We start from the raw sequence: 144,179 nt of genomic DNA, 5'->3' as shown, positions 1-144,179 counted from the left end.
GAGATTTATTTTGGTTGTATTTGATCACCTCTGCGGTTTTTATTTTTTGCGCTATAAACAAAAGTAAAGCGAGAATTTTGAAAAAAAATCAATATTTTTTAATTTTTGCTATAATAAATATTCCCAAAAATATATAAAAAAACGATTTTTCCCTCAGTTTAGGCCGATACGTATTCTTCTACCTATTTTTGGTCAAAAAAAAATCGCAATAGGCACTTATCGATTGGTTTGCGCAAAAGTTATAGCGTCTACAAAATAGGGGATAGTTTTATGGCATTTTTATTAACTTTTTTTAATTAGAAATTGCGGCAATCTGTGATTTTTCGTGACTGCGACATTACGGCGGACACATCGGACACTTTTGACACCATTTTGGGACCATTGTCATTTTTTACAGCGATCAGTGCATGAAAATGCACTGATTACTGTAGAAATGGCAGTGAAGGGGTTAACCTGTAGGGGGCGCTGAAGGGGTTAAGTGTGTCCTAGGGAGTGATTCTAACTGTTAGGCCTCGTACACACGATGGGTTAAACAGAGGACAACGGTCTGATGGACCGTTTTCATCGGTCAAAACCGATCGTGTGTGGGCACCATCGGTTATTTAACCTTCGGTTAAGAAAAAGCCAGCTTGCTTTAAATTTAACCGATGGATTCCTAACCGATAGGTCAAAACCGATCGTTAGTAGGCACAACCATCGGTTTAAAACCCACGCATGCTCAGAATCAAGTCGACGCATGCTTGGAAGCATTGAACTTCGTTTTTTTCAGCACGTCGTGGCGTTTTACGTTACCGGGTTCTGACACGATCGGTTATTTAACCTATGGTGTGTAGGCGTGACGGACCATCAGTCAGCTTCATCGGTTAACCTAGGACAACCCGTCCTTCAGACCGTTGTCCTCTGGTTAACCTAGCGTGTGTACGAGGCTTTAGCGGGCGTGGCTACGAGTGACACGTCACTGATCGCTGCTCCCGATGAGAGGGAACATTCGATTAGTGACATGTCACTAGGAAGAGCGGGGAGATGTTGTGTTTACACTGACCTCTCCCCGTTTTTCAGCTCCGTGACCCGATCGCAGGACACTGGCGGACATCGAGTTTGCGGGTCACGCGGGCACGGTCACGCCACCGGCGGCGGGTGTGCGCGACCACACAGTGGCAAATAAAGGGGACGCACCTGTACGCCCATTTGCCTAGCCGTGCCATTCTGACGATGTAAATCTGCATCCTTAACCGGTTTATGGAGAATTGTACAAAAAAAAAAGATCGCTTAACCACTTGACAACCGCGCCTATTCTGGCACTTCTCTCCTTCATGTAAAAATCACAATTTTTTTGCTAGAGAATTACTCAGAACCCCCAAACATTATATTTTTTTTTTTTTAGCAGACACCCTAGGGAATAAAATGGCGATCATTGCAATTTTTTTTTTCTCGCACAATAATTTTTCAAACTTTTTTGGGGAAAAAAAAAACGGTTTCATGAATTTAAAAAATAACAAAACAGTAAAGTTAGCCCAATTTTTTTGTATAATGTGAAAGATGATGTTACGCCGAGTAAATAGATACCTAACATGTCACGCTTTAAAATTGCGCACACTCGTGGAATGGCGCCAAACTTCGGTACTTAAAAATCTCCATAGGTGACGCTTTAACATTTTTTACAGGTTACTATTTTCGAGTTACAGAGGAGGTCTAGTGATAGAATTGTTGCACACGCTCTAACGCACGCGGCGATACCTCACATGTGGGGCTTGAACGGCGTTTACATATGTGGGCGGGACCTGCATGCGTGTTCGCTTCTGCGCGCGAGATAACGGGGACAGGGGCGTTTTGAAAAAAAAAATATTTAATTTAATTTTTATTATACTTATTTTTTTATTTTTTTTTACACTTTTTTTTTACATTTATTTTTTTGATCACTTTTATTCCTAATACAAGGAATGTAAACATCCCTTGTAATAGGAATTAGTGGGCCAGATTCAAGTAGCTGCGCGTGATCTTACGGCGGCGCAGAGTATCGTATTTACGCTGCGCTGCCGTAAGTTTGAGAGGCAAGTGCTGTATTCACAAAGCACTTGCCTCCTAACTTACGGCGGCGTATCGTAAATGGGGCCGGCGTAAGCGCGCGTAATACAAATGATGATGAGGGGGGCGTGTTTTATTTAAATTAATGGTGACCCCGCGTATTTTATGTTTTTTATGAATGGCGCATGCGCCGTTCGTGAAAGAATCCCAGTGCGCATTCTCGAAAAATTCCGCCCTAACTCGTCATTGCTTTCGACGTGAACGTAAATTACGTCCAGCCCTATTCGCGAATGACTTATGCAAACAACGTAAAAAATTCAAAATTCGAAGCGGGAACGACATCCATACTTAACATTGGCTGCGCCTCCTAATAGCAGGAGCAACCTTACGTCGAAAAAGCCTAACGTAAACGAATTGCGCCGGCCGTACGTACGTTTGTGAATCGGCGTATCTAGGACATTTGCATATTATACGCCGAAAACAACGGAAGCTCCCCTAGCGGCCAGCGTGAGAATGCACCCTAAGATACGACGGCGTAAGAGACTTACGCCAGTCGGATCTTGGGCTAATGTTGGCGTATCTTGCTTTCTGAATACAGAAAGAAGATACGCCGGCGCAGCTTTGAATTTACGCGGCATATCTATGGATACGCCGGCGTAAATCAATGCCCAGTGTGATAGGTCCTCTTTATGGAGAGATGCGGGGGGGTCAATAAGACCCCACATCTCTCCTCCAGGCTGGAAAGCATGAAATCTGTGAAAAAAAAGTCACCGATCTCATGCCGACAGCCGCGATTGCGGCTTTGTTTACTTCCAGGTACCGGGCGTGACGTCATAACGTCGCACCCGGACCTCCGACGGTCATAGAGATGACTGGTAACCATCTGGTCACCAGTCATCTCTATGCTTTCTAGGCAGTGCCGACCGATTCTCTCTCTGGGTCCCCTGATGGCACGGGAGAGCCTGGAGAAGCACCGGATGGCGGCGGGAGGGGGGGACGTCCCCCCCCGCTGCCTATAAGAACGATCAAGAGGCGGAACCACCGCGATGATCGTTCTTATCGTGCACAGAATCGGCGGCTGAAGACGGCGATATCCGAGTGATGCTTGTATGCCTGCCCCATCATTCAGATATCACCGCACAAAGCCGAGGATGTCCCAGGGACGTCCTCGGTCACCAAGAGGTTAAACCGGAGGGACGCTTGGGTAGGTAGGAGCCCATTCTTGGAGGCCAAGGGAGTGGAGCTTTTTTTGAGGAGAGGGTTGCCAACTGTATCACGAGAAAGGTCTATGAGTACAGAGTGGCAGCCATTGGTTTTGGTAGATAGTAGGTCATTAGTGAGCTTTAGCAGGGCAGGTTTTCTGGTGAGCGTTGCCAGTAAAAGCCAGACTGTAAGGAGTCAGGAAGGTCGTTATCGGCGATGAGTTTCTGGGCAGTGAATGGGACCATCTGCAGTGTCATGTGACTTCTGTCCTTGCAGAGATCGGGACGGAGAAGGCCTGCTACCGCGACATGTCTTCATTCCCCGAGACCAAGGCCGAGAAATACGCCAACCGCAGCAAAGGGAAGAAGTTCCTGCAGTATAACCGGCGTCAGCTGAGCCGGGTCTACCCCAAAGGACAGCGACTGGACTCCTCCAACTACGACCCACTTGCCATGTGGATTTGTGGAAGCCAGCTGGTGGCCCTCAATTTCCAGACTCCAGGTACCGGTCACCCGGCATGCAGGGGCTGATTTAATAAAGGGCATCATGGCATGTGATTGGTTGATTAAAGTTGACACAACTTCGCCTTTATGGTATGTGAAAATTCTCTGTGATAAGAGGGTGGTGAACGGTCCCTACTCCATTAGTAGTATATCGAGAATCGGAATTGAAGCGGCGCACCACGGCTAAGCAGTGGCGGTTCGTCCATAGAGGGCGCTGGAGCGCCGACCCCTCTGGATCTCGCCCGCCACTGAGTCTAATAACATACATTCATGCATTGCATGAATGTATGTTATTGTTGCCAGCTGCCGCTGGTCTAATCAGAGATGGCTGGAACTTGAGCGCCGACCACCTGAATAACGGCAGCTGGTTGGCTGTGCGGAAGTGCCAGCGGCTCTGATGGGCTTTCCGAGTACAGCCCTCGGCTCCCGGATGTCTTATCCTCGGAACGTACGGGGGGTGCGTTCCTTGGATAAGACTGACGGCCGTCTCAGCCAATTGGGTTCCCTGATTCTGGTTATCGGCAACCTGATTGGCTGAAGCGTCACCACGGCGGGAGAAGACATCGAGGGACGTGGAAGGAGTAAGGTAAGTGCATTTTACAGGGCACAGCGTTGACAATGGGCACAGCGTTGACAATGGCCACAGTGGCATCAATGGGCACAGTGGCATCAATGGGCACAGTGGTATCAATGGGCACAGTGGTGACAATGGGCACAGTGGCAACAATTAAAGGGCACAGTGACATGCACAGTGGCAACAATGGGCACAGTGGCGACAATTAAAGGGCACAGTGGCGACAATTGAGGGGCACAGTGGCTGCGTTTGATGGCATGGCACAGTGGTGACAATTGATGGCACAGTGGCTGCGTTTGATGGCATGGCACAGTGACTGTGTTTGATGGCATGGCACAGTGGTGCGAATTGATGGCATAGTGACTGCATTTGATGGCATGGCACAGTGGTGATAATTGATGGCACAGTGGCTGCATTTGATGGGCACAGTGAGGCTGCAATTTTTTCTTTCGTTTGCGCCCCCCCAAAAATTTTGAGCACCAGCCACCACTGCTGCTAAGAAGTCCAGATACAACTTTATTCTATTAAAAGTCCGGGGTGTAGCCAACACGTTTCGGGGGTCTAAACGCCCCCTTCATCAGGGCTTGACTGGAAACAATGTGAACAAGCCAGAAGTGAACTGGACCCACAATGGTATTATTTCCTGCTTCTGCTTGTATTTCACACACTGGAAAAGGACCATTGTGTTTTGAAGTCCAGTTCACATCTGGCTTGTTCACATTGTTGCCATTCAAGCCCTGATGAAGGGGGAGCTTGGACCCTCAAAATGTGTTGGATACTTTTTTGGATTGTATTCCCAACTTTTAATGGAATAAAGTTGTATCTGGGCCTCTTAAAGTGGAGGTCCGCCGATTTTAAATTTTTTTTGTTCAAGTCAGCAGCTATAAATACTGCATTTAAAATAAGGACACTTACCTGTCCAGGACGCCCGAGATGTCAGGACCTGAAGCCGATTTGTCCCTTGGCTCTTGGTTGCTGCCACCGCCATCTTTGGTAAGGGAATCAGGAAGTGAAGCCTTGTGGCTTCACTTCCTGGTTCCCTACTGTGCATGCGCGACTTTTGCTGCACGTTTCCACTGGTCCCTGCTGTCTTCTGGGACCCGCATGTCTCCCAGAAGACAGAAGGGGGCGGGTGGAGAAGGTGCCGGAAGGGGCGTAGATACCCACAGGTGGCTCGGTTATCTATGCCCGGAAGTGGGAGCAGAATACCTGTATTAGACCAAAATCTGCTCCCCCCCTCCCCCCTGAAAGGTGCCAAATGAAGGGTCAACTAAATGCATCATCTCAGTGTAGGAAATGTCTAAGGTTTTGGCTGCTGAGGGTCTTCTACATGACTTGTACTTTATATAACCTGTCACTGTGTGTTTATAGACAAGCCCATGCAGCTGAACCAGTCGCTCTTCACGTTGGGCGGGCAGTGCGGGTACGTCCTACAGCCGGACATCATGAGGGATGACCTTTTCGACCCGTTCGATAAAAACAGCCTGAAGATTGTGGAGCCAATCACAGTGCAGATCCAGGTAGGTGGAACCCAGTTTGCTGTAAACCTCCATCACTAGTCGTTGACTCGGGTCGATTATGGGTTGAGTGACGCCAAGTGCCCCAAACACCGGGGTTGTATGGTCATAGAGTGGTAGGTATAAGCTTTTTCCATTCTCACAAGGATCCAGGTGAGGAGTATTATCTTTCCAACATAGAAATACAGTATACAAAAGAAGTTATAGGGCTGGTGATGGTAAGTCACCTAGGAAGCCCAGAAGACAATTCTTGGTATTGGGGAGACCCAAGATTACTGCAAAAAAATCTGTTAATCTTTTACCAGAATCATTGTATGTATTTACTGTTACACAAAGCATGTAGAGAATCTCCACAGCCAGTGGCCAGAGGCAAGAATGTTCCTTACATTGGTGATCAGTCGGAAGAATGTTCCTTATGTAGCGCCCCCTTACTTTCAGTATGGGCACTACGCTAAAGTTAGTGGGGAATGGGAGAGAGTTACCTTGCTCCCATTCACAATTTGTTTAAATGTTGGGACTTCTATCATTCCAAAAATGTCCACTGGGTCAGTCTGTGGTCCAGGGATGCAATGCCATCCCTGGCCAGCAGTTGGCGCCAGAGGGGTTCTGGCAGAGTAAGTTTCTCCAGCAGCCAATCAGAGGAGCTTTTCCCTCGTGGGGCGAGCTGGAGAGGAGTATATCTGTGAGGCCCTGTACACACGAGCAGATATCCGATGAAAACGGTCCGCCGGACCGTTTCCAGCGGACATTTCTGCTCCGGATTTTGATCTGATGGGCTGTACACACCATCAGATCAAAATCCCTGCGGAAAACATACGCGATGACGTGGCCGCACCGTCGCCGCAACGATGACGCGGCGACGTGCGCGAGCCTGGAAGGTAAATACTTCCACGCATGCGTCGAATCACTTTGACGCATGCGAGGGATGGGGATCGGACGGACTTATCCGGTGAGTCTGTACAGACGACCGGATAAGTCCGACGGACAGGTTTCCAGCGGATAGATTTCTTAGCATGCTAAGAAATTTTTATCCGCTTGAAAAACGGTCGGCTGGAAAAATGCCTGCCGAAAAATGTCCGCTAGGCCGTACACACGACCGGATTTGTCTGCTGGAACTGATCCGCGGATAAATCCCAACGGACAGATCCGGTCGTGTGTACGGGGCCTGACAGGTGTCATGTGTTTTCTAAAATCTTTGCGGGGTCCCCGTTCCAGGTGCGGCATCCACCTTCAGGGTGCGCGCATCCATGGACCCCACCGGCGCGGCCCACCTGGCCATAATTGTAGACTACTTGGAACCTCATCCAGAGGTACGGGTTCCCGGTTCTATTGACAGTATCCTAGGCTGGGTGCCGTTCGATTGGGGAGTCGGTTTGAGGAGGACCCGGAGGCAGGTTGTCCAACAGAGCCTGAACAAACCAATTGGGGATCCGGTGACCAGAGTACTGACAGGTATGCTTGCTGTCCTCTGGTGACCAATGCAGAAATCTACTGGGAGGATTCGCTCCATCAATCCATCTAGTTCAGTTACTGTACTTGGCCTATGGCAGAGGCCCTAGAGCCAGGTCTGTGAGAGAGGCCTGTTCCTCCCAGAAATCCTAAGTGACATCTCGGCTGCCAGGCTTAAAAAAAAGGGTCTGTCCGGGGGCACTTCACCCACTCAGTTGGAGTGGCGACGAGTTACAAATTGGTACTACGCAGAGCAGTACTGACTGTTCCATTTAATGTCCAGGCCTGATACTGCAAGGTTTTCTCTCTCTATTCAACAACTTTGTCCTTCACAATTTATGTTGATGTTGGCCGTGTTGGCCTGGAAAATAAAGCATTGGAAAAACCTTTATTCACTGTCTGGACCTTCGCTCACTACTTTGTACCTATAACTGCACCCCTAGACAACACCAGGGTAACTTAATAGGCCGATCCCAAAAATCAACCAGCGGCTCCTTCGGGGGTGAGCGCTACACTTACATTGGTGATCAGTGGGAAGAATGTCCCTTACATTGGTGATCAGTGAGAAGAATGTCCCTTACATTGGTGATCAGTGAGAAGAATGTCCCTTACATTGGTGATCAGTGGGAAGAATGTCCCTTACATTGGTGATCAGTGGGAAGAATGTCCCTTACATTGGTGATCAGTGGGAAGAATGTCCCTTACATTGGTGATCCTTGGGAAGAATGTTCCTTACATTGGTGATCAGTGGGAAGAATGTTCCTTACATTGGTGATCAGTGAGAAGAATGTTCCTTACATTGGTGATCAGTGAGAAGAATGTCCCTTACATTGGTGATCAGTGAGAAGAATGTCCCTTACATTGGTGATCAGTGAGAAGAATGTCCCTTACATTGGTGATCAGTGGGAAGAATGTTCCTTACATTGGGGATCAGTGGGAAGAATGTTCCTTACATTGGTGATCAGTGAGAAGAATGTTCCTTACATTGGTGATCAGTGGGAAGAATGTTCCTTACATTGGTGATCAGTGAGAAGAATGTTCCTTACATTGGTGATCAGTGGGAAGAATGTTCCTTACATTGGTGATCAGTGGGAAGAATGTTCCTTACATTGGTGATCAGTGAGAAGAATGTTCCTTACATTGGTGATCAGTGAGAAGAATGTCCCTTACATTGGTGATCAGTGGGAAGATCATTGGTGTCATGCAGCTGGCTCTGTGAAGTGGTGTTGGCCACTGAACTATGCAGGCATCATCAAATGGGAGATCAACCATCCACAGATCATGGAACTAAAAGCAACCTCTAGATCAGGGGTCTCCAAACTGTAGGCTGAGGGCCAGATGTGGCCCTTTGGTAGCCTTTATCCAGCCCTTGGGGCACTATTCCTCCCTCTGACACCAACAATGAGGCATTATTCTATGGATACCAATGATGGGATACTATTCCTCCTACTAATAGGGGCACCACCCCTCCTATTGACCACCAACCCTGGGGCCATATTTATTCTCACTGATGCTGGGACCGTGACATTTTCTTCCCATGTTGGCCACAATCCGGCCCTCCCAAATTCTGAAAGAAAATAAACTGGCCCTTTGAAAAGTTTGGAGACCCCTGCTCTAGAGGAACCCTAGGGTTCCATGGAACTCTGGCAGTTATAAGGCTTGTGTAAACCAAACTGTTGAACCTCATGTGGCGGTTTGAGGTACTTCAAGTAGTAGAGTGTTGGAAAAGTCCAGACTTCTCTTGGAGTTGTTGGATTGACCTCCTCTATGGGTTTTTAGTTGGATATTTTATTGCTTCTGATTGCGGAAATATATCCAGCACCACTAACGGGCACAATTAAAGATAACCTGTCAGGATATGAATATGGAAGCATGAAGGCCAGGAGACCTCGCTGGTTCTATTCCTTTTCTAGATAATTACCTCAGCAGGTAGTGAAGCGAGGTTGAAGACGTCTAAAGATGGCAGCTCCCTGACAATTTCCCTTTAATTTGTGTGTTTTGGATCTTCCCCCTTCCAGATCCTGGGTGCCAGGCACCTTCCGAAGAACGGCCGTAGCATCGTCTGCCCCTTTGTGGAGGTGGAGGTCTGCGGCTCGGAGTTTGACAACAGCAAGAACAAGAGCGACGTCGTGGGTGAGTTCCCATGATGATGATGTTTTCTTCTTTTCAGACTTATTTTCTCTTCCTGCCAATAACACTCTTCCTTGTTAAATAATGTAAAGATGCTGTACTGCTGACAGTCAGTGTGTTAGATTGAGATGGAAAGCGGCCTTAGCCTAAGCTCCTCCCAGGCCAAACCCTCCGGACGAAACGCATCAGGACGTAGCCTGGGAGGAGCCTATGCTAAGACTGTTTTCTATCTCTATTTAATACTCGGGCTGTCAGGAGTGCAGCGTATTTACATTATATTTTGCCCAACAGGCTGCGATGGGCTCTACTGACCCCGGCACCGGAGTGCATTGGATAGGTGTATGGAGCAGCGCTCTACCCTGTCTAATCGGGTCAAAGTGAAGTTAATTTTGAGGGGTTTACATACACTTTCATTAATACATAGCTTTAGGTTTACTATATCCTCTCGTATTGGTTTACTATATCCTCCCGTATTGATTTACTATATCCCCCCTGTATTGGTTTACTATATCCCTCCCGTATTGGTTTACTATATCCCCCCCGTATTGGTTTACTATATTTCCCCCTGTATTGGTTTACTATATCCCCCCATATTGGTTTACTATATCCCCCCCGTATTGGTTTACTATATCCCCCCCCCCCGTATTGGTTTACTATATCCCCCCCGTATTGGTTTACTATTTCCTCCCGTATTGGTTTACTATATCCCCCCATATTGGTTGACTTTATCCCCCATATTGGTTTATTATATTCCCCCCCCCCTGTATTGGTTTATTATACAGCCCTATATTGGTTAACTATATCCCCCCCCCTGTATTGGTTTACTATATCCTCCCGTATTGGTTTACTATATCCCCCCACGTATTGGTTTACTATATCCCCCGTCTTGGTTTACTATATCCCCCCCGTATTGGTTTACTATATCCCCCCCGTATTGGTTTACTATATTTCCCCCCGTATTGGTTTACTATACCCCCCCCCCCGTATTGGTTTACTATATCCCCCCGTATTAGTTTACTATATCCCCCCCGTATTGGTTTACTATATCCCCCCCCGTATTGGTTTACTATATCTCCCCCCCCAGTATTGGTTTACTATGTCCTCCCATATTGGTTTACTATATCCCCCTCGTATTGGTTTACTATATTTCCCCCCGTATTAGTTTAATATATCCCCCCCCCTTATTGGTTTACTATATCCCCCCCGTATTGGTTTACTATATCCCCCTGTATTGGTTTACTAAACCCCCCCCCTCATATTGGTTTACTATATCCCCCCCCGTATTGGTTTACTATATCTCCCCCGCCCCTGTATTGGTTTACTATATCCTCCTGTATTGGTTTACTATATTCCCCCGTAATGGTTTACTATATCCTCCCGTATTGGTTTACTATATCCCCCCCGTATTGGTTTACTATATCCCCCCCTTGATTTGATTTACTATATCCCCCCCCCCCCCCCCAATTGATTTACTATATCCCCCAGTATTGGTTTACTATACCCCCCCCCCCCCCCCCGTATTGGTTTACTATACCCCCCATATTGAAGCATGCCCTTCTCTTCCCTGTACAGCTGATAACGGTTTGAACCCGGTTTGGTTGATGAAAGAGTTTGTATTTGACATCAATAATCCCGAATTTGCCTTCCTGAGATTCGTGGTGTACGAGGAGGACATGTTCAGCGACCCCAACTTCCTGGCTCAGGCAACATTTCCCGTGAAGGCGCTAAAGACAGGTGAGCGACGTCGGCCGCCATACACTGATTGAATCGGCAATGTCATACCTCTATAATGGAGAACGTCTAATAGCAGAGCTTCTGACTGCCTTCAAAAAGGATCTGTTATTAGCGTTGGCTTAGCTTCAGGGGCTTTCTGTGAATGTTCTCCTAAAGCCGGGGTCCCCAGACTTTCTAAAAAAAGGTCCAGTTTACTGTCCATTAGACTTTAGAGGGGCCGGACTGTGGTCAGTGGGAGTAAAAAATGAATAAAAGTTTATTTTATATACATCAACGTAACACTTCATTCTAAAATATAGGAAACAAAATGAAATGGGGGGAAAATAAAAAGATTAAAGGATATTAAATTGATAATAATAATGATGATAGAAAATGAACATAAAAATTGAATTCTTCATTTTTATCACCAATATTGTTATGAATTGAAAATCCTTTTATTTCTATGATGCCCCCGTTTTTGTTGTTCCCTTTTATAATGAAGAATATACATTAATGTATACAACAGAATTGTATTTGTTTTTTATTTTTCGTGTTGCCCTTTAGCCCTGATGAAGTGCTTCAACCCCTGAAATGCGTTGGGTTTGTCATTGGAATAAACTTATATCTGGAAATGAATATAAGAGTGTAACGGTCACCACCGTTTACGATAATCCCATTCCATCAACCCAAGACAGCTTCCGACACTCCACAATCCAGCAGACACGAGACGAGACATACGCTCTGTGTTCTGAGTCAAAATGTATGAACGACCTTTAATGGTATCTTAGCTCTCTTATATACAGTACAGGCATGTTTACAGTAATCAAAGGAACAAATGAACTCTCCACCCACACATCACACAATGGGGGGCTTCAATCACATTCTTTTAGAGAATGACATTCAGAGAAGTTACTTATTCCCCAGAAGTCCGGACTCCGATACTAAGTGATTCACCTGCTTAACCACTCAAGCCCCGGACCTTTAGGCAGCTAAAAGCCCAGGCCAGGTTTTGCGATTCGGCACTGCGTCGCTTTAACAGACAATTGCGCGGTCGTGCGACGTGGCTCCCAAACGAAATTGACGTCCTTTTTTCCCCACAAATAGAGCTTTCTTTTGGTGTTATTTGATCACCTCTGCGTTTTTTATTTTTTGCGCTATAAACAAAAATAGAGCGCCAATTTTGAAAAAAATGCAATATTTTTTACTTTTTGCTATAATAAATATCCCCCAAAAATATATATTTTTTTTTTTCCCCTCAGTTTAGGCCAATCATTATTCTTCTACCGATTTTTGGTAAAAAAAAATCGCAATAAGCGTTTATCGATTGGTTTGCGCAAAATTTATAGAGTTTACAAAATAGGGGATAGTTTTATTGCATTTTTTTTTTTTTTTTTTAATACTAATGGCGGCGATCGGCGTTTTTTTTCGTGACTGCGACATTATGGCGGACACTTCGGACAATTTTGACACATTTTTGGGACCATTGTCATTTTCACAGCAAAAAATGCATTTAAATTGCATTGTTTATTGTGAAAATGACAGTTGCAGTTTGGGAGTTAACCAGAGGGGGCGCTGTAGGAGTTAGGGTTCACCTAGTGTGTGTTTACAACTGTAGGGGGGTGTGGCTGTAGGTGTGACGTCATCGATTGTGTCTCCCTATAAAAGGGATGACACGATCGATGCGCCGCCACAGTGAAGCACGGGGAAGCCGTGTTTACATACGGCTCTCCCCGTTCTTCAGCTCCGGGGAGGGATCGCGAGGGGGCGGCTAGAAACGAATAGCCGCGCCGTCATCCCGGGTCGCTCCCCGACGATTTCCGACCGCCGCATGTACCAGGGGGGGTCCCGATCGGACCCCCGACCCGCGGAAAGACAGGGACGTACATGTACGCCCATCTGCCTGTACGTGCCATTCTGTGGACGTACATATACATGCGGCGGTCGTTAAGCGGATAATACACATTTCTATGTCAGACGTTTTGGCATCGATTTAACATGACCTAATTACTACAGCTGAGAAGTCACATTCCTTTCCTAAACATAATTGACATGCTAATTCCCTACCCCTGAAAGGAGACATCTGACCCTTAGGCCCCATACACACGAGAGGATTTATCCGCAGATACGGTCCAGCGGACCGTTTCCACGGATAAATCCTCTCAAAGATTTCCGCTGATTTCGATGGGATGGAGTGTACACACCATCGCATTGAAATCCGCGCGGAAATCCTCTGCCGATGACGTGTCGCGCCGTCGCCGCGATTATGACGCGGCGACGGGCGCGACGCTGTCATATAAGGAATTCCACGCATGCGTCAAATCATTACGACGCGTGCGGGGAATCCCTTTGGACGGATGGATCCGGTAAGTCTGTACAGACGATTTGTTGCAGCACAACAAATATCCGATCTGCTGGAATCCATCCCAGAGGAGATTTCTCCGCGGAAACAGATCCGCTGGCGTGTACACACCATAGGATCTATCCGCAGAAACCCATTTGCTGGGATTTATCTGCGGATGGATTCTATCGTGTGTACGGGGCCTAAGACTGCTACCTCACAACACATATCTATCATCAATAGCATCTTCACACAAACCGTGTTATTAGCATACATAATGAATGGTCTTGGAGCAGACCCAATTAACACCTCAAAAGCATGTAACTTATAATTAATATTTCCCAGTCACCCTATGCCTAAAAGGGGCACAGGGTGACCCTAGACCCAAGAGTCATTAGTGACGCTGGCACAGGAGTACCCCTCATCCTTCAAAAGTCTCTGGTTGTCACGGGTCATTCCGTTACAAAGAGTATAGCGCTTCAATTCTGGATTCACTTATCAGAGTACAATGTAAAAGATCATTGATCACCAACACAGCTCAGTGTACTAGGTGTGAACTAGGCCTTAGTTTAGGTAACCCATAGTGCTCTGGGAATCCTTTGTAGAAAATAATTTGGAGTAATTGATATTACATTTTTTAAGGTTTTATGTTTTTAAACTTATTTCAGATCCCTCTTTTGATACATATCCAATAATATACCTGAAATCCATCTTTATATTATCTTCCCATGGTGCTCTGTATAGTAGGAATCAGTTCTATGTTTGGGTGGAGTCCTTCTTTAATCTGCAGAGCCCATGTACCCAATGCTGTATCCTGGCCTAGGCCAACAAGGCCCAGGCCTAGGGTAGCACTTTGCAGGGGAGCAGCACAGACAGTGTCCCCCCCGGCTTGCACTACACCCCATTGCAGAGATTTCCCTTCACTTCCTGTCCCATAGCCAAACAGGAAGTGAGAGGAAATCTATGCAAATTAAGGGAATCCATTGCCCCCCCCCCAGGCCATCAGAACTAGTGTCCCCACTTTCAGGGTGGGTCTCAAACCGCAAGGGTTGTGGCCTTGACAGGAAGGGGTGGGTCATATTTAAATTGCACGAGTTTAGTCAGGCCTAGGGCAGCACAAAACCTAAATACACCCCTGCATGTACCAATGTGCCAGAGAGAGGATTTTGCTGACCCGTATTTTCTGTGTCTAGGCTATCGCTCGGTCCCCCTGCGGAATAGTTACAGCGAGGAGCTGGAGCTGGCGGCCCTGCTGGTGCACATTGAGATCGCCAACGCTAAGGTGACGTATCTGAGATCTTCCATGGCTGGTCCCCATCACAACCACCGCACTGGGTGTACCCATAGGGGGCTCTTCTGTAAAGTGGACCTGTCATTTTTCAATGACCATTTTTTTTTTGTCAGAATGAATGAAGCTGTGAAATGATATACAGTGGAACTTCGGAATGCGAGTAACGCGGTTAACGAGTGTTTCGCAATAGGAGCGCTGTATTTAAAAAAATCGTGACTCAGTTTGCGAGTGTTGTCGCAAAACTAGCACGATTCAGGTGTGCAGTACCGCTTTTGGCCTGAGGTGGGGGGTGCCAGAGCCGAACGTCGCCGATCACAGTGATAGGCGCCGTTCGGAAATGCACGGAACGGCCCAAGGACAGCACGGCTGACCTCGGCAAATCTCCGGTAGGAAGTCTTTCAGGTCAGCCGAAGTGTCCTTAGGCCTTTTGGGTCGTTTCCGAGGCTCTCCGGTGCCCCCCCCCCCGCCTCTGGCCGGATGCGGTATTGCATCCCATTGAAGTCAATGCGGAACAAATTATTTTCGTTTCCAGTGGGGGGGGCGATAATGATTTGCTCCCCTGCAGATAAAATACACCCATAACAAAATTTATAGACCCTTAATTTCTATGTAAGTGGGTAAAACTTACACGTTTTACCCACTTACATAGAAATGAAGGGTCTATAATTTTTATCATAGGTGTATTTTATATGATAGAGACAAAGAATCCAGAAAAAAATCACATGATACAAATGTTATAAATGAAGTTGCAGTTCAGTGAGTAAAATTAGTATTTGATCCCCTTAGTAGTTGGAGGTTCCTTGATGGGAAGCACAGAGGTCAGACGTTTCTTGTAGTCGGTGATCAGGTCTCCACACATCTCGGGAGGGATTTTGGTCTCCACTCTTCTTTACAGATCTTCTCTAAATCCTTAAGGTTTCTTGGCAACTCGAAGTTTCAGCTCCCTCCATACATTTTCTATAGGATTAAGGTCTGGAGACCGGCTAGGCCACTCCATGATCTTAATTTGCTTTTTCTTAAACCACTCCTTTGTTGCCTTGATGGTATGTTTTGGGTCATTGTCAAGCTGGAAGACCCAACTTCAGTGTTCTGGAGAGAAGAAGGTTCTCATCCAAGATTTTACAATACACGGCCCCGTCCATTGGCCTCTCAATGCGGAAAAGTCGGCCTGGACCTTTATCTATCAGAGAAACACCCCAAATCCTCATGTTTCCCCCTCCCTGTGACTGTAGGGATGGAGTTCTTGGGGTCATAGTCACCATTTTTCTTCCTCCAAACACGGCGAGTCAAGGTAATGCCAAAGAGCTCAATTCTGGTCTCATCTGACCTCAGAACTTTCTCCCGATCCTCCTCTGAATCATTCAGATGTTCACTGGGAGACTTCAGACGTCCTGTACATGTGTCTTCCTCAGGAGGGTACCTTGCGGGGGCTGCAGGATTTCAGTCCATGGCGGTGTATTGTGTCACCAATGGTGTGTTTGGTGACTGTGGTCCCAACTGCCTTGAGATCCTTGACAAGCTCCTCCTGGGTGGATCCCTCACTTTTCTCATGACCATCCTCACCCCATGAGGAGAAATCTCACATGGAGCTCCAGACTGAGGGAGATTGATGGTTATTTTGTATTTCTTCCATTTGTAAATAATCTCTCCAACAGTGGTCTCCTTCTCACCAAGCTTCTTGCTGATGGTCTTGTAGCCCCTTCCAGCCTTGTGCCGATCCCCGATCTTCTCCCCGACGTCCTCTGACAGATCTTTGGTCTTCCCCATGATGGTGAGATGTGATTGGAGGAAAGAGATTCTGTGGACAGGAGTCTTTTCTACACATAACGAGTTATCGTCAGGAGATCCTTCTTACATTGACAGGACTGATCTGTGTACCACATGAGACCCTCCTGGAGCCAGTCTGTGGGGGGAGAATTATTGTTGGTTGGTCGGGGATCAAATACTTATCTTACTCACTGAACTGCAACTCCGGGCCAGATTCAGAAAGCATTTACGTCGGCGTATCTCCAGATACGCCACCGTAATTTCAAATGTCCAAAAACATGGCTTCAGCCGTCCAACGTAACTTGCCTACGCCGGCATATCGTGGGCGCATAGTTACGCTGGACGCATTTGGCGTTCCCATTATAAATATGCAAATGACCTAGATACCCCGATTCACGAACGTACTTGCGCCCGGCGTATTAATATACGCTGTTTACGTAAGGCGTACGACTGGCGTAACTTTACCCCTCATAAAGCCAGGGGTAAGTCATGTTAAGGTATGGACGTCAGAACGACCGTCGAAAATTACGTAGTTTACGTAAGTCGTATGTGAATAGGGCTGTGCGTAAGTTACGTTTACGTCGTAGGCAGTGTTCGACGTATCTTAGGCATTCTAGCCGACGTGATTTTGAGCATGCGCACTGGGAAACGTCCACGGACGGCGCATGCGCCGTTCGTTCGGCCCCTCATTTACATGGGGTCACGGCTCATTGTAATACAACACGCCCACTGCCTTGATAATTTGAATTAGGCGGGCTTACGCCGGCCCATTTACGCTACGCCGCCGTAACTTAGGGCGCAAGTTCTTTCTGAATACGGTACTCGCCTCTCTAAGTTACGGCGGCGTATCGTATATGCCCGCCAAAAGTTACGCCATTCTTTCTGAATCCGGGCCTCCATTTATAACATTTGTATTGCGTGTTTTTTCTGGATTTTTGGTTGATATTTTGTTTCTATCATATAAAATACACCTATGATAAAATGTATAGACCCTTCATTTCCTTGTAAGTGGGCAAAACTTACACAATCTGCAGGGGATCAAATAATAATTTCCCCCACTGTACTGTAGGTGCGGCCGCGGGTCCCACCATGGGGTCCGCTGCGTCCCTGTTCAATGGTTCAGGTGAGAATCAGGTCCGAGTTTTTGCCTGACTTTGCACCTGATCCGGACCCAAAGATGCATAGGACCCTTTTGGAATGCGGATCGCAGTTGTCCCGGACCTGTGTGAGGACACAACTGATCACAGATCGAGGTAAATGGCTAATAACCGCGGCCCTTTACCATGTGATAATAAACTGTGTCCAATCACAGCTAATCCTTTCCTCAGCGCGGTCAGTGTCTGAGGAAAGAAAAGCCAATAACTGGCTATACTCTGATAGGGGACATGTACACTGATAATCAGGGCACTGATTTGAGGTTTGTCTTTCTGTCTGTGCCCACACAAATATCCCCCAAAAATATATATAAAAAAAAAAAAAATTCCCTCAATTTAGGCCGATACGTATTCTTCTACATATTTACAAAAAATCGCAATAAGCGTTTATCGGTTGATTTGCGCAAAATTTATAGCGTTTACAAAATAGGGGGTATTTTTATGGCATTTTTATTAATATTTTTTTTTACTAGTAATAGTGGCGATCAGCGATTTTTTTTTTTTTCGGTACTGCGACATTATGGCGGCCACTTCGGACACTTTTGACACATTTTTGGGACCATTGGCATTTTTATAGCGATCAGTGCTATAAAAAATGCATTGGATTACTATAAAAATGCCACTGGCAGAGAAGGGGTTAACACTAGGGGGCGGGGAAGGGGTTAAGTATGTTTCCTGGGTGTGTTCTAACTGTAGGGGGGGTGGCCTCACTAGGGGAAATGACTGATCTTCTGTTCATACATTGTTTGAACAGAAGATCAGCATTTCTCTCCCTGACAGGACCGGGAGCTGTGTGTTTACACACACAGCTCCCAGTCCTCGCTCTGTAACGCCCCAGCCAAGTTTTGACTTTAGATACCCTTTAATCTGCACCTTCCTTCCAGTGGTGTCCGCTAATGATGGCCTGCTGTCTTCCATACACAGGAGGAAGATGACGAGAATCTATACACGTCTATCCAGCAGCTGCGTGACCGAGCCAGTGAACTTTCAAACCAGGTTTCCAGCTATGAGCGTGCCAATAACTGCGACTCCCGCTACCAGCAGCGGCTGGATGAGCTCCGAGCGGCCCAGGAGAGACTACTCGAGCTTACCGAAGTGCGCAACAGAAAGTGAGTTTAAATCTGACCTCCAGCCTTCCCTTCATCCTGCACAGTTGTACAGGCTCCTAGGGCCAGATTCACAAAAGAGGTACGACGGCGTATCTCCTGATACGCCGTCGTATCTCTGTTTCTAACTATGCGACTGATTCATAGAATCAGTTACGCATAGATAGGCAGAAGATCCGACAGGTGTAATGGACTTACACTGTCGGATCTTAGGATGCAGTACCGCGCCCGCCGCTGGGGGGAGTTTGCGTCGTAAACCAGCGTCGGGTATGCAAATTAGAAGTTACGGCGATCCACAAAGATTTTTCCCGCCGTTACGTCGTCGCGAGTGTTAGATTTTCGTCGCAAAGATAGGGCACCTTTAACATGGTGTAAAAGTACTCCACCATGTTAAAGTATGCCAGTCTTTCCCGCATCGCTTTTGAATTTTTTTTAAATCTTTTATTTTTCCCGGTGTAAATCTTTTTTCACGTCGCGATTCACAAGACGTCGGCGCGTCGTAATTTCCGCGCAAAGCACGTCGGGAAATTTGCGACGGGAGCATGCGCAGTACGTCCGGCGCGGGAGCGCGCCTAATTTAAATGGTACCCGCCCCATTTGAATTGGGCCGCCTTGCGCCGGACCTGTTTACGAAACACCGCCGCAAATTTCCAGGTAAGTGCTTTGTGGGTTGGGCACTAACTTGGAAAAATTGCGGCGGTGTTACGTAAACCGGTTACGTTACGCTGCGCCCGCTGTACGTGAATCTGGCCCCTAGAACCTATTCTAAACCAACTTAGTAGCTGTGTTCCACAGGTATGGAAGCTGGTTCCAATTCTTTTCGTTCTGCACTATATGGCCAAAACTATGTGGTCCTTCAAATGATGGAGTTCAGTAGTCTCCAGTGAAGGGGTCCTGGTAATACTCCATCATACAAAGACATTGTAGACATTTGTGCTCCTCCAATCTGGTGGGAAAAGTTTGGTAAAGACCCTTTTCTGTTCCAGCATGACTGTCCCCTGTGTACAAAGTCATCTCCATAAAGACATGATGTGACCAGTTTGGTGTGGAGGAACTCAAATGTCCAGCACAGAGCTCTGACCTCAACCCTATTGAACACCTTTTAATTCAATTGGAACACTGCTTGTAAGCCAGTTCTTCTTAACCATTATCAGTACCTGACCCCACAAATGGGTGCAAATTCCTACAGATACCCTCCAAAAGCCTTCCCAGAAGATTGAAGGATAATATAGCTACAAAGGGGGGGGGGGGACTCCACAGTAATGGCCATGGAGGGGCAGGGAATAGAAAACTACATATTAATAGCCAAGGGGTGCCAAATCCATATTAATGGCCGTGGTCTTGGAATGGGATGTCCAACAAGCCATTAAGGGGCAGGGAGGTAGACAACTCTATAGTAATTAAAAATGAGGTACTAACTCCATAATAATGGCGTTGGTCTTGGAACGAGGTGTCCATCAAGCCATGGAGGGGCAGGGAGGTGGACAACTCTATAGCAATGGCCATGGGATGCCAACTTCATATTAATGGCCAAGGTATCAAAATGGGATGTCCAACAAGCCAAAGAGGGAACTGGGTTTGGGACTTTGAATGAGGCATGTGGATGACACATGCCTCCATCCCTAAAAATTGAAAAAGAGAAGGAGAGAAAGGGTTGGGACTTTAAATGAAATGCGTGTTGATGCAAACAGTATGTATAAATAAATAAGTAAAGTTGTATAGCGTAATAACCAGGCTCGAACTTACCAACCAAACTGCAGGCCGAATTCAACTGTCTAACTTAGTATGTTAAAAGCAGAGGATTGGTTGCACACATTTGCAAATATATGGATAAGCCACAGGCCGCTTACAAGGCTCTCTGCGTTCCTGTGGTCCTAACTAAACTTTTGTAGTTTCCTCAGTGGAGGCATACAAGTGCTAATGAGTAGATGGAGAGCAGGTGACTAGGGGTGTGTGTCACCAGTCAGCCTCCATCTAGAATTGGTATAGCAATAAAGAGCACTGGAAAAAACGCATAAGGGTAAATGTATAAGCATCAAAATTGCATCTCCATCCCTGCTGATAAACATGGAACTGGTTATTACGCTATACAACTTTGCTTATTTATTTATACATACTGTTTGCATCAACACGCATCTCATTTAAAGTCCCAACCCTTTCTCTTTTTCAACAAGCCAAAGAGGGGCCTGGGTGTAGACAACTCCAAAGTAATGACCATGGTCTTGAAATGGGATGTCCAACAAGCCATGTAGGGCAGAGGGGTAGACAACCCCATAGTAATGGCCATGGGGTGCCAACTCCATATCAGTGGTCATTGTCTTGGAATGGTATGCCCAACAAGCCATCAAGGGAGGGCTGGGAGGGTAGACCACTCCATAGTAATGGCTATGTGGTGCCAACTCCATATCAATGGTTTTGGAATAGAATATCCAACAAGCCATGAAGGGGTGGGGGGTAGACAACTCCATATTAATGCCCATGGGGTGTCAACTTCATACTAATGGCCATGTTTTCAGAATGGGATGTCCAGCAAACCATAGAGGGGCTCAGGTGTAGACCACTCCATAGTTCTGACCATACGGTGCTAACTCAATATTGATGCCCATGGTCTTGAAATGGAATGTCCAACAAGCCATAGAGGGGCCTGGGTATAGACAACTTCATAGTAATGGCCATGGGGTGCCAACTCTATATTAATGGCCATGGGCCATGAAATGGGAGGGCGGGAGGTAGATAACCCCATAGTAATGGCCATGGGGTGCCAACTCCATATGAGTGGTCATCATCTTGGAATGGAATGTACAACAAGCCACAGAGGGACCCAGGTATAGACATCTCCATAGTAATGGCCATAGGGTGCCAACTCCATGTTAATGGCCATGAGCTTTGAAATGGGAGAGCGGAGAGGTAGACAACCCCATGGGGTGCCAACTCCCATATCAGTAGTCATCTTCTTATAATGGGATATCCAACAAGCTATGAAGGGGTGGGGAGGTAGACAACTCTATAGTAATGAAATGAGGTACTAAATCTATGATAATGGCCTTGGTCTTCGAATGAGATGTCCATCAAGCCATGAAGGGGCAGGGAGGTAGAACACTCTTTAATAATGGCCATGGGATGCTAACTTCATATTAATGGTCATGGTATCAGAATGGGATGTCCAACGAGCCAAAGAGGGGCCTGGGTGTAGACCACTCCATAGTAATGGCCATGGTCTTGAAATAGCACCTCATAGCCCTCCATGGCTTGTTGGAAATCCTATTTCAAGACCATGGCCATTACTATGGAGTTGTCTACAACCAGGCCCCTCTTTGGCTCGTTGGACATCCCATTCTGATACCATGGCCATTAATATTAAGTTGGCATCCCATGGCCATTACTAAAGAGTTGTCTACCTCCCTGCCCCTCCATGGCTTGATGAACACCCCAACTCCCATATCATTGGTCATCTTCTTATAATGGGATATCCAACAAGCTATGAAGGGGTTGGGGGGTAGAAAACTCCATATTCATGCCCATGATCTTGGAATGGGATGTCCAACAAGCCATGAAGGGGTTGGGGGGTAGACAACTCCATATTAATGCCCATGATCTTGGAATGGGATGTCCAACAAGCCATGAAGGGGTTGGGGGGTAGACAACTCCATATTAATGCCCATGATCTTGGAATGGGATGTCCAACAAGCCATGAAGGGGTGGGGGGTAGACAACTCAATATTAATGCCCATGATCTTGGAATGGGATGTCCAACAATATCTAGGTGTGATGGTCAGGTGTCCACCAGCCATTGGCTGTAGAGTGTATTTGAGTTGGGTACTCTATCATACCAAAACTGGATGTGATTATTTCTGTTTATCTTTCTGTCCCTCAGACTCATGGAAAAGAAGAGGAGAGACCGACAGCTGATGAATAAGAGGAACTGAGCATCCGTCGTGTGGAATTCCTGCTCTCTTCTTCTCCATTCCCATGAACTATTTGCTGAACCCGGGAGACTCCACTGAACTGTCTACAGACATAGCCAATGACAAGAGAGGTCTTGTCTGATGTCTCCCTTAGAGACGTGTATATAACGACTTCCTCTCATGGCCTCGGCCTACCGACGCAAGACAGCAATATATTCTCTCTTAAACGATTGCCTTGCGGGATGGACGATAAAACCGCCGCAATACGCCATCTGCAGCATGTGTGGGGGGCTACAGATCCATGTATGCAAGACATCCGATACAAAGCATTGATCGGTATGCGGTGGCGCGCGCACGTGCACGTAGACACGTTTGTGCTACCGGAATAGACTTTCCATTTCATTTGTTGAAAAATTGTTGTCGGTTTCAAGGGCTCCACTTCCTACCTGTGGCATCGGTTTGCGTCATTCTTTCTCGGTAACGGCGGTGAAGATTCACCGCACAATAATCCCTTTAGCTGGATGTATATGGACAGAGTGTAGAGTAAAGGTATATTTAATTATTCATGAGGCACTTATCGGTCTGACGGGCGATTTTGCTGTATCGGAGGAACAGAGTTGTTACATAGAACTGCACTTTATCTGGCTCATGGGATCTCCCCAGGTCACCCGCTGGCGTTGGCTTCCCGATATCCAATAGAAAACCCCCGATTGTGTGGTTTGTATTGTTCAGGTGGGGATGACGCCTGGAGGTTTCATTGAAGGCTTTTGGACTTAAAAACGCGATAAATCAGAACAGTCAGCTGTGATGCCCCCTGGTGGCGGTGGAGAATGGTCAATGCCGCTATCCTGAGGACCAAATTGGCGCCATGTTGGTTCAATCCAATAGAAATAGATGGGGGGGGGGGGAATTAAGTTGCATTTAACCCAAGCACAAATATAAACCATGCGAGCCACTAAAGGGAACTCCAGCCCAGGACGAGCATTGGTTCCTCACATATGGCGGCTTCACTCTAAAGAGCGAGGCCATATTTTCTACTGGAGTTCACCCGGAGTTCCTCCTTCAGGTTCTATATCAGTGATGGGGAACCTCGGCACCCCAGATGTTTTGGAACTACATTTCCCATGATGCTCAGCTACACTGCAGAGTGCCTGAGCATCATGGGAAATGTAGTTCCCAAACATCTGGGGTGCCGAGGTTCTCCACCACTGCTCTATATTGTTGCTACTTGTCATTTAAGTATATTTGTTCCGGCTGAACCCTGCTTGTACTCTGTGTGCTGTGAGCAGAGAGAGTATAGACAGGGGCCCAGATTCTCAAAGGGCTTACGACGGCGCAACGCAATGTACGCCGTCGTATGTCCTGATCTGGGCCGTTGTATCTATGCGCCTGATTCTTAGAATCAGTTACGCATAGATATCCATTAGATCCGACAGGCGAAAGTCTCTTACGCTGTCGGATCTTAAATGCATTTTTTTTTTTCGCCGCTAGGTGTCGCCTCCGTTGTTTTCCCAGTCGAGTATGCAAATTAGCAAAATACGCGAATTCCCGAACGTACGCGCGGCCGACGCAGTGAAGTTACGACGTTTACGTTAGATTTGTGACGCGTAAAGTTACCCCTGCTATATGAGGGGCAACCGATGTTAAGTATGGCCGTCGTTCCCGCGTCGAAATTTAAAAATTTACGTCGTTTGCGTAAGTCGTCCGTGAATGGGGCTGGACGCCATTTACGTTCAAGTCGAAACCAATGACGTCCTTGCGACGTCATTTGGAGCAATGCACCCTGGGATATTTCCAGGACGGCGCATGCGCAGTACGTTCGGCGCGGGAACGCGCCTAATCTAAATGCTCCACGCCCCCTACCCGGCTAATTTGAATTAGGCGGGCTTGCGCCGGGGGATTCACGCTACGCCGCCGCAACTTTACAGGCAAGTTCTTTGTGAATAAAGCACTTGCCTGTAAAACTTGCGGCAGCGTAAACCAGATACGTTACGCAGGCACAGTTTTACGCCCAGATACGAGAATCTGGGCCAGGGTCCGCCTTCCTCCAGGCTCTTGCATTTTGCTTTGAAGCATAATTATTATATCCGCTGATTATGTTTTCCTTATCACCTCCACTGGGTGGCAGATCTACATCTATACTACTACTGATTGTTTTTTTGTTTCCCCCTTACGGTATTGGTTTATACATAAGGCTGGGGGTTTATAAGTCTTGCACAGTTGCGCAGGCTCCTCCTGGACTAAAATGGCTTACTCTGGTTTCACTGCACACTGTGAGCTTCTCACAATGAGTATTAGAAGCAGCAGCAAGTCAGATAGAGCCCCGCCCCATTTCCTGGCTGGAGGACGTCCAGCGTCATCTAACCCTTTGTCATTCATTGGATTTCAGGTCTTTCATTTTTGGAGGCTCAGCATCACATGTGGGCATATGCAAATGCAGCCTGCCTAGGAACGCCCACTCAGGGTGTCACTGGGGCAGAATATTTGCAATTTTGTGGGGGTAGCCACCAGTGTTAATTTTGGCAGCTCCCGCGACTCGGCCTGAGGCTCCGTGACCGCAGGAGCCGCGGACCGGATCGCCGCTGGAGTCTCGCGATCGGTCCCCGGAGCTGAAGAACGGGGAGAGCTGAGTGTAAACACACCTTCCCCGTTCTTCACTGTGGCGCCGTCATCGATCGTGTGTTCCCTGATATAGGGAAACACAATCAATGACATCACACGTCCAGCCCCGCCCCCCTACAGTTAGAAACACAGATGAGGTCACACTTAACCCCTTCAGCGCCCCCTAGTGGTTAACTACCAAACTGCAATTGACATTTTCACAGTAATCAGTGCATTTTTATAGCATTTTTTGCTGTGAAAATGACAATGGTCCCAAAAATGTGTCAAAATTGTCCGAAGTGTCCGCCATAATGTCGCAGTCACGAAAAAAAAATCGCTGATCGCCGCCATTAGTAGTAAAAAATTTTTTTTTTATAAAAATGCAATAAAACTATCCCCTATTTTGTAAACGCTATAAATTTTGCGCAAACCAATCGATAAACGCTTATTGCGATTTATTTTACCAAAAATAGGTAGAAGAATACGTATCGGCCTAAACTGAGGAAAAAAATAATGTTTTATATATATTTGGGGGATATTTATTATAGCAAAAAGTAAAAAATATTGATTTTTTTTTTTCAAAATGGTCGCTCTATTTTTGTTTATAGCGCAAAAAATAAAAACCGCAGAGGTGATCAAATACCACCAAAAGAAAGCTCTATTCGTGGGGAAAAAAGGACGTCAATTTTGTTTGGGAGCCACGTCGCACGACCGCGCAATTGTCAGTTAAAGCGGCGCAGTGCCGAATCGCAAAAACTGGCCGGGTCCTTTAGCTGCCTAAAGGTCCGGGTCTTAAGTGGTTAAGCATTTCTCTACAATTTTAAAAACTCATTATATAGTGCTGGAGTGAAAAATCGAATATGTTATTTATGGTATTGAGGTATGAACATGCACTACAGACCAGTGTGACGATTGACATCAAATTTCTATTTAGTTTTAGTCGTATTTTAGTTATCTCAATTTTTTTTTAGTGCTTCGAACACACCAACGCGATTCCCGAAGGGAAAAGTGCGACGTGAGCTTTTTTGTCGCAAATTCTGACCGTGTGTATGTGCTTTTTCTGTCAGAATTCCGGCCAAAAAAAGATTGTGAGCAGGATCTCAATTTTCGTGACAGGAAAAATTCCCATCGCGAGTCGCGTTAGTCTGTATGCAATTACGACGCGAAAAAAAAACATGCATGCTCAGAATCAAGCAGAAGAGCCGAACTGCCTATTGAACTTCATTGATCTCGGCTCGTCGTACGTCTTGTACGTCACCGCGTTCTTGACGGTTGGAATGTCAGCCAAGATTAGTGTGACCGTGTGTACGCAACACAAGTTTCAGCCGTTTTCCTGCTGAAAAAAAAAACACTGGCCCAGATTCAGGTACATTTGCGCTTTATTTGCGGAGGCACAGGGCAACGATTTTGCCCTGTGCCCCCGCAAATATTTTGCGCTGCCCTCGATTCACGGAGCAGTAGCTCCGTAAATTGCGAGGGCGCGCCGGCAAAATTGCCCGGCGTAAGCGCGTGCAATATAAATGATCCCGCCGGGGAAACTTTCCCGACGTGCATTGCGGCAAATGACGTCGCAAGGACGTCATTTGCTTCAAAGTGAACGTGAATGGCGTCCAGCGCCATTCACGATTCACTTAGGCAAACGACGTAGATTTTAAATATCGCGACGCGGGAACGTGGGTATCCTATAGCATTGGCTGCGTCTGCTATTAGGACCTTACCCGAAACCCGACGTACGCAAACTACGTAATTTGCGTACGCAGGGCTCGCGCAACGTTGTGAATCGGTGTTAGTATGCAATTTGCATACTATACAAAGATCACAATGGGAGCGCCCCCTAGCGGCCAACGCAAGAATGCAGCCTAAAATCTGCGTGGCATAAGAGCCTTATGCCACACAGATTTTAGGCTGCAGTCGGCGTAGCGATGTTCCTGAATCAGGAGCATTCGCTACGCCGGAGCAAGTAAGCAATTGCGCTGTGTAACCTATGGTTACACAGGCGCAATTGCTTCTTGAATCTGGCCCACTGTTTCTCTTATCGTCCATGGACGGACACAGCTCCTTAAATCTTGACAAGTGGGTTATGTTCCCTACTACACTTGTCAAGATTTAAGGAGCTGTGTCCGTCCATGGACTCGGAGAAAAGGATTTTACGGTGAGTACAAAAAAATCCTATTTTCTATCATCGTCCATGGACGGACACAGCTCCTTAAATCTTGACAAGTGGGTTATGTTCCCTACTACACTTGTCAAGATTTAAGGAGCTGTGTCCGTCCATGGACTCGGAGAAAAGGATTTTACGGTGAGTACAAAAAAATCCTATTTTCTCTTATCGTCCATGGACGGACACAGCTCCTTAAATCTTGACAAGTGGGTTATGTTCCCTGTTTACAGGAGAGGACTAGGCAGAAACATGTTTGTTAATGTAACATGTATTTAATTATCTGAGTTGAACAGCCCCGCCCAGGGGTCGGTCCCTCCAGAAATAACCCTCCTTCCTCAGGAGGGGTGGGTGCTGTGTCCATCCATGGACTCAGAGAAATCGCATTCCTGTGTACGAAGCATTAGTCGTATTTTACTCGACTAAAATGGTATTAAAGCGGAGGTTCACACAAAAAGTGAACCTTCGCTTATTGGATCCCTCCCCCCCTCCGGTGACACATATGGCACCTTTCAGGGGGGAGGGGGGTGCAGATACCTGTCTAAGACAGATATTTGCACCAGTTCCGGGTCTGATCCCCGCGGAGGAATCCAACCTGTGATGTCACTCCCCCCACTGTCTTCTGGGAAACACTGTTCCCAGGAGAAAGCGGGGACCAGTGACGGCGCGTCGCGATCCTCGCACATGCGCAGTAGGGAATCGGGCAGTGAAGCAGTGATTCCCTCACCGAGGATGGCGGCGGAAGCAGCCGAGGACCGAGCGATTGCTCAGCCTCGGCTGCTGACGTCGCGGGCGCGCTGGACAGGTAAGTGTCTATTTTTTAAAAGTCAGCAGCTGCCATATTTGTAGCTGCTGACTTTAAAAAAAAAAAAAAAAAAGTTAGTTGACGAAATTAACACTGGAGGCCACATACATCATATCCTTCTATTCCTATGGAGAGGAATATAGGGTGTCACTGGGACAGGAAATGTGTAATTTGGAGGGGGGTGTCCATGTATGTCGTGTAGTGCATTTCTCCAGCGATATGTCCCAAGCTTGTTTAAATTCACTCACTGTTGGGATTAGTTAGTCAACCAAAAGTAGGAAGTCAACCAAAAGTAGGAAGTCAACCAAAAGTAGGAAGTCAACCAAAAGTAGGAAGTCAACCAAAAGTAAGTAGTCAACCAAAAGTAGGTAGTCAACCAAAAGTAAGTGATATTAAACATGGTTGGAATAAACTGAGATCTATACTTAACCAAAAGGTTAAAAAGAAACCCCATTTTTTTTTTTTTAAAGAGCCAGACTCAATGGGGCACTTGGTCTTTTCTTGCCGTCACTCTTCTGCATTTTGGTGAAGGTGGTGGAGACGGCAGGATGTGATCATTGATGAAGCTGGTGGAGACGGCAGGACACGGTCACTTTCCGTCATATACCTTCCAACCACCTTGTGAAAAACTGCTGGAACCACTTAAAGTGGAAGTAAACCCTTCAATTTGATAGTTACAAAAACAGTTAACATTCCCGGCATGCCGGAAATGGTAGCTGTAACATTGGTTTGTGCTCTCAACCAAACTGCCAAACCATCCAATGGCTGGTTTCATAACAGGTCACATGTACAGCATCATGGCAGTTTCAGAGGTCAAGATGGCCGCTTCCTTGGCTGAAAACGATAGGAGGGTTTACTTCCACTTTAAAAGCTACAACAGCAGGAAATCAGTTTTATTACCTATTTATGAAAACTTCCTTCTGTGGTGCCAACATGGCAGCATACACGTGGTCGTAGTCCTGCCTACTTCCACCTACAAGACCAGTGCAAAGCTATAAAGAGTTAATGCCCAGACAACAGCTCATTCCTAAAGTTAATTTCAAGGGCTCACTATATGGCTGGGCTGCAGCCACCGAAAGTACTGTCACTGGTCATTTGGGTGGAAGTAGGCGGGGCTGCCATAGATTGGTGCCAGGAAAGGCAAATTGCGGTATTTGATACAATTTTCCACTTTTCAGCTTTTTTTTATTTGATGTTGATGGTCTACCAGTTGTTGCCGCCTCCAGCGTTTTCCAGGCCCCTAGTGAGTTTTTTTCCCTCAGAGTTCCAGAAATCTGTTCAAAAATGGTCTCCGAGCCATCAACGGATGTGCAAGTTAGCTCCTCCTCTGGTAGGGGATTATGGGTAGTAGCAATGAGTTGATCTCATATTTTGCGATTCACAGGTAGACAATGGGGTAGATTCAGGTACGTGCGCTTCTTCTTAAGGCGGCGCAGCGTATCGTATTTACGCTACGCCGCCGTAACTTACAGGAGCAAGTGCAGTATTCACAAAGCACTTGCTCCGTAAGTTGCGGCGGCGTAGCGTAAATGGGGCCGGGGTAAGCGCGCGTAATTCAAATGTGGAAGGGGGGCGTGTTTTATGTAAATGTATGATGACCTGACGTGATTGACGTTTTTTATGGACGGCGCATGTGCCGTCCGTGTACATATCCCAATGTGCATTGCTTCCAAGTACGGCGCAACGACGTATTGGTTTTGACGTGAACGTAAATTACGTCCAGCCCTATTTACGTACGACTTACGCAAACAACGTAAATAATTCAAATTTCGAAGCGGGAACGACGTCCATACTTAACATTGGCTGCGCCTCCTAATAGCAGGAGCAACCTTACGCAGAAAAAGCCTTTACGCAAACGACGTAAAAAACTACGGCCGGGCGCACGTAGGTTTGTGAATCGGCGTATCTAGGTAATTTGCATATTCTACGCAGAAAACAACAGAAGCGCCCCTAGCGGCCAACGTAATATTGCACACAATTCTACGCTGCCTTTCAGAATCGGCATAACGATACGTGGGCGCGGATTTCAAATTACGGCGGCGTGTCTGGAGATACGCCGCCGTAAAAGCTACGTGAATCTACCCCAATGTCTTGACACCAATTTTTTTTTCCGATTGCAAAGACCCCGGTGCTCCACCGCACAATCCAGTTCCCCAGGCTGTAGGTCCTCGGGCCTGCCCTGAAAGTCTTGGGAGGGGGTGGGCATGGCTTTCTGACTTGGTTCCCCCTCTCTCATGGGGTTTACCTTCAGGGGAGCCCCACCTAGTACTTGAGTGGGTCTGTTTCGGCAGACCCTCCAGAGAAAGGGGTCCATCTGGTTTCGGCCAGATGGACCAAGTGTAAAGTACGCCAGTCCTCCGTCTGGAGCCTACCGCCCCGGGGGATCCAGGGCAAAGCTCTCTGATTTTAGAGGTCTTGTGCACACCCCTTGTACGTTTTTGTGTCACCTCTTTATGTTGTGCACATTTTCTTGGGAACCGGGTGAAGTTTTTGAGTGTGTTTCACACGCCATGGGCTTTCGAAAAACAAAAAACAATCCAGTTCCCCAGCATTAGCACAGACCTCATCATGCATGTGTATTCACCTTCCCACCGAATGGTCTTTCCAAGGCCGATCTAAGATTGTGGCATCCTGTAGAATATTGCACGACTTGGCCCAGTCATTTAGAATACGGACATATCCAACCTAAGGCAAACCTTGCATTTTCATGTAAGTTCAACGTATTTACCAAAATTACTCGCCCTACACCTCCGCTTCTTGTGTGCTCACCAAGGTTAGGGTGATGTGTTGGGTCTTCTTCCTTGGTTCTAGGAAAGCGGAGGAGCCAAAATATCGCAAGGACATGCGTGCACACAGAAAGTCCGATGTGAGGTTGGTATTTTTTACATTGTGTTTTTATTCAGGGTATTGAGGAACTACCTAATAAGTAGACCTCTCATTTTTAATTAAGGAACTATTAAAGCAAACTTGTACCCAATGAGGGCAAGTAACCAGTACAAGGACAGGGTCGTCCAGTGCCCAGGGCAAGGATCCAGAATTGTACCTCTCTTCCCAACTGGTAACACATGCCTTAGAATGAGTGTACCACTCTGTGCCTATTCTTTGCTCCCTTGCTCGTCTGTGCCCAGGGCAGCTTTCCCTCCTGCCCACCTGTTGTCCCCGGCCCTGTAAGTAACTAATTGATGGCATGCCCCAACTGCTACTAGTACTTGCCTCCCACACACTCCACCACTACTCCATTAAAGCGGAGGTTCACCCAAAAAACAATTCTATAACATTACATTCAGTATACCTCAAACATGTACAGTATGCCGGTTGTTTTTTTGGGGGTGTACATACGGTATTATCGGTATTTTCCTCCCGGCTTCCGGGTACTCGCTCCCGCGGGACTGGGCGTTCCTGTGCAGTGCCGCAATGTCATCTGGGACTTCACCCATATGATTGACGTGCCTGAGAAGAACTCCGGCGGATAAGGCGCGTCACGACTTTCCGAAAGTAGCCGAACTGCGAGTCGGCTCTACACGGCTCCTGTGCAGTCAGCTCTACACGGCTCCTAGTCGGTGCGCAGGCGCCGTATAGAGCCGAGCCGACTCGCAGTTCGGCTATTTTTGGAAAGTCGTGACACGCCTTATCCGCCGGGGGGAGTTTTTCTCAGGCACGTCAATCATATGGGCGAAGTCCCAGATGACACTGCGGCACTGCACAGAAACGCCCAGTCCCGCGGGAGTGAGTACCTGGAAGCCGGGAGGATAATACCGTATGTACACCCCCCTCCAAACAAAAAAACGGCATACTGTACATGTTTGAGGAATAAAATGTTATATACTTGTTTTTTGGGTGAACCTCTGCTTTAACAAGCCAGAGCCATGAGGAATAAGCGGTGTGTAAGTTCTTGGTCTGGTTGGAGCTTACCCAAGGCCCGAGGGCCTTTCCTGCCTCAATGTGACGGCACTGGACTTATCACTTAGACATTGAAGGATTGGAGTCACAAGACCAGAAATTCAGGGTATGTATCCGGGCTCCAACAAGTGAAAGGGTTGGCAGGAGAGTGTGGTGAAGAGCAGCTAGCTCATCACCAAAGGTGGGCAATATTGTTTGGACTTGGTGGATCTGAGCTATTTCATAAGATGCCACAGTGTTGGACAATGTAAACAACGCCTGGTCTTAAGCTGACCAAATAATGCCAATTTGGCGGCTGGCATGAGTAACTTTATTGACTTCGGCAAATACACATGAAGCCGCAGCAGGGCTTTATGTGTATTTGCCGAGGTCAATAACGTTACTATGACCTCCTCTGACCAATGCATTTTACTGAGCTTAATCCTCCTTGGGTGAAATGTATTGGAGGACGGTTCCAGGTGGGGCTTTATGTTTATTTGGGTCAATAAAGCGGTTTGAGACATTGAACAAGCCTTTGCTTAGCCTTGGCACCTGACTTGCAGGACAGGTGACCCAGTGAGATAGGCTTAGGCCTCGTACACACGGTAGGATAGCCAGAGGACAACGGTCTGAAGGACCGTTTTCATCAGTCCAAACCGATCGTGTGTGGGCCCCATAGGTTATTTAACCTTAGGATAAAAAAATGAGAACTTGCTTTAAGATTGAACCTATGGACTGGTAACCAATAGGTCAAAACCGATCGTTAGTATGGAAAACCATTGGTTAAAAACCCGCGCATGCTCACAATCAAGTCGAAGCATGCTTGGAAGCATTGAACTTCGTTTTTTTCAGCACGTCGTTGTGTTTTACGTCACCGCGTTCTGACACGACAGTTTTTTTTAACTGATGGTGTGTAGGCATGACGGACCATCAGTCGTCCTAGTTTAACCTATGAGGCTAACGGCCCTTCAGACCGTTGTCCTCTGGCTATCCTATCGTGTGTACAAGGCCTTAGTAGTGTCTGTGTGTTGGGAAGTTGGGTTCATGTGCATTTAAGGTATTTTACTTTTGTTGGAGAACTTGATAAAGGGCACGAGTCTGGCAGAATTTTTAGCTTTCAGCGCAAAGTCCTTTTAATTCTGATAACGTCAGCTGACAAATACCGAGCCTTGCATCGGTGAGATCACCACCAGATATTTTGTGTCTAGTGATAAAGGTTGGGGACCCCAAACGAAGGGAATGCTCTAGCGGACTCAGAAACGTGAAACATCTCATCGGTCAGGTTTGGGCAGACTGCAGTTCTTGAAGAACTACTAGTCCCAACGCACCATCTCATGGTCTCTCGGTAACCTGGGAGGTGGGTGTTGGCTTGGGACTGGGTGGCTTCACCCTGGGAGTGCCTTATAGACCTCAGATGTGGACTGTAGGATGCCACGAGTTATACACTGGAGTGCCTTATTGCCAGGTAGGGGGGGCAAAGAGTCGCCATGTTGAATGGCTGTGGTCGCAAACAATGTATTTATGGAAGAAAAGAGCCCGGTGTTGGCATTTGCTGGATATTTAACTGGAAGAATTGTGACGAAAATTACTCTTAATAAAAAAACATAAAAAAACTCCTTTCCTTGTTTTCTTTTTTTTATTATTTATTGAACATCATTACCCTGAGAAATTAAAGGGAAACACAAGTCTTTTTTTTTTTTTTTCAATAGATATACTGTACATGTAATCAGCTTAATGAAAAATAACCTTATCAATGTATACAAAACTTGGTTCTAATGTATCGTTTCTGATTATATATGGAGCAGCTGTATTGGGTTATTACATAGGCAGTGTCTGCTTCCTGCTCAGTAGTTTTGCACACCGATTGTGCTTTACCATCCCCAGAACCCAGTGCCAGTCTTCCAAGCATTGGTGTGTGTGTGTGGGTGTGCAGCCTATTGCATTAGGGCAGGGGTCTCAAACTGGAGGCCCTCCAGCTGTTGCAAAACTACAAGTCCCATGAGGCACTGCAAGGCTGACAGTTACAAGCATGACGGGACTTGTAGTCTCAGTTTGAGACCCCTGCATTAGGGTATGCAGCCCTGGGCACCGTGGTATCATGTGAGAGGTGGGAGGGCGCCGTGAGGAGATTGGAGGGGATTTGTAATGGAAGGGGAATTGGGGAGGTGGCAAAAATTGCTTTAGGAGTGGAAATCTTCGGGGGGGGGGGGAGGGGGGCTACTAGGAGTGGCGATTTCGATTTTTTTGTGCTAGAACTGGTAATGTGTGTGTGGGGGGAATTGTGCTAGGAGGGGGGAATTTTTTTTTGGGGGGGGGGGGGGTTTGTGCTAATACGGATGATTTGGGGGGCATTTGTGCTAGGAGTGGTGCTGGGATTTGGAGTAGGGGGAGAGGATGTGTACTTGGAGGGGAAAGTTTAGTGGTAAGAGATTTGTTCTAAGAGGAGGGGGGGGGCAAATATTTGTTCTGGGTGGGGGATTTCAGCATGGGGTCAGAATTATACTGGGGGGGAGGGGGGATTTATGCTGTGGGGTGTAATCATGCAGATTAGTGCTCAGATTTTTGTTTTGGGGGGGGGGGGGGGTTCTGCCACATAATGCTCATGCATCTTGGTGGGGGGGGTGGGGGGCACCGTGTGGCATGTTCGCCCTGGGTTCTAGAGGACCTTGTCCTGGCACTGGCCCAGAGCACAAACATCAGAAGACCAGTGGAAGGCGTCAGTAGAGCAGAAATTGGTGTCCGTAGTTTTCATTGTTTTACTATTATTTTTTATTTTTTTACAATTTCTTTAGGAGCCTCATGGGGGGGGGGGGGGGGGGGGCTTTGGTGAAATATCAATGAGCTAAACCAGGGCCCTCCAGCTGTGGTGAAACTACAAGTCCCATGAGACATTGCAAGACCCTGACAATCACAGCCATGACTCCTAGAGGCCGAGGCATGATGGGATTTGTAGTTTCATCACAGCTGGAGGGCCGAGGTTGCCCACCCCAGGTCTAAACCACGGGCGCTCAACCTGTGGCCCTCCAGCTGTTTGCGAAACTACAAGTCCCATGAGACATTGCAAGGCTAACCCGGCACAAGCATGACTCCAAAAGGCAGAGGCATGATGGGATTTGTAGTTTCCTCACAGCTGGAGGGCCGAGGTTGCACACCCCCTGGTCTAAACCACGGGTGCTCAACCTGTGGCCCTCCCATCATGCCTCTGACTTTTTGGAGTCATGCTTGTGCCGGGTTAGCCTTGCAATGTCTCATGGGACTTCTAGTTCTGCAACAGCATGAGGGCCACAGGTTGAGCGCCCGAGGTCTAAACCAGGGATCTCCAAACTACGGTCCTCCAGAACTACACATCCCATGAGCTGACATTCACAGACATGATGGGTATTGTAGTTCCTGAACAACTGCAGGGCCGTAGTTTGGAAACCCCTGGAGAAAGGGATTGAGAACAGAGCTTCCCCAGTCCCTTTCTCTGCAGCCTCAGCTGCACCGGCCAGTGAATGAATGGGAAGTGCTCTTTGCTGAGCTGCTTCCTATTCATTCACAAAACGAAAGCATAGTAAACATAAGTTTACTATGCTCCAGTTAATGAACGAACACAGGAGCAATCAGTACAAATCACTCACTATGTTCATTCATTCTGAAACATCCCCAGGAGAAGACGAAGGAAGCTGGCAGCACTGCAGGGTGGAGACGGGGGACGCCAGGGAGAATTGGCACCGCACAGGGGTGATTAGGCTGTGCCCAGGCACACCAGCACACCCCCTATGCTTCCAAGTCTGGCTGCAGGAAACAGACACTGTGGGGCGGGAGATTTACTAAAACTGGAACATGCAAAATCTGGTGCCACGCCTGCATAGAAACCGATTGGCTACCATGCACCGTACACCCGTTTTAGTAAACCTCCCCCATGGCGCGATGATTTGACCTCAGGATATGCGGGGCAGCTGACCACATTCAGGCACTAGATTGAGATTCTACAAAAATTAAATCCAAAAATAAATAAATATGGAACAGCATTTCATTTATAGAAAGATACATTTTCAAACATCACATATCTGTATTCACAGACAAGACACTCGTTTCTCTTTAAATGTAGAACAATATCATCATAAAGAGCAACAATGTATCCATTCAGAACCTCCGAGACGGTCCTGGGGGAGGTGCAAGGGGAGGGCTGGGCCGGGGGGCAGGGGGGTCAATTGCCTCTCAGGCCGCCCTAACTTATGTTCAAAAGTACTAACCATAAAACACAACAATTTGCCCAAAGGGCGGCGCTAGAGAGCTGAAAAAACACGTCGTTTTGCCTCTGTTGGCCGACAATTCTTTGACCGTTTGGTATGCGATACAAGTTCGCGGCCAAACGCCCTTCGGAGTCGTCAAAAAATCCTACGCTTTGTCCGATGAAAATGCGACCGCGTGTACGAGGCTCGAGTCTTATTTTGGTAGAAGCAGCAATTTTCTATCCATTCGATTTTTTTTCCCCAGATTAACAAACGCTTGGCGGAGAACGCCGTTTTCATCGCACTTAGAAGTCCTCCAACTTTCCCAGAAGATCCTGAGAAGTAACGGCGAGCGGGCGGCGACGGCGTCACTTTGTCTCACTTGTAGAGCGCCATCCTCTTGGACTGGTACATGTACATGTAGGCGTCGCAGAAGAGGCGTTTGGCCACGCCTTTCATCTCGCGGGGGTTTTGGTTGACGAGGTCTTTCAGCGGAGAAGCCAGGTAAGTGGCCACCTCGGGGCAGAGGCTGACTCGGGGGATGTTGTAGCCATTTTCGCTACCTGCAAAAAAAAGGACAACATGGCGGAAGGTTAATCGGGCCGATCAAACGCGTGAGAAAGCCGTGTGATTGGGCGGCCTTGCTCCAAAAAGTGCAAATAAAACACCAAGGGCTAGATTCAGCAAAGAATTACGCCGGCGTAGCCATAGATACGCCGCGTAAATTCAAAGCTGCGCCGGCGTATCTTCTTTCTGTATTCAGAAAGCAAGATACGCCGACATCAGCCTAAGATCCGACTGGCGTAATTCTCTTACGCTGTCGTATCTTAGGGTGCATTCTCACGCTGGCCCGCTAGGTGGCGCTTCCGCTGTTTTCGGCGTAGAATATGCAAATTACCTAGTTACGTCGATTCACAAACGTACGTGCGCCCGGCGTTCGTTTTTTACGTCGTTCCCGCTTCGATTTTTGAATTTTTTACGTCGTTTGCGTAAGGCTTTTTCGGCGTCCGGCTTCTATGAGGCGCACTCAATGTTAAGTATGGACGTCGTTCCCGCTTCGATTTTTGGATTTTTTACGTCGTTTGGGTAAGTCGTTCGCGAATAGGGCTGGACGTAATTTACGTTCAAGTCGAAACCAATGACGTCCTTGCGACGTCATTTGGAGCAATGCACACTGGGATATAAACACGGACGGCGCATGCGCCGTTCGTACAAAACGCCAATCACGTCAGGTCAACACACATTAACATAAAACACGCCCCCCCTTACACATTTGAATTAAGCGCGCTTAAGCCGGCCCCATTTACGCTACGCCGCCGCAACTTACGGAGCAAGTGCTTTGTGAATACTGCACTTGCTCCTGTAAGTTGCGGCGGCGTAGCGTAAATACGATACGCTGCGCCGCCGTAATATCAGGCGCAGATACCTGAATCTAGCCCAAACTAAACCGCGAGCACTCAAGGGGCGGAAGGATACGACTCTGCTGTTTAACCACCTCAGCCCCCCGGACCATTTGGCTGCCCAAAGACCAGAGCACTTTTTTGGCGATTCGGCGCCGCGTCGCTTTAACTGACAATTGCGCGGTCGTGCGACGTGGCTCCCAAACAAAATCAACGTCCTTTTTTCCCCACAAATAGAGCGTTCTTTTGGTGGTATTTGATCACCTCTGCAATTTTTTTTTTTTTGCGCTATAAACAAAAACAAAAACAGAAAGGACATACGACGGCGTATCTCTCCATGTACGCCGTCGTATGTCCGAATGAGCGCCGTCGTATCTATGCGACTGATTCTTAGAATCAGTTGCGCTTGAATCCGGCCATGATACGACTGACGTAAGTCTCCTACGCCGTCGTATCTTAGGTGCATATTTCCGCTGGCCGCTAGTGTATATTTCCACGTTCAATATGCAAATGAGGTAGATACGCCGATTCAGAAACGTACTTGCGCCCGTCGGATTTAGCTATGCCGTTTACGTAAGGCGTCGGTCCGGCGTAACTTTACCCCTCATAAAGCAGGGGTAAGTCATGTTAAGGTATGGACGTTGGAAACGTCGGAACAGCGTCGTATTTTACGTCGTTTGCGTAAGTCGTCCGTGAATGGGGATGGGCGTAGGTTACGTTCACGACGACTAAGCATTGAGCCGGCGTAACTTAGGGAGAAAATGCGACGTGATACTGCGCATGCGCCGTTGGTTAGGCGCGTCATTTACGTGGGGTCACGATTCATTTCCATACAACACGCCCCTACCAGCCTACTTTGAATTACGCGGGCTTACGCCGGCCCATTTACGCTACGCCGCCGTAACTTAGGGCGCAAGTTCTTTGTGAATACGGTACTCGCCTCTCTAAGTTACGGCGGCGTAGCTTATATGAGCTGCGCTACGCCCGCCTAAACTTAAGCCTTTCTGAATCTGGCCCAATATTTTTTAATTCTTGCTACAATAAATATCCCCCAAAAAATATATGAAAAACGTTTTTTCCTCAGTTTAGGCCGATACGTATTTTTGGTAAAAAAAAAAAAAAACGCAATAAGCGTATATTGATTGGTTTGCGCAAAAGTTATAGCGTCTACAAAATAGGAGATCATTTTATGGCATTTTTATTACAATTTTTTTTTTTTACAAGTAATGGCGGCAATCAGCGTTTTTTATCGGGACTTCGACATTACGGCGGACACTTTTGACGCCATTTTGGGACCTTTGTCATTTATACAGCGATCAAAAATGACTACTGTGTAAATGACACTGGCGTTAAAATTGCTTTTTTTTTGTTTATAGCGCAAAAAAAATAAAAACCGCAAAGATGATGAAATACCACCAAAAGAAAGCGTTATTTGTGGGGAAAAAAAGGACGCCAATTTTGTTTGGGAGCCACGTCGCACGACCGCGCAATTGTCAGTTAAAGCGACGCAGTGCCGAATCGCAAAAAGTGGCCTGGGCCTTTAGCTGCATTTTGGTCCGGGGCTTAAAGCGGGGGTTCACCCTAAAATATCTATAGACTGTTGTATCCAGCATACTGCTGACATCAACAGTATGCTGGATTTTTATTTTTATTTTTTTCAGTCTGTACTTTTTCCGTCGTTTTCACCCGGCTTCCGGGTTCTCGCTCCCCCGGGGAGTAGGCGTTCCTAAGCTCTGCATAGATGATTGATGTGCGCGTCATCGCCTTCTGAAAATATCCGAGGGGGACTCTGCACTTTACGGCGCCTGCGCAGTCGGCTCTACACGGCAAGCGCAGGCGCCATATAGTGCCGTAAAGAGCCGAGTCCCCGTCGGATGTTTTCGGAAGGCGATGACGCGCACGTCAATCATCTATGCAGAGCTCCCCGTCGGGGTAAAGGAGCGACACGCCCACTCCCTGCAAGGAAGAAAACCCGGAAGTGTGGCTGAAGACAACTGACAACGCTACAAGCCTTTATTAAGGCTAGAGATAGGTTAGCAAAAAAGTTAATTTTGAGGGCGAACCTCCGCTTTAAGTGGTTAATGGGCGCTGGTAGGCTGCATTGATGGGCACTGGTGAGGCTGCATTGATGGGCGCTGGTGAGGCTGCATTGATGGGCGCTGGTGAGGCTGCATTGATGGGCGCTGGTGAGGCTGCATTGATGGGCACTTCATTAAAAAGGTGGGGGTATACAAGGGCAGGGCAAAGGGGGTGGAGTCGGGTGAAGCCAAGAGGGGGCGGCAAAATTAGCTTTCGCCTAGGGCGTGAAAAATCCTCGCGCCAGCCCTGCCCTCGGCCCGTTGCCCAAGCAAGAAACTCAAGAAAACTCCACAAGCCACAGCAGGTATAGAGGGGTGGGACCCCCGTGTGGAGACCCCGCCCACCTTCAGACCCCCGTGTGGAGACCCCGCCCACCTTCAGACCCCCGTGTGGAGACCCCGCCCACCTTCAGACCCCCGTGTGGAGACCCCGCCCACCTTCAGACCCCGTGTGGAGACCCCGCCCACCTTCAAACCCCCTGACCCCGCCCACCTTCAGACCCCCGTGTGGAGACCCCGCCCACCTTCAGACCCCCCTGTAAGTGAAATGTCCCCCCTCAGTGGTTTTCTTACCATACCGGTCGGCCATACTATCGAAGAACATCCAGCTTCCCTTCTCCACCCCGTACTTCACGAAAGACACGTAGTGACTGGTCTCTATACACAGCACAGCAAACAGCTCCAGAGTCTCCCGGGGGATCTTCCCGGTCCCCTGTGATTGGAGGAAGGAGTCGGGGATCCTTAGGGGGAGGGGCATGTGATGTTTCCGCTTGCGATGGCTGTGAGCCTAGAAGACGAAAATAAATGGAATCAGCGCACTAGAGAAACGGCGCAATGACGTGTATCCCATAATACTCCATGTCACCACCGAGATCTACACCCCACCCCCCAGTATCCATGTCACCACCGAGATCTACACCCCACCCCCCAGTATCCATGTCACCACCGAGATCTACACCCCAACCCCCAGTATCCATGTCACCACTGGGATCTACACCCCACCCCCCAGTATCCATGTCACCACCGAGATCTACACCCCACACCCCACCCCCCAGTATCCATGTCACCACCGAGATCTACACCCCGCCCCCCAGTATCCATGTCACCCCCGAGATCTACACCCCACCCCCGAGTATCCATGTCACCACCGAGATCTACACCCCACCCCCGAGTATCCATGTCACCACCGAGATCTACACCCCACCCCCGAGTATCCATGTCACCACCGAGATCTACACCCCACACCCCACCCCCGAGTATCCATGTCACCACCAGGGCTGGACTGGGACAAAAATTTGGCCCTGGACTTCATCCAGACTGGCCCACTTCCCCCCCCCCCCCCCCAAGGCCACCCAAGCCCCCTCTCCCCCTTCACTAGCCACTAGCCGTTCTACTTTATTAGAGTAGAATGGCTGATACTGGTACTCTTATAGGCAGTACCAGTATGGAAGCTAGACATTATTTCTCCCGGGGCAAATAATCAGTTTGGTGCCCCCCTTATGGGACTAGATTAGGCAGAGGTGAGAAACTCCCAGGCCATAGCTGTTGAGTCAGCTGTCTGTCCCCTCCCCCATGCTCCTCTGTCCCCCCCCCCCTGCTCCTCTGGTCCTCCCTCTGCTTCTCTGTTCACCCCCGGGTGAGCGCTGCAGGAAGGGAGAGACAGAGGAGCGGAGGGGGGGTGGCGGTCCGCTGTCACTGAAGCCGGCCCACCAGGAAACTCCCTGTAGTCCCAATGACCAGTCCATCCCTGGTCACCACCGAGATCTACACTCCACACCTCACTCCCCAGTATCCATGTCACCACCGAGATCTACACCCCACCCCCCAGTATCCATGTCACCACCGAGATCTACACCCCCACCCCCCAGTATCCATGTCACCCCCGAGATCTACACCCCACCCCCCAGTATCCATGTCACCACCGAGATCTACACCCCCACCCCCCAGTATCCATGTCACCACCGAGATCTACACCCCACCCCCCAGTATCCATGTCACCACCGAGATCTACACCCCACCCCCCAGTATCCATGTCACCACCGAGATCTACACCCCACCCCCCAGTATCCATGTCACCACCGAGATCTACACCCCACCCCCCAGTATCCATGTCACCACCGAGATCTACACCCCACCCCCCAGTATCCATGTCACCACCGAGATCTACACCCCCCCCCCCAGTATCCATGTCACCACCGAGATCTACACCCCCCCCCCCAGTATCCATGTCCCCACCGAGATCTACACCCCACCCCCCAGTATCCATGTCACCACCGAGATCTACACCCCACCCCCCAGTATCCATGTCACCCCCGAGATCTACACCCCACCCCCCAGTATCCATGTCACCACCGAGATCTACACCCCACCCCCCAGTATCCATGTCACCACCGAGATCTACACCCCACCCCCCAGTATCCATGTCACCCCCGAGATCTACACCCCACCCCCCCAGTATCCATGTCACCACCGAGATCTACACCCCACCCCCCAGTATCCATGTCACCACCGAGATCTACACCCCACCCCCCAGTATCCATGTCACCACCGAGATCTACACCCCACCCCCCCAGTATCCATGTCACCCCCGAGATCTACACCCCACCCCCCAGTATCCATGTCACCACCGAGATCTACACCCCACCCCCCAGTATCCATGTCACCACCGAAATCTACACCCCCCCCCAGTATCCATGTCACCACCGAGATCTACACCCCACCCCCCAGTATCCATGTCACCACCGAGATCTACACCCCACCCCCCAGTATCCATGTCACCCCCGAGATCTACACCCCACCCCCCAGTATCCATGTCACCACCGAGATCTACACCCCACCCCCCAGTATCCATGTCACCACCGAGATCTACACCCCACCCCCCAGTATCCATGTCACCACCGAGATCTACACCCCACCCCCCAGTATCCATGTCACCACCGAGATCTACACCCCCCCCCCCAGTATCCATGTCACCACCGAGATCTACACCCCACCCCCCAGTATCCATGTCACCACCGAGATCTACACCCCACCCCCCCAGTATCCATGTCACCCCCGAGATCTACACCCCACCCCCCAGTATCCATGTCACCACCGAGATCTACACCCCACCCCCCAGTATCCATGTCACCACCGAAATCTACACCCCCCCCCCCCCAGTATCCATGTCACCCCCGAGATCTACACCCCACCCCCCCAGTATCCATGTCACCACCGAGATCTACACCCCACCCCCCAGTATCCATGTCACCACCGAGATCTACACCCCACCCCCCAGTATCCATGTCACCACCGAGATCTACACCCCACCCCCCAGTATCCATGTCACCACCAGGGCTGGACTGGGACAAAAATTTGGCCCTGGACTTCATCCAGACTGGCCCACTTCACCCCCCCCCCCCCCGGGTCACCCAAGCCCCCTCTCCCCCTTCACTAGCCACTAGCCGTTCTACTTTATTAGAGTAGAACGGCTGGTACTGGTACTCTTATAGGCAGTACCAGTGGGGAAGCTAGACATTATTTCACCCGGGGCAAAGAATCAGTTCGGTGACCCCCCCTTATGGGACAAGATTAGGCAGAAGTGAAAAACTCCCAGGCCATAGCTGTTGAGTCAGCTGTCTGTCCCCTCCCCCCTGCTCCTCTGGTCCTCCCCCTGCTTCTCTGTTCCCCCCCGGGTGAGCGCTGCGGGAGAGACAGAGGAGCGGAGGGGGGTGGCGGTCCGCTGTCACTGAAGCCGGCCCACCGGGAAACTCCCTGTAGTCCCAATGACCAGTCCATCCCTGGTCACTACAGAGATCTACACCCCACACCTCACTCCCCAGTATCCATGTCACCACCGAGATCTACACCCCACACCTCACTACCCAGTATCCATGTCACCACCGAGATCTACACCCCACACCTCACCCCCCAGTATCCATGTCACCAATGAGATTTGCACTCCAGTACACCCACCTCACTCCCCAACGTCCATAACATAAGTGACATTGTTACTCCAGGAAGCTAAAATATAAACAGAATTAAAATTCACACCGAATATGACGATATCCATTGTGTTCTACCTGCTGACAGCAGAGGGCGCAGTATTGCTTCAGGCCCTGCTGGGAGAGGAGATCATCCTTGAAACAATCAGAACATTCATAGACGGCCAATTGTCCACACACGATGCACTCCCGGGGATCTGCCAGAGACATAATGTAATGAATAATGATATATATGCAGGATCCTACTTCTATATAATGGTATATACACACACAGGATCCCACTTCTATATAATGGTATATACACACACAGGATCCCACTTCTATATAATGGTATATACTCACACACAGGATCCCACTTCTATATAATGGTATATACACACCAGGCCTGGACTGGGAAAAAAATAGGCCCGGGCATTTTGGATTGAGCAGCCCATGACATGATAACCGGCACCTCTGGCAGAGAACATGGGGGGAGGTGGAGAGCATGCGGGAGGTGGAGAGCACAGGGAGGGCAGTGGAGAGCATGCGGGGAGGTGGAGAGCACAGGGAGGGCGGTGGAAAGCACAGGGAGGGCGGTGGAGAGCATGCGGGGAGGTGGAGAGCACTGGGGGGGGGCAGAGAGCATGGGGAGAGGTGGAGAGCACAGGGAGGGCGGTGGAGAACATGGGGGAAGGTGGAGAGCACTGGGGGGTGGCAGAGAACATAGGGGGAGGTGGAGAGCACTGGGGGGGGGGGGGTGGCAGAGAGCATGGGGGGAGGTGGAGAGCCCTGGAGGGTGGCAGAGAGCACTGGGGGGTGACAGAGAGCATGGGGGTGGTGAAGAACACTGGAGGGGGGTGGCAAAGAGCACTAGGGGGGTGGCAGAGAGCATGGGGGTGGCGGAGAGCACCAGGGGGTGGCAGAGAGCACCAGGGGGTGGCAGAGAGCACCAGGGGGTGGCAGAGAGCACCAGGGGGTGGCAGAGAGCACCAGGGGGTGGCAGAGAGCACCAGGGGGTGGCAGAGAGCACCAGGGGGTGGCAGAGAGCACTAGGGGGTGGCAGAGAGCACTAGGGGGTGGCAGAGAGCACTGGGGGGTGGCAGAGAGCACTGGGGGGTGGCAGAGAGCACTAGGGGGTGGCAGAGAGCACTAGGGGTGGCAGAGAGCACTAGGGGTGGCAGAGAGCACTAGGGGTGGCAGAGAGCACTGGGGGGTGGCAGAGAGCACCAGGGGGTGGCAGAGAGCACTAGGGGGTGGCAGAGAGCACTGGGGGGTGGCAGAGAGCACTGGGGGGGATGCGGAGAGCATGGAGGGAAGTGGAGAGCCCGGGGGGGTGGTGGCAGAGAGCACTGGGGGGAGGCAGAGAGCACTGGGGGAGGCAGAGAGCACTGGGGGGAGGCAGAGAGAACTGGGGGGGAGGCAGAGAGCACTGGGGGGAGGCAGAGAGCACTGGGGGGGTGGCAGAGAGCACGGGGGGTGGCAGAGAGCACTGGGGGTGGCAGAGAGCACTGGGGGTGGCAGAGAGCACTGGGGGAGGCAGAGAGCACTGGGGGGTGGCAGAGAGCACGGGGGGTGGCAGAGAGCACTGGGGGGTGGCAGAGAACTCTGGGGGAGGTTGAGAGGACTGGGGGGGTGGCGGAGAGCACTGGGGGGGGGGGTGGCGGAGAGCACTGGGGGGAGGCGGAGAGCACTGGGAGGAGGCGGAGAGCACTGGGAGGAGAGCATGGAGGGAAGTGGAGAGACCAGGGGGGGGTGGCGGCAGAGAGCACGGGAGGTTGGCAGAGACCATGGAGGGAAGTGGAGAGCACTGGGGGGGGTGGCAGAGAGCTCTGGGGGAGGTTGAGAGGAGGCAAAGAGTATGAGAGGTGGAGGAGGAGCAGTGGGGGCGGCTGCATATAAAAAATATTTTTCTCCATCTCCCTTCTGCTGTATTGGAATGCCTGCTTCTCCTCTTGCAGCCTCAGGCATTCCAATACTGCAGAAGGGAGATGGAGAATTTTTTTTTTTTATATGCAGCCGCCCCCCCTGCTCCTCCTATCCAGGTTACAGGAGGGGGGGGGGCTGCACTCACGTTTTCTGCTATCCGGGCCGGTGTTGTAGCAGCAGGTGTCCGCTCTGGCTCCTATCCCCTCGCAGTCACGCCCCCCGGACGTGGAGAGGCCGAAGGCTTCTCATCTGGCTCCTCCCCCCTCTGTGTTAACGTCCAACCGGGCGGCCGCGGAGAGGCTAGATGAGAGGCGCGACTTGCAGCCTGGCAGCCTCTCGGTGGCCGCAGCCCACCGGCCAGTCCGGGCCTGATACACACACAGGATCCTACTTGTATATACAGTGGGGATCGAAAGTTTGGGAAAAATCTCCAAAAGGCATCAAATTACAGATTAGACATTCTTATAATATGTCAAAAAAAGTTAGATTTTATTTCCATCATTTACACCTTCAAAATTACAGAAAACAAAAAAATGTCATCTGCAAAAGTTTGGGCACCCTGCAGAGTTAATATCTTGTACTGCCCCCCTTTGGCGAGTATCACGGCTTGTGAACGCTTTTTGTAGCCAGCCAAGAGTCTTTCAATTCTTGTTTGAGGGATCTTTGCCCATTCTTCCTTACAAAAGTCTTAGGCCCCGTACACACGTCCGAGAAACTCGACGGGCAAAACACATCGTTTTGCTCGTCGAGTTCCTTGTGAAGCCGCCGAGGATCTCGGCGAGCCAACTTATCCCCATTGACTAACGAGGAAATAGAGAACATGTTCTCTTTTTGGCCCGACGAGATCCTCGTCGGTTTCCTCGGCGAAAAGTGTACACACGACCGGTTTCCTCGGCAGAATACGTCTCCCATCGAGTTTCTGGCTGAATTCTGCCGAGAAAACCGGTCGTGTGTTCGGGGGCCTTCCAGTTCTTTGAGATCTCTGGGCGGTCTGTCACGCGCTGCTCTTTTAAGGTCTATCCATAGATTTTCAATTATGTTGAGGTCAGGAGATTGTGAAGGCCATGGCAAAACCTTCAGTTTCCGCCTCTTGATGTAATCCCCCGTGGATTCTGAGGTGTGTTTAGGATCATTATCCATTTGTAGAAGCCATCCTCTCTTTAACTTCAGCTTTTTCACAGATGGCATCAAGTTACCATCCAAAATTTGCTGAAATTTTATTGAATCCATTTTTCCTTCTACTCGCGAAATGTTCCCTGTGCCACTGGCTGCAATACAACCCCAAAGCATGATTGATCCACCTCCATGCTTCACAGTTGGACAGAGGTTCTTTTCATTAAATTCTGTGCCCTTTCTTCTCCAAAACGTACCTTTTGCTCATTCCGGCCAAAAAGTTCTATTTTAACCTCATCGGCCCACAGAACTTGTTTCCAAAATGCATCAGGCTTGTCTATATGTTCATTTGCAAAGTTCAAACGCTGATTTTTGTGGTGAGGACGTAGAAGAGGTTTTCTTCTGACGACTCTTCCATGAAGACCTTGGCCCGGATTCAGCTAGAATTGCGCTATTTTTACGGAGGCGCAGGGCAACGATTTTGCCCTGCGCCCCCGCAATTTTTTTTGCGCTCCCCTCGATTCACGGAGCAGAAGCTCCGTAAATTGCGCGGGCGCAATTTAAATGATCCCGTAGGGGGCGGGAATCGTTTAAATTAGGCGCGTTCCCGCGCCGATCGTAGAGCGCATGCTCCGTCGGGAAACTTTCCCGACGTGCATTGCGGCAAATGACGTCGCAAGGACGTCATTTGCTTCAAAGTGAACGTGAATGGCGTCCAGCGCCATTCACGATTCACTTACGCAAACTACGTAAAATTAAAATTTCGCGACGCGGGAACGACGGGTATACGTAACATTGGCTGCCCCTGCTAACAGCAGGGGCAGCCTTACGCAAAAACCGCCGTACGGAAACGACGTAAATTGCGTACGCAGGGCTCGCGCAACGTTGTGAATCGGTGTTAGTATGCAATTTGCATACTATACGCTGAGCACAACAGGAACACCACCTAGCGGCCATCGCAAGAATGCAGCCTAAGATATGAGGGCATAAGAGCCTTATGCCGCGCAGATCTTAGCCTGCAGTCGGCGTAACGAGGTTCCTGAATCAGGAGCACTCGTTACGCCGGGGCAAGTAAGCGATTGCGCTGTGTAACCTATGGTTACACAGGCGCAATTGCTTCTTGAATCCACCCCCATATTTGTACAAGTATCTCTTTATACTGGAATAGTGTACCACAACTCCAGTGTCCGCCAGATCTTTCTGGAGGGATCGGGCAGTCAAACGTGGGTTTGAATTGCTTTTCTCACAATCCTGCGAGCTGTTCTGTCTGATATTTTTCTCGGTCTTCCAGATCTTGCTTTAACTTCCACTGTTCCTGATGACTGCCATTTCTTAATTACATTCCGAACAGAGGATATTGACATCTGAAAACGCTTTGCTATCTTCTTATAGCTTCTCCAGCTTTGTGAGCGTCAACTATTTTCACTTTCAGTTTTCTAGACAACTGCTTAGAAGAACCCATGGTGCTGATTGTTGGGGGAGGGTCAGATGAGTCTGGGCATTTAAAACCTTTGAGATTGACATCACCCGGTCTTCCCAGACGATGATTGAGAACAATCCATGACACTGGAAGGTCTCAGCTTTGCAAAGGGGGCAGTGCATGCTAGAAATTCTGCAGGGTGCCCAAACTTTTGCAGACGCCATTTTTTTGTTTTATAAATGATGGAAATAAAATCTAACTTTTTTTGACATATTATAAGAATGTCTAATCTGTAATTTGATGCCTTTTGGGGATTTTTCCATCTTTCCTTGGCTTCGTTATGCACATTAACCACTTAAGGACCGCCTCCTGCACATATACATCGGCAGAATGGCATGGCTGGGCACAAGCACGTACAGGTACATCCTCTTTAAGTGCCCAGCCGTGGGTCGCGTGCGCGCCCACGACCCGGTCCGAAGCTCTGTGACCGCGGGACCCGATCGCCGCTGGAGTCCCGCGATCGGTCCCCTGAGCTGAAGAACGGGGAGAGCTGTGTGTAAACACAGCTTCCCCGTTCTTCACTGTGGCGCCGTCATTGATCGTGTGTTCCCTTATATAGGGAAACACAATCAATGACGTCACACCTACAGCCACACCCCCCTACAGTTAGAAACACATGAGGTCACACTTAACCCCTTCAGCGCCCCCTTGTGGTTAACTCCCAAAGGCCCCTTTCACATTGAGGCATTATTCATGCCGTACAGCGCTAAAAATAGCGCTGCTATACCGCATTAATAAATCTTGCCCTGCAGGCTTCAATGTGAAAGCCCGAAAGCGGGGTGTTTACCGCTCCTATTACGCGCCTTCCCATTGAAATAAATGGGAAACCGCGGTAATACCGCCCGCAATGCACCTCTGCAGAGGCGCATTGCGGGCGGTATTAACCCTTTTTTGGCCGCTAGCGGGGGTTAAAACCTCACCGCTGGCGCCCGAATATCGCGGTAAATACGACGGTATAGCAGCGCTAAAAATAGCGCGGCTATACCGTCACCGCACCTCCGTTGCCCAATGTGAAAGCAGCCAAACTGCAATTGACATTTTCACAGTACACGGTGCATTTTTAATGCATTTTTTGCTGTGAAAATGACAATGGTCCCAAAAATGTGTCAAAATTGTCCGATGTGTGCGCCATAATGTCGCAGTCATGAAAAAAATCGCTGATCGCCGCCATTAGTACAAAAAAATATATATATATATATTAAAATGCAATAAAACTATGCCCTATTTTGTAAACGCTATACATTTTGCGCAAACCAACCGATCAACGCTTATTGCGATTTAAAAAAAAAAATGGTAGAAGAATACGTATCGGCCTAAACTGAGGAAAAAAATATATTTTTTGGGGATATTTATTATAGCAAAAAGGAAAAAATATTGCATTTTTTTCAAAATTGTCGCTCTATTTTTGTTTATAGCGCAAAAAATAAAAACCGCAGAGGTGATCAAATACCACCAAAAGAAAGCTCTGTTTGTGGGAAAAAAAGGACGCCAATTTTGTTTGTGAGTCACGTCGCACGACCGCGCAATTGTCAGTTAAAGCGACGCAGTGCCGAATCGCAAAAACTGGCCGGGTCCTTTAGCTGCCTAAAGGTCCGGGTCTTAAGTGGTTAAGGGGAACCCCGCCATCAATTTAAAAAAAAAATGACGCGGGGTTCCCCCCAAATATCCATTTCAGGCCCTTCAGGTCTGGTATGGATTTTAAGGGGAACTTCACCCCAAATGTAAAAAAAAAGAAGTTCCCCCAAAAATCCACACCAGACCCTTGTCCGAGCACGTTACCTGGCCGGCCGCAGAAAAGAGGGGGGACAGAGTGCGCCCCCCCTCTCCTGAACCGTACCAGGCCACATGCCCTCAACATGGGGAGGATGTTCCCATGTTGATGGGGACAAGGGCCTCATCCCCACAACCCTGGACGGTGTTTTTGGTGGGGTCTGGGAGCAGGGGGCTTATCAGAATGTGGAAGACCCCTTTACCAAAGGGGACCCCCAGATCATGGCCCCCCCCTATGTGAATTGGAATTGTACCCCTACCATTTCACGAAGGAAGTGTAAATAGTTGGAAAAAACACACACACCGTAGAAAAAAGTCCTTTATTAATAAAAAATAAAATAATAAATCCAGCGGTGGTAATCCACTCGGTCCCGGCTCCCCGCTCCAACGTTGTCTGTATCCAGCGACATGTGATCTCCTCTCCGGTCCAGTGATGAGAAGATCGTCCAGAGCGCAGCATCGCCGGCCTCCTCTCTCTGCCGGACACAGCCCGGCGAATGACGCGGTTGAAGCTGTGACATTTCTTTTATTGGTGAGGCGGGGCCACCCGTCACGTGACCCAGCCTCCCCAATAAAAGAAATGTCACAGCTTCAGCCGCGTCATTCGCCGGGCTGTGTCCAGCGTAGAGAGGAGGCGGGTGATGCTGCGCTCTGGATCCCGGAAGATCTTCTCATCGCTGGACCGGAGAGGAGATCACATGTCGCTGGATACAGACAACGTTGGAGCAGGAAACCGTGACCGAGTGGATTACCACCACTGGATTTATTTAACATTTTTTTATTAATAAAGGACTTTTTTCTACGGTGTGTGTGTGTGTGTTTTACAACTATTTACACTTCCTTCGTGTACCCCATTACCAATTCACATAGGGGGGGTCCAGGATCTGGGGGTCCCCTTTTGTTAAAGGGGTCTTCCAGATTCTAATAAGCCCCCCGCCCGCAGACCCCCACAAACCACCGGGCTAGGGTTGTGGGGATGAGGCCCTTGTCCCCATCAACATGGGGGCATCCTCCCCATGTTGAGGGCATGTGGCCTAGTACGGTTCAGGAGAGGGGGGGGGGGAGCACTCTGTCCCCCCCTCTTTTCTGCGGCCGGCCAGGTTAACGTGCTCGGATAAGGGGTCTGGTGTTGATTTTTGGGGGAACTCCACGCCATTTTTAAAAAAAAATTGGGGTGGAGTTCCCCTTAAAATTCACACCAGACCTGAAGGGTCTGGAATGGATATTTGGGGGGAACCCCACGTAATTTTTTTTTTTAAATTGACCTGAAGGGCCTGGTAATTGAATTTGGGGGGCCGGCTTGTGTTCCCTGGGGCAGACCTGAGCATGTCTGTTGCCGGGTTGCACCTCCTTTATGGGGAATAACTTTACGCCGGACGTACAACTTACGCGCATGTCGCGTAGCTTGCGCCCGGCACACGCACGTTCGTGAATCGCCGTATTTCCCTCATTTGCATGTTTGAATGGCTAATCAATGGGAGCGGCACCTTGCGCCCAGCCTAAATGTGCGCCCACCCTACGCCGGCGTAAGCAAGATACGTCGGCGGGGTGTAGCCTGGTTTTAGGCGCATATCTGTTCGTGGGTCTGGCGTAACGTGTTGTACGTCGGCGTAAGTGCTTTGTGTGCTCTGGGCCAGAGTCTGCATTTACACAATAGCGTTGTGCGCAAAAGTATTCATACCCCTAAAATTCCCCACATCTTCTCATGTTACAACAATTATGAGCCACCTTATGTTGGTCTCTCACATAAAATCCCAATAAATCCCATTTACGTTTTTGGCTGTAACATGAGAAAGTGCGGGAAATTCCAAGGGGTATGAATACTTTTTCAAGGCACTGTATTGAAAGCGACGTTTCCCGGGTACTCACTATCCAGCAGCAGATCCGTGACGTCCAATTCCAGGGAGGGAACAATCTTACTGAACATCTTGTAATCCTTTCCGAAACGCGGCATCTGGATGATGAAACACGACGGGACCTGCGAGGAAAAAACAGGCTCTGTGATTGGCTACGGCGGCCCCCTGTGATCCACCATACCAGGAGTGGTCTCCAAACTGTGGCCCTTTGCTTGCTTTTATCTGGCCCTTGGAGCAAAATTCCATCCACCGCAACCAATGATGGGACACTATTCCTCCCACTGACACCAAAGATGGGACACTATTCCACCCACTGACACCAATAATGGGGCACTATTCCTCCCACTGATGGGACACTATTCCCCCCACTGACACCAATGATGGGACACTATTCCTCCTACTGACACCAAAGATGGGACACTATTCCTCCCACTGACACCAATGATGGGTCACTATTCCTCCCACTGATACCAATGATGGGGCATTATTCCCCCCCACTGACACCAATGATGGGACACTATTCCTCCCACTGACACCAATGATGGGGCTCTATTCCTCCCACTGACACCAATGATGGGACACTATTCCTCCCACTGACACCAATGATGGGGCACTATTCCTCCCACTGATACCAATGATGGGACACTATTCCTCCCACTGACACCAATGATGGGACACTATTCCTCCCACTGACACCAATGATGGGACACTATTCCTCCCACTGACACCAATGATGGGACACTATTCCTCCCACTGACACCAATGATGGGACACTATTCCTCCCACTGACACCAATGATGACTGACTAGGTAGTGAAGGAAGGATGAGGGTGACAAACAAAGCCATATTACTTTCCCCTCCCCCAATCATGATATGCTCGGTGGGCTCACCTCGGCCAGCTTGAGGTGGGAGTGGTGGAAGGATTGCTCCAGAAGCTGCTGGACATTGGGAACGGTCATTTCCTGCTGCTTCTCTATGAAGATCTGGTAGCAGTAACACTCCTGGACGCCTTGATCCCTCGACCTGTGGGGGGGGGGGGGTTGGAAGACCACAAAATGACAAGGAGGAACAAACCGCCAAAACAACGCCCCCGCCAGGGACACCCTATAAATACAAAAACTCCCTGTTGGCGGCGGCGAGGGCGTGTCCCTGTCCTGTGCGAGGGCGTGTGTCCCCTTCCTGTGCTAGGGCGTGTCCCTGTCCTGTGTGAGGGCGTGCCCCTGTCCTGTGTGAGGGCGCGTGTCCCCGTCCTGTGCGAGGGCGTGTCCCTGTCCTGTGCGAGGGCGTGTGTCCCCTTCCTGTGCGAGGGCGTGTCCCTGTCCTGTGCGAGGGCGTGTGTCCGTCCTGTGCGAGGGCGTGTGTCCCTGTCCTGTGCGAGGGCGTGTCTCCCTGTCCTGTGCGAGGGCGTGTCTCCCTGTCCTGTGCGAGGGCGTGTCTCCCTGTCCTGTGCGAGGGCGTGTGTCCCTGTCCTGTGCGAGGGCGTGTGTCCCTGTCCTGTGCGAGGGCGTGTCCCTGTCCTGTGCGAGGGCGTGTGTCCCTGTCCTGTGCGAGGGCGTGTGTCCCTGTCCTGTACGAGAGCGTGTGTCCCTGTCCTGTACGAGAGCGTGTGTCCCTGTCCTGTGCGAGGGCGTGTCCCTGTCCTGTGCGAGGGCGTGTGTCCCTGTCCTGTGCGAGGGCGTGTGTCCCTGTCCTGTGCGAGGGCGTGTGTCCCTGTCCTGTGCGAGGGCGTGTGTCCCTGTCCTGTGCGAGGGCGTGTGTCCCTGTCCTGTGCGAGGGCGTGTGTCCCTGTCCTGTGCGAGGGCGTGTGTCCCTGTCCTGTGCGAGGGCGTGTGTCCCTGTCCTGTGCGAGGGCGTGTGTCCCTGTCCTGTGCGAGGGCGTGTGTCCCTGTCCTGTGCGAGGGCGTGTGTCCCTGTCCTGTGCGAGGGCGTGTGTCCCTGTCCTGTGCGAGAGCGTGTGTCCCTGTCCTGTGCGAGAGCGTGTGTCCCTGTCCTGTGCGAGAGCGTGTGTCACTGTCCTGTGTGAGGGCGTGTCCCTGTCCTGTGTGAGGGCGTGTCCCTGTCCTGTGTGAGGGTGTGTGTCCCTTTCCTGTGCGAGGGCGTGTCCCTGCCCTGTGCGAGGGCGCGTCCCTGTCCTGTGCGAGGGCGCGTCCCTGTCCTGTGCGAGGGCGTGTGTCCCTGTCCTGTGCGAGGGCGTGTGTCCCTGTCCTGTGCGAGGGCGCGTGTCCCTGTCCTGTGCGAGGGCGCGTGTCCCTGTCCTGTGCGAGGGCGCGTGTCCCTGTCCTGTGCGAGGGCGTGTCCCTGTCCTGTGCGAGGGCGCGTGTCCCTGTCCTGTGCGAGGGCGCGTGTCCCTGTCCTGTGCGAGGGCGCGTGTCCCTGTCCTGTGCGAGGGCGCGTGTCCCTGTCCTGTGCGAGGGCGCGTGTCCCTGTCCTGTGCGAGGGCGCGTGTCCCTGTCCTGTGCGAGGGCGCGTGTCCCTGTCCTGTGCGAGGGCGCGTGTCCCTGTCCTGTGCGAGGGCGCGTGTCCCTGTCCTGTGCGAGGGCGCGCGTCCCTGTCCTGTGCGAGGGCGTGTGTCCCTGTCCTCTGCGAGGGCGGGAAGGGCGCGCGTCTCTGTCCTGTGGGAGGGCGTGTGTCCCTGTCCTGTGCGAGGGCGTGTCCCTGTCCTGTGCGAGGGCGTGTCCCTGTCCTGTGCGAGGGCGTGTCCCTGTCCTGTGCGAGGGCGTGTCCCTGTCCTGTGCGAGGGCGTGTGTCCCTGTCCTGTGCGAGGGCGTGTGTCCCTGTCCCGCGGGCCTTGTGATTAACACCTGTGGCGTATAGGGAAGAGATAAGAGTAGAACACAGGTGTCAAACACAAGGCCCGCGGGCCGAATCTGGCCCTCCAGGCCATTTCATGTGGCCCTCGCATCCCCCTTGTCTTTTCATGTGGCCTTCACCTGGTCTTAGCATTCAGCAGCAGATAGGACAAGACCAGGGGCGGACCAACAACTCATGGGGCCCCCGGGAAACAGGAGATTATGGGGCCCCAGGCAATAGATTATTGTGTGGGGGAGGGGGGGATGGAATTGTGAAAGAGAGCGTAACAGACACTCGACTTACACAACTGCAGCCAGCAACCCTACCGGGAAAGACACAGTCCGGTCTGAATAATGTGTCCGGGTTTCAGGAGGTCTGAAACCCGGACGCACGATTCCAAACCCCCGAACTGTCCCCGGGTGAATCCCGGACAGGTGCCAACCCTATTGCCATCTGAGCCCCCCCGAGAATAGAGGAAGATCACTTACTGCAGCTTCAGCAGAGGGTCGGCTCTGAGGATTCGCTGTGTGATCAGGTTCAGGAACTCCTCCGGGTCTGAGAGTCAAAAGAAAAAAAAAATACAAATATCAGAATTTCTTTAGCAATGATAATACAGACTGCACAGTGCTGACGAGGAATAAATATGGGACATCAAAATGAGAACTTTATAGAACAGGGGGAGGCGTCTCATCACATATCCCAGAAATAAGGAGATCATGTGACAATGGGGAAGAAAGACATGATTTGCATAACTCCGCCCACTGGAACAAGGCATCGTCCTCCTATTTCTGGGAATATGTGATGAAAAAAAAGGCATGTGACCATCACTGTGCTGAGTTCCCGGGTCTGTACACCTGCTGTGCCCATTATGAGGAGTTCCCACCATCCCTGTGCTGAGTTCCCGGGTCTGTATACCCGCTGTGCCCATTATGAGGGGTTCCCACCATCCCTGTGCTGAGTTCCCGGGTCTGTATACCCGCTGTGCCCATTATGAGGGGTTCCCACCATCCCTGTGCTGAGTTCCCGGGTCTGTACCCCGCTGTGCCCATTATGAGGGGTTCCCACCATCCCTGTGCTGAGTTCCTGGGTCTGTACACCTGCTGTGCCCATTATGAGGGGTTCCCACCATCCCTGTGCTGAGTTCCCGGGTCTGTACACCCGCTGTGCCCATTATGAGGGGTTCCCACCATCCCTGTGCTGAGTTCCCGGGTCTGTACACCCGCTGTGCCCATTATGAGGGGTTCCCACCATCCCTGTGCTGAGTTCCCGGGTCTGTACACCCGCTGTGCCCATTATGAGGGGTTCCCACCATCCCTGTGCTGAGTTCCCGGGTCTGTACACCCGCTGTGCCCCATTATGAGGGGTTCCCACCATCCCTGCGCTGAGTTCTCGGGTCTGTGCACCCGCTGTGCCCCATTATGAGGTGTTCCCACCATCCCTGCGCTGAGTTCTCGGGTCTGTACACCCGCTGTGCCCATTATGAGGGGTTCCCACCATCCCTGCGCTGAGTTCTCGGGTCTGTGCACCCGCTGTGCCCCATTATGAGGGGTTCCCACCATCCCTGTGCTGAGTTCCCGGGTCTGTACACCCGCTGTGCCCATTATGAGGGGTTCCCACCATCCCTGTGCTGAGTTCCCGGGTCTGTACACCCGCTGTGCCCATTATGAGGGGTTCCCACCATCCCTGTGCTGAGTTCCCGGGTCTGTACACCCGCTGTGCCCATTATGAGGTGTTCCCACCATCCCTGCGCTGAGTTCTCGGGTTTGTAGTGATAGGGGTACCTTTCTCCGAGGTGGTGAAGCTGGGGCACTGACTCTCCTGCATCAATTGATGGCGCAGCATCATCACGCTGTCCGCAGAGACGTAGCCGATCCTGCCAGGGACAGCAGTTTGTTAGCAGCGATCATCACCGGTATCATTCCATTATATATATATTTTCTATTTTGCATTTCTAATATTAAAGCAGAACGTCAATCAGATGTAAAAACAGCGGCAAGATCATCAAAATCATGAATTCCATACAAAAAAAAACTGCAGCCAATATAAATGATCTTCATATCAGCTCCCCGTCACTGGGGTGGAAAGCCTGAACTAGGTGTCCAAGTGCTTAGCACTTCCGCCTGGCAGCACCGGGGGGCGCCGGTCCGCATCCCAACCACAGCACTATCTACAGTATATGGAGTTTCCAGGTTCTCCCTGTGCGGGTTTCCTCCGGGTCCTCCGGTTTCCTCCCACCCTCCAAAGACATGCTGGGAGGTGATTTGGCCCCTATGTATGAATGTGAGTTGGGGGCCTCAGATTGTGAGCTCCTCGGGGGCCCCAATCACACCTCAGCGTTTTGTAGCTTGGAGCCCCAAAAAACGTTCTGGAGCTCAAATAATAAATAGAAAAAACTAAACCCCAATATTGACCCCCTAATCCCCAATATTGACCCCAAACCCCAATATTGACCCCCTAATCCCCATGCATATTATTTGCACCTAATCTTAACATTAAACCCTAACCCTTAGGCTTCATTTCCACTGGCGTTTTTACAGCCACTGTTGTTAGCCTTTTTTACAGCTTAAAAACGCCTGTCCATGTTTATTTAAAAATGCCGCGGTCGCGTTTTTGAGCGTTTTTTAACGTCTGGCGTTTTTACAGCTCTACTCTGGAGCTTCAGAACGCCCTGGTCCTGCGTTTTTTTTACAGCTCAAAAACGCCTATGCCATTTGCAGCTCAAAAACGCCTATGTGGGCATGATGCCATAGAATAACATGGACAGGCGTTTTTAAGCTGTAAAAACGCCAGTGGAAATGAAGCCAATATTAACCCCCTAATCCTAATATTGACCCCTAATCCTAATATAAACCCAGAACTTTAATATTATCTCACACTCCTAAAATTGACCCCTAACCTGAATATTAACACCTAATCCCACCACCTAACCCGAATAAACCCTAATCCTAATATTGACCCCTAACCCCAACATTAACCCCTAATCCTAATATTGACCCTTATTCTTATATTGACCCCTAATCCTAACATTAACCCCTAATCCCAACCCTAATATTAACCCCTAATCCTAATATTGACCCCTAATCCTAACATTAACCCCTAATCCCAATCCCTAACCCTAAAATTAACCCCTAATCCTAACCCTAACCCTAACATTAACCCCCTAATCCCAACCCCATGCATATTATTTGCACCTAATCTTAACATTAAGCCCTAATCCTTATACTGGCACCTAATTCCAACCCTAATATTGACCCCCAATCCTAATATTAACCCCTAATCCCACCACCTAACCCTAATAATAAACCATAATCCTAAAATTGAACCCCAACACTAACATTAACCCCTAACCCTAATAATGACCCTTAATCTTAACATTAAACCCTAATCCTAGCCACTAACCCTAATATTAACTCCTAATCCTAACAACTCCTAATCCCAACACCTAACCCGAATATTAACCCCTAACCCAAATATTGACCCCTGACTCTACTATTGACCCCTAATCCCAACATTAACCCCTAATCCCAATATTGACCCCTAATCCCAATATTGACCCCTAATCCCAATATTGACCCCGAATCCTCACCCCTAATCCCAACATTAACCCCTAATTCCAACACCCAACCCTAATATTAACCCCTATCCCTAATATTGACCCCTAATCCTCACCCCTAATCCTAACATTAACCCCTAATTCCAACACCTAACCCTAATATTGACCCCTAACTCTAATATTGACCCCTAATCCCAACCCTAATATTGACCTCTAACCCTAACATCGACCCCTAATCCTCACCCCTAACAGTAACCCCTAATCCCAACCCCTAACCCTAATCCTAATATTGACCCCTAACCCCAACATTAACCCCTAATCCTAATATTGACCCTTATTCTTAACATTAAGCCCTAACCCTAATATTTACCCTCAATCCTTATACTGACCCCTAATCCTAACAACCCCTAATCCCAACCCCTAAACCTAATATTAACCCCTAATCCTCACCCCTAATCCCAACACCCAACCCTAGTATTAACCCCTAATCCTAACATTAACCCCTAATCCCAACACCCAACCCTAATATTAAACCTAAACCCTAAAATTGACCATTAATCCTAACCCTAACATTAACCCCCATGCATATTATTTGCACCTAATCTTAACATTAAGCCCTAATCCTTATACTGGCACCTAATTCCAACCCTAATATTGACCCCCTAACCCTAATATTAACCCCTAATCCCACCACCTAACCCTAATAATAAACCATAATCCTAATATTGAACCCCAACACTAACATTAACCCCTAACCCTAATAATGACCCTTAATCTTAACATTAAACCCTAATCCTAGCCACTAATCCTAACATTAACCCCTAATCCCAACACCTAACCCGAATATTAACCCTAATCCTAATATTGACCCCTAATCCCAACATTAACCCCTAATCTCAACACCAAACCCTAATATTGACCCCTAATCCTCAACCCTAATCCCAACATTAACCCCTAATCCCAACCCTAATATTGACCCCTAACCCTAATATTGACCCCTAATCCTCACCCCTAACCCTAATATTGACCCCTAATTCTCACCCCTAATCCCAACACCCAACCCTAATATTGACCCCTAATCCTCACCCCTAATCTCAACATTAACCTCTAATCCCAACACCCAACCCTAATATTAACCCCTAACCCTAATATTGACCCCGACCCTACTATTGACCCCTAATCCTAACATTAACCCCTAATCCCAACACCCAACCCTAATATTAACCCCCAACCCTAATATTGATCCCTAATCCTCACCCCTAACCCTAATATTGACAGCTAATTATCAACCCTAACATTAACCCCTAATCCCAACACCCAACCCTAATATTGACCCCCAACCCTAATATTGACCCCTAACCCTAATATTGACCCCTAATTCTCACCCCTAACCCTAACATTAACCCCTAATCCCAACACCCAACCCTAATATTAACCCCTAATCCTAATATTGACTCCTAACCCCAATATTGACCCATAATCCTAACCCTAAAAATAACCACACCTAAATCACACCTACCTCCTGTGGTTGGAGATCTGCTGTAAAATTAGACCCCTCCCCCCCATCTTCCTCCTGAGGACCGGTCTGCAGCATAGTGAAGTCAGGGGGTCAGCTGTTCTGGGATGGAGACGAATGAGAGATCGGGTCAAATCTTACAGCAGAAGATCTCCAAATAGCCTCCATAGAGGTAAATGTAATTTAGAGCTTTACAGTGAACTCCCCCGAGGGGCCGGAGGATGGATCTTCATGAGGTCCTTCTTCTGATCCTGCCATCGGGATATAACTGTGGGTGGTCTCACTTGCGCAGAGGGTTGACGATCTCCTCTCGGAGGGTCCTCTGGATCTCTTTGTCTGGGTGGGATGCCGGTTTGAAGAGTAGAGAGTCCAACGCTGAGCTACAGGAGAAGAGGCTGCAGGGAGGAGACAGAGGAGGAGGAAACCATTACAGGGGGAAATGCAGAGAGAGGAGGAGGAGGAAACCATTACAGGGGGAAATGCAGAGAGAGGAGGAGGAGGAAACCATTACAGGGGGAAATGCAGACAGAGGAGGAGGAAACCATTACAGGGGGAAATGCAGACAGAGGAGGAGGAAACCATTACAGATGGAAATGCAGACAGAGGAGGAGGAAACCATTACAGGGGGAAATGCAGACAGAGGAGGAGGAAACCATTACAGGGGGAAATGCAGACAGAGGAGGAGGAAACCATTACAGGGGGAAATTCAGAGAGAGGAGGAGGAAACCATTACAGAGGGAAATGTAGACAGAGGAGGAGGAAACCATTACAGGGGGAAATGCAGAGAGAGGAGGAGGAAACCATTACAGGGGGAAATGCAGAGAGATTTCTGGGAGATTTGGATAGAGAAAGGAGAAGGTTACGGCTGTCATGTTTTACTGATGTCTGTCCTCCCTCCCCTCCAGTCCTGCACAAGTTGTAGCGGCTCCTCTTCTGGACTGAAAAGGACTTCTTCTGATATCACTGCACACTGTGAGCTTCTCACCATGTGCATCAGAAGCTGCAGCAAGTCAAATAGAGCCCCGCCCCATTTCCTGGCTAGAGGATCTTCAGCATCACCTAGTCCAGACGTTTCCAAACTCCCAGGGGGGGGGGGAGATGTGGCCCCTTGCTTGCTTTTATACACCCTTGGAGTGCAATTTTATTCACTGACACCAATGAAAGGCACAAGTCCTTCCAAAGGCACCAATGATGGGGCACAGTTCCTCCCAGTGACACCAACAATGGGGCCCAATGGCACCAATGATGAGGGACAATTCCTCCCAGTGACACCAACAATGGGGCCCAATGGCACCAATGATAGGGGACAATTCCTCCCAGTGACACCAACAATGGGGCCCAAAGAAACCAATGATGGGGCACAATTCCTCCCAATGACACCAATGATGGGGGGATAGTTTGCTCTCACTGACACTGCGACATTTTGTAAACGAGGTATGCCTAGGAACGCCCACTTCCAGACTGCTATCTAACTAATTTAGGCATTTTAATATTAACCACTTAAGCCCCGGACCATTATGCAGCTAAAGGACCTGGCCCCTTTTTGCGATTCGGCACTGCGTCGCTTTAACTGACGATTGCGCGGTCGTGCGACGTGGCTCCCAAACAAAATTGGCGTCCTTTTTTCCCCACAAATAGAGATTTCTTTTGGTGGTATTTGATCACCTCTGCGGTTTTTATTTTTTGCGCTATAAACAAAAATAGAGCGACAATTTTGAAAAAAATGCAATATTTTTTACTTTTTGCTATAATAAATGTCCCTCAAAAATATATAAAAAAATATTTTTTTCCTCAGTTTAGGCCGATACGTATTCTTCTACAGATTTTTTTGTAAAAAAAAAACAAACCAAAAAAATTGCAATAAGCGTTTATCGATTGGTTTGCGCAAAATTTATAGCGTTTACAAAATAGGGGATAGTTTTATGGCATTTTTATTAATATTTTTTTTTTTTACTACGAATGGCGGCGATCAGCGATTTTTTTCGTGACTGCGACATTATGGTGGACACTTCAGACAATTTTGACACATTTTTGGGACCATTGTCATTTTCACAGCAAAAAATGCTATAAAAATGCACTGATTACTGTGAAAATGACAATTGCAGTTTAGGAGTTTACCACTAGGGGGCGCTGTAGGGTTTAAGTGTGACCTCATATGCGTTTCTAACTGTAGGGGGGCGGGGCTGGACATGTGACGTCATTGATCGTCTTTCCCTATATCAGGGAACAGACGATCAGTGACATTGCCACAGAGAAGAACGGGGAAGGTGTGTTTCCACTCACCTCTCCCCGTTCTTCAGCTCCGGGGACCAATCGCGGGACACCGGCGGCGATCGGTCCGCGGGCGCGGTCACGCAAGACCAACAGCTGGGCACTTAAAGGGGACGTACCCTTACGTGATTGTGCCCAGCCGTGCCATTCTGCCGACATATATTGGCGATAGGCGGTCCTTAACATAACTCCTCCCAAGAGCCAGTCCTCTGCTTGCATCAGGACTGAGGGCTCTTAGGAGAAGTACTGAGGCCGGGTGCTGTGATGTTTTCAGGAAGTTATGTACAGTACCCTGCCGCCCGTTCCGAACCCCCCCCCCCCCCCCCTGCTCAAGTGAAAAAATTTATAAACAAGGAATAATATATGAATAAATAGATGTAAAATAAATACACAAATAACTAAAAATCACCATAAATAGGTAAAACTTATTAATAATATATGAATAATAATTAACCTCTAACCTTGAAAAAATATTAAATACATTATTAATAATAATAATAAAATAACAATTAACACCCAAACTCGAAAAAAAAATACAATAATAATAATAATAATCATCATTTCTTTTGTGTTAGGGTGTTTAGTTATTTATTATTATTATTATTATTTTTTAAAGGGGTAAGGGTTAAAGTTAAGGGTTAATTATTTATTTTTACTTAGTATTAATTGATTGAATACATTTTTTATTTATTTTACATTGATTTATTATTATTCATATTATAACAATTCAATAATATATATATATATATATATATATATATATATATATATATATATATATAATATTATTATTGAATTGTTATAATATGAATAATAATAATAATAAATTAATAAATAAACGTAAAATAAATACACAAATAAAAAATGTATTCAATCATAAATTTTTTTTTTTTTCAATCAATAAATAACTAAACACCCAAACACAAAAGAAATGATGATTATTATTATTGTATTTTTTTTTCGAGTTTGGGTGTGAATTGTTATTTTATTATTATTATTAATAATGTATTTGATATTTTTTTAAGGGTAGAGGTTAATTATTATTCATTTATTATTAATTAATTTTACTTATTTATGGTGATTTTTAGTTATTTGTGTATTTATTTTACGTTTATTAATTTATTATTATTATTCATATTATAACAATTCAATAATAATAATAATAATAATATTTTATCTATGTATGTGTATATATATATATATATATATATATATATATATATATATATATATATATATATATATATATATATATATATATATATATATATATAATATATATATAATTTGTTTAAAAATCAGTCTTTTTTGTTGTGTTGGCAGCTAATACATACGCACGAGAGGTTGGTGCAATATTAATTTTTTTTCCAATAATAATAATAATAAATAAAATAATAATAAATAACTCTAATACTAACCCCTAATCTAAACTGAACTCAAACCTCTTACCCTAACGAAAAAACATTATAATAAGTAATTAACATTAATAAAAGCTTAAATACCTAGCAACAAATGATGCAACAGATAATAGGTTTCTCTATTGCCTAATAGAAAAAAAAAATTGCCAAAGCCCAAAAACGATTGCATACAAATGCGCAATTCGCGCAAAAAAAAACTCCACGTAAAGACGTTACGCTCAGGTGCGAATTTAGATTATTTCTCTTGTACTTCCTTGTCTGAGGTCTGGACAATAAAGCCTGACGAAGGCTCCAACTTTTCCCTACTCAATCCCAAAAAAATAAATAAATAAATAAAAAATAAATAAAAAAATAGCTTTTTTGCTGTGCTCTCTACATTAAAGCAAACCCATAGAAAGCAAAAAAATATATAAAAAAAATCCAAAGAAATATAAAAAAATGGATAAAATTACAGTCCCACCCCTGAGGAGCCCCTGAGTTGCCAAGACCCTGCCACTAGATACCTGAAGAGGGCAGCATCCATGTAGCACGAGTTACAGTGGCCTTGTATCCCCTTCATATCACCTTGTAAAATATCCACAGCGGAACTTCCCGTCAGCGGGGGGACCTTCCCGGGGATCCGGTAACCTTCCTCTCTATCTGGAAACAAAGCAAAGAGAAAGAGAGACTTTGGAACATTCAATAAAATTATTCATGCTATTTAAAAAAAAAAAAAAAAATCACCACCACCACAAAATCCAGAGCAATTGCCAGTAAGTGTGTTCCACTGGAACGTTGACTTTACGGATCGAATGTTTTGTGAGCTGCACATGTGGAGACAGACGTAGGGGCGCCGCCACCTTCTCAGTCCTCAGCTCCACCCGGCGCTCAGACTTCGAGGCGGCTGATGTCTCTGTATATGATAAACCACTGGAGGAAAAGACGGCACTCTGGAGAACATCAAACCGCGGTCTTCCTTTAGTGAAATGATAGCTGTAAAACAGCCAACGCGTTTTGGCCGTCGGGCCACTCGATCTCCGGAAGATTTACCCCCCACCCCCTCCCCCCCCCCCCATGACCAGGCTATTTTTTGCGATACAGAGCTGCGTTACTTTAACTGACAATTGCGAGATGTGCACCCAAACAAAATTGGCGTCCTTTTTTCCCCACAAATAGAGCTTTCTTTTGGTGGTATTTGATCACCTCTGCGGTTTTTATTTTTTTGCGCTATAAACAAAAAAAGAGCGACAATTTTGAAAAAAAATTATATTTAAAACTTTTTGCTATAATAAATATCCCAAATAAAAAAAAATTACTTCAGCAGTTTAGGCCAATATAAATTCTTCTACATATTTCTGGTAAAAAAAAACAAAAAAACAAAAAACGCAATTAGCTAGATTCAGATACAGTTACGCCGGCGTATCAGTAGACTCTGCCGTCGTAACTCGGAATCTACGCCGTCGGAAATTTAAGCGTATTCTGGAAACCAGATACGCTTAAATTAGGCTAAGATACGAGCGGCGTAAGTCTCCTGCGCCGTCGTATCTTAGGGTGTATATTTACGCTGGTCGCTAGGTGGCGCTTCCGTTGAGTTCGGCGTAGAATATGCAAATGACTAGATACGCCGATTCAGAAACGTACGTGCGCCCAGCGCATTTGTTTACGTAGGCTTTTTCCAGCGTAAAGTTAGTCGAACAAATAGCTGGCCTAGTCAATGTTAAGTATGGCCGTCGTTCCCGCGTCGAAATTTGAAAATTTTACGTCAATTGCACAAGTCGTGCGTGAATGGGGCTGGACATAATTTACGTTCACGTCGAAACCAATACGTCCTTGCGGCGTACTTTGGAGCAATGCACACTGGGATATGTACACGGACGGCGCATGCGTCAATCATGTCAGGTCACTAGTTATTAACATAAAACACGCCCCCCCTGTTCCACATTTGAATTAGGCGCGCTTAGGCCGGCCCATTTACGCTACGCCGCCGTAACTTATGAGGCAAGTGCTTTGTGAATACAGCACTTGCCTCTCTGACTTACGGTGGCGTAGCGTATATGCCATACGCTACGCCGGCTCACAGTTATGCCTGTCTCTCTGAATCCAGCTAAGAAAGTGTATATTTATTGGGGATGGTTTTATGGCATTTTTATTATTCGTTTTATTTTTTACTAGTAGTGGTGGCGATCTACGGTTTTTAGCAGGACTGCGACACTGCGGTGGACATATCTGACACATCTGACACTTTTTTTGGGACCAGTGACAATTATACAGCGATCAGAGCTAAAAACAGCCACTGATTACTGTATAAATGTCACTGGCAGGTTAACATTAGGGGGGGCGATCAAGGGGTTAAATGTGTTCCCTGGCAGGTGTTTTTAACTGTGGGGGGAGGGGACTGACTGGGAGTAAAGAGAGATCGCTGTTCCTGATCACTGGGAACAGCAGATCTCTCTCTCTCCTCCCCTGACAGAATAGGGATCTGTCTCTTTACATTGACAGATCCCCGTTCCATCTCTGTAAGGAGCGATCGTGGGTGGCCGGCGGACATTGTGACCGCCGGCCACAGGCATCGGCTCTGGCGTCGCACACACGCCTCCTAGGTGTCTTAAAGCGGCTGACGTACATGCCCAGGCAAGCAGTTAATGAACACACATTCACCTGTCCCAGGGTCCAGCGATGGGGCTGCGCAATATAATATTTTTTTTTTTGGGGGGGGGGGGGTACCCAGTGTTGACATGCCAAATGTGGCATAGGAAGAGGGTGCTTAAAGCAGAACTTCCTTTTAGGGTGGAGCTCCAGTTTAAATGATTAATCATGGCCATGATTAAGGCCTGATGGACGAAACGCGTTGGGGTTTTACAGCTGTTATTCACCTGCCAAATGCCTCTGAAAAGCGATTCACAGGGATCCATTTTTCAGAGGGGCAGCAATGGGCGGCCCTTGGCACAGGTCAGTTGCCATTGCTTCCTCTTCATTAGAAGATTAAGGCCCAGATTCACATAGACTTACGACGGCGTATCTCCAGATACGCCGTCGTAAGTCCGAATGGCCGCCGTCGTATCTATGCGCCTGATTCATAGAATCAGTTACGCAAAGATTTGGCCAAGATACGAGCGGCGTAAGTCTCCTACGCCGTCGTATCTTGGGTTGCAATAATTACGCTGGCCGCTAGGTGGCGCTTCCTTGATTTCCGCGTCGAATATGTAAATGAGCAAGATACGCCGATTCACGAACGTACCTACATACGCCCGTCGCAATTAGTTACGCCGTTTACGTAAGACATACGCCGGCGTAAAGATAAAGCTGGGCTCTAGGTGGCGCAGCCCATGCAAAGTATGGACGTCGGAACAAGCCTATCTTTTTACGTCGTTTGCGTAAGTCGTACGCGAATAGGGCTGTGCGTAAGTTACGTTCACGTCACAGGCATTGAGCCGACATATCTTCGGGCGTAAATACGACGTGATACTGCGCATGCGCCGTTCGTTCGGCCATGCATCTACATGGGGTCAAGCCTCATTTAAATACAACACGCCCCCTACCAGCCTACTTTGAATTACGCGCGCTTACGCCGGGCCCATTTACGCTACGCCGCCGTAACTTAGGACGCAAGTGCTTTGTGATTACAGCACTTGCCACTTTAAGTTGCGGCGGCGTATCGTAAATACGGTACGCTACGCCCGCGCAACGTAGAGCGCCCGTATGTGAATCCGGGCCTAAATGTTCCTATAGTGCCCCATAGGAGCTGTGATTGTTTTAAGTTATAAGGTGATCATGTGAAGTGACAATCTTGGTAAAAAAAAGTTGTTTTTTTTTGGCTCCACCCCTGAGGAGATTAGAGTAACTCACTGTGCCCCTCAACCTCCAGGCTCTTTGGCTCACAGTCTTTGCTAGCCAGGAAGCGGGTGTCCGGCTGGCAGGCTTTCAGCTTGACAAAAATTCCTCGTTTCGGGCCGCAGCAAAAATAGCGGCGCCCCTGCCAGCAGCCATCGGTGCAACCTTTATCTTCTTCCTGTGGAGTCAAAAACAGACGTAAGTGATCAGAGAACGGCCTATCGTAAAAGAGCGTTCATAGGACATTATTATTGCATTGGTTCTGAGCCATCACATGACATCATCACACACACATGTGTCTCTCTGTATTGGTTCTAGAGTCTGGAGGTTGGAGGGGCACAGTGAGTTACTCACAACTCCTCAGGGGTGGGGCCAAAAAAAATAAAAAATACCAGTGGAAGAAATGAATTTCCCAAGATTGTCACCACATGATCGTCATTCCTAATGCAGCAGCGGCTGGTAACGTTTTAGGATGTGGGGGGCGCCAGACCCTGCCCTTCCTTTTTAGCCCCACCCCTTATAGAATTCACCCACCATACGTTCCCTGTATTCTACCCATATTGTCAGGAGTATACAGCCCGGCACCACAGATACGGTATACAGCCCAGCCTCACAGATACGGTATACAGCCCAGCCTCATAGATACGGTATACAGCCCAGCACCACAGATACGGTATACAGCCCAGCACCACAGATACGGTATACAGCCCAGCACCACAGATACGGTATACAGCCCGGCACCACAGATACGGTATACAGCCCAGCCTCACAGATACGGTATACAGCCCAGCATCACAGATACGGTATACAGCCCAGCACCACAGATACAGTATACAGCCCAGCATCACAGATACGGTATACAGCCCAGCACCACAGATACGGTATACAGCCCAGCACCACAGATACGGTATACAGCCCAGCACCACATATACGGTATACAGCCCAGCACCACAGATACGGTATACAGCCCAGCACCACAGATACGGTATACAGCCCAGCACCACAGATACGGTATACAGCCCAGCACCACAGATACGGTATACAGCCCAGCACCACAGATACGGTATACAGCCCAGCACCACAGATACGGTATACAGCCCAGCACCACAGATACGGTATACAGCCCAGCATCACAGATACGGTATACAGCCCAGCACCACAGATACGGTATACAGCCCAGCACCACAGATACGGTATACAGCTCAGCATCACAGATACGGTATACAGCCCGGCACCACAGATACAGTATACAGCCCAGCACCACAGATACGGTATACAGCTCAGCATCACAGATACGGTATACAGCCCGGCACCACAGATACGGTATACAGCCCAGCCTCACAGATACGGTATACAGCCCAGCACCACAGATACGGTATACAGCCCAGCCTCACAGATACGGTATACAGCCCAGCCTCACAGATACGGTATACAGCCCAGCCTCACAGATATGGTATACAGCTCTGCACCACAGATACGGTATACAGCCCAGCACCACAGATACGGTATACAGCCCAGCACCACAGATACGGTATACAGCCCAGCACCACAGATACGGTATACAGCCCAGCACCACAGATACGGTATACAGCCCAGCACCACAGATACGGTATACAGCCAGGCACCACAGATACGGTATACAGCCAAGCACCACAGATACGGTATACAGCCCAGCCTCACAGATAAGGTATACAGCCCAGCCTCACAGATAAGGTATACAGCCCAGCCTCACAGATAAGGTATACAGCCCAGCACCACAGATACGGTATACAACCCAGCACCACAGATACGGTATACAGCCCAGCACCACAGATACGGTATACAGCCCAGCCTCACAGATAAGATATACAGCCCAGCCTCACAGATAAGGTATACAGCCCAGCCTCACAGATACGGTATACAGCCCAGCACCACAGATACGGTATACAGCACAGCACCACAGATACGGTATACAGCCCGGCATCACAGATACGGTATACAGCCCAGCACCACAGATACGGTATACAGCCCAGCATCACAGATACGGTATACAGCCCAGACTCACAGATACGGTATACAGCCCAGCACCACAGATACGGTATACAGCCCGGCACCACAGATACGGTATACAGCCAAGCACCACAGATACGGTATACAGCCCAGCACCACAGATAGGGTATACAGCCCAGCACCACAGATACGGTATACAGCCCGGCACCACAGATACGCTATACAGCCCAGCACCACAGATACGGTATACAGCCCAGCACCACAGATACGGTATACAGCCCAGCATCACAGATACGGTATACAGCCCAGCCTCACAGATAAGGTATACAGCCCAGCACCACAGATACGGTATACAGCCCAGCACCACAGATACGGTATACAGCCCAGCATCACAGATACGGTATACAGCCCAGCATCACAGATACGGTATACAGCCCAGCACCACAGATACGGTATACAGCCCAGCACCACAGATACGGTATACAGCCCAGCACCACAGATACGGTATACAGCCCAGCACCACAGATACGGTATACAGCTCAGCATCACAGATACGGTATACAGCCCGGCACCACAGATACAGTATACAGCCCAGCACCACAGATACGGTATACAGCCCAGCACCACAGATACGGTATACAGCCCAGCCTCACAGATACGGTATACAGCTCTGCACCACAGATACGGTATACAGCCCGGCATCACAGATACGGTATACAGCCCAGCACCACAGATACGGTATACAGCCCAGCACCACAGATACGGTATACAGCCCAGCCTCACAGATACGGTATACAGCCCAGCCTCACAGATACGGTATACAGCCCAGCACCACAGATACGGTATACAGCCCAGCATTACAGATACGGTATACAGCCCAGCACCACAGATACGCTATACAGCCCAGCACCACAGATACGGTATACAGCCAGGCACCACAGATACGGTATACAGCCCGGCACCACAGATACGGTATACAGCACAGACTCACAGATACCGGTATACAGCCCAGCACCACAGATACGGTATACAGCCCGGCACCACAGATACGGTATACAGCCCGGCACCACAGATACGGTATACAGCCCGGCATCACAGATACGGTATACAGCCCAGCACCACAGATACGGTATACAGCCCAGCACCACAGATACGGTATACAGCCCAGCACCACAGATACGGTATACAGCCCAGCACCACAGATACGGTATACAGCCCAGCACCACAGATACGGTATACAGCCCAGCACCACAGATACGGTATACAGCCCGGCACCACAGATACGGTATACAGCCCGGCACCACAGATACGGTATACAGCCCGGCACCACAGATACGGTATACAGCCCAGCACCACAGATACGGTATACAGCCCAGCACCACAGATAGGGTATACAGCCCAGCCTCACAGATACGGTATACAGCCCGGCATCACAGATACGGTATACAGCCCAGCATCACAGATACGGTATACAGCCCGGCATCACAGATACGGTATACAGCCCAGCATCACAGATACGGTATACAGCCCAGCACCACAGATACGGTATACAGCCCGGCACCACAGATACGGTATACAGCCCAGCACCACAGATACGGTATACAGCCCAGCACCACAGATACGGTATACAGCCCAGCACCACAGATACGGTATACAGCCCAGCACCACAGATACGGTATACAGCCCGGCACCACAGATACGGTATACAGCCCAGACTCACAGATACGGTATACAGCCCAGCACAACAGATACGGTATACAGACCAGCACCACAGATACGGTATACAGCCCAGCACCACAGATACGGTATACAGCCCAGCACCACAGATACGGTATACAGCCCAGCACCACAGATACGGTATACAGCCCGGCACCACAGATACGGTATACAGCCCGGCACCACAGATACGGTATACAGCCCAGCACCACAGATACGGTATACAGCCCAGCACCACAGATACGGTATACAGCCCAGCACCACAGATAGGGTATACAGCCCAGCCTCACAGATACGGTATACAGCTCAGCACCACAGATACGGTATACAGCCCAGCACCACAGATACGGTATACAGCACAGACTCACAGATACCGGTATACAGCCCAGCACCACAGATACGGTATACAGCCCGGCACCACAGATACGGTATACAGCCCGGCACCACAGATACGGTATACAGCCCGGCATCACAGATACGGTATACAGCCCAGCACCACAGATACGGTATACAGCCCGGCATCACAGATACGGTATACAGCACAGACTCACAGATAGGGTATACAGCCCAGCACCACAGATACGGTATACAGCCCAGCACCCTCTCTGAATCGGGCAGAGAGATGAAAGAAAGCGACGTTTGGGCCGTGCGTTCCATCCACGGAGCCACAGCGTCACTTCCGGTTTCCCACTGGCACAGAGCAAGCAGAAGGGACGCCGCGGCTCCGAGAAAAGCACCGCCCATGTCCTACGCCGGTGACAATAGGAAAACCACATAACAGGGAGAATGACCAATAAAGGAGTGTTGCGGCGCATTGCTTTGCGCCACAAGCATTTAGAGAACCAGGCAAATGGAGCGTTTCATATAGACAAGGCCAAGGATAAATCCAAGGAAAGATCCAAAGTAGGGTTGTCCCGATACCACTTTTTTAGGACTGAGTACGAGTACCGATACTTTTTTTCAAGTACTCGCCGATACCGAATACCGATACTTTTTTTTAAATGTGTCCCCAAATGCAGCCATGTCCCCCACATATGCAGCCATGTCCCCCCACAAATGCAGCCATGTCCCCTCACAGATGCAGCCATGTCCCCCCATATGCAGCCATGTCCCCCCCATATCCAGCCATGTCCCCCCATATGCAGCCATGTCCCCCCCCATATGCAGCCATGTCCCCCCCATATGCAGCCATGTCCCCCCCCATATGCAGCCATGCCCCCCCCATATCCAGCCATGCCCCCCCCCATATCCAGCCATGCCCCCCCCCATATGCAGCCATGTCCCCCCCCATATGCAGCCATGTCCCCCCCCATATGCAGCCATGTCCCCCCCCATATGCAGCCATGTCCCCCCCATATGCAGCCATGTCCCCCCCATATGCAGCCATGTCCCCCCCCATATGCAGCCATGTCCCCCCCCATATGCAGCCATGTCCCACCCCCCATATCCCGCCATGTCCCCCCCATATATGCAGCCATGTCCCCCCCCCATATGCAGCCATGTCCCACCCCCCATATCCCGCCATGTCCCCCCCATATATGCAGCCATGTCCCCCTTACCTACATGCTGCCGTGCCGCCGCCGCTTGGTTAATACAGGCGGGGAACATTACAGCTTTCATTTGAATAGCTGTAGTGTTTCCCACCGCGCTGCGTATAGACACTCCCCCTTGCTCAGGATTGGACAGATCACCCGAGCAAGGGGGAGTGTCTATACGCGGCGGGAAACACTACAGCTATTCAAATGAAAGCTGTAATGTTCCCCGCCCCTTTAACCAAGCGGCGGCGGCAGCGGGGATGCTGCCGAGTATTCGGCCAGGCATCGGGGGCATTTGCGGGAGTACAAGTACTCCTGCAAATACTCGGTATCGGTCCCGATACTAGTATCGGTATCGGGACAACCCTAGATCCAAGCTTACTCACCGGCCAGCCCGCTGACAACCAAATCAACCTGTCTAACAGTATGCGTTATAACAGGGGTTTAGTCCGCACACATCTGCAAATACATGCGTAAGCCACAGAGCCCCGTCACGGCACACTGGTACCTGTGGTCCTATCTCTAGCTTATGAGAGACTCCACAATGGGAGCACATGCATTCCGACGGATAGGTGAAGGTCCGGTGGACTGAAGGGAGCCCCACCCCTTCTTAAAGGTACAGGGCCACACCGAGCACCCAGAAAATCGCACAATGGCTGCAAAGGGGTCAGTGCTTTGCCTGACCAATATAACAGGAATACAAAAAAAAGGTGCCCACTACCCCCCCCCCCCACCTATAACTGGCCATTGCGGCAAGTATCACCAGAAGGCAACATATGATATAGACAAGGCCAAGGAGAACCTTCCCTCCACCAACCAATCAGAATGCATGTGCTTCCATTGTAGAGTCACTCATAAGCTAGAGATTGGACCACAGATACCGGGGTGCCCCGCTTTAACGCATACTGGAGGGGGGGCGGGACGATAGATTACATACAGAAGAACCTCCTCTGTTTACTCGGCGGCCTCTGTGATAGAAAGTCCCGTCTCCTGGGCTGCCATTGGACGCCTCTTCTGTCTATCATAGGAGGCGGGACTTTGTATTAAAGAGGCTGCCATGTAAACAGGAGATTCTCCTGTAAGTAATCTGTCCCCTCCAAGGCTGCAGATGGGCATGGATCAGGCTGCACTGATGGCAATGGTGAGGCTGCATTCATGGCAATGGTGAGGCTGCATTCAAGGCAATGGTGAGGCTGCATTCAAGGCAATGGTGAGGCTGCATTCAAGGCAATGGTGAGGCTGCATTCATGGCAATGGTGAGGCTGCATTCATGGCAATGGTGAGGCTGCATTCATGGCAATGGTGAGGCTGCATTCATGGCAATGGTGAGGCTGCATTCAAGGCAATGGTGAGGCTGCATTCAAGGCAATGGTGAGGCTGCATTCAAGGCAATGGCGAGGCTGCATTCATGGCAATGGCGAGGCTGCATTCATGGCAATGGCGTGGCTGCATTCATGGCAATGGCGAGGCTGCATTCATGGCAATGGCGAGGCTGCATTCAAGGCAATGGTGAGGCTGCATTCATGTCAAAAGTGAGGCTGCATTCATGGCAATGGTGAGGCTGCATTCAAGGCAATGGTGAGGCTGCATTCATGGCAATGGTGAGGCTGCATTCATGGCAATGGTGAGGCTCCATTCATGGTGAGGCTCCATTCAAGGCAATGGTGAGGCTGCATTCAAGGCAATGGTGAGGCTGCATTCAAGGCAATGGTGAGGCTGCATTCAAGGCAATGGTGAGGCTGCATTCAAGGCAATGGTGAGGCTGCATTCACGACAATGGTGAGGCTGCATTCACGACAATGGTGATCGTGAGGCTGCATTCACGACAATGGTGAGGCTGCATTCATGGCAATGGCGAGGGTGCATTCAGAGGCTGCATTCATGGCAATGGTGAGGCTGCATTCATGGCAATGGTGAGGCTGCAGATGGGCACTGATAAAGCTGCATTGATTTTAATGTTTCAAAGAATGTCAAGCAAAATGGTGGGCCCTCACGCATGTTCACTTCATCAAATCTGGCCCTCTTTGAAAAAAGTTTGGACACCCCTGCCCTAGACGGATCATTGGATAACGAGCGGAAGAGCATGCGGATGATCGTGTGAAAGTACCCAAGAGTCTGGCTGCGGGATAATCAGAGGGAGGCCCAGGAAAGGCTCTACTCAGCAACCCTTACGGGGGGCGGTGCTACATAACTAAGGAGTAAGGAAACAAGCGGCACCTTCGGGGGCGCCCTACAGGATGAACCTAGTGCACCAAAAGGGTGACATCATAATGGTACCAGCTTGCTAGGACTCCCAAGAGGATCGCGTGGCATGATCACACTGCCAGACGTCGCTACATTGTGTTTGCGCGACGTCACTCTAAGCTTTCACTACATTGGCCGGAGGTGACCCGATGACGTCACACATGACATTCTTACACTGCCAGCTTTCACTACATTGGCCGGAGGTGACCCGATGACGTCACACATGACATTCTTACACTGCCAGCTTTCCCCACATTGGCCGGAGGTGACCCGATGACGTCACACATGACATTCTTACACTGCCAGCTTTCACTACATTGGCCGGAGGTGACCCGATGACGTCACACATGACATTCTTACACTGTCAGCTTTCACTACATTGGCCCGAGGTGACTCGATGACGTCACACATGACATTCTTACACTGTCAGCTTTCACTACATTGGCCGGAGGTGACCCGATGACGTCACACATGACATTCTTACACTGTCAGCTTTCACTACATTGGCCAGAGGCGACGCGATGACGTCACACATGACATTCTTACACTGTCAGCTTTCACTACATTGGCCAGAGGCGACGCGATGACGTCACACATGACATTCTTACACTGTCAGCTTTCACTACATTGGCCGGAGGTGACCCGATGACGTCACACATGACATTCTTACACTGTCAGCTTTCACTACATTGGCCCGAGGTGACTCGATGACGTCACACATGACATTCTTACACTGTCAGCTTCCACTACATTGGTGGGAGGCGACCCGATGACGTCACACATGACATTCTTACACTGTCAGCTTTCACTACATTGGCCGGAGGCGACCCGATGACATCACACATGACATTCTTACACCGTCAGCTTTCACTACATTGGCCGGAGGTGACCCGATGACGTCACACATGACATTCTTACACTGTCAGCTTTCACTACATTGGCCGGAGGCGACCCGATGACGTCACACCTGACATTCTTACACTGTCAGCTTTCACTACATTGGCCGGAGGCGACCCGATGACGTCACACCTGACATTCTTACACTGTCAGCTTTCACTACATTGGCCGGAGGCGACCCGATGACGTCACACATGACATTCTTACACTGTCAGCTTTCACTACATTGGCCGGAGGCGACCCGATGACGTCACACCTGACATTCTTACACTGTCAGCTTTCACTACATTGGCCGGAGGCGACCCGATGACGTCACACCTGACATTCTTACACTGCCAGCTTTCACTACATTGGCCGGAGGTGACCCGATGACGTCACACATGACATTCTTACACTGCCAGCTTTCACTACATTGGCCGGAGGCGACCCGATGACGTCACACATGACATTCTTACACTGTCAGCTTTCACTACATTGGTGGGAGGTGACCCGATGACGTCACACATGACATTCTTACACTGCCAGCTTTCACTACATTGGCTCTAAACTGAACAGGGGTGACTCTTAATTCAAACGTCAGCAAGAAACTTACCAGCTCCACCCCGGCCATGGCGTCCTCTATTTGTGGAAGATACCCCAACCATCGGATGATCCCATAGGCCATTTCCCCTTCCTTGTACTGAATCTGTACCAGAGAATCCACTTCCAGGTTTCTGGCCAAAAGCTCTTCTTTCAGTTTGCCGTCGTTGGGGCTCTTCTGTTCCCTAAACATGGAGGCCGCGCCTTCAGGGAGGAGAGAGGAGACAACATGAGACACGGAAGTCTACAGTGTGTAGCCTCCCCCATCGCTTTGTGTTACATTGTATCAGTGTGTAGCCTCCCTCATCGCTTTTTGTTACATTGTATAGCCTCCCTCATCGCTTTGTGTTATATTGTATCAGTGTGTATCCTCCCTCATCTTTTTGTGTTACATTGTATCAGTGTGTAGCCTCCCTCATCTCTTAGTGTTATATTGTATCAGTGTGTAGCCTCCCTCATCTCTTAGTGTTACATTGTATCAGTGTGTATCCTCCCTCATCTTTTTGTGTTACATTGTATCAGTGTGTAGCCTCCCTCATCGCTTTGTGTTACATTGTATCAGTGTGTAGCCTCCCTCATCTCTTAGTGTTACATTGTATCAGTGTGTATCCTCCCTCATCTTTTTGTTACATTGTATCAGTGTGTAGCCTCCCTCATCTTTTTGTGTTACATTGTATCAGTGTGTAGCCTCCCTCATCGCTTTGTGTTACATTGTATCAGTGTGTAGCCTCCTTCATATCTTTGTGTTACATTGTATCAGTGTGTAGCCTCCCTCATCTTTTAGTGTTACATTGTATCAGTGTGTAGCCTCCCTCATCTTTTAGTGTTACATCCCTCGTCTCTTGGGTTGTGTTACATTGTATCAGTGTGTAGCCTCCTTCATATCTTTGTGTTACATTGTATCAGTGTGCATCCTCCCTCATCTTTTTGTGTTACATTGTATCAGTGTGTAGCCTCCCTCATCGCTTTGCATTACATTGTATCAGTGTGTAGCCTCCTTCATATCTTTGTGTTACATTGTATCAGTGTGCATCCTCCCTCATCCCTTTGTGTTACATTGTATCAGTGTGTAGCCTCCCTCATCGATCTGCGTTACATTGTATCAGTGTGTAGCCTCCCTCATCTCTTTGTGTTACATTGTATCAGTGTGTAGCCTCCTTCATATCTTTGCGTTACATTGTATCAGTGTGTAGCCTCCCCCATCTCTTAGTGTTACATTGTATCAGTGTGTAGCCTCCCTCATCGCTTTGTGTTACATTGTATCAGTGTGTAGCCTCCCCCATCGCTTTTTGTTACATTGTATCAGTGTGTAGCCTCCCTCATCTCTTAGTGTTACATTGTATCAGTGTGTAGCCTCCCTCATCTCTTAGTGTTACATTGTATCAGTGTGTAGCCTCCCTCATCTCTTAGTGTTACATTGTATCAGTGTGTATCCTCCCTCATCTCTTAGTGTTACATTGTATCAGTGTGTATCCTCCCCCATCGCTTTTTGTTACATTGTATCAGTGTGTAGCCTCCTTCATATCTTAGTGTTACATTGTATCAGTGTGTAGCCTCCCTCATCTCTTAGTGTTACAATGTATCAGTGTGTAGTCTCCCTCATCTCTTAGTGTTACATTGTATCAGTGTGTAGCCTCCCCCATCGCTTTTTGTTACATTGTATCAGTGTGTAGCCTCCCCCATCGCTTTTTGTTACATTGTATCAGTGTGTAGCCTCCTTCATATCTTAGTGTTACATTGTATCAGTGTGTAGCCTCCCTCATTTCTTAGTGTTACAATGTATCAGTGTGTAGTCTCCCTCATCTCTTAGTGTTACATTGTATCAGTGTGTAGCCTCCCTTATCGCTTTGTGTTACATTGTATCAGTGTGTAGCCTCCCTCATCTTTTTGTGTTACATTGTATCAGTGTGTAGCCTCCCTCATATCTTTGTGTTACATTGTATCAGTGTGTAGCCTCCCTCATCCCTTTGTGTTACATTGTATCAGTGTGTAGCCTCCCTCATCCCTTTGTGTTACATTGTATCAGTGTGTAGCCTCCCTCATCTCCTTGGTTGTGTTACATTGTATCACTATGAGCAGTGAGGATGGAAGATGTGAGCTCAGTGCAGTAGGAAGTAGTAATGTGAAGTACCAGGAGCTCTACCTGAAGTGATCTCTTCCTTCACAATGGAGTCCAGGGGGATCTTCATCAGTGTACTGGAGGTGCTGTCCTCCTGTCCCAATAAAAGAAAGATTTTTCAGACTTCATTGCCAAGATCCCCCAGTACTTTGTGTCTTTGCCCCTCCCACAATGACATTTCCCTGCAGTATTCTGTGTGCCTGCCCCTCCCACAATGACATTTCCCTGCAGTATTCTGTGTCCCCGCCCCTCCCACAATGACATTTCCCTGCAGTATTCTGTGTCCCCCGCCCCTCTCACAATGACATTTCCCTGCAGTATTCTGTGTCCCCGCCCCTCCCACAATGACATTTCCCTGCAGTATTCTGTCCCCGCCCCTCTCACAATGACATTTCCCTGCAGTATTCTGTCCCTGCCCCTCCCACAATGACATTTCCCTGCAGTATTCTGTGTCCCCGCCCCTCTCACAATGACATTTCCCTGCAGTATTCTGTGTCCCCGCCCCTCTCACAATGACATTTCCCTGCAGTATTCTGTGTCCCCTCCCACAATGACATTTCCCTGCAGTATTCTGTGTCCCCTCCCACAATGACATTTCCCTGCAATATTCTGTGTCCCTGCCCCTCTCACAACATTTCCCTGCAGTATTCTGTGTCCCCGCCCCTCCCACAATGACATTTCCCTGCAGTATTCTGTGTCCCCGCCCCTCCCACAATGACATTTCCCTGCAGTATTTTGTGTCCCCGCCCCTCCCACAATGACATTTCCCTGCAGTATTCTGTGTCCCCGCCCCTCCCACAATGACATTTCCCTGCAGCATTCTGTGTCCCCGCCCCTCCCACAATGACATTTCCCTGCAGTATTCTGTGTCCCCGCCCCTCTCACAATGACATTTCCCTGCAGTATTCTGTGTCCCCGCCCCTCTCACAATGACATTTCCCTGCAGTATTCTGTGTCCCCGCCCCTCTCACAATGACATTTCCCTGCAGTATTCTGTGTCCCCGTCCCTCCCAAAATGACATTTCCCTGCAGTATTCTGTGTCCCGCCCCTCCCACAATAACATTTCCCTGCAGAATTCTGTGTCCCCGCCCCTCCCACAATTACTTTTCCCTGCAGTATTCTGTGTCCCCGCCCCTCCCACAATGACATTTCCCTGCAGTATTCTGTGTCCCCGCCCCTCCCTCAATGACATTTCCCTGCAGTATTGTGTCCCCTCCCACAATGACATATTTCTGCAGTATTCTGTATCCCCGCCCCTCCCACAATGACATTTCCCTGCAGCATTCTGTGTCCCCGCCCCTCCCACAATGACATTTCCCTGCAGCATTCTGTGTCCCCGCCCCTCCCACAATGACATTTTCCTGCAGTATTCTGTGTCCCCGCCCCTCCCACAATGACATTTCCCTGCAGTATTCTGTGTCCCCTCCCACAATGACATTTCCCTGCAGTATTCTGTGTCCCCTCCCACAATGACATTTCCCTGCAATATTCTGTGTCCCTGCCCCTCTCACAACATTTTCCTGCAGTATTCTGTGTCCCCGCCCCTCTCACAATGACATTTCCCTGCAGTATTCTGTGTCCCCGCCCCTCCCACAATGACATTTCCCTGCAGTATTCTGTGTCCCCGCCCCTCCCACAATGACATTTCCCTGCAGTATTTTGTGTCCCCGCCCCTCCCACAATGACATTTCCCTGCAGTATTCTGTGTCCCCGCCCCTCCCACAATGACATTTCCCTGCAGCATTCTGTGTCCCCGCCCCTCTCACAATGACATTTCCCTGCAGTATTCTGTGTCCCCGCCCCTCTCACAATGACATTTCCCTGCAGTATTCTGTGTCCCCGCCCCTCTCACAATGACATTTCCCTGCAGTATTCTGTGTCCCCGCCCCTCTCACAATGACATTTCCCTGCAGTATTCTGTGTCCCCGTCCCTCCCAAAATGACATTTCCCTGCAGTATTCTGTGTCCCGCCCCTCCCACAATAACATTTCCCTGCAGAATTCTGTGTCCCCGCCCCTCCCACAATGACTTTTCCCTGCAGTATTCTGTGTCCCCGCCCCTCCCACAATGACATTTCCCTGCAGTATTCTGTGTCCCCGCCCCTCCCTCAATGACATTTCCCTGCAGTATTGTGTCCCCTCCCACAATGACATATTTCTGCAGTATTCTGTATCCCCGCCCCTCCCACAATGACATTTCCCTGCAGTATTCTGTGTCCCCGCCCCTCCCACAATGACATTTCCCTGCAGCATTCTGTGTCCCCGCCCCTCCCACAATGACATTTTCCTGCAGTATTCTGTGTCCCCGCCCCTCCCACAATGACATTTCCCTGCAGTATTTTGTGTGCCTGCCCCTCCCACAATGACATTTCCCTGCAGTATTCCATGTCCCCTCCCACAATGACATTTCCCTGCAGTATTCTGTGTCCTCACCCCTCCTACAATGACCTTTCCCTGCAGTATTCTGTGTCCCCCTCTCCCACAATGACATTTCCCTGCAGTATTCTGTGTCCCCCTCTCCCACAATGACATTTCCCTGCATTATTCTGTGTCCCCGCCCCTCCCACAATGACATATTTCTGCAGTATTCTGTGTCCCCGCCCCTCTCACAATGACATTTCCCTGCAGTATTCTGTGTCCCCGCCCCTCCCACAATGACATTTCCCTGCAGTATTCTGTGTCCCGCCCCTCTCACAATAACATTTCCCTGCAGTATTCTGTGTCCCACCCCTCTCACAATGACATTTCCCTGCAGTATTCTGTGTCTCCGCCCCTCCCACAATGACATGTCCCTGCAGTATTCTGTGTCCCCGCCCCTCCTACAATGACATTTCCCTGCAGTATTCTGTGTCCCTGCCCCTCCCACAATGACATTTCCCTGCAGAATTCTGTGTCCCCGCCCCTCCCACAATGACATTTCCCTGCATTATTCTGTGTCCCCACCCCTCCTACAATGACATTTCCCTGCAGTATTCTGTGTCCCCGCCCCTCCCACAATAACATTTCCCTGCAGTATTCTGTGTCCCCCTCTCCCACAATGACATTTCCCTGCATTATTCTGTGTCCCCGCCCCTCCCACAATGACATTTCCCTGCAGTATTCTGTGTCCCCGCCCCTCCCACAATGACATATTTCTGCAGCATTCTGTGTCCCCGCCCCTCCCACAATGACATTTCCCTGCAGTATTCTGTGTCCCTGCCCCTCCCACAATGACATTTCCCTGCAGAATTCTGTGTCCCTGCCCCTCCCACAATGACATTTCCCTGCATTATTCTGTGTCCCCACCCCTCCTACAATGACATTTCCCTGCAGTATTCTGTGTCCCCGCCCCTCCCACAATGACATTTCCCTGCAGTATTCTGTGTCCCCGCCCCTCCTACAATGACATTTCCCTGCAGTATTCTGTGTCCCCGCCCCTCCTACAATGACATTTCCCTGCAGTATTCTGTGTCCCCGCCCCTCCTACAATGACATTTCCCTGCAGTATTCTGTGTCCCCGCCCCTCCCACAATGACATTTCCCTGCAGTATTCTGTGTCCCCGCCCCTCCCACAATGACATTTCCCTGCAGTATTCTGTGTCCCCGCCCCTCCCACAATGACATTTCATTGCAGTATTCGGTGTCCTCGCCCCTCCTACAATGACATTTCCCTGCAGTATTATGTGTCCCCCTCTCACACAATGACATTTCCCTGCAGTATTCTGTGTCCCCGCCCCTCCCACAATGACATTTCCCTGCAGTATTCTGTGTCCCCGCCCCTCCCACAATGACATTTCATTGCAGTATTCTGTGTGCCTGCCCCTCCCACAATGACATTTCCCTGCAGTATTCTGTGTCCCCGCCCCTCCCACAATGACATTTCCCTGCAGTATTCTGTGTCCCCGCCCCTCCCACAATGACATTTCCCTGCAGTATTCTGTGTCCCCGACCCTCCCACAATGACATTTCCCTGCAGTATTCTGTGTCCCCGCCCCTCCCACAATGACATATCATTGCAGTATTCTGTGTGCCTGCCCCTCCCACAATGACATTTCCCTGCAGTATTCTGTGTCCCCGCCCCTCCCACAATGACATTTCCCTGCAGTATTCTGTGTGCCCGACCCTCCCACAATGACATTTCCCTGCAGTATTCTGTGTCCCCGCCCCTCCCACAATGACATTTCCCTGCAGTATTCTGTGTCTCCGCCCCTCCCACAATGACATTTCCCTGCAGTATTGTGTCCCCTCCTACAATGACATTTCCCTGCAGTATTCTGTGTGCCTGCCCATCCCACAATGACATTTCCCTGCAGTATTCTGTGTCCCCACCCCTCCCACAATGACATATTTATGCAGTATTCTGTGTCCTCACCCCTCCAACAATGACATTTCCTTGCAGTATTCTGTGTCCCCGTCCCCCCACAATGACATTTCCCTGCAGTATTCTGTGTCCCCGCCCCTCCTACAATGACATTTCCCTGCAGCATTCTGTGTCCCCGCCCCTCCCACAATGACATTTCCCTGCAGTATTCTGTGTTTCCACCCCTCCCACAATGACATTTCCCTGCAGTATTCTGTGTACCCGCCCCTCCCACAATGACATTTCCCTGCAGTATTGTGTCCCCGCCCCTCTCACAATGACATTTCCCTGCAGTATTCTGTGTCCCCGCCCCTCTCACAATGACATTTCCCTGCAGTATTCTGTGTCCCTGCCCCTCTCACAATGACATTTCCCTGCAGTATTCTGTGTCCCCGCCCCTCCCACAATGACATTTCCCTGCAGTATTCTGTGTGCCTGCCCCTCCCACAATGACATTTCCCTGCAGTATTCTGTGTGCCCCCCCCCCCCCACAATGACATTTCATTGCAGTATTCTGTGTCCCCGCCCCTCCCACAATGACATTTCCCTGCAGTATTCTGTGTCCCTGCCCCTCCCACAATGACATTTCCCTGCAGTATTCTGTGTCCCCATTCCTCCCACAATGACATTACCCTGCAGTATTCTGTGTCTCCGCCCCTCCCACAATGACATTTCCCTGCATTATTCTGTGTCCTCACCCCTCCCACAATGACATTTCCCTGCAGTATTCTGTGTCCCCGCCCCTCCCACAATGACATTTCCCTGCAGTATTCTGTGTGCCCCCCCCACAATGACATTTCCCTGCAGTATTCTGTGTCCCCGCCCCTCCCACAATGACATTTCCCTGCAGTATTCTGTGTCCCGGCCCCTCCCACAATGACATTTCCCTGCAGCATTCTGTGTGCCTGCCCCTCCCACAATGACATTTCCCTGCAGTATTCTGTGTCCCCGCCCCTCCCACAATGACATTTCCCTGCAGTATTCTGTGTCCCCGCCCCTCCCACAATGACATTTCCCTGCAGTATTCTGTGTCCCCGCCCCTCCCACAATGACATTTCCCTGCAGTATTCTGTGTCCCCGCCCCTCCCACAAAACAGAAAGGGGGCGCACTCTCAGCTGCAACTGGACGCAACCCCCGTCCTTACCGGTAGCACCTCCACGTAGCCGTCCGCCATCTTGTTGAATATGACCAGCCCTCGCTTTAACTTGTCATCCACAAAGAAGGAGACTTTGTCCCCCTGATTGACGGGGTTCAGCGCCCGGGTCTGAACCGAGGGGGACCCCAGACTGTCTGAGGGCGCGGCTCCGGAGAAAATGACCTTGTTGAAGGGTAAGAGCAGGCCGCTGTTCTGCTTACATTTGAAGAAGGTCACCCCCCTATAAGTGCCGTCAATCTTGCCACGCCCTTCGCCTTCCCCCTGTGGAATGATCAGAGAATGAATTCAATACAATGCTAAGGGTTTAGATAACGTCCAAACAGTATACTTGTATTTAAAATGGACCTAGCATGAGAGCCAGAAGGACAGCGCCATCTTTGTTCAGGCATCATCCAAAATTACCATCTACTTCCTTGGTTATGTTCACAATTGTCTGACACAGATCAGCCCCTGATGCAGCAACTCACCATGTGATTTGATACAAGGTCACAATGTTGCAGTCTGATCACTGGGGGGGAAGGGGGACTGAGGAAATGCTTCCTCCTGCCTGCAGCAGACTGATGACATCATCTCAGTCTAGGAAAAGTCACTGGACTGGAGATAAAGGGGGAGATTGTGGAACTATAAAAGATGGAGCTTTTCTGAAAAATTCATTCATGCTGTGACATTCATACACAGATACCTGAAGAAACCCCCCTGTCCAATTAGAGGGGCACTAGAGAGTTCTGGGGGACAGTTCAAGATCTAGGGGTGAATTAGAGGGTGCTGGGGGACAGTTCAGGATCTAAGGGGTGAATTAGAGGGTGCTGGGGGACAGTTCAGGATCTAGGGGGGAATTAGAAGGGGGTGGAGGCAGCTCAGGATCTAGGGATGAATTAGAGGGTGTTGGGGGCCGTTTAGGATCTAGGGGTGAATTAGAGGATGCTGGGGGACAGTTCAGGTTCTAGGGGTGAATTAGAGGGTGCTGGGGGACAGTTCAGGGTATGGAGTGAATTTGAGGGGGATAGGGGGCAGTTCAGGATCTAGGAGGGGAATTAGAGGGTTCTGGGGGACATTTCAGGATCTAGGGGGATGAGGGGCAGTTCAGGGTCTAGAGGGGACCTAGAAGGTGCTGGGGGACAGTTCAGGGTCCAGGGGGGAATTAGCGGGGGTGAGGGGCAGTTTAGGATCTAGGGGGTGAATTAGAGGGTGCTGGGAAACATTTGGGGATCTATTGGTTAATTAGAGGGTGCGGGGGGGCAATTAAGGATCTAGGGGTGAATTAGAGGGTGCTGGGGGACAGTGCAGTATCTAGGGGGGAAATGTAGGGGGCTGGGAGACATTACAAGTGATTGGGGGGACAACTTATGCCACTGGGAGAAAGTACAGGGTCTGTTGGAAATGAAGGGGACTGGGGGACATGCAGCAGATTAGGGGGCACTGCATGGGGAAAAAAGAGGGGGTTGAGGGACATTGCAGAGTTAGGGGACACACTTGGGTGCTGGGGAGCAATGCAGAGTCTAGGAGGGAAAATGCGGGGGGCTGTGGGACACTGCAGGGTGATGGGGGGGGGGGGGGACTCTTGAGGGTGCTGGGGAACAGTGTGATGTAAGAGGGCTAGGGGACACTTGGGGGTTCTGGGGGACAGTGCAGAGACTAGGGGACACTTGGGGGTTCCGGGGGACAATGCAGAGTCTAGGGAAGAAGTTGAGGGTTCTGCATGACATAACATGGGTTTGGGGGACAGTGCAGAGTCTAGGGACCAATGTAAGAGGGCTAGGGGACACTTGGGGGTACTGGGGGACAGTGCAGAGTCGTTTAGGGGGTACTGGGGGACAGTGCAGAATCTAGAGAGAATTGCAGGGGGTAGTGCAGTATCTCTGGGAAAAATGAAGGAGGCAGGTAACTGGGGGACAGTTGAGGCCACTGGACGGTCTACCGTAAATGAAAAGGGCCGCAGGGGGACATTAAGCAGACTATGGAGCATTGCAGTGTCCAGGGAGGGGAAATGGAGAGTTGAGGGACATTGCAGAGGGCTCGGGGACACTTGAGGGAGCCGGGGGACAATGCAGGATTTGGGGACAATGTGAGAGGGCTGGAGGAACCTTGTGGGTGCTGGGGGGGAAATGCAGGGGGCTGTGGGTCACTTGGGGGTACTGGGGGACAGTGCAGGGTCTAGGGGGAAATGCAGGGGGCTGATGAAGGGTCTACGGAGCAATGTAAAGGATCTGGAGGACTCTCGCGGGTGCTGGGGGACAGTGCAGGGTCTAGGGGTAAATGCAGGGGGCTGGAGGGCACATATTTGCCAGGAACACTAACCCTTTTTTAATACCAAGTTCTCAAGTTGTACCACAAAAACAAAACACGTCTATAACAAGATATGACAGCCGAGGTCACTTACCTCCAGCTCCACCCCGAAGTATATGGGAGGCAGTAGGGCGCTGCTGTCCAGGAAGTTGCCCACGTAGTGTATGAAGGCCGGGTACAGCTTGTGCTCATGCTCCACCAGAACCCGCTGGCCCACCTCTGCCTTGACCGCCTGGTCCAGTAGGCCCCTCTCCAGGAAGCAGCTGAGCCTCTCGGTGGGGTTGGTGATGGCCAGTAGGAGGGCGGCCTGTCTCCTCATCAGGGGGTGCAGGACGTTGACGTCCACCTCCACCATAGCGCCCTCCTCTAGGAAGTGGACGTTGAGGGACTGGGTGGGGTTGTGGTCCCCGGACACCCTCTGGAGATACGACTCCTCACTCATGTAGCACAGTTTGCCCGGCTCCATGGTCCGGTTGCCCACCGGGACCTTCTCCATCAGGATGAAGTACATCAAGAAATCGTCCGTGTCTCGCTCTTGCTCCATGGCGTCCCCTTGACATGCGGCACAAACCAGCGGGGTCCTGAAATCCAGCGGGGTCCTGAAAACCAGCGGGGTCCTGAAATCCAGCGGGGTCCTGAAATCCAGCGGGGTCCTGAAAACCAGAAAACTTCCATGTAACAAGATCCAGGCAGATCCGTGTCACTAATGACTCTAATCCCATCAAAGCTTCCCTTTAATCCCTAACCGGCTCAGGGCGTGACGCCACCACCCTGGTCAGCACACGGGATGGGCAGGTAATGGCTCCGCCTCCATGACACCCGTGGACAATGTGACACCATTGGAGAGACTTCCCTTCACTTCCTGTTCTGACACCCACAGACAGGAAGAGGGGGGAAATCTCCCAGATGGGGACATGAACAGCAATAAAAAAATAATCTCAGGGGTTCCAACCCTTCCCCCTTCCTTTGGTTGAAGTCAATGGGGTAGATTCAGGTACAGCTGCGCGCTCCTTTACGGAGGCGCAGTGTACCCTTTTTACCCTGCGCCTACGCAAATTATTTGCGCTACGCTTCATTCATGAAGCAGTAGCCACGTAATTTGCGTGGGCGCTCTTCAAAAATGTCCTGCGTAAGGGCGCCTAATGTAAATGATCCCGTAGGGGGCGGGAATCATTTAAATTAGGCGCGTTCCCGCGCCGAGCGTAGAGCGCATGCTCCGTCGGGAAACTTTCCCGACGTGCATTGCGGTAAATGACGTCGCAAGGACGTCATTTGCTTCAAAGTGAACGTGAATGGCGTCCAGCGCCATTCACGATTCCCTTACGCAAACTACGTAAATTTCAAACCTCGCGACGCGGGAACGACGGGTATACGTAGCATTGGCTGCCCCTGCTTTTAGCATGTGCAGCCTTACGCGAAACCCGACGTACGCAAACGACGTAAACTGCGTACACAGGGCTCGCGTAACGTTGTGAATCGGCGTTAGCATGCAATTTGCATACTATACGCTGAGCACAACGTGAACGCCACCTAGCGGCCATCGCAAGGATGCAGCCTAAGATATGAGGGCATAAGAGCCTTATGCCGCGCATATCTTAGGCTGCAGTCGGCGCAACAAGCTTTCTAAATCAGGAGAAGTCGTTACGCCGGGGCAAGTTAGCAATTGCGCTGTGTAACCTATGGTTACACAGGCGCAATTGCTCTCTGAATCTGGGCCACTGTACACAGATTGCCAGAAAGCATGCGGGCAGTGTTGGTTTTTAATTTTTTTTGTCTTTTATTGGAAACATGCCAGGAAATATGTGGCCCGCTATTCCTGACCTCCTTCTGAAAATGTCTATTTGCCCGGCTATGCCAAGTAGACCTGCACTGCCGTTTCATTTGTTTCTTTTTTTGTATCATTCGTTATGATCGAAATTCGTTATTTTGAATAAATTAGTAAATTCGAAAATCTGAAAAGAACGAAAAACCAAAATAATAACCAACTAGCTAACTAATAATAACTATTAAATTCTAGGTATTGGAATTTCCTTTTGAATTTGGCTGTTAGTGAACGGAACGAATACGAATTTGTCCAAAGTCACGGATCGTCCAAAGTCACGGATCGTCCAAAGTCACGGATCGTCCACAGTCGCCAATCGTCCACAGTCGCCAATCGTCCACAGTCGCCAATCGTCCACAGTCGCCAATCGTCCACAGTCGCCAATCGTCCACAGTCGCCAATCGTCCACAGTCGCCAATCGTCCACAGTCGCCAATCGTCCACAGTCGCCAATCGTCCACAGTCGCCAATCGTCCACAGTCGCCAATCGTCCACAGTCGCCAATCGTCCACAGTCGCCAATCGCCCAAAGTCGCCAATCGCCCAAAGTCACAAATGCCGCATCTAAACGAATGGAATGTAACAAATTAATAATAATAAAATATTTGTATTATTATTATAAATTTGTTACGTTCCATTAGTTTAGATGCAGCATTCGTGACTTCGGATAATTCGTGACTTCGGATGATTCGTGACTTCGGATGATTCGTGACTTCGGATGATTCGTGACTTCGGATGATTCGTGACTTCGGATGATTCGTGACTTCGGATGATTCGTGACTTCGGATGATTCGTGACTTCGGATAAATTTGCATTCGTTACATCCTTTTTTTTTTAAAAGATATTTTTAGCATTCGTTACATTCACTGACAGACACATTTAACTACTTAAGCCCCGGACCATTTGGCTGCACCAGAGCCTGCGCGCTCTTCTCTCTTGCTTGTTAGTTTACAGAGCCCTAGAGGCCCCTTGCTCCACCTATAACTAAAACCCCACTTTTGGGTGGACTGGCATTTAAATAGGGCCTGTACCTTGGACATTCAGGGCCAGATTCACAAAGAGATACGCCGTCGTATCTCTGAGTTCCGTCAGTCGGATCTATGCGGCTGATTCAGAGAATCAGTTACGCATAGATATCCCCAAGATCCGACAGGTGTAAGTGACTTACACCGTCGGATCTTAGGCTGCAATCTCACGCTGTCCGCTAGGTGGCGCTTCCGTTTGTATACGCGAGGAATATGCAAATGAGGAGTTACGCCGATACAGAAAGAAACGAGCACCCGGCGCTTTTTTTTACGTCGTTTGCGTTCGGCTTTTTCCGGCGTATAGTTACCCCTGGGTCTATGAGGCGCAGCCATTGTTAAGTATGGCCGTCGTTCCCGCGACGAAATTTGCATTTTTTACGTTGTTTGCGTAAGTCGTTCGCGAATACGGATGGACGTAATTTGCGTAAACGTCGAAAGCATGACGAGTTGCCGACGTCATTTGGAGCATGCGCACTGGGATTCATTCGCGGCCGGCGCATGCGCAGTTCGTTCGGCGCGGGGACGCGTATCATTTAAATGATACACGCCCCCTACCCGCCAAATTTGAATTCCGCCGGGTAGTTTACGCTACGCCGCCGCAACTTTACAGGCAAGTGCTTTGTGAATACAGCACTTGCCTGAAAAACTTGCGGCGGCGTAACGTTAATGAGTTACGTTACGCCAGCAGAAAGATCCGCTGATCTTTCTGAATCTGGGCCTCAATGTCCAAGTCCTATTTTTCCGTTCTGCACATATCTAGTGATTGATAAGCTCTGATTCTTTTTTTTCTTGTGAGTGCATTTTTATCATACAATAACTATAACCCCACTTTTGGGGGGACCGTCATTTAAATAGTGCCTGTATATCCCATTTTTTCTAGGGTATTGCCTCTTGTTTGTGGGTTACAGAGCCCTAGAGGCCCCTTGCTCCACCTATAACTAAAACCCCACTTTTGGGGGGAGTGTCATTTAAATAGGAACTGTATTTCCCATAATAGGACTTGGACATTTAATGTCCAAGTCCTATTTTTCCGTTCTGCACATATCTAGTGATTGATAATCTCCAATTAATTTTTTTTCTTGTGAGTGCATTTTTATCTAGTTTTTATCATATGCCAACGTTGCACCAGAGCCTGTGCGCTCTTCTCTCTTGCTTGTGGGTTTACAGAGCCCTAGAGGCCCTTGCTCTACTAAAACCCCACTTTTGGGGGGGACTGACGTTTAAATAGGGACTGCACCTTGGACATTCAACGTCCAAGTCCTATTTTTACGTTCTGCGCATATCTAGTGATTGATAAGCTTCAATTCATTTTTTTCTTGTGAGTGCATTTTTACCATAAAATAAATGGGCATTGCACCACCGCCTGTGCGCTCTTCTCTCTTGCTTGTGGGTTTACAGAGCCCTGAAGGCCCCTGCTCCACCTATAACTAAATCCCCACTTTTGGGGGGACTGGCATTTAAATAGGGACTGTATATCCCATAATAGGACTTGGACATTCAATGTGAGATTTACCTTGATTAATACTCTGACTGGTCGTAAAGTCTGTCAATCATCTGCCCTCGCCCGCATCTTCTCTTCCCAAGGTGGGTGTGGGTCAGCGGGCACCGTCCATGCCAGGGAGACCTGCGATAAGCACAGCAGAACGACGCTCAATTATAATTACAGGTGATACAAGTATAACTTCACAACAGGTTGGTTTTACAGTTTCTACAAAAAAACAACACTTTTTCTCAAATAGCCTCCAAGATTTGTACAACGCTACAGAATATGTCAGCGCCGCCGGATCATGCCACCTTTTTCTACTCCACCAAGCACCCATTCATAGTGTAGGAGGCAGTGGCAGGTGGTGCTCAATTTTTTTTGGGGGGGGGGGGGCGAACAAAAATAAAACATCAATTGCCGTCACTGTGCCCATCAAACGCAGCCACTGTGCCATAAAATTGTCGCCACTGTGCCATCAAACGCAGCCACTGTGCCCATCAATTGTCACCACTGTGCCCATCAATTGTCACCACTGTGCCCATCAATTGTCACAACTGTGCCACGCCATCATTTTGTCGCCACTATGCCCATCAATTGTCACCACTGTGCCATGCCAAACGCAGCCACTGTGCCCATCAATTGTCGCCACTGTGCCATGCCAAATGCAGCCACTGTGCCATGCCAAATGCAGCCACTGTGCCCATTAATTGTCACCACTGTGCCCATCAATTGTCACCACTGTGCCATGCCAAACGCAGCCACTGTGCCCATCAATTGTCACCACTGTGCCATGCCAAACGCAGCCACTGTGCCCATCAATTGCCACCAGTTTTCCCCTAAAATGCCGCCAGATTGCCCCCCGCCTGGCACTTCCCTTTCTCGGTCAGCCATCCTCGGATCTTCCTCCACGTCCAAGATCCCTCGAAGTAGTCCCGCCCTTGATTTCGCTTCAGCCAATCAGGTTACCGGTAACCAGAACCGGTGAACCTGATTGGCTGAGACGCCTGTCAGTGTTAGCCAGGGAACGCACCTCCCGTGCTTCCCCTGGTTAACTATTTGGAAGCCGATTACAGCCCTCAGGCCGCTGGCTCTGACAGACACTTCCACAGCCAACCAGCTGCCGTTATTCAGATGGCCGGCGCTCACCAGGGGGGCGGCCATCTGAATAGTGGGTGGCAGTGGCGACAATACACAGAGATTCATACAATGCATGAATCTGTGTATTGTTTTTCAGTGGTGGTGCAGGAGAGAGGGGGCGGCGCTCCTGCGTCCTCTATGGACGCACTGCCACTGGTAGGAGGTATACGTTAGAGCAGTCTTTCTCAACTCCTGTCCTCAAGGCGCCCCCGCGGGTCATGTTTTCAGGATTTCCCTCAGATGAAAAACGGCTGTGATGATTACTAGAAACCGACCGAATCACGTGTGCAAAATAATGGGAAGCCTGAAAACATGACCTGTTGGGGCGCCTTAACCACTTCCGGACCGCCGCATGTACATATACGTCGGCAGAATGGCACGGACAGGCACATTGGCGTACCTGTACTTCCCTGCCTAGACGTGGGTCCGATCGGGACACCCCCCCCCCCCCGGTACATGCGGCGGTTCCCGTGGCTTCAGGAGCGATCTGGGACGACGGCGCGGCTATTCATTTCTAGCCGCCCCCTCGCGATCGCTCCCCGGAGCTGAAGAACGGGGAGAGTCGTATGTAAACACAGCTTCCCCGTGCTTCACTATGGCGGCGTATCGATCGAGTGATCCCTTTTATAGGGAGACTCGATCGATGACGTCAGACCTACAGCCACACCCCCCTACAGTTGTAAACACACACTAGGTGAACCCTAACTCCTACAGCGCCCCCTCTGGTTAACTCCCAAACTGCAACTGTCATTTTCACAATAAACAATGCAATTTAAATGCATTTTTTGCTGTGAAAATGACAATGGTCCCAAAAATGTGTCAAAATTGTCCGAAGTGTCCGCCATAATGTCGCAGTCACGGAAAAAAAATCGCTGATCTCCGCCATTAGTAGTAAAAAAAAAAAAAAATCATAAAAATGCAATAAAACTATCCCCTATTTTGTAAACGCTATAAATTTTGCGCAAACCAATCAATAAACGCTTATTGCGGTTTTTTTTACCAAAAATATGTAGAAGAATACGTATCGGCCTAAACTGAGGGAAAAAAATGTTATATATGTTTTTGGGGGATATTTATTATAGCAAAAAGTAAAAAAATATTGCATTTTTTTCAAAATTGTCGCTCTATTTTTGTTTATAGCGCAAAAATTCAAAACCGCAGAGGTGATCAAATACCACCAAAAGAAAGCTCTATTTGTGGGGGAAAAAAGGACGCCAATTTTGTTTGGGAGTCGCATCGCACAACCGCGCAATTGTCTGTTAAAGCGACGCAGTGCCGAATTGTAAAAACCCCTTGGGTCATTTAGCAGCATATCGGTCCGGTCCTTAAGTGGTTAAGGACTGGAATTGAGAAACACTGCTTAAGGGCAAAGGTGCCATTTGTATGGGGCGGTCAATGTGGTGACGCAGAGGGGTGACGGGGGTTGTACTTGCAGTGCCACCTGCTGGTGAAAACAGGATAATACACCAAACCGACCCAGGTGAGCCTAGGCTACACGTTGCTTTGAAGATGTGGTCCTCAGCGAGAGGAGGGGCCACATTTGCTCCTCCCTGAGGCCATGGAATTATTACAACGGTCAGTTTAGCAAAACGCTAACAATGTTAAATGGTATTAAGTTATCAAAATGAACCAGAAACGGTCTGAAATGAGCTTCCAGCATGCTATTGGCTGCTTCCCAGAGCCCTCGCTATTGGCTGACTAGGCAGGACTTTTATACCCGTTATATGTTTGTTATTATAGGTTACCAATTTCATTCCTGTACACCCCCCCCCTCCCCCATCCCCCCACAGCAATTGTTACATCTCTGCCATTATCCTGTTCATGCAGAAATAAAGTTGTCATAGATAACAAACAGGGGTCTATATTATAAAATATTCGGCACACACATTTGGGCATTTTTTTTTATTTTGTGCCTTTTAATAAAAAAAATCAACAAAACAAAAATAAAAGTTAAAATATTAATTGTCTGGAAAAAAAAGGAGATACTTTCTCTAGGGAAGAAATGAAGATCTCTCCATCTTCTGTCTAATCAATCTTACTTTGTATCTCTCAGATTATCAGGGCAGCCTTATAAGTGCCCATCAGTGCAGCCTCATCAGCAACCATTAGTGCAGCCTCAATAGTGCCCAGCAGTACAGTCTCAACAGTGCCCACCAGTGCAGCCTCAACAGCCCCCACCAGTGCAGCCCATCAGTAACCATCAGTGTAGCCCCATCAGCGCCCACCAGTGCAGCCTCAACAGCCCCCACCAGTGCAGCCCATCAGTAACCATCAGTGTAGCCCCAGCAGTGCAGCCTCATCAGCGCCCAGCAGTGCAGCCTCATCAGCGCCCAGCAGTGCAGCCTCATCAGCGCCCAGCAGTGCAGCCTCATCAGCAACCATTAGTGCAGCCTCAATAGCGCCCAGCAGTGCAGTCTCAACAGCGCCCACCAGAGCACCCTCAACAGCCCCCACCAGTGCAGCCCATCAGTAACCAGCAGTGTAGCCCCATCAGCGCCCAGCAGTGCAGCCTCATCAGCGCCCAGCAGTGCAGCCTCATCAGCGCCCAGCAGTGCAGCCTCATCAGCGCCCAGCAGTGCAGCCTCATCAGCGCCCAGCAGTGCAGCCTCATCAGCGCCCAGCAGTGCAGCCTCATCAGCAACCATTAGTGCAGCCTCATCAGCAACCATTAGTGCAGCCTCAATAGCGCCCAGCAGTGCAGCCTCATCAGCAACCATTAGTGCAGCCTCATCAGCAACCATTAGTGCAGCCTCAATAGCGCCCAGCAGTGCAGCCTCATCAGCAACCATTAGTGCAGCCTCATCAGCAACCATTAGTGCAGCCTCATCAGCAACCATTAGTGCAGCCTCATCAGCAACCATTAGTGCAGCCTCATCAGCAACCATTAGTGCAGCCTCATCAGCGCCCAGCAGTGCAGCCTCATTAGCGCCCAGCAGTGCAGCCTCATCAGCGCCCAGCAGTGCAGCCTCATCAGCGCCCAGCAGTGCAGCCTCATTAGGGCACATCAGTGAAGAAGGAAAAATGACTTATGCCCCGTACACACCATCACTTTATGTGATGAAAAAAAACGACATTTTCTGTGAAGTAAAAAACGACGTTTTTGAAACTTCAATTTTCAAAGACGAAGTTGCCTACACACCATCATTTTCTCACAATGTTCTAGCAAAGCGAGGTTACGTTCACCACGTTTTTCCATTGAAGCTCGCTTCATAAGTAGCTTCTGGGCATGCGCGGGTGAAAAAAACGTCGTTTTAAACGACGTTTTTTGCTACACACGGTCAATTTCTGTGAAGTAATGCCCCGTACACACCATCACTTTATGTGATGAAAAAAAACGACGTTTTTAAAAACGTCACTTTAATTGACCGTGTGTGGGGGAAAACGTCGTTTTATGTCCTCTGAAAAACGACCAAAAAAAATTGAAGCATGCTTCAATTTTATGTGTCGTTTTTCAAAACGTCATTTTTTACTTCACAGAAATTGACCGTGTGTAGCAAAAAACGTCGTTTAAAACAACGTTTTTTCATCCGCGCATGCCCAGAATCTACTTATGAAGCGAGCTTCAATGGAAAAACGTGGTGAACGTAACCGCGCTTTGCTAGAACATTGTGAGAAAAACGATGGTGTGTAGGCAACTTCGTCTTTGAAAATTGAAGTTTCAAAAACGTCATTTTTTACTTTACAGAAAATGTCGTTTTTTTTTCATCACATAAAGTGATGGTGTGTACGCGGCATAAAAGTTGACGTTTTGAAAAACGACACATAAAATTGAAGCATGCTTCAATTTTTTTTGGTCGTTTTTTACAAGACATAAAACAACGTTTTCCCCCACACACGGTCAATTAAAGTGACGTTTTTAAAAACTTCATCTTTTTTCATCACATAAAGTGATGGTGTGTACGGAGCATTATTTGTAAAAAAATAAAAAAATCTTAGTTTTAAAAAAAAATGTGGTCTTAATATGTTTAGCAAAATATAAACCCCCGGGGCCAGATTCACGTAGGGAGCGCGTATTTGTGAGCGGGTGTAACGTATCCTATTTACGCTACGCCTCCACAACTTTCACAGGCAAGTGCAGTATTCTTAAAGCAAAGTTGCGGCGGCGTAGCGTAAATAGGCCGGTGTAAGCCCGCCTAATTCAAATATGGAACATGTGGAGCGTGTTTTATGTTAATTTATTGTGACCCCACGTAAATGACCCTTTTTACGAAGTGTGCATGCTCCAAATTAACCCGCAAAAAGCCAATGCTTTCGACGTGAACGTAAATGACGCACAGTGCTATTCGCGAACGACTTACGCAAACGATGTAATCGACGCTGTTCCGACGTCCATACCTAACATTGGTACGCCTCATAGAGCAGGGGTAACTTTACGCCGGAAAAAGCCTAACGTAAACGGCGTATCTGTACTGCGTCGGCCGGGCGTACGTTCGTGAATAGGCGGATTTACATATTCTAGGCGTAAATCAGCGTACACGCCCCTAGCGGTAGGGGTGCAACGGATCAAAAAACTCATGGTTCGGATCGTTCCTCGGATCAGGAGTCACGGATCGGATCATTTTTCGGATCGGCAAATAAAAAAATTCTCCCCCACTGTAATATACACATCTCCCCCCCCCCCCCCCACTGTTCACCTCCCCCCACCAACTATAGTACCCCCTCGGTGCAAACACCCCCCCTCCTCTCAGTACAAGAGACCCCCCCCTCCTCTCGGGGCAAGAGACCCCGTCCTCCTCTAGGGGCAAGAGACCCCGTCCTCCTCTAGGGGCAAGAGACCCCCCCCTCCTCTTGGGGCAAGAGACCCCCCTCTTCTAGGGGCAAGAGACCCCCCCTCCTCTAGGGGCAAGAGACCCCTCCCCCTCCTCTAGGGGCAAGAGACCCCCCTCCTCTCGGGGCAAGAGACCCCCCCTCCTCTCGGGGCAAGAGTCCCCCCTCGGGCAGTACAGATACTCCCAGCGTGTGCTTCTTCCCCACGAGTGCGGGCTCCTCCTCTGTGGGTGTAAACAGAGGAGGGCCGCCGCCGGGTGTACCAAGATGGCCGCGGCTCCGGAACTAGGCCAAAGCTGCGGCCTTTCCTAGCGTTATGGCCGCGGCTCCGGAGGTAGGCCGAAGCCACGGCCATAGCGTTAGGAAAGGCCGCGGCTTCGGCCTAGCTCCGGAGCCGCGGCAATCCGCGGATCACAGTGTGTTCCGATCCGAAGGGGGTGACTCGTTCGGATCACGGATCAACTGTGATCCGTTGCACCCCTACCTAGCGGCCAGCGTAACTATGCAGTTAAGATACAACGGCGTAGGAGACTTACGCTGGTCGTATCTTAGAGAAATTCTTTGAATCAGGCGCCGAGATACGACGCCTCACTCTCAGAGATACGCCGTCGTATCTCCTACGTGAATCTGGGCCCCAGTGTATTATTTTTTTTTTTTTTAATCATTGATTTTTATCCACCCTGCAACACAGTAAACACGGCACATTATATATAGTGTGAATGAGCCCCCATATATTAGGGATTGGCGTCTACCTTCCCGATCAGATCCTCTGTTTTCCCGTCTCGTATGGCGTTCTCCTCACCGGTCTGCAGTAGATCTGTTATCCCCGGAGAGATAGAGAGGTGAGATCACTGCCCCTGGGAAATTCCCGCAGGATAATTATAGTGACAAATGTTACATCACAGGAGGAAGTCACAAAGATCATCCACATAAAAGTCACATACAAATGGTGTGTTCATAAAAAGAGAACTAAAAACCCTGCCTGCAGAATAACTGGACCACGTATACAGCTCCGGAAATGAAGCAGAACTGTACTGGAGGGACATACAGAACTTTTCAGCAATCGACTTTTTTTTCTCCCTTTTTGGCATTTAGTAAAGATTGGGCTAGATTCAGAAAGAATTTACGCCGGCGTATCTATTGATACGCCGCGTAAATTCAAAAGCTGCGCCGGCGTATCTTCTTTCTGTATTCAGAAAGCAAGATATGCCGAAATTAGGCTAAGATCCGACTGGCGTAAGTCTCTTACACCGTCGTATCTTTGGGTGCATATTTACGCTGGCCGCTAGGTGGCGCTTCCGTCGATTTCAGCATAGAATATGCAAATGAGCAGAAACGTACGTGCGCCCGGTGTTTTTTTTTACGTCGTTTGCGCAAGGCTTTTTCCGGCGTAACGTTACTCCTGCTATATGAGGCATAGCCAATGTTAAGTATGGACGTCGTTCCCGCGTCAAATTTTGAAAATTTGACGCCGTTTGCGTAAGTCGTTCGCGAATAGGGCTTTGCGTAAATTACGTTCACGTCGAAAGCATTGACTATTTGCGACGTGATTAGGAGCATGCGCACTGGGATACGATCACGGCCGGCGCTTGCGCCGTTCGTGAAAAAAGGCATTTACGTGGGGTCATGTTTTATTTGCATAAAACACGCCCACCTCTTGACAATTTGAATTCGGCGCGCTTACGCCGGCAGATGTACGCTATGCCGCTGTAACTTAGGGCGCAGGTTCTTTGTGAATCCAGCCCCAGCCTCACTAAGTTACGGCGGCGTAGCGTATCTGAGATACGCTACGCCCGCACAAACTTACGGCGGGCTTTCTGAATCTAGCCCAATGTTTTTTAGATTCTGCTCAAAAAATATATATATATATATATATATATATTTAAAGGAACACTTTTTAACCACTTGCCTACACTTCACCCCCCCCCCCCCCCCACCCCTTCCTGCCCAGGACATTTTTCATCTTTCAGCACTGTGGCACTTTGAATGACAATTACGCGGTCATGTTACACTGTACCCAAACTTATTTTGTATCATTTTCTTCACACAAATAGAGCTTTCTTTTAGTGGTATATAAACACTGCTGGGTTTTTTATTTTTTACAAAAATAAAATAAAAAATAAGACCAAAAAATTTGAAAAAAATATGTTTTTTACTTAGTTTCTGTCAGTGAATTTTGTAACTACCGTATTTATTGTGGTATTGCGCGCTCCGGCGTATAGCGCGCACCCCTAAAGTGGACCCGCATTCCTGTAAAAAAAACATTTTAGTACTTACAGTTTTGGTGTCTTGCGTGGCGTCCATCGGCGGCCTCGTCGGGTCCGGCGTGTGGCTTCGGTGGTGTCCTCCTCGTCGGGTCCGGCGTCCTTCTGCGGTGTCCTCCCCGCTCGATCCCCGCGCTGAGTTTGAACCACTGCGCCGGCATATACCGAGCGCAGTACATTCGGGTATAGTCGGGCAGGCTCGGCTCCTCTCGCGGTCACATCCTGTGCGTCCTGTACGTCCAGGACGTGACCGCGAGAGGAGCCGAGCCTGCCCGACTATACCCGAGTGTACTGCGCTCGGTATATGCCGGCGCAGTAGTTCAAACTCGGCGCGGGAAGCGGGTATCGGCGTATATCGCACACCCACGATTTTGCCCTGATATTCAGGGCAAAAAAATGCGCGGTATACGCCGATAAATACGGTAAGTAACTTTTCGCCTTCACTGATGTGTGCTGATGAGGTGGCACCGATAGGCTGAACTGGTGGCACTTATGGGCACTAATTAGGAGGCACTAATTTGCTGCACTTATGGGCACTGACAGGTGGCACCCATATGTGGCATTGATGAGCACTGATAGGCGGCACTGTTAGGTGGCACTAGTAATCGATATGAGGAAAGACGGGATGGACAGCCGCACTCCAAAAAAAAAAACATACAATTGATAAAAAATGCACTACAAAACAAGCAGAACACAGGGAAAACAGCCTACGCGTTTCACACTCCGATTAGTGCTTAGTCATGCCATGACTAAGCACTAATCGGAGTGTGAAACGCGGAGGCTGTTTTTCCTGTGTTCTGCTTGTTTTGTAGTGCATTTTTTATCAATTTTTTACAATAAAGACAACATTATGTTTTTTTTTGGAGTGCGGCTGTCCATCCCGTCTTTCCTCATATCAGTTGCTTCGTGCATTGCCAGCACCCTTGATTTCCTGAACCATTGCTGATCTTCTCAACATACCCATCTGGAGCGGTAACTTCCTTCCCTTGGTTGGCACTAGTAGGCGGCACGAATAGACGGTACTGATGGGCATTGATCGACAGCAGTAATGGGCATCACTGATAGGCCACACTCATAGCCAGCACTGACTGGCATTGCTAATGGGCACTGATTGGTGGCACTTGTGGGCACTGATTGCTGCCACTGGTGGGCACTGATTGGTGACACTAAATTGCTATGCTGTAATCAGGGCCCCCGATTACATTCCTAGATGTCCCCCTGCGTGGAGATGCCTCTGATCGGCTCTCCTTGCCACACACTCTGTCAGTGTGAGGCAAGGAGAGCCGATTCCCGGCATCTCCGTGTTTACATGTCACCGGTTGTGATTGGTTTAAAGAGCCGTGGACGCGATCGCTGCACTGTGCACCCCCCGTGGATGCGCGAGAGCTGCCGTTCTGGGATGCCGTCGTACGAGTCGTCCTGAAAGGGGCCAGGCACAAGGATAGGGAGGGCGGCGGCATGGATAGGAAGGCGACGGCATGGATAGAGAGGGCGGCTGCATGGATAGAGAGGGCGGCGGCATGGATAGAGAGGGCGGCGGCATGGATAGAGAGGGCGGCGGCATGGATAGAGAGGGCGGCGGCATGGATAGAGAGGGCGGCTGCATGGATAGAGAGGGCGGCGGCATGGATAGAGAGGGCGGCGGCATGAAGAGAGAGGGCGGCGGCATGGAGAGAGAGGGCGGTGCCAGTGAACCCACAATGGAAGAGCCGCCCCTGCTGGACCCTATAGAACTTGCACAGGTAGTCCAACTCCTCCAGGATGGTACATTAATGTCTGCCATTGCCAGAAGGTTTGCCGTGTCTTCCAGCACAGTCTGAGGAGCATGGAGGAGATTCCAGGAGAATTATTTTTTTTAACAAAAAGGCTAAAAGGTACCGCCCCCCCAACTATTCTTTACCCCATCATTCGCTAAGAATCCAACCCATTAGTTTAACACTGACCCACCACACTACTTCGGGGGGTCATTCCACACCCCCCCTAAAGAGAAGGCTTTCTACATAATGATTGGAGGGTTGGGAATTCACTATAATGATCAGCCAATCTCACGTTGGCGTGGGGGGGAGGGGCGGAGTAAGCGTAAACGTAAGCGTAAACTTACCCCTGCTATATGAGGGGTAAGTTTACGCAAGTCCCACGTAGGCCATGTTAAGTATGGCGTCGGGTCCGCGTCGTGTTTTTCCGTCGGCTACGTCGTTTCCCTAAGTCGTTCTTGAATACGACTTTACGTCAATGACGCACACGTCGGCGTCATTGACGTTTTACGCCGAGAACTGGAGCATGCGCACTGGGCTATTTTAAGCCCGGCGCATGCGCAGTTCGTTAGAATCGGGGGTGCGCTTAATTTAAATAGAAGCCGCCCCCTTGGAGATACGCGTGGCTACGCCGGGCCATTTACACTCCGCCGTCCCAACTTACGGAGCAAGTGTTTGGGGAATACAGCACTTGCTCCTGTAGGTTGGGGCGGCGGAGTGTAAATGGCTTACGCGCCGCCCGCGGGAAATCTAGGAGAATATGGCCCTCTGCCGCAAACCCCAAAACGGGGGCAGGTGTGAGCCGAACTTTTATTAATCCAACACTCACTTGTTCCATGGTCCAACCGATGGTCCAACCGAAGCTTTGCTTCTCTCACCCTCCTTTCCGTGGCACCGGCATTGTAACTGTAAGCTGCTCGGATGTGGCTTCACAGCCGGGGGTCACGCACTGCGCATGCGCGAGCCACACTGCGCGTTGTGAATGGCCAGAAAATTGGAATCTTCTGGGACCTGTGACGTGTCCCAACAAATGTGGCATGTCAGGGGGTCACCGGTACATTTTTGGGTGGAACTCCACTTTAACTTTTTTTTTTCTATTTCCCCGGTAAATAAGGGGTTAAACTAGATCTGGTGACGATCGATAAACACACATAGAAATATTTCCACAGAAATTCTGGGAATTGTAGTCTCCCATATTGGGGTTTTTCTATCGGCTCCGTCTTATCCCCGGCTTTGCTCGTCTTTCTATTATCAGGGATAATATTTGCTTGCTCCGTGTGATCTGCGATCAGAGGCGTTGTACGTCCCCGGCTGATGAGGAAGTGTGCGGCTTTATTGCGACAGTCAAAATGAAAGTGTGACGGGGGGGGGGGAGAACTTTGAGGGCCACTTTACACCACATGCAGGCCAGTGCATTATTGTTCTGCATCAAAAAACGCATGATTGGAAAAGTAAGTTATTTGTTTTTTACAATGTAGAACATGCTGCATTTTCCTGCACTGGACTGGACTGGAACGCAGTAAAACGCACTGATGGAGGCGGGGAGAGAATGCCTTCAATGAGCCTTCCCCCCCCACCTCCATCAATAAGCCTTCCCTCCCACCTCCATCCATGAGCCTTCCCTCCCCATCTCCATCCATGAGCCTTCCCTCCCCATCTCCACCAATGAGCCTTCCCTCCCCACCTCCATCAATGAGCCTTCCCTCCCCACCTCCATCAATGAGCCTTCCCTCCCCACCTCCATCAATGAGCCTTCCCTCCCCACCTCCATCAATGAGCCTTCCCTCCCCACCTCCATCAATGAGCCTTCCCTCCCCACCTCCATCAATGAGCCTTCCCTCCCCTCCTCCATCAATGAGCCTTCCCCTCCCCACCTCCATCAATGAGCCTTCCCTCCCCACCTCCATCAATTAACTTTCCCCTCCCACCTCCATCAATGAGCCATTCCTCCCCTCCCCACCTCCATCAATGAGCCTTCCCTCCCCTCCCCACCTCCATCAATGAGCCTTCCCTCCCCCACCTCCATCAATGAGCCTTCCCTCCCCACCTCCATCAATGAGCCTTCCCTCCCCACCTCCATCAATGAGCCTTCCTTCCCCACCTCCATCAATGAGCCTTCCCTCCCCTCCTCCATCAATGAGCCTTCCCTCCCCCCCTCCATCAATGAGCCTTCCCTCCCCACCTCCATCAATGAGCCTTCCTTCCCCACCTCCATCAATGAGCCTTCCCTCCCCTCCTCCATCAATGAGCCTTCCCTCCCCACCTCCATCAATGAGCCTTCCTTCCCCACCTCCATCAATGAGCCTGAACACATCTCTAGAGATAATGTTATTCACTTTACCGGTCAGTGGGATATAGAGATATATGTATGCAGTGCTCGGTGTAGTATATACATTGTATTCAGTACTCAGTGTAGTATATACATTGTACTCTCGGTGTAGTATATACATTGTACTCTCAGTGTAGTATATACATTGTACTCTCAGTGTAGTATATACATTGTACTCTCAGTGTAGTATATACATTGTACTCTCAGTGTAGTATATACATTGTACTCTCAGTGTAGTATATACATTGTACTCTCAGTGTAGTATATACATTGTACTCTCAGTGTAGTATATACATTGTACTCTCAGTGTAGTATATACATTGTACTCTCAGTGTAGTATATACATTGTACTCTCAGTGTAGTATATACATTGTACTCTCGGTGTAGTATATACATTGTACTCTCGGTGTAGTATATACATTGTACTCTCGGTGTAGTATATACATTGTACTCTCAGTGTAGTATATACATTGTACTCTCAGTGTAGTATATACATTGTACTCTCAGTGTAGTATATACATTGTACTCTCAGTGTAGTATATACATTGTACTCTCAGTGTAGTATATACATTGTATTCGGTGTAGTATATACATTGTACTCTCAGTGTAGTATATACATTGTACTCTCAGTGTAGTATATACATTGTACTCTCGGTGTAGTATATAATACATTGTACTCGGTGTAGTATATAATACATTGTACTCGGTGTAGTATATAATACATTGTACTCTCAGGGTAGTATATACATTGTACTCTCGGTGTAGTATATACATTGTACTCTCGGTGTAGTATATACATTGTACTCGGTGTAGTATATACATTGTACTCGGTGTAGTATATACATTGTACTCTCAGTGTAGTATATACATTGTACTCGGTGTAGTATATACATTGTACTCGGTGTAGTATATACATTGTACTCTCGGTGTAGTATATACATTGTACTCGGTGTAGTATATACATTGTATTCGGTGTAGTATATACATTGTACTCTCAGTGTAGTATATACATTGTACTCTCAGTGTAGTATATACATTGTACTCTCAGTGTAGTATATACATTGTACTCTCAGTGTAGTATATACATTGTACTCGGTGTAGTATATACATTGTACTCGGTGTAGTATATACATTGTACTCGGTGTAGTATATACATTGTACTCGGTGTAGTATATACATTGTACTCTCAGTGTAGTATATACATTGTACTCGGTGTAGTATATACATTGTACTCTCAGTGTAGTATATACATTGTACTCTCAGTATAGTATATACATTGTACTCGATGTAGTATATACATTGTACTCTCAGTGTAGTATATACATTGTACTCTCAGTGTAGTATATACATTGTACTCTCAGTGTAGTATATACATTGTACTCTGTGTAGTATATACATTGTACTCTGTGTAGTATATACATTGTACTCAGTGCTCGGTGTAGTATATACATTGTACTCAGTGCTCGGTGTAGTATATACATTGTACTCGGTGTAGTATATACATTGTACTCTCAGTGTAGTATATACATTGTACTCTCGGTGTAGTATATACATTGTACTCTCGGTGTAGTATATACATTGTACTCGGTGTAGTATATACATTGTACTCTCAGTGTAGTATATACATTGTACTCTCAGTGTAGTATATACATTGTACTCTCGGTGTAGTATATACATTGTACTCGGTGTAGTATATACATTGTACTCGGTGTAGTATATACATTGTACTCGGTGTAGTATATACATTGTACTCGGTGTAGTATATACATTGTACTCGGTGTAGTATATACATTGTACTCTCAGTGTAGTATATACATTGTACTCGGTGTAGTATATACATTGTACTCTCAGTGTAGTATATACATTGTACTCTCAGTATAGTATATACATTGTACTCGATGTAGTATATACATTGTACTCTCAGTGTAGTATATACATTGTACTCTCAGTGTAGTATATACATTGTACTCTCAGTGTAGTATATACATTGTACTCTCAGTGTAGTATATACATTGTACTCGGTGTAGTATATACATTGTACTCAGTGTAGTATATACATTGTACTCTCAGTGTAGTATATACATTGTACTCTCAGTGTAGTATATACATTGTACTCTCGGTGTAGTATATACATTGTACTCTCAGTGTAGTATATACATTGTACTCAGTGTAGTATATACATTGTACTCTCAGTGTAGTATATACATTGTACTCTCGGTGTAGTATATACATTGTACTCTCAGTGTAGTATATACATTGTACTCTCGGTGTAGTATATACATTGTACTCTCGGTGTAGTATATACATTGTACTCTCGGTGTAGTATATACATTGTACTCTCGGTGTAGTATATACATTGTACTCTGTGTAGTATATACATTGTACTCTCAGTGTAGTATATACATTGTACTCGGTGTAGTATATACATTGTACTCTCGGTGTAGTATATACATTGTACTCTCGGTGTAGTATATACATTGTACTCGGTGTAGTATATACATTGTACTCTCAGTGTAGTATATACATTGTACTCTCAGTCTAGTATATACATTGTACTCTCAGTGTAGTATATACATTGTACTCTCAGTGTAGTATATACATTGTACTCTCGGTGTAGTATATACATTGTACTCTCGGTGTAGTATATACATTGTACTCTCGGTGTAGTATATACATTGTACTCGGTGTAGTATATACATTGTACTCTCAGTGTAGTATATACATTGTACTCGGTGTAGTATATACATTGTACTCGGTGTAGTATATACATTGTACTCTCAGTGTAGTATATACATTGTACTCTCAGTGTAGTATATACATTGTACTCTCGGTGTAGTATATACATTGTACTCTCGGTGTAGTATATACATTGTACTCTCGGTGTAGTATATACATTGTACTCTCAGTGTAGTATATACATTGTACTCTCAGTGTAGTATATACATTGTACTCTCGGTGTAGTATATACATTGTACTCTCGGTGTAGTATATACATTGTACTCTCGGTGTAGTATATACATTGTACTCTCAGTGTAGTATATACATTGTACTCTCGGTGTAGTATATACATTGTACTCTCGGTGTAGTATATACATTGTACTCTCAGTGTAGTATATACATTGTACTCTCGGTGTAGTATATACATTGTACTCTCAGTGTAGTATATACATTGTACTCGGTGTAGTATATACATTGTACTCTCAGTGTAGTATATACATTGTACTCTCGGTGTAGTATATACATTGTACTCGGTGTAGTATATACATTGTACTCTCAGTGTAGTATATACATTGTACTCGGTGTAGTATATACATTGTACTCTCGGTGTAGTATATACATTGTACTCTCGGTGTAGTATATACATTGTACTCAGTGTAGTATATACATTGTACTCACATTCAGTCGCTGGGTCCTGTATACTCTGATCTGAGCTCATGTCGGGGGAGGAGGAGGAAGTGGAATTGTCCAATCAGCTGTCTCCACCCTGTTTGGAGGCGTGACTGTTCCGATTACAGATCAGCTGACTGGATGACAGTGACAGTTCTGGGACATTGAAGGCTCAGCCCCGCCCCTATCAGTGACACTCCCAGACGTCTCCTCCCCCCCAGACAGTGATGAGATCTCTATTTGTGTTATGGTGCGGCTCTGGATTGGCTGATGATCTTCTATATTATTCTACAGAACAATCACGTGTCCTGTATTTGTTGTTCTGCAGCTTGTATTTCGTTTTGTTGCTATGGGTGGATGGGTAAGTAGATGGATGGATGAGTGGATGGATGGGTGAGTGGGTGAGTGGATGGATAGATGGGTGAGTGAGTGGATGGATGAGTGGATGGATGGGTGAGTGGGTGAGTGGATGGATGGATGGGTGAGTGGATGGATGGATGGGTGGGTGAGTGGATGGATGGGTGAGTGAGTGGGTGGGTGAGTGGATGGATGGGTGAGTGAGTGAGTGGGTGAGTGGGTGGGTGAGTGAGTGAGTGAGTGGATGGGTGGGTGGATGGGTGAGTGAGTGGATGGATGGATGGATGGGTGAGTGAGTGAGTGAGTGAGTGAGTGGATGGGTGGATGGATGGGTGAGTGAGTGAGTGAGTGAGTGGATGGGTGGATGGATGGGTGAGTGAGTGAGTGAGTGAGTGAGTGAGTGAGTGAGTGAGTGAGTGGATGGGTGGATGGATGGGTGGGTGAGTGAGTGGATGGATGGGTGAGTGAGTGAGTGAGTGGATGGGTGGGTGGATGGATAGGTGAGTGAGTGGATGGATGGATGGATGGGTGAGTGAGTGAGTGAGTGAGTGAGTGGATGGATGGGTGGATGGATGGGTGAGTGAGTGAGTGGATGGATGGGTGGATGGATGGGTGAGTGAGTGGATGGATGGGTGAGTGAGTGAGTGAGTGGATGGGTGGATGGATGGGTGGATGGATGGGTGAGTGAGTGAGTGAGTGAGTGAGTGGATGGATGGGTGGATGGGTGAGTGAGTGAGTGAGTGAGTGAGTGAGTGAGTGGATGGATGGGTGAGTGAGTGAGTGAGTGAGTGAGTGAGTGAGTGAGTGGATGGATGGGTGAGTGAGTGGATGGATGGATGGATGGATGGGTGAGTGAGTGGATGGATGGATGGGTGAGTGAGTGAGTGGGTGGGTGGATGGATGGGTGAGTGGGTGGGTGTGTGGATGGATGGATGGATGGGTGAGTGAGTGAGTGGATGGGTGAGTGAGTGGGTGAGTGGATGGGTGGGTGAGTGGGTGGGTGTGTGGATGGATGGATGGGTGAGTGAGTGAGTGGATGGATGGGTGAGTGAGTGAGTGAGTGGATGGATGGATGGGTAAGTGAGTGGATGGATGGGTGAGTGAGTGGGTGGGTGTGTGGATGGATGGGTGAGTGGATGGATGGGTGAGTGGGTGGGTGTGTGGATGGATGGGTGAGTGAGTGGATGGATGGGTGAGTGGATGGGTGAGTGAGTGAGTGAGTGAGTGGATGGATGAGTGAGTGGATGGATGGGTGAGTGGGTGGGTGTGTGGATGGATGAGTGAGTGGGTGGGTGTGTGGATGGATGGGTGAGTGGATGGATGGGTGAGTGGATGGATGGGTGAGTGGGTGGGTGTGTGGATGGATGGGTGAGTGGATGGATGGGTGAGTGGGTGGGTGTGTGGATGGATGGGTGAGTGAGTGGATGGATGGGTGAGTGGATGGGTGAGTGAGTGAGTGGATGGATGGATGGGTAAGTGAGTGGATGGATGGGTGAGTGAGTGGGTGGGTGGGTGTGTGGATGGATGGGTGAGTGGATGGATGGGTGAGTGGGTGGGTGTGTGGATGGATGGGTGAGTGGATGGGTGAGTGAGTGAGTGAGTGAGTGGATGGATGGGTGAGTGAGTGAGTGGATGGATGAGTGAGTGGATGGATGGGTGAGTGGGTGGGTGTGTGGATGGATGAGTGAGTGGGTGGGTGTGTGGATGGATGGGTGAGTGGATGGATGGGTGAGTGGGTGGGTGTGTGGATGGATGGGTGAGTGAGTGGATGGATGGGTGAGTGGATGGGTGAGTGAGTGAGTGGATGGATGGGTGAGTGAGTGAGTGGATGGATGAGTGAGTGGATGGATGGGTGAGTGAGTGGATGGATGGGTGAGTGGATGGGTGAGTGAGTGAGTGGATGGATGGGTGAGTGAGTGAGTGGATGGATGGGTGAGTGGATGGGTGAGTGAGTGAGTGGATGGATGGGTGAGTGAGTGAGTGGATGGATGAGTGAGTGGATGGATGGGTGAGTGGGTGGGTGTGTGGATGGATGGGTGAGTGAGTGAGTGGATGGATGGGTGGGTGAGTGGATGAATGGGTGGGTGGGTGAGTGAGTGAGTGGATAGATGGATGGATGGATGGGTGAGTGAGTGGATGGATGGATGGGTGGGTGAGTGAGTGAGTGAGTGAGTGAGTGAGTGAGTGGATGGATGGGTGGGTGGGTGGATGGGTCAGTGGATGGATGGATGGATGGGTCAGTGGATGGGTGGGTGGATGGATGGATGGGTGGGTGGGTGGGTGGATGAGTGGATGGATGGGTCCCAGTATCAAGATAGCGACATGCCAAAAATATGGAACCACAAGCCAGTTTCAGTGCCCACATAGAAGCAGACAGACAATGTGGAACTACAAGTCCCAGCAGTTTCAGAGTTTAGATAGCAGATCGCAGCCAATATGGAACCACGAGTAGTAATATCCAGATACCAACACACAGTCAAAGTGGAACTACAAGTCCCAGCCGTCCCAGTGTTCAGATAGCAGTACACAAACAATGTGGAACTACATCTCCCAGCGGTCCCAGTGTCCAGACAGCAGAACGCAGCCCATGAGGAACCACAACTCCCAGCAGTCCCAGCCCCCAGATAGCAGCATGCCGCCATATAAACACTACACGTCCCAGCGTCCACACAGAAGCATGCAGCCAATACACATAGGGGGGAGTAATATCCCTGCGCCTCCACTAGATGTCACCCTCACAGAGGTCATGACCTGGGCACTGGTAGGGTAGGGGGCCCTTTGGTTGCCATCCATCCTGGGAATGGGATCATGTCTGTACAATGTCATGGAGCTACAAGTCCCAGCAATCCCAGTGTCCAGATAGCAGCCAATCCTTGTAGAGGAGTGCAGGATGGATTAGTAATCTCTGTGGCAATACCCTTAGGCCCTCACTAGAGGTCACCCTGAAGGAGGTCCTGTCCTGGGCATGGGTAGGGTAGGGAGGCCTTTAGGTGGCAGCCACCCCTGGGTACTTGGGAACGGGATGACGTCTGTGCGATGTCAGTGTGCAGCCAATAAGTGTGGGGAAGTGCAGGATAGACTAGTAAGCAGTTCCCATAGTAATACACCTTGGCCTCTCCCGGATGGAATCCTCAAGAAGATAAAGTTCTGGGCACTGGTAGGGTAGGAAACCCTTTAGTTGCCAACTACCCCCCATGCAGAGGCGGCTCTAGGCTTCGTGAGGCCTTTAACCACTTAAGCCCCGGACCAATATGCTGCCTAAAGACCCAAGGTGTTTTTACAGTTTGGGACTGCGTCGCTTTAACAGACAATTGCGCGGTCGTGCGACGTGGCTCCCAAACAAAATTTGGCGTCCTTTTTTCCCCCACAAATAGAGCTTTCTTTTGGTGGTATTTGATCACATCTGCGGTTTTTAGTTTTTGCGCTATAAACAACAAAACTAGAGCGACAATTTTGAAAAAAATGCAATATTTTTTACTTTTTGCTATAATAAATATCCCCCAAAAACATATATAATTATTTTTTTTTCCCTCAGTTTAGGCCGATACGTATTCTTCTACATATTTTTGGTAAAAAAAATCGCAATAATCGTTTATCGGTTGGTTTGCGCAAAATGTATAGCGTTTACAAAATAGGGGATAGTTTTATTGCATTTTTATTTTTTTACTACTAATAACGGCGATCAGCGATTTTTTTCGTGACTGCGACATTATGGCGGACACTTCGGACAATTTTGACACATTTTTGGGACCATTGTCATTTTCACAGCAAAAAATGCATTTAAATTGCATTGTTTATTGTGAAAATGACAGTTGCAGTTTGGGAGTTAACCACAGGGGGCGCTGTAGGAGTTAGGGTTCACCTAGTGTGTGTTTACAACTGTAGGGGGGTGTGGCTGTAGGTCTGACGTCATCGATCGTGTCTCCCTATAAAAGGGATCACTCGATCAATGCGCCACCACAGTGAAGCACGGGGAAGCCGTGTTTACATACGACTCTCCCCGTTCTTCAGCTCCGGGGAGCGATCGCGACGGGGCGGCTATAAACGAATAGCCGCGCCATCGTCCCGGATCTCTCCCCGAGGCTTACCGACCGCCGCATGTACTGGGGGGGTCCCGATCGGACCCCCGACCCGCGTCAAGCAGAGCACGTACAGGTACGCCAATGTGCCTGTCCGTGCCATTCTGCTGACGTATATGTACATGAGGAGGTCGGGAAGTGGTTAAGCAAAACTTAGACACGGGGCCCCCGCTCATGCCCACAATGGGTAAAAAAAATGAAAGCTAATAAAAATGGCTGCAGAAAGATGCACGGATCTAGCACACGGTGATTGAGCAGAGGCAAACTAGGCGGCCGCGAGGCCCCATGTGAGTGCGAGGCCTTAGGCGACCGTCCTAATTTGCCTAATTAAAGAAGCCGCCTCTGCCCCCCGTGTATTTGGGATTGGGATCATGTCTGTGTGTAGTGCCCAGCAGGGTTCAGGCATAAAAACTTGGGTTGGATATTGTGTGTGTCGGGATTGGCTGTTGGGTCGGTAGATGGTCCCTTGGGATGGGACACTATTCTGAGGGTCAAGAACTCTGCTTTAGAAGGATGTAGTCAGTGGGACATCGCATGTGGACGTTCCTCCTAGTCAGGGGCGTAGGTACAGGGGTCACCAATGCGACCTAACCCCATGCTCCAAGGGGCCCGTTTGTTTGTTTTTATTAAAGGACCCAGAGGTCCCCAGGGGCCCGGATGGCAACCCCCTCCCCCCCCCTTTTTTTTATAATTTTTTTTAATATATATATATATATAATTGTTTTTCTTTTAATTAAAGGACCCAGGGGCCCAGAGGTCCCCAGGGGCCCAGATGGCAACCCCCCCTTTTTTTTATAATTTTTTTTAAATATATATTTATATATATATATATTTTTTTTCTTTTAATTAAAGGGCCCAGAGGTCCCCAGGGGCCCAGATGGCAACCCCCCCTTTTTTTTATAATTTTTTTTAAATATATATTTATATATATATATATATTTTTTCTTTTAATTAAAGGGCCCAGAGGTCTCCAGGGGCCCGGATGGCAACCCCCCCTTTTTTTTATAACTTTTTTAATATATATATATATATATATATTTTTTTTTTCTTTTAATTAAAGGACCCAGGGGTCTCTAGGGGCCCGGAGGTCCCCTGGGCCCTGGATGGCAACCCCCCTTTTTTATTTATTTTTAGAAGGCAACCCACCAACTCGTGGCACTACCACCCGCCGCAATTCGTGGCAGCCCCCCGGCTTCTCAATTTGAGGCGGCAGCACCCCCCCCCCCCCGTTCTCTGCTCCAGGGGGCCCATGCCTGAAGCTGTGTAAGGGGCCCCATAATTCCTGATGTCGCCCCCCCCCCCCTGTACTCCTGGATAAGAGGGGTGGCGGCATGTAGAGGAACCGATCCCTCCATACAGAGCCACTGAATGCCCATTTCTCTTCCTCTCGCCGACATTCAGGGGCAGCAGGAGAGAAATGGAGGGCATCAGTTCCTTCACAAGCCTCTTCCACCAACTCCCTATCCCTTTCTATGCTGTCTCGGGCCCCTGTGTGCTTCCCTGCCCCTCACAGGGCTGCCAGGTTTCCCCCTCCCACCGGGTGCTGGGGGGAGGGATCTGTCAGGATGGAGGGCAGAGAAGGGGCCAGTAAATGTGTCAAATAATAAAAAAAAATGGTAAAAGAACATAATAAATAATTAAATGGTAAAAGAAAATAATACTAAATTAAATAGTAAAAGAAAATAATAAATAAATAAAATGGTAAAAGAAAATAATAAATAAATAAAATGGTAAAAGAAAATAAATAATTAAATGGTAAAAGAAAATAATATAAAATTAAATGGTAAAAGAAAATAATAAAAAATTAAATAGTAAAAGAAAATAATAAATAAATAAAATGGTAAAAGATAATAATATAAAATTAAATGGTAAAAGAAAACAATAAAAAATTAAATAGTAAAAGAAAATAATAAATAAATAAAATGGTAAAAGATAATAATATAAAATTAAATGGTAAAAGAAAACAATAAAAAATTAAATAGTAAAAGAAAATAATAAATAAATAAAATGGTAAAAGAAAATAATAAAAAAATAAATAGTAAAAGAAAATAATAAATAAATAAAATGGTAAAAGAAAATAATATAAAATTAAATGGTAAAAGAAAATAATAAATAAATAAAATGGTAAAAGAAAATAATAAAAATAAAATAATAAAAAAAAAAATGATAAAAGAAAAAAAATAGTAAGAATAAATAAAAATAATAATAAAAAATAAAAACAAAAATAAAAAAAAACTACTGACACCAGTGGTGGAACTACCGGGGTCCGAAAGGTCGCGCTGGGCTTGTGGGGGGGGGGACACCAAGACGTCAGGAAGGTGGCTCGCTGCAGGACTGTAATAAAGGTTCCCATGATGGGAGTAAAGGGGAAGTGGGAAGGGCCCCGGTTGGGGGCCAGGGGGGTCCTTCATGGTTTCTCGCACTGGGCCCTTGATGGTTCTAGATACGCCTCTCCTAGGGAAAGAAGGACTTCTCCCTGATGGGAATTTGGACTCTGGAGGAATGCGGGGACTGGGTGCAGGTCTCGATTCCTACTGCTCCCATCTAGACATTGCTGGATTTATAGACTTTCCTAAGCTTTACCAAGCTGTGTGCCACCATACATGCCATGGTCCTCCTTGTATTGATTTATCAGTAAAGAAAAGTCTCTCTCATTTGTGTGGACTGAGTTTATTTTCTTCTCTCCTGGGCATAGATCTTTGCAGGGAAGAGCAGGGCAGCGTTGCCCTGTTGCCATTTTTGCACACGAGAGGATTGTGTCCTGCTCTTGCACCCACTTGGAGACCGCCATCCATAGGCGTGTGCCAGGTGTGCCTGGGCACACCCTAATCACCCTGTGTGGCACAGATTCCCCCTGTTTAAACCCCTGATATTTTACCAAAATTCCCTTACAGGGCTCCTAAAACAAATAGTAAAATATATATATATATATTTTTAATTAATAAAAACTACTGACACTGATCAGAGGGAAGAATGTTCCTTACATTGGTGATCAGAGGGAAGAATGTTCCTTACATTGGTGATCAGTGGGAAGAATGTCCCTTACATTGGTGATCAGTGAGAAGAATGTTCCTTACATTGGTGATCAGTGGGAAGAATGTCCCTTACATTGGTGATCAGTGGGAAGAATGTCCCTTACATTGGTGATCAGTGGGAAGAATGTCCCTTACATTGGTGATCAGTGGGAAGAATGTTCCTTACATTGGTGATCAGTGAGAAGAATGCCCCTTACATTGGTGATCAGTGGGAAGAATGCCCCTTACATTGGTGATCAGTGAGAAGAATGCCCCTTACATTGGTGATCAGTGGGAAGAATGTCCCTTACATTGGTGATCAGTGGGAAGAATGTTCCTTACATTGGTGATCAGTGGGAAGAATGTCCCTTACATTGGTGATCAGTGAGAAGAATGCCCCTTACATTGGTGATCAGTGAGAAGAATGTTCCTTACATTGGTGATCAGTGGGAAGAATGTCCCTTACATTGGTGATCAGTGAGAAGAATGTTCCTTACATTGGTGATCAGTGAGAAGAATGTCCCTTACATTGGTGATCGGTGGGAAGAATGTCCCTTACATTGGTGATCAGTGAGAAGAATGTTCCTTACATTGGTGATCAGTGGGAAGAATGTTCCTTACATTGGTGATCAGTGGGAAGAATGTTCCTTACATTGGTGATCAGTGGGAAGAATGTCCCTTACATTGGTGATCAGTGGGAAGAATGTCCCTTACATTGGTGATCAGTGAGAAGAATGTCCCTTACATTGGTGATCAGTGGGAAGAATGTTCCTTACATTGGTGATCAGTGAGAAGAATGTTCCTTACATTGGTGATCAGTGGGAAGAATGTTCCTTACATTGGTGATCAGTGAGAAGAATGTTCCTTACATTGGTGATCAGTGGGAAGAATGTCCCTTACATTGGTGATCAGTGAGAAGAATGTCCCTTACATTGGTGATCAGTGAGGAGAATGTTCCTTACATTAGTGATCAGTGGGAAGAATTTCCCTTACATTGGTGATCAGTGGGAAGAATTTCCCTTACATTGGTGATCAGTGAGAAGAATGTCCCTTACATTGGTGATCAGTGAGAAGAATGTTCCTTACATTGGTGATCAGTGGGAAGAATGTTCCTTACATTGGTGATCAGTGAGGAGAATGTTCCTTACATTGGTGATCAGTGAGAAGAATGTTCCTTACATTAGTGATCAGTGGGAAGAATGTTCCTTACATTGGTGATCAGTGGGAAGAATGTTCCTTACATTGGTGATCAGTGGGAAGAATTTCCCTTACATTAGTGATCAGTGGGAAGAATTTCCCTTACATTGGTGATCAGTGAGAAGAATTTCCCTTACATTGGTCATCAGTGGGAAGAATTTCCCTTACATTGGTGATCAGTGGGAAGAATTTCCCTTACATTGGTGATCAGTGAGAAGAATGTCCCTTACATTGGTGATCAGTGAGAAGAATGTCCCTTACATTGGTGATCAGTGAGAAGAATGTCCCTTACATTGGTGATCAGTGGGAAGAATGTCCCTTACATTGGTGATCAGTGAGAAGAATGTCCCTTACATTGGTGATCAGTGAGAAGAATGTTCCTTACATTGGTGATCAGTGAGAAGAATGTCCCTTACATTGGTGATCAGTGGGAAGAATGTCCCTTACATTGGTGATCAGTGAGAAGAATGTTCCTTACATTGGTGATCAGTGAGAAGAATGTTCCTTACATTGGTGATCAGTGGGAAGAATGTCCCTTACATTGGTGATCAGTGAGAAGAATGTCCCTTACATTGGTGATCAGTGAGAAGAATGTTCCTTACATTGGTGATCAGTGAGAAGAATGTTCCTTACATTGGTGATCAGTGGGAAGAATGTTCCTTACATTGGTGATCAGTGAGAAGAATGTTCCTTACATTGGTGATCAGTGGGAAGAATGTTCCTTACATTGGTGATCAGTGGGAAGAATGTTCCTTACATTGGTGATCAGTGAGAAGAATGTCCCTTACATTGGTGGTCAGGAGATGATGGAAAATTATGATGGGAACAATATTGGCAGAAGGGGCTCTGTGGTTGGGGGAACTTCCAATAATTTCTTAATGAATAGCAGACAGCATGGTTATTAATCAGATTTATTATTATATGTATATCTCTCTTATATGTAGCATTCAGTTTATTACATTGTCATGCAGCATTGTTACATTGTAATGCAGCATTGTTACATTGTAATGCAGCATTGTGATTACCAGGAAGGAGCTCATTCCTCTGTATATGTGATATGTAAGGCTTCCTATGGACAGAAATACAAAACATTCAGCTCTATCGGACTATTCATTAGTGGTCCTTGCCCATCATATTAGTGATACCTGTCTGATCTATGCACTCCACATATGGCAGTTGTAAGTTTTACAAGATTATTAATGTGGGGCAGTATAGGAAAACCCACAGCAGCCCTATCTAGATCAGAGCTGAGTCCTCTGTCCTACGCCACTCGAAAGCCTAAAAAGATTCCTCAACTTATTTATTTTTTTTGCCCTGTAGATGCTTAAAAAATGCTGAATCAGGTAGATAAGTGTGAGGGGCAGTAGAGGGAACCCACAGAAGCCCCACCTTTAACAGTTACTCTGGTCATAGCTGTGATTGCTGTCCTAGGACTAGGACCACCAATTTGACACCTGAAAAAAGATCCCTCAACTCCCCTCTCTTTGCCTGGTAGATGCTTAGAAAATTGCTGCTAGGGGAACTAAAGGGAACCCACAGCAGCCCTACCTAGAATCGGACTAGTACCACCACTAGGACACCTGAAAAAAATCCTCAGTTGCTTCCTTTTTGCTTAGAAAATTGCTAAATGTCTGTTAGATGCTAGGGGAAGTAAAGGGAACCCATAGCAGTCCCACCTAGACGGTTGCCTTGGTCATAGCTGTGATTGCTGTCCTAGGACTAAGACCACCACTAGGACACCTGAAATAGGTTCATCAGCTCCTCTTTCTATGCCTGGTAGAAGCTTACACAATTGCTGTAATGGGAGGTAAAGGGAACCCACAGCTGCTTCCTTTTAGCCTGGTAGATGGTTAGAAAATTGCTAAATTCCTGATAAATGCTAGCCAAAGTAAAGGGAACCCACAGCAGCCCCACCTAGACTGTTGCCTTGGTCATAGCTGTCCTAGGACTAGGACCACCACTAGGACACCTGGAAAAGATTCCTCAACTCTTTTTTCTTTACCTGGTAGATGCTTAGAACATTGCTAAATGTCTGTTAATTGCTAGGAAAAGTAAAGGGAACTCACAGCAGCCCCACCTAGACTGCTGCCTTGGTCATAGCTGTCATTGCTGTCCTAGGACTAGGACCACCACTAGGACACCTGGAAAAGATTCCTCAACTCTTTTTTCTTTACCTGGTAGATGCTTAGAAAATTGCTAAATGTCTGTTAATTGCTAGAAAAAGTAAAGGGAACCCACAGCAGCCCCACCTAGACTGTTGCCTTGGTCATAACTGTGATTGCTGTCCTAGGACTAGGACCACCACTAGGACACCTGGAAAAGATTCCTCAACTCTTTTTTCTTTACCTGGTAGATGCTTAGAACATTTCCAAAAAAGGTCTGTTAATTACTAGGAGAAGTAAAGGGAACCCACAGCAGCCCCACCTAGAATGTTGCCTTGGTCAGGTCATAGCTGTGATTGCTGTCCTAGGACTAAGACCACCACTAGGACACCTGAAAAAAGGTTCCTCAGCTCCTCTGTCTTTGCCTGGTAGATGCTTAGAACATTTCTGCTATGGGAGGTAAAGGGAACCCACAGCAGCCCCACTTAGATTGCTGACATGGTCACTGCTGTGATTGCTGTCCTAGGACTAGGACCACCACTAGGACACCTGAAAACAAATCCTCAGCTGCTTCCTTTTTGCCTGGTAGATGCTTAGAAAATTGTTAAATGTCTGTTAAATGCTAGGGGAAGTAAAGGGAACCCACAGCATCCCCACCTAGACTGTTGCCTTGGTAATAACTGTGATTGCTGTCCTAGGACTAGGACCACCACTAGGACACCTGAAAAAGATTCCTCAACTCTTTTTTCTTTACCTGGTAGATGCTTCGAAAATTTCAAAAAAGGTCTGTAAATTGCTAGGGGAAGTAAAGGGAACCCACAGCAGCCCCACCTAGAATGTTGCCTTGGTCAGGTCATAGCTGTGATTGCTGTCCTAGGACTAAGACCACCACTAGGACACCTGAAAAAGGTTCCTCAGCTCCTCTGTATTTGCCTGGTCGATGCTTAGAACATTTCTGCTATGGGAGTTAAAGGGAACCCACAGCAGCCCCACCTAGACTGTTGCCTTGGTCACTGCTGTGATTGCTGTCCTAGGACTAGGACCACCACTAGGAAACCTGAAAAGAAAAATCCTCACCTGCTTCCTTTTTGCCTGGTAGATGCTTAGAAAATTGTTAAATGTCTGTTAAATGCTAGGGGAAGTAAAGGGAACCCACAGCAGCCCCACCTAGACTGTTGCCTTGGTCATAACTGTGATTGCTGTCCTAGGACTGGGACAACCACAAGGACACCTGAAAAAGATCCCTCAACTCTTTTTTCTTTACCTGGTAGATGCTTAGAAAATTGCTGCTAGGGGAAGTAAAAGGAACCCAGAGCAACCCATAGATGCTTAGAAAATTTCTGCTATGGGAGGCAAAGGGAACCCACAGCCACTTAGATTGCTGACTTGGTCACTGCTGTGATTGCTGTCTATAGTATGTCTATGTGACGGAGGCCTTCGAAAACTGCTGAATGCCCGGCACATGCTATAGGCATCCGATAACCCATAAAAAATGCCCATCTGTACAACGTCTTTCACAGATCATGGAGGACAATCACATGCAGGAACTGCAACAAAATCGGTAGGATGTCAACATTTTATAATCACGTCAAAGAAGATCAGAATTCAGTAACTTTTAATCAGTATTGTTTTTTATTATTGAGTAAATGCAATCAAGTCTCACTGGATCCTAAATGATTCCCCAGATTATCATTGGGTACTTCATCATATTATTGTGGGTTTGATTTATATCATTTTATACATTGTGCTTGCTGAAGTAAAACGTTGGCCGAGCCTGGCGTGAGCCTGTGCCGTCCCCAGGACCAGCACATTCTTTCATTGGCTGCCCTGCCGCTGTGTTTAGCCACTGAGAGTGAAGAGAAATACTTCTGGGTACGGGTTGAAGGATCGATTCTCCAGAGGAACGCAATGAGAACATGGAACGGGAACGAGACCAAATTTTTAGGTATTTTATGTAAATGCTGAATCAAATTTTTCCACTCACATTTTGTTTTGGTGACTACTGTACAATTTTGTTTTTCCGATCCCATCATAGTAGTCACCGGGACAAACAGTAAAAAAATATTTCCAGTGGGGACACAGACAGCAATAAAACCTGACAGAGGATCTAACCCCCTCTCACCTCCGTATCGAAACTAAAAGAACGTTTTGGCTTTTGGATAAACAAATATATATAGAAAGAAAAAGGGGGAGGTTTACCAAAATCTTCGAATTTCCGAATTTTTGAATGTCAGAATTTTCATATTTTCGAATTTTCGTATTTCCGAATATTTTCGATTTTCAAATTTTGAAATTTCGAATTTTTGAATCTCGGATTTTCGGAAATTTTAGATTTTCACATTTTTTAATTTTCGAATTTCCGAAATTCCGGATTTCCGAAATTCCAAAATTCCGAATTTCCGAAATTCGTAAATTTGAAAATTAAAAAATTAAAAAATTTTAACATTTGAAAATTGGAAAATTCGAGATTCGAAAATTCGAAAATTCGAAAATCTAAAATGTTGTTTTCATTTCATTCGTTTTTTTGCTTTTTCGGAAATTCGGGAAATTCAAAAGATTTGTATTTTTCGTTTTATTTGTTTTTTGCTTTTTCGGAAATTCGGAATTCCGAATTTTCGAATTTCCGAATTCCGAATTTTCGAATTTCCGAATTCCGAATTTTCGAATTTCCCAAAGTTCCGAAAAAAAGCAAAAAAAAAAAACGAATGAAACAAAAATACAGATTTTTCGGCAGTGCACATGTCTAATTACAAAATAATAAAATGTAACATTTTATTGGTATACAGTGGAACCTCGGATTACGAGCATAATCCGTTCCAGGAGAATGCTCGTAATCCAAAGTACTCACATATCAAAGCGAATTTTCCCATTGAAGTCAATGGAAACGAAAATAATTTGTTCCTCACTGACTTCAATGGGATGCAATACCGAATGCGGTCAGAGGTAGGGGGGCGCCAGAGAGCGACGAAAACGGGCGAATAGCCCCGAGGACACTTTGGCTCATTTCCTGCGCCCCCATATCTCAGGCCAAATGAGGTACTGCAGGCCAATGTTCGGCTTTTCTCGGCTCCTGTGCCCCCGTACCTCAGGCCAAATGAGATACTGCAGGCCAATGTTCGGCTTTTCTTATCTCCTGCGCTCCCGCACCTCAGGCCAAATGAGGTACTGCAGGCCAATGTTCAGCTTTTCTCAGCTCCTGCGCCCCCATAACTCAGGCCAAATGAGGTACTGCAGGCCTATTTTCGGCTCTGCTCGGCTTCTGCGCCCCCGTACCCCAACGGGCGAAAAGGCCCGAGGACACTTCGGGTCATTTCCTGCGCCCCCATACCTCAGGCCAAATAAGGTACTGCAGGCCAATGTTTGGCTTTTCTCGGCTCCTGCGCCCCCGTACCTCAGGTCAAATGAGATACTGCAGGCCAATGTTCGGCTTTTCTCGGCTCCTGCGCCCCCGTACCTCAGGCCAAATGAGATACTGCAGGCCAATGTTCGGCTTTTCTTGTCTCCTGCGCTCCCGCACCTTAGGCCAAATGAGGTACTGCAGGCCTATTTTTGGCTCTGTTCGGCTTCTGCGCCCCCGTACCCCAGGCCAAATGAGGTACTGCAGGCCAATTTAGCTTGAATTCTACTCGTCTTGCGAGTCAACACTCGCAAACCGAGTCAGAATTAAAAAAAAAAAGTTGCTCGCAAATCAAAACGCTCTCAAACCAAGTTACTCTTAAACCGAGGTTCCACTGTACATGATTAAAATCTGTTAAAAAGTACATAACCTCGATACATTTTGTTTAAAGTCAAAGCGTTATCATGTTAGTATTCCCAACAAGTTTCGCCTGTCACAGCTTCTTCAGGGGATATTGGTGACCACTATTAGTGCGTAGACCAAAATAGATGATAATCAATTAGCACCTTGTCCAAAGAAAATACAGATAAGTGGAACATTGGGGGTATGGTGTGACCGAAGGAGACACAGAAAGACCAAGATGTGTATTAAGATAAAACAAACGCAAGGGGGCGCCTAATATCTGAGGCTAGGACAGATAGCAGATAGTCAAAGACTGGACCGTAGATGGAGTAAGGTATGGTATTGACCTCTGGACTCAGCATAGGATGGACCGACAGCAGCACCCTCCTGGCTCGAGCCACTTATCTGTTTTTCTTTGGACAAGTTAATGTAGAAAAATATCCGGCAGCTCCAATCTGTAAGAAATATTTATTGGCACATATAGGAAAACAAAAGAGCAGACGCGTTTCGACTGAAGAGCCTTGGTCACTGCATTTCTTTGGACAAGGTTCTAATTGATTATTTTCTATTTTGGTTTACACACTAATAGGTAGATTCAGTAAGAGTTAGGCCGACTTATCAGTAGATAAGCCGGCCTAACTCAGAATCTACTCCGACGTATGTTTAAGTGTATGCTCAAACAGAGATACGCTTAAACATATCTAAGATACGACGGCTTGCGCCGTCCTATCTTAGATTGCAATTTTTCGGATGGCCGCTAGGTGGCGCTTCCATTGCGGTCGGAGTAGATTATGTAAATGAGTTGATACGCCGATTCCCGAACGTACGCCCGGCCGCCGCAGTCGATTTACGCCGTTTCCGTAAGGCCTTAGCAGGCCTAAAGTTATTCCACCTATTAGGTGGAATAACAATGTTAAAGTATGGCCACCGTTCCCGCCGCGAGATTCGAATTTTTTACGTCGTTTGCGTAAGTCGTCCGCGAATCGGGATTTACGTCGTTTACGTCCACGTTGAAATCAGTAGGCCCGTACGGCGTACTTAGCCGCAATGCACACTGGGAAATGTAGGCGCCCGGTGCATGCGCAGTAACAAAAAAACGTCAAAAACGTGAGGTCAAGCCTCATTGCCATACAACAAGCCCCCCTCCAAGACATTTGAATGCGCCGCCCTTACGCCAGCCCGCTTTAGGCTACGCCGCCGTATATTAGCAGGCAAGTACATAGAGAATCATGTACTTGCCGCGCTAACTTACGGCGGCGTAGCTTAAATTCCTTAAGCTACGCCGCCGCAAAGTTAGGTCATTGTACCTGAATCTACCTATAACAGTGGTCACCAAAATCTCCTGAAGAAGCCTTGACAGGCGAAACATGTTGGGAATACTATCATGAAAAACCACTTGTATGTGAAAATACTTTGGCCAAGATGCATTTATGTTATGTACTTTTCAACAGATTTTAATCATGAATAAAATGTAAAATTTTATTCTCTTGTAACTACTTTGCATGGCACCTATAAAATCCCATATTGTTACTATTAATTCCTATTTAAGCTTTGACAATAAAAACCTGGAAGCTGATTGGCTTCTTTTGCAGAGCTGCACCAGATTTTGCACTCTCCAGTTTAATACATCTCCCCCCTCCAAAGTGTACCTGGCTGGAGGCGGGGCATTCTCAGAGTGGAGGCGGGGCAGTGTCAGGCTGGAGGCGGGGTCTGCAGCACTGTAGGCTCCGAAGAGTGTGCGCAAGAGGCGGGGTCTGCAGCACTGTAGGCTCCGAAGAGTGTGCGCAAGAGGCGGGGTCTGCAGCACTGTAGGCGCCGAAGAGTGTGCGCAAGCACTGCTTGCGCACACTCTTCGGAGCCTACAGTGCTGCAGACCCCGCCTCCAGCCTGACACTGCCCCGCCTCCACTCTGAGAATGGCCAGCAGAGGCGGCTCTAGGCTTTGTGAGACCTTAAAGTGGAAGTAAACCCATCGATTTACTAGTTTAAAAAAACAGTTACATTTCCGGCAAGTGCCGTGAGTGCAAGTGTCCCATCGGTTGTGCTCTCAACCAAACTGCCAAACCTTCCAATGGCTGGTGTCATAACTGATCACATGGCAGTTGAAGATCAAACAGAGGCCAAGATGGCAGCTTCCTTGGCTGAAAATGCCAAGAGGGTTTACTTCCACTTTAAGCAAAACTTAGACACGCCCATGATGGGTAAAAAAAAAAAAAAATCAAGCAGAGGCAAATTAGGCGGCCGCGAGGCCCCTGTGAGTGCGAGGCCTTAGGTGACCGGCGAATTTGCCCAATTAAAGAGCCGCCTCTGGCAAGCACAATAGATAGAGCAGAGGCAGTGAATAAAAAATACTTTACAGATTCGATTACATATTCTTTTGCAGATTATAGAGATTATAAAGTGAATCTAAAGCCAAAACTTTTATTTTAATTTTGGATGGAGTAGGAAATGCACTACCCCATGTGACTTATAGGAGAAATTTCCCTTCACTTCCTGTCCTGTAGGCACAACAGGAAGTGAGATAAATCTCCTTTTAGGAACAAATGTCCACCCCTTTATTCCTGTCCTGGTGTCAAATTTTGGATTTTCTCAAAGTTTGGATCCAAATAGAAGGCGAATTTCCCCAAAGGGGGTGCAAACAGTGATGGGGGATCTTGCACCCCCTCCATCCAAAAAACATTAGAAGTTTGATTTTAGGTAAGCTTATAAAGCAGTTGCGTTGGAGTTGCCCTTTAACTCTCTTGGACTGGTATTCCCTGAGACAACTGCTCTCCTGGTAAATGCTGATACACCTTGATCTCGCAGAAGGATATGATCCCCGAGTGGCCGGCGTGGATGAGCGTCACGTAGCGTCCCTGCATCCCGTTGCAGAAGAACGTCAGGAGGGGCTTTTCCCGCGAGACCTCGGTGATGGTGGCACATCTGTGGGAGAAATATTGTCACCGGTGAGATACATTATGAAAAATATCGCAATGGGCTTGCTGTGTGACGGTACATTCCATGGGCCGGTCACTTTTAGATTGTAAGCTCTTCTGTTTTTCAATGCTTGAGGTTCCACGTGTACGTATTATAATGATGTTGTAGCCCCCTTCATCAGGCCCGGACTGGCCATAGGGCATACCGGGCATATGCCCGGTGGGCCACGGCGACCCGTGGGCCGCGTCTCTGTAATGTAGGGGGGGGGTCTGTATGGGCTGTATTGTAAAGGGGGTCTGTAATGTAGGGAGGGGGTCTGCACTGTAGGGGGGTCTGTGTAACATGCAGGGGGTCCAGAACTGTTAGGGGGGTGTCTGTGTAACAAACTGGTGGGGGGGATGTGTAATGTAAAGGGGCCCAGAGGCGCAGGGTGCTGTGTAATGTAAAGGGGCCCAGAGGCGCAGGGTGCTGTGTAATGTAAAGGGGTCCAGAGGAGCAGGGTGCTGTGTAATGTAAAAGGATCCAGAGGTGCAGGGTGCTGTGTAATGTAAAGGGGTTCAGAGGTGCAGGGTGCTGGAACCCCACATCCCATCATTAACCGCTGATGTGAAGCGCCACTAATCCTCCCACTGATACCAATGATGGGACACTATTCCTCCCACTGATACCAATGATGGGACACTATCCCTCCCACTGACACCAATGATGGGACACTATTCCTCCCACTGACACCAATGATGGGACACTATTCCTCCCACTGATACCAATGATGGGACACTATTCCTCCCACTGATACCAATGATGGGACACTATTCCTCCCACTGATACCAATGATGGGACACTATTCCTCCCACTGACCCCAATGATGGGACACTATTCCTCCCACTGACACCAATGATGGGACGCTATTCCCCCCACTGAACCCAATGATGGGACACTATCCCTCCCACTGACACCAATGATGGGACACTATTCCTCCCACTGACACCAATGATGGGACACTATTCCTCCCACTAACACCAATGATGGGACACTATTCCTCCCACTGACACCAATAATGGGACACTATTCTTCCCACTGATAACAATGATGGGACACTATTACTCCCACTGACACCAATGATGGGACACTATTCCTCCCACTGACACCAATAATAAGGGGACTGTTCCTCCCACTGACACCAATAATAGGACACTATTCCTCCCACTGATACCAAAGATGGGACATTGTTTACTCCCACTGACTCTATGGGCAATTTCTTCTCCCAATGACCACAGTCCGGCCCCCCTAAAATGTGAAGGACAGTAAACTGACCCTTTGTTTAGAAAGTTTGGAGACCCCTGGTCTTGGTCTGTACCATAACGTCATCTTTCCCAATCTGTTGCGTAGTCAGTGGGGTAGATTCAGTAAGCAATTGCATTTGCGTATCCATAGATACGCAGCGCAATTGCTTAGTTGCGCCGGCGTATCGACTGCTCCTGATTCAGGAACCTCGATACGCCGACTGCAGCCTAAGATATGACTGGCATAAGGCTCTTATGCCATCGTATCGTAGGCTGCATTCTTACGATGGCCGCTAGGGGGCGTTCCCGTAGTGGTCAGCGTAGAGTATGCAAATTGCATACTAATGCCGATTCACAACCGTACGCGCGCCCTGCGTACGCATTTTACGTCGTTTGCGTTCGTCGGTTTCTGCGTAAGGCTGCCCATGCTATTAGCAGGGGCAGCCAATGCTACGTATACCCGTCGTTCCCGCGTCGCGATTTTTAAAAATTACGTCGTTTGCGTAAGTGAATCGTGAATGGCGCTGGACGCCATTTACGTTCACGTTGAAGCAAATGACGTCCTTGCGACGTCATTTACCGCAATGCACGTCGGGAAAGTTTCCCGACGGAGCATGCGCACTATGTTCGGCGTGGGAACGCGCCTAATTTAAATGATTCCCGCCCCCTACGGGATCATTTAAATTGCGCGCGCTTACGCCGGGCATTTTGCCGGAGCGCCCACGCAATTTACCCTGCTCCGTGAATCAAGGGTAGCGCAGGTAATTTGCAGAGGCGCAGCGGCAAAACGGTGCGCTGCGCCTCCGTAACAACTGCGCAAATCTACCTGAATCTACCCCAGTATCTTTTCTAAGGCTCCTTCACACCTATGCAGGTATTGACACATACAGTACATACGTGTGAATGGGACCGTAGTTTCTGAGTGTTGGCCTTTTTAGGAGTGGAGATGGAATACAGAGAAAGTTGTCATGGGCTTACACTGGGTTGTCGCGGTCTGGAGAATCGCCAATTTGAAGCTGGACACCGTTCATGCAATCCCAGCAATCGTCCGTTCTTAGCACGATTCTCACTAAACCAACCAAGTAGCCCTCTTCCATGTCCAGCGTAAACCAGGGCTGCGACTCCAGTTTCGTGATGACGCAGGGGGATATTTTATTGTCTGTCTCAGAAATGCCGTCCACCCCCCGATCTGCCCCACAGCGCGGGACGCTGGCGAAGGTAGAGCTCTGGCAGACCCTCCCAAAAAGAGCCAGGTTGATGTCTGAAATGAGAAGAAGTTACATAGTTAGTCTGGTGGAAAAAAGACACAAGGCCATCCAGCAGGGGAGGGCTGGCAGCCTTAGGCCTGGGGGGCAAGTCCAGTCATTAAACCGCCAAATCAGTTCACCGTCCATGGCCCGTCTGGTTTTTCAATGCAGCCTCACCAGTGACCATCAGTGCAGCCAACTCCAGTGCCCATTAATGCAGCCTGGGACATGTTACATGGGGTGTATGGGGGGGATGGGGGTCAGCTAGGGGTGTCAGGGTCTCTCACCTCAGTGATCTCAGCTCAGCAGGTCCTTGCATGCCAGGGGGGGGGGGGGGGTAATGCTCCTGATCCTGGGGTCAAGTTGCAGCCAGCGCCCAGCCTTGCAGCCCTGCGTCCCGACTCCCTGGCATGCCCTGCCTCTGCCTGCTTCCAAGAATCCAGTCACAGGGAGTTGTAGTTTCCTCTGCGCTGCTCTGTTTCCCACCTACCGGGAGCTTGAGCGTGGACTACAACTACTGGAATGCAACAGCTAGTGGTTGGCCCAACTTCCAAGACCAGAATAAAAAAATGTAATGGTAGTGGGCATTTTGAACATAAGTTAGGATGGCCTGGGAGGCAACTGCCACCCTGCCCCCCAGCCCAGCCCTCCCCTGCCATCCAGTTCAACCTACAGAAAACAAATTGTGCAAACCTAAAAAAATCTAACTAGAACCCCCATGTGCTTCATCGCCATGCAGCAGTGATCTTCATGTGCAAGCCCATTGTGACGGAACCGTCCAGCACCCAGCTTGGGTGCTTCCGTCAAGATACAGCTTCCTCCAGTCTGGACCCAGGAACCAGGTATTATAGCTGACAATTGCACCCGAGGACTAGACGACACTAGCTTAGGTGCAAACTGGAACTCTCTTTAACCGGTCCATAGTCATTTGACGTCCACAGATGAGATCTCCCATCCTGGGTGGACATCATATGACGTCCTGGGCTGTGTGTGGGGGTATCGGAATGATGGGTGCAGCTAGAGGCATCATTCGGATATCATTCTTTCGTGCCGGCGATTCTGTGCACGATAAGAACGATCATAGCGGCAGTTCCGCCGCTTGATCGTTCTTATAGGCGGTGGGAGGGGACACCCCCCCTTCTGCCTCCATCCGGTGCTTCTCCGGGCTCTCCCGTCCCATCGGGGGCCTGGAGAAAGAATCGTCCGGCGATAGATGGGAAGCATAGAGATGACTTAGTTGGGGTAGGCGCAAGGCGCAAGACGCTTACCCCGACTTGTTCATTCCCCAACTTGTTCATTCCCCGACTTAGTTGGGGTAGGTTGTACACTTTGATGGGGGTGGGTCAGCCACGCCCTGTGACCTTTGACCTCTGGGAACCCACCTTCTGACCTTTGACCTCTGGGGGAGGTCCCTGTTCCAATTCCTGAGTCCTAGCCATATTCTTCAATGGGAAACCCTAACCCTAGCCCTAACCCTAACCTTGACCCGATTGCGGCTAGTAAGCATGAGATCGATGACATTTTTTTTCACAATCTCATGCTTTCCAGCCTGGAGGAGAGATGTGAGGTCTTACTGACCCCGCATCTCTCCATAAAGAGGACCTGTCACACTCCTTTCCTATTACAAGGGATGTTTACATTCCTTGTAATATGAATAAAAGTGATAAAAAAAAAATGTAAAAAAAAAAAGTGTAAAAATAAAGAAATAAATAAGTAAAATAAAAATAAATGTAAAAACGCCCCTGTCCCCAGTAGCTCGCGCACAGAAGCGAATGCACACGTAAGTCCCGCCCACATATGTAAACACCGTTCAAACCACATATGTGAGGTTTCACCACGCGCGTTATAACAATTATAGCACTAGACCTCCTCTGTAACTCTAAACTGGTAACCTGTAAAAAATTTCGTCGCATAAGTTTGGCGCCATTCCATGAGTGTGTGCAATTTTAGAGCGTGATATGTTAGGTATCTATTTACTCGGCAGAACATCATCTTTCATATTTTACTAAAAAATTAGGCTAACTTTACTGTTTTGTTATTCTTTAATTTTATTAATAAAAAAAATTATTTTTTTCCAAAAAAAAGGCGTTTGAAAAATTGATTGTGCAAATACCGTGCAAGATAAAAAGTTGTAATGACCGTCATTTTATTCCCTAGGGTGTCTGATAAAAAAACATAAATAATGTTTGGGGGTTCTGAGTAATTTTCTAGCAAAAGAATGATGATTTGTATATGTAGGAGAGAAGTGCCAGAATAGGCCCGGTATGGAGGTGGTATAAAAGCCCGGTATGGAGGTGGTATAAAAGCCCGGTATGGAGGGGGGTATAAAAGCCCGGTATGGAGGTGGTATAAAAGCCCGGTATGGAGGTGGTATAAAAGCCCGGTATGGAGGTGGTATAAAAGCCCGGTATGGAGGGGGGTATAAAAGCCCAGTATGGAGGTGGTATAAAAGCCCGGTATGGAGGTGGTATAAAAGCCCGGTATGGAGGTGGTATAAAAGCCCAGTATGGAGGTGGTATAAAAGCCCGGTATGGAGGTGGTATAAAAGCCCGGTATGGAGGTGGTATAAAAGCCCAGTATGGAGGTGGTATAAAAGCCCAGTATGGAGGTGGTATAAAAGCCCGGTATGGAGGTGGTATAAAAGCCCGGTATGGAGGTGGTATAAAAGCCCAGTATGGAGGTGGTATAAAAGCCCGGTATGGAGGTGGTTAATAAAACTCAGACACATGCTTTATACTCTCCAGGAGGACATTCCCTTCTTGGGGATATCCGCATAACAAGGCAAACTGTAAACAGTAATATAATTAACATAGCTAAGGAACAGCCAACATAAACGTACACAGTAAGCTAATTAACCACTTGGCGCCCTGCGCCATAGCTGAATGACGGCTACAGCGTGGACCCCAAATGCCGGGAGGACGTCAATAGACGTCCCCCCCCTTCGCACGCTTCCCGCGCGCCCTTGCTGGGCGCACTATGATCACCCGAGTCACTGAGACTCACCGGTCCCGGCCCCTTACCACGTGATTAGATGTCAGCCAATGACAGCTGATCATGTGATGTAAACAAAAGCCGGTAATTGTTTTTTTTTCTCCTCACGCTGACAGCCTGAGGAGAAATAAAAGCCGATCACCGGCTTATGTGGAAGGGACATCGGTCCCGAAAGGAAGGAGGCACATCTGCCTCGTGTGCCGCCAGTTACCCCTGCTAGTACCACCTGAAAGTGCCCACCAGTGCCACCTATCAATGCCCACCACTGCCACCTATCAATGCCTCCTCAGTGCCACCTAGCAGTTCTGCCTATCAATGCCTATTATTGCCACCCATCAGTGTCCATTACTGCCACCCATCAGTGTCCATCACTGCCAGCTATCAGCGCCACGTATTAATGCCACCATTTAGTGCCACTTCTCAGTGCCCACCAGTGCCACCTATCAATGCCATTCAGTGTCACCCATTAGTGCCACCTCTCAATGTCAACTCTGTGTCCACCAGTGCCGCCCACCAGTGCCACCTTATCGGTGCCCACCAGTGCCGCCTTATCAGTGCCCACCAGTGCCGCCTTATCAGTGCCCACCAGTGCCGCCTTATCAGTGCCCACCAGTGCATACCATCAGTACAGCCTCATCAGCATACATCAATGAAGGAGAAAAATTACCCATTTGCAAAATTTTATAACCAAATATAAAAATATATAATTTTTTTTTTAATTCTGTATTTTTATTTATTTTTAACAAAAAATAAAAACAGCAGAGGTGATCAAATACCACCAAAATAAATCTTTATCTGTGGGAAAAAAATATATAAAAATGTCATTTGGGTACAGCGTTGTATGACCGCGCAATTGTCATTCGAAGTGCGTCAGCGCTGAAAGCTTAAAATTGGCCTGGGCAGGAGGGGGGTTTAAGTACCCAGTACGCAAGTGGTTAAACAACTAGCCATCTACACAAGCCTAGTTGACTCAGAACGTTCGGCACCAGTCTACAACCCTGGATACACAAACTACATTACACAATATCATAAGCATAAACACATAACAATAAAACAATATTAATCACATCTCCAAGAGATGAGCAGACAGACAGAAACAATAGGTGACTCACACAATGGGAATTCACACCTATGTAGCACCCTGATGGTTAGGCAGGGTTGCTATTAAATGTATTTGCCAAGTTATAGTTGCCTTGGCCAATTTTTAAGAGGTCAATTGATTCCCTAGGTGGCCGGGTATCTGGTGACACTAGATAAGACAAGGGCATTGCAAGAACAGATTAGGAATGAATGGGCTGCCTCAGCCAATGGGCAGGGATTTTCTTGGGTCCCTTGGCCTGCTGGGAGAGCCTATTAATTTGGGTGCAGTCAGGTGTTCGGGGTTCTGTGCCACCTGAACAACTGTCTGGGTGGACGTGTGTTGTGTTGCCCTGGGCTGCTAGGCTGTACGCCTTAGGCCTATCCGGGGGACATCTGGCTGCTAGGCTGTCCGAGGGCCTATCCAGAAGCAGGAGAAGCAGCGCAGGGTTGGGACTGCGGGCTTGTAGTCCAACCACAACCCCAACCAGGGAACCAGTTGTGGTTGGATGTTTACTCCTGCTGATGCCGGGACATTTTCTACCCCCAATGGCCACAGTTTGGCCCCCCTAAATCCTGAAGAACAATTAACTGGCCCTTGGTTTAGAGAGTTTGGGGACCCCTGTGCTAGGAGATCAAAGGTTAGGATTACTCAGTATGGGGATTTTACTCTCTTAATTAACAGGGATTCTGACAGCAATAAAATCTAACAGAGGATCTGATTCTTCCCAACTGAAAAACTTTTGGCTGGGGTTCCACTTTAACTGATTATATCTATATAATGTACAGTCTATATATAGTACTTTACAAATGCTGTCCATTCCCTATTAATAAATGATCTGAGGGATTGGTAGGCAGCAGGGACGTGCAGTCAGGTGTCAATACTGACAACATCCACTGTCCTACTGACAACATCCACTGCTCTACTGACACCATCCACTGCTCTACTGACAACATCCACTGCTCTACTGACACCGTCCACTGCTCTACTGACACCGTCCACTGCCCTACTGACACCGTCCACTGCCCTACTGACACCGTCCACTGCCCTACTGACACCGTCCACTGCTCTACTGACAGCATCTACTGTCCTACTGACACCGTCCACTGCCCTACTGACACCGTCCACTGATCTACTGACACCGTCCACTGCTCTACTGACACCGTCCACTGCTCTACTGACACCGTCCACTGCCCTACTGACACCGTCCACTGCTCTACTGACAGCATCTACTGTCCTACTGACACCGTCCACTGCCCTACTGACACTGTCCACTGCCCTACTGACACCATCCACTGCTCTACTGACACCGTCCACTGCTCTACTGACACCGTCCTCTGCTCTACTGACACCGTCCACTGCTCTACTGACACCGTCCACTGCCCTAATGACACCGTCCACTGCTCTACTGACATCGTCCACTGCTCTACTGACACCGTCCTCTGCTCTACTGACACCATCCACTGTTCTACTGACACCGTCCACTGCTCTACTGACACCATCCACTGCTCTACTGACACCGTCCACTGCCCTACTGACACCATCCACTGCCCTACTGACACCGTCCACTGCTCTACTGACATCGTCCACTGCCCTACTGACACCATCCACTGCTCTACTGACCCCATCCACTGCTCTACTGACAACGTCCACTGCTCTACTGACAACGTCCACTGCTCTACTGACAACGTCCACTGCTCTACTGACACCATCCACTGCCCTACTGACACCATCCACTGCTCTACTGACACCATCCACTGCTCTACCGACACAGTCCACTGCCCTACTGACACCATCCCCTGCCCTACTGACACCGTCCACTGCTCTACTGACACCATCCACTGCTCTACTGACACCGTCCACTGCTCTACTGACATTATCCACTGCTCTACTGACACCGTCCACTGCTCTACTGACATTATCCACTGCTCTACTGACACCGTCCACTGCTCTACTGACACCGTCCACTGCTCTACTGACACCATCCACTGCTCTACTGACACCGTCCACTGCCCTACTGACACCATCCACTGCTCTACTGACACCGCCCACTGCTCTACTGACACCGTCCTCTGCTCTACTGACACCGTCCACTGCTCTACCGACACAGTCCACTGCCCTACTGACACCATCCACTGCCCTACTGACACCGTCCCCTGCCCTACTGACACCGTCCACTGACCTACTGACACCGTCCACTGCTCTACTGACACCGTCCACTGCTCTACTGACACCATCCACTGCTCTACTTCAGGGATGTGCAGTCAGGGTAGGCAGGTGAGGCAGAACATAAAAAAAGATTGAGTATCGAGCTTCGAGGGTCGTAGCTTGGCGACCTGGGGTCACAGAGACCCCAAATTGGGGGGTAGGTAGCTGAAGTTCTTCCCCAAAATTTGGGGCTCCTACGACCTATGGTTGCAGAGATACGGGGCTCTTTAAGCACTCGCTGACACACTCTGTTTGCAGCAGACTGAGAGGATGAGCTCACAGCGCCTCTCCTCACTTCTTGTCAGAGGCACGGAGCTCAATGGACAGCTTGGAGCCTTGGACCAATGGTAAAGTACTATTGGTCCAAGCTGTCCAATTAAAATGCTGCAGTGGAGGCTGTCCTCTCACTGCAGTGTCATAGAAGGGGGAGTGTCTAAAAGACAAATGCTCCCTTCCAGCCCCGCCCTCTTATCTACAAGGAAAAAAAACATGTATAAGATTTACCCACAATCCCATGTTTTTATCACACCGTTAGGAGGGAGAAACTCATTCTGTTGAAAAGGTACAAGATAAATCATATATTATTATTCTATATGTTATATGATAATAATTTATCTATTTACTGTGAAATTACTGGTTGGAAGCTATAACTTTAAACTTCAGTAATTTGTTCATTAAGCCGCCTGCTTGAATACTACATATTTTGAAAATATAGTAAATTAGCTTAAAAATAATACATAACAATTATTTGTATATTACTCATGGTAATTAACCCCTTACCACCCAGGCCAATTCTGACACTTCTCTCCTACATGTAAAAATCATAATTTGTTTTGCTAGAAAATAATAATAATATATATATATTTTTAGCAGACACCCTAGAGAATACATTTTTTTTTTTTTGGAAAGAAACTGTTTCATGAATTAAAAAAAAAAAAAAAAAACAGTAAAGTTAGCCCGATTTTTTGGTATAAGGTAAAAGATGATGTTACGCCGAGTAAATAGATACCTAACATGTCACGCTTTAAAATTGCGCACACTCATGGAATGGCGCCAAACTTCAGTACTTAAAAATCTCCATAGGCGAGGCTTTAAATCTTTTTTTTTTTACAGGTTACGTGTTTAGAGTTCCAAATTAGGTCTACTGCTAGAATTATTGCTCTCGCTCTAACGATCACTGCGTATGTAAACTGTGTGTATCTGGCTCTGATACTAGCCAATGCCTCACAAATACTCACCTCAATGCACATCCCTGGTAGGCATATGGGTGGATAGGTGGGGGGGCAGGTAGGCAGAGGAGTGGGTAGACAGAGGGGTGGGTAGGTGGAGGGGTAGGTAGGCAGAGGGGTGGGTATGTGGAGGGGTAGGTGGGGTGGTAGGTAGGCAGAGGGGTAGGTAGACAGAGGGGTAGGTAGGTGGAGGGGTGGGTAGGTGGAGGGGTGGGTAGGTGGAGGGGTAGGTAGACAGAGGGGTGGGTAGGTGGAGGGGTAGGTAGGCAGAGGGGTGGGTAGGTGGAGGGGTAGGTAGACAGAGGGGTGGGTAGGTGGAGAGGTAGGTAGGTGGAGGGGTAGGTAGGCAGAGGGGTGGGTAGGTGGGGTGGTAGGTAGGCAGAGGGGTGGGTAGGTGGAGGGGTATGTAGACAGAGGGGTGGGTTGGTGGAGGGGTAGGTAGGCAGAGGGGTAGGAAGGTGGAAGGGTAGGTAGATGGAGGGGTAGGTAGGTGGAGGGGTAGGTAGGCAGAGTGGTGGGTAGGCAGAGGTGTAGGTAGGTGGAGGGGTAGGTAGGTGATGGGGTAGGTAGGTTGTACTTACTGTTTGGGCTCACAATGCATTCGCTGGATCTTGTAACGTCTATCAGTCCGCAGATGACGAGGATAATTAGAATCTTCATTCTGCTAATAACAGTAAAGTAGATGTAAATCTCACCACTAAAATCTTAAACAAGCTTTAACATGTTGATGTCATTTTTAAATTTGCTTCCTACTTCCCAGAATCCATGGCGTTGCTATTTGGGGTCTATGTACAAAAAGTTTGCTGAACAAATGTGACACCCGCACAGCGCCAACGAAACTCGCCGCGTTCTGTGTAATGTAAGTATCTTCTGTCATTGCTAAGCCCCATCTAGTGGCCATAATACGGTATGTCTTTCAAAATACCTTGATCTGGAAAAAAAACTCATTATGGCCACTAGTTGGCGCTTTACTATCAGAGGTATTATTTTCTTCTTCCACAGATATAATGCCTTTATTTCTATGCAATCTATTAAATTGCTGCGCACAGATGTCACTCCTGCGGGGTGGGGGGGGCGGGGTCAGAGGAATTTACCACTTACCTCTCAATCTCTCTCTCTGGGTAACTTGAAAGATTTGTGATGACCAATTACGTTTCGGCTTCACCAAGATGGCTGAAAGACACAGGGACAATTTCTTATTGTAGTTTCCTTCTAGCGATAACTTAGAACATACAGGAGGAGGCTGTGTTATAACTCCCCTCACCTGTATATCTCTCTCACCTGAATATCTAATCTCACCTGGATATCTCTCTCACCTGAATATCTAATCTCACCTGTATATCTAATCTCACCTGAATATCTAATCTCACCTGTATATCTAATCTCACCTGAATATCTAATCTCACCTGTATATCTAATCTCACCTGGATATCTCTCTCACCTGAATATCTAATCTCACCTGGATATCTCTCTCACCTGAATATCTAATCTCACCTGGATATCTCCTCTTATATGGATATTTCCCTTCAACTAGATAGTTCCCTCTCATCTACATATCTCCTCTCACCTGTATATCTCCTCTCACCTGGATATCTCCTCTTATATGGATATTTCCCTTCAACTAGATAGTTCCCTCTCATCTACATATCTCCTCTCACCTGTATATCTCCCATCACCTGGATATCTCCCTGCACAAGAATATCTTCTCTCACCTGGCTATCTTCTCTCACCTGGCTATCTTCTATCACCTGTATATCTCTCTCACCTGAATATCTAATCTCACCTGAATATCTAATCTCACCTGTATATCTAATCTCACCTGTATATCTAATCTCACCTGTATATCTAATCTCACCTGTATATCTAATCTCACCTGGATATCTCCTCTTATATGGATATTTCCCTTCAACTAGATAGTTCCCTCTCATCTACATATCTCCTCTCACCTGTATCTATCCCCTGACATAGATATTTCCCTTCACCTGAACATCTCCCATCACCTGGATATCTCCCTGCACAAGAATATCTCCTCTCACCTGGATATGTCCTCTCACCTGTATATTTCCTCTCACCTGTATATCTACTCTCACCTGTATATCTCCCCTCACCTGTATATCTCCTCTCACCTGTATATGTCCTCTCACCTGTATATGTCCTCTCACCTGTATATCTCCTCTCACCTGTATATGTCCTCTCACCTGGCTATCTTCTCTCACCTGTCTGTCTTCTCTCACCTGGCAATCTTCTCTCACTCAAATATCTTCTCTCACTTGGATATCTTCTCACCTGGATATCTCCTTATACATAAATATCTTCCTTTTACCTGGTTATCTCCTCTCACCTACATATCTCCTCTCAGCTGGATATCTCCCCTCATCTGAATATCGTCTCTCACCTGGATATCTCCCCTGACTTGGATTTCTCCCCTCACCGGAAAATCTCCCCTCATCTGAATATCTCCCTTAACATGAATATCTCCTTTCACCTGGATATCACCCCTTACCTGGTTATCGCTTCTCACCTGAATATTTCCCTTCACCTGGATATCTCCTCTTACCTGAAATTCTCCCCTCATATGTATATCTCCCCTCACCTGAATATCATCTTTCACCTGGATATCTCCCCTTACTTGTATATCTGCTCTCACCTAGATATCCCCCCTCACCTGTATATCTCCTCTCACCTGGATATCCCCCCCCTCACCTGTATATCTCCCCTCACCTGTATATCTGCTCTCTCCTGGATATCCCCCCTCACCTGTATATCTCCCCTCACCTGTATATCTGCTCTCTCCTGGATATCTCCCCTCACATTGATATCTCGTCTCACCTGGATATATTCCCTCACATGAATATTGAATCTCACCTGGATATCTTCCCTCACATGGAGGTCTTCCTTCACCTGAATATCTCCCCTAACATGGATATGTCCCCTTATCTGGATATCTCCCCTGACATGGATACCCCACCCCCACCTGAATATCTCCCCTAACATGGATATGTCCCCTTACCTGGATATCTCCCCTGACATGGATACCCCACCCCCACCTGAATATCTCCCCTCACCTGGACAGCTCCCTTCATTTAGATATCACCCCTTATATAAATATCTCCTCTCACCTGGATATCTCCCCTCACCTGTATATCTGCTCTCTCCTGGATATCTCCCCTCACCTGTATATCTGCTCTCTCCTGGATATCTCCCCTCACCTGGATATCTCCTCTCACCTGGATATCTCCCCTCACCTGTATATCTGCTCTCTCCTGGATATCTCCCCTCACCTGTATATCTGCTCTCATCTGGATATCTCCCCTCACCTGGATATCTGCTCTCTCCTGGATATCTCCCCTCACCTGGATATCTCATCTCACCTGGATATCTCCCCTCACCTGTATATCTGCTCTCTCCTGGATATCTCCCCTCACCTGGATATCTCCTCTCACCTGGATATCTCCCCTCACCTGGATATCTCCTCTCACCTGGATATCTCCCCTCACCTGAATATCTCCCCTCACCTGGATATCTCCCCTCACCTGGATATCTCCCCTCACCTGTATATCTGCTCTCTCCTAGATATCTCCCCTCACCTGGATATCTCCTCTCACCTGTATATCTGCTCTCTCCTGGATATCTCCCCTCACCTGTATATCTGCTCTCACCTGGATATCTCTTCTTACCTGGATATCCCCCTGACATGAATATCGAATCTCACCAGGATATCTTCTCTCACATGGAAGTCTCCCTTCACCTGGATTTCTCCCCTGACATGGATATCCCCCCCCCACCTGAATATCTCCCCTCACCTGGATAGCTCCCTTCATGTAGATATCACCCCTTATATGAATATCTCCCCTCGCTTTGATATCTCCACTCACCTGTATATCTGCTCTCTCCTGGATATCTCCCCTCACCTGTATATCTGCTCTCTCCTGGATATCTCCCCTCACCTGGATATCTCCTCTCACCTGGATATCTCCCCTCACCTGTATATCTGCTCTCTCCTGGATATCTCCCCTCACCTGTATATCTGCTCTCATCTGGATATCTCCCCTCACCTGGATATCTGCTCTCTCCTGGATATCTCCCCTCACCTGGATATCTCATCTCACCTGGATATCTCCCCTCACCTGTATATCTGCTCTCTCCTGGATATCTCCCCTCACCTGGATATCTCCTCTCACCTGGATATCTCCCCTCACCTGGATATCTCCTCTCACCTGGATATCTCCCCTCACCTGAATATCTCCCCTCACCTGGATATCTCCCCTCACCTGGATATCTCCCCTCACCTGTATATCTGCTCTCTCCTAGATATCTCCCCTCACCTGGATATCTCCTCTCACCTGTATATCTGCTCTCTCCTGGATATCTCCCCTCACCTGTATATCTGCTCTCACCTGGATATCTCTTCTTACCTGGATATCCCCCTGACATGAATATCGAATCTCACCAGGATATCTTCTCTCACATGGAAGTCTCCCTTCACCTGGATTTCTCCCCTGACATGGATATCCCCCCCCCACCTGAATATCTCCCCTCACCTGGACAGCTCCCTTCATGTAGATATCACCCCTTATATGAATATCTCCCCTCGCTTTGATATCTCCACTCACCTGTATATGTCCTCTCATCTGCATATCTCCCCTCACACAGACACCTACCCCCTGCACAGACATCTCTGCTCACCTGTATTTCTCCTCTCACCTGTATATCTCCTCTCACCTGTATATCTCCTCTCACTTGGATTTCTCCTCTCACTTGGATTTCTCCTCTCACTTGGACCTCAGGGAAGGTTTGACATTTATATGATGAATGCTTGGCTTCATCTACATACCTGGATTTCTGCCATCACTGTCCTCTATTGAAATATTTGTTCTGGGGAAAGATCCATCACTCTCATCCTTCCCTGTACTTGTCACGTACCCACGATCCAGAAAAACTTGCGTCAATCATTTGTTCCTATAATACGTAGAAGTATGTGTATGTAACACTCGTATATAGAAACACATATACAGTGAAATATTCCTATAGAGAGAAGTAATACAAATGTAGCAGAACTAATTATAAAGTAGAACATAACCTCTGCAAAAAAATTTTTTTAAATTGGGCCCCTGGGAGATTTAAGCGATAATGTGCTAGTATGTAGAGCATACCATCACATTATGGAAGACTTACCTGGCTAATGATCCCCTCCAGTGCTGAGCTGTCAGCACTGCCATTGGTCACGGGTGCTTCCATCTTGTCCTATCTAGTAAGGAGGTACGGGGGGGGGGGGGGGGGGTGAGACAATTATGCCCTTACTAAGGTACCATCCCAAAATAGACATATATTATATTAGTACAAAACAAGGTGGGACTTTACATCTACCTTGCAAGGTCTAATGAAAACACAAATCATATAAATCATAGTACCGTATATACTCGAGTATAAGCCGAGGCACCTAATTTTACCACAAAAAACTGGGAAAACGTATTGACTCGAGTATAAGCCTAGGGTGTCCATCTGCATGCCTCACTGTGTCCATGCCTCACTGTGTCCATGCCTCACTGTGCCCATGCCTCACTGTGCCCATGCCTCACTGTGCCCATGCCTCACTGTGCCCATGCCTCACTGTGTCCATGCCTCACTTTGCCTCACTGTGTCCATGCCTCACTGTGTCCATGCCTCACTGTGTCCATGCCTCACTGTGCCCATGCCTCACTGTGTCCATGTGCCTCACTGTGTCCATGCCTCACTGTGCCTCACTGTACCCGTGCCCCACTGTGTCCATGACTAGACTTAGGTTTAACATGGGTTTTATTTAGAAGGAGTGCCTGGGTTTGAAAAATCGGTTCTCCCCGGCCGTTGGTCCCCCAGACAGCAAACTTTGCACACTTGTAGAGGAGAACTGTGACTATATGTGTGCCAAGTTTCGGATCCAGGGGACCTACGGCCAGCTGGTACCGGGTCCCCAAAATTACCGGAGAAATTACAGTTTAACATGGGAGTCTATGGAAGGGGTGCCCGAGTTTGAAAAACCGGTGCTCCCCGGCTGTAGGTCCCCAAAGTCCGGAAGATCAGGCGCAAAAAGGTGACTCGAGTAGAAGCCGAGGGGGGCATTTTCAGCACAAATAAATGTGCTGAAATACTCGGCTTATACTCGAGTATATACGGTATTTACTTTTCTTGCTTTTTCTTTTCTTCTTTTAGTATAGATTTTAATTGTAGGAATTAGTTACATTATAGACTATTGGGTGGATTCACAGAGAGTTAGGCTGGCGTATCAGTAGATACGCCGACCTAACTCGGAATCTGCGCCGACCTAAGTTTAAGTGTATTCTCAAACTGAGATACACTTAAACCTATCTAAGATACGACGGCTTGAGCCGTCGTATCTTAGGGTGCAATATTTAGGTTGGCCGCTAGGTGGCACTTCCATTGCACTCGGCGTAGAATATGTAAATCACTAGATACGCCTACTAGATAAGCCCGTCGCAGTAAAGATACGCCGTTTACGTAAGGCATTTTCAGGCGTAAAGTTATTCCATCAAATAGCTGGACTAGTAATGTTAAGTATGGCCATCGTTCCCGCGTCGAAATTAAATTTTTTTACGTTGTTTGCGTAAGTCGTCCGTGAATAGGGCTGGACGTAATTTACGTCCACGTCGAAACCAATACGTCCTTGCGGCGTACTTTGCCAAAATGCACACTGGGATATGTACACGGACGGCGCATGCGCAGTTCGTAAAAAACGTCAATCACGTCTGGTCACCCCCCATTAACATAAAACACGCCCCCTCAGCCTAATTTGAATTAGGCGCGCTTACGTCGGCCGCATTTACGCTACGCCGCCATAACTTAGCAGGCAAGTACTTTGTGAATACAGTACTTGCCTAGCTAACTTACGGCGGCGTAGTGTAAATACGATACGCTACGCCCCCGCAAAGATGCGGCAATGTACCTGAATCCACCTATATATGGGCACTTTGTCATAGGTGCTAATTCTGTTCCTCTCTCTCTCTCTTTTTCCTACAATGTGCCATAGTGCATATAACAAGCTTTATTGGAATGTATTTGGTAGATTTATTAACTGATCATTAAAAGTGATGTAAATTAGATGTGATATCATTTATTAACATTGTTGAAATGCGCAATGAACGTGTATGTTTTGCTTGGTATATGTTTTCTATACAAATATTTGTGTTAATAGTATGTTTATATATCATTACAGTATATAATCTGTAATATAATCCGAGGCCTTGATGAAGCGGGTTATCCCGCGAAACACGTAGGCCATGTACCCGGATTTTCCAGTTATAACAACACCCTGGAAAACCTCACTGTAACTGTATTTAACTACCGTATATACTCGAGTATAAGCCGAGTTTTTCAGCACATTTTTTGATGCTTAAAAACACCCCCTCGGCTTAAACTCAAGTCTCCCGCTGTTCATGCAGTCTTAACTGCTGTTGGCGGCCGTCCACTGTAACAAAGTTCCACGTCCGTGATAGCCGGAACAATGAAAACACTGATACAATGCTGGGATCATTGGTTAGCGTTCCGTCTATCACAGACGTGGAGGGGGCGGGGCTTTGTTACAGTGCACGGCCGCCGTCTGCAGCAGCATGGAGATCAAAGGTACACGGGAGATCGGGTGAGGCTGCAGATGGACACAGTGAGACTGCACAGTAAGGCTGCAAACAAGCACACTGAGGCTGCAGATGGGCACAGTGAGCAAGGCCAGTGTTACCACTAGGCAGACTAGGCAGCCGCCTAGAGTGCACTGCTCCCTTGGGCGCCCGGCTACTGGTGTTCCTACTCTCTTCTCCTTGCAGCAAGCAACTAAGTCTCAGCATCAGCAGGCAGCCGCCGCTATGTCCGCACATAGTGTCAGAGGCACAGAGGCGGTGGAGGACTGTGTCTGTGTCCCGACTCCCAAATGAATGGAAGCGAGCAAACATTCATTGATGGGCACTGGTAGGCTGCATTGATGGGCACTGGTGAAGCTGCATTTGATGGGCGATTCATTCAAAAGGTGGGGGTATTCATGGGCAGGGCAAAGGAGGTGGAGTCAGCGGTGGAGCCAAAGGGTTTCAAAATTAGGTTTCGCCTAGGGTGTCAAAAATCCTTGCACCAGCCCTGACAGTGAACACAGTGAGGCTGTAGATGGGCACAGTGAGGCTGTAGATAGGCACAGTGAGGCTGCAGATGGGCACAGTGAGGCTGCATAGTAAGACTGCAAACGGCCACAGTGAGGCTGCAAATGGACACAGTGAGGCTGCAAATGGACACAGTGAGGCTGCAGATGAGCACAGTGAGGCTGTAGATGGGCACAGTGAGGCTGCAGATGGGCACATTGAGGCTGAAAATGGGCACAGTGAGCAAGGCCAGTGCTACCACTAGGCAAACTAGGCAGCCGCCTAGGGTGCACTGCTCCCTTGGGCGCCCAGCTACTGGTGTTCCTATTCTCTTCTCTCTGCAGCAAGCAACTATCGGGTAGATTCAGATAGAATGGTCTATCTGTCCGCCCGGCGTAACGTATCTCAGATACGTTACGCCGCCGTAATTTAGGGCGCAAGTTCTGTATTCAGAAACAACTTGCGCCCTTAGTTACGGCGGCGTAACGTATCTGTGTCGGCGTAAGCCGGCCTAATTCAAATGTGGATGATGTGGGCGTGTTTTATGTATATTAACTGTGACCCCGCGTATTTGACATCACTTCCATGCATGTATGTCACATTGTCACAGCATGGAGTTGTGACTTTTTTCGAGGTGCTGCATATGCGCGTACCCGCATTTATGCTGAAAGCGAGCCCCATAGCCCCATAGCTAAAAAAGTTAGGAGCCAGAAAACGCGCCCCGTCCCGACGAGCTTGCGCGCAGAAGCGAACACATACGTGAGCAGCGCCCGCAGATGTAAACGGTGTTCAAACCACACATGTGAGGTATCGCCGTGATCGTTAGAGCGAGAGCAATAATTCTAGCCCTAGACCTCCTCTGTAACTCAAAACATGCAACCTGTAGAATTTTTTAAACGTCGCCTATGGAGATTTTAAAGGGTAAAAGTTTGTCGCCATTCCACGAGCGGACGTAATTTTGAAGCGTGACATGTTGGGGATCAATTTACTCGGCGTAACATTATCTTTCATAATATTAAAAAAAATGGGGATAACTTTACTGTTGTCTTATTTTTTAATTAAAAAAAGTGTAATTTTTTCCCAAAAAAGTGCGCTTGTAAAACCGCTGCGCAAATACGGCGTGACAGAATGTATTGCAACGATCGCCATTTTATTCTCTAGGGTGTTAGGATAAAAAATATATATAATGTTTGGGGGTTCTAATTAGAGGGAAGAAGATGGCAGTGAAAATAGTGAAAAATTACATTAGAATTGCTGTTTAACTTGTAATGCTTAACTTGTAATACCAACGGCTACCACCAGATGGCGCCAGCTTACACATCTGGTGGTAATAACTTGTAATACCAACGGCTCACCACCAGATGGCACCAGCTCACAAAAAAAAAAATATTATTATTTTTTGCCCCCCCTTCCAAGCCAAGTCGCCAGGACCCCATTTCTAGTCGCCATGGCGACCTGGCGACCGGGATTTGTCGAGCCCTGCCATAGCCTACTTTCCAGTACAGAGACTGAGCTGTTACCAACATCTCTGGGTCTCGTACTAATACCCAGAGGCTGGGAGGATCGGTTCTCGATCACATGATTGTAGTAATAAACTGATTGGCTATCACAATGATCTCTCTTTGTAAAATACACTCCTCTGAATGGAGATAAAGATAGATTGTATCCTAGCCACAGAAAAAAAATGTGACTGTAAAAAAAAAACTGTGGGAATAAAAAAATAATAATAATAAAGATAAAATAGCGAGATCAATGCACAATCTAGTTTAGTGTCAAAGTCACTGTCAGGGTTCAAGGTCAGCATGTTTTAAGAATTCCCTAGTCCCTTCTGTCTGGAAAATGAAGCCCTCTCATTTGGAATATAAAGTCCTATCATGTGGGAGATCAAACCCTTCCAATTGGGAGATCAAGCCCTTCTGCCTATGACAGAAGCCCTCCCATTTGGGAAATGAAGTCCTTCAGTTGAGAGATGAAGCCCTTCCATTTGGGAGACAAAACCCTTTCATTTAGGAGATGAAACCATTCCAATCGAAAGATGGAGCTCTTCTATTTGGGGGATGAAGCCTTTCCATTTAGATTAAGCCCTTCCAATCGGGAAATGGAGCTCTTCTATTTGGGAAATAAAGCCTTTCCATTGAGGAGATGAAGCCCTTCCAATCGGTAGATGGTGCTCTTCTAATTGGGAGATGAAGCCTTTCCATGTAGGAGATAAAACCCTTCCAATCGGTAGATGGTGCTCTTCTAATTGGGAGATGAAGCCTTTCCATTGTGGAGATGAAGCCCTTCCAATTGGTAGTTGAAGCTCTTACATTTAGGGAGTGAAACCCTTCCAATTAGGAGATGTAGCTTTTCTATTTGAAAGATGAAGTCTTTCCATTGAGGCGATGAAGCCCTTTCAATTGCTAGTTGAAGCTCTTATATTTGGGAGATGAAGCCTTTCCATTTAGGAGATAAAACCCTTCCAATCGGTAGATGGAGCTCTTCAAATTGGGAGATTAAGCCTTTCCATTGAGGAGAT

The 144,179-nt window shown here is 48.2% G+C and overlaps 3 protein-coding genes across 17 annotated transcripts in view; 1 reads left to right on the top strand and 2 right to left on the bottom strand.

The window, feature by feature from the left end:
• The window catches only part of LOC120939772 (1-phosphatidylinositol 4,5-bisphosphate phosphodiesterase gamma-1-like), a 160,317-nt gene extending 137,240 nt beyond the window's left edge, over positions 1-23,077 (top strand). For both annotated transcript variants that reach the window (XM_040352124.1, XM_040352123.1), the window contains exons 27-33: positions 3,505-3,729; positions 5,677-5,825; positions 9,290-9,404; positions 10,974-11,135; positions 14,646-14,734; positions 18,589-18,773; positions 22,645-23,077. In XM_040352124.1, coding sequence (XP_040208058.1) covers positions 3,505-3,729; positions 5,677-5,825; positions 9,290-9,404; positions 10,974-11,135; positions 14,646-14,734; positions 18,589-18,773; positions 22,645-22,696 — 977 coding nt within the window. In that variant the 3' untranslated portion in view covers positions 22,697-23,077. The remainder of the gene's footprint in view (positions 1-3,504; positions 3,730-5,676; positions 5,826-9,289; positions 9,405-10,973; positions 11,136-14,645; positions 14,735-18,588; positions 18,774-22,644) is intronic.
• Positions 23,078-36,284: 13,207 nt separating this feature from the next.
• Positions 36,285-106,215, bottom strand: LOC120939771 (ubiquitin carboxyl-terminal hydrolase CYLD-like). 4 transcript variants are annotated; one of them, XM_040352119.1, is made up of 16 exons: positions 106,115-106,215; positions 90,498-90,608; positions 86,234-86,792; positions 83,842-84,114; positions 78,370-78,451; positions 76,252-76,442; positions 67,294-67,456; positions 63,972-64,107; positions 60,064-60,174; positions 56,492-56,583; positions 55,199-55,265; positions 52,811-52,943; positions 51,934-52,042; positions 43,875-43,993; positions 40,387-40,600; positions 36,285-36,898 (listed from the first exon to the last, which is right to left on the bottom strand). In XM_040352119.1, the coding sequence occupies exons 3-16, from the start codon at positions 86,681-86,683 to the stop codon at positions 36,714-36,716; spliced, it is 2,325 nt and encodes a 774-aa protein (XP_040208053.1). In that variant the 5' UTR covers positions 86,684-86,792; positions 90,498-90,608; positions 106,115-106,215; the 3' UTR covers positions 36,285-36,713. The 4 variants fall into 4 exon arrangements, with proteins under 4 accessions (XP_040208053.1, XP_040208056.1, XP_040208054.1 ...); XM_040352122.1 differs by having other exon boundaries at positions 78,382-78,451; XM_040352120.1 differs by having other exon boundaries at positions 86,234-86,756.
• Positions 106,216-122,967: 16,752 nt separating this feature from the next.
• Positions 122,968-138,329, bottom strand: LOC120939769 (pentraxin fusion protein-like). Of its 11 annotated transcripts, none has more exons than XM_040352107.1 (5): positions 138,267-138,329; positions 134,646-134,717; positions 134,126-134,208; positions 125,770-126,052; positions 122,968-123,514 (listed from the first exon to the last, which is right to left on the bottom strand). In XM_040352107.1, exons 3-5 carry the CDS (start codon positions 134,202-134,204, stop codon positions 123,325-123,327), a joined length of 552 nt encoding a protein of 183 aa, XP_040208041.1. In that variant the 5' UTR covers positions 134,205-134,208; positions 134,646-134,717; positions 138,267-138,329; the 3' UTR covers positions 122,968-123,324. The 11 variants fall into 11 exon arrangements, with proteins under 11 accessions (XP_040208041.1, XP_040208050.1, XP_040208046.1 ...); XM_040352116.1 differs by having other exon boundaries at positions 134,126-134,205; XM_040352112.1 differs by having other exon boundaries at positions 138,249-138,292.
• Positions 138,330-144,179: the final 5,850 nt, after the last annotated feature.

This window comes from Rana temporaria, chromosome 5, assembly GCF_905171775.1.
Source record: "Rana temporaria chromosome 5, aRanTem1.1, whole genome shotgun sequence".
In the NCBI taxonomy this organism is placed as follows: Eukaryota; Metazoa; Chordata; class Amphibia; order Anura; family Ranidae; genus Rana; species Rana temporaria.
Note: the sequence above shows the minus strand (reverse complement) of the source record. Positions and strands in the feature narration are given on the sequence as shown.

What these genes read in the sequence shown, in the direction of transcription:
- LOC120939771 (XM_040352119.1), bottom strand. Translation starts at nt 86,683, where the DNA reads ATGGAGCAAGAGCGAGACACGGACGATTTCTTGATGTACTTCATCCTG. An exon ending in GACCCTCTGCTGAAGCTGCA is followed by an intron (nt 52,944 to 55,198) that starts GTAAGTGATCTT and finishes CCCCCCCCACAG; the next exon opens with GTCGAGGGATCAAGGCGTCC. An exon ending in GCGCCCTCTGCTGTCAGCAG is followed by an intron (nt 40,601 to 43,874) that starts GTAGAACACAAT and finishes TTCGTCTTCTAG; the next exon opens with GCTCACAGCCATCGCAAGCG.
- LOC120939769 (XM_040352107.1), bottom strand. Translation starts at nt 134,204, where the DNA reads ATGAAGATTCTAATTATCCTCGTCATCTGCGGACTGATAGACGTTACA. An exon ending in ATGCATTGTGAGCCCAAACA is followed by an intron (nt 126,053 to 134,125) that starts GTAAGTACAACC and finishes TTCTCATTTCAG; the next exon opens with ACATCAACCTGGCTCTTTTT. An exon ending in CCAGACCGCGACAACCCAGT is followed by an intron (nt 123,515 to 125,769) that starts GTAAGCCCATGA and finishes TTTCTCCCACAG; the next exon opens with ATGTGCCACCATCACCGAGG.